This window comes from Alnus glutinosa, chromosome 6, assembly GCF_958979055.1.
Source record: "Alnus glutinosa chromosome 6, dhAlnGlut1.1, whole genome shotgun sequence".
Lineage (NCBI taxonomy): Eukaryota > Viridiplantae > Streptophyta > Magnoliopsida > Fagales > Betulaceae > Alnus > Alnus glutinosa.
Genome location: NC_084891.1, coordinates 741,927 through 858,527, shown reverse-complemented (window position 1 = coordinate 858,527; position 116,601 = coordinate 741,927). Strand labels below are relative to the sequence as shown.

Sequence of the window (116,601 nt, the reverse complement as noted above, 5' to 3'; positions counted from 1 at the left end):
ACGTATCACAATTTTAGGTCAACTCTAAGTTAAAGCTCGGCTTATATATATATATATGATTAATGCTCTTATTGACTTAATAATTTTACAAGGACAACAATTAGCTAGCTATAAACTGGTTTGTAGTCAATTTATACAAATTAATCTAAAGTGACATGCGTCACATAACATATAAGAAACACATGTTTTTCTAATAATATGCACTTCAATTTCTTTTCACTTGCTTTAAGAATACATATCACTTTATTATACTAATTTGTAAGCATTGACTATGAATCGGTTATTAGTTAATTTCTATCTATTTTACAATAAAAAGAGTTCATAGAACATGGTACGATAGATATAAAAAATGATTTGATTTGATTACAATAAATCAAATTCCGTAGTACTTTGTTCGTTGAGAACTTCCACGTACACGAGGAAAGAATTGTTCGCTATTGAAAAGAATTGGACAATGGACACGACAAAATCTGTCAGAAACATTCAACGACATATTTATCTTTAAAATGTTACAAACACAAAGAACAGCTCATAATGTCAATTTGCCAAAAGTAAATCTTACTTACCAAAGAAATACTATTCAACTGGTGGGGTCTTAAGACTAAATGGTCAATGGTTGATCCTTCGGTTTATTTTCTCTTAAAGGTTTGATTTTATATGTTTTTTTTTTTTTTTTTATTCGAATTATTGTTGATATAGAAGAAAAGAAAAGCAAAAGAAAGGAGGCAAATAAAAAAAAAAGGTCAAGATGTCCACATTTAGGCTTTTTGTTGGCTTAATTGTTTGATCTTGTTGGTTCAATTGTTGACCGAAACCCATTTTTTGACCTTTGTGATATTGTTCAAACTCAGGTTTATTTTAATCCACAGTTGTTGATCTTATTTTGGCTCATAGTTGACTTATTCTTTTTTGGCATTTGTTGTATTGTTTATAACTCATGCTCATTTTAGCCCCATATTTGGCTCTAATTTTGGCCCATAGTTGACTTATTGAAATTTAAGGCGCATCTCCAACCACCGCCCCCGACTTCCTCCGGTCATTGGCGCCAAGGGTCGTCGATCATTATAATATCCAGCAAAAGAAGAAGAAGAAGAAGAAAAAAGAGAAGAACTAATTACAAATTCAAGCTTTCAAATTGTTCTACCTTAGGTTTGAAAGAAGATGTTGGAGTATATTTGGGATTTGATTTCATAGATTTATTGTAATTATTGTTATCTCCTATAAATCAAATTTGATGGTAATCAAATTAGATTGTAATCAGATTTGATGATAATCAAATCATATATTGATTTGATTACCATACTTATCTATCCAAATTCTCTTACAAATAGAAGTCAAACTTATTTTGAAAATATCAAGAGAAATAAGAGTATAATGTATCCATTTGAACTTTATCTTATAGACGTAAGTCATAGAGCAAACTACATAAAATTTATTGTCTTTATTTTATTATTCCCCTTTCATTTTCTTTATTTTATCTTTTCATCTTCTCTTTTCTTTCACTATCTGGATAGTTGGCCGCCCATTGAATGTTTTATAAATGCTTTTATTTTATTTTATTTTTGTTTTAATTTAGGTTTCCAGATAAAAGAACAAAAGTATTTGATGAGGTTTTTGAAAAACTCGATCCATTTTTTATCAAGGAATATATATATTATTTTAAAAAATAAGTATTCCTCTTCGACTCTTTCTTCGTAGGGGAACAACTGTTCTTAAGAATAGTATGCAATTAAATAAAATAATAATAATTATTCCTACCATTCTATTTTAAATAATTATTTTGCTTATCCAACTCGCCCTATCTATCGTTTGAGTTGGCTAGTTTCTATCCTTGACCATCAGTATAAAATTCTAAATTCTGGTTATTTCAATCCATTAATTTTGCATAAAAGTAGACAAAACATTCGTGTCCACATATGAATTATCAAAGTTAAATTAAATTTAATGAAATCTCGCTATCATTACTGACACAGGTGTTAACTAAGGCAATTTGAAAGAAAACATAAAAGCTATGAAAATCAAAGGAAAAATAACGGAATAATAAAATAGAGACAAAAATTTTACATGGTTTAATTTATAATTTTATCTTCGGTAATGCTCTTATTGACTTGATAATTTTACAAGGACAAAAATTAGATAACTACAAACTGGTTTATAGATAAATTTTACAAATCAATTTAAAGTGACATGTATCACATAATATATGAAAAATACATATTTTTTTAATAACATGCACTTCGATTTCTTGTCACTTATTTTTTTAATAATATTAGAGGATAGTTGGAATAGGGTGGTTCAGTCACCTATCATGCACGAAGATGGACGAAGTGGAATAAGAGTTTGGTAATGGTTGTAGTGGAGGAGCAGAGGGAGAAGCGGCGGAAGGGAAGAACGCGGTGAAGCAATCCATGAAAATAAGATGAAATTCTTTTTAGATGAGATGATGGCTTTTTATTCGTTCAATTTAAATGAATACCCAAATCAAAACTATTGCTTATGTACAATATCCTAACCTAAACTCACAGCCGTGACAATTTTTTACTACATGGCTAGCAGCCTAGCACAATGTGAATGTTCAAAGATGTGTTAATGACATCCACCAACTCCAAGCCTCCAGCTCAAAGATTTCATTAGTGACGTGTTTTTTTTTTTTTTTTTTTTTTTGTTATTTTTAGTCTTTTCCTCTGATATATATATGGACTAGATCAGCCCAGGTTCATTTGTCAATTACGTTGTTCAAACACGTACAAAGCCAAAAAAACAAAACCAGAGAAGCCAAAATAAAAGATGGCAGACACAATCGTCCTATTCCCGGCTCCAGGCATGGGCCACATCATCTCCATGGTTGAGCTTGGCAAGCTCATCCTACACCACTACGCTCACAAATTCTCCATCTCCGTCGTCATCACCACCGGCTCCGATTGGGACACCCCAAGCATCACCTCCTACATCCACAATGTCTCCCAATCCAATTCCTCCATCTCCTTCCACAGCCTACCATCTGTCTCCGTTGACACCACCCAAACTCGCAGCTCCGCCGCCATAGCATTCGAGTTTATCCGCCTCAGCTTAGCCCATGCCCCCCATGTACTCCAACAAATCTCAAAATCATCTACTATTCGTGCCCTTATCATCGACGTTTTGTGCACCTCGGTTCTTCCCATAGCCAAAGATCTCAACCTTCCTGTTTATTATTTCGTCACTTCTGGTGCTTATGCTCTTGCTGCCTTCTTATACCTCCCCAAGATCCACGAGCAAACCACCAAGAGCTTCAAGGACCTCACCACAACTGAGCTTCACTTCCCAGGAATGTCGTCACCGTTGAAAGCAACACATATGATTGAACCGACACTCGACCGTGACGACCCTGCTTATTGGGACATGCTCTACTTCTGTTCACATCTTCCAAAATCGAATGGGATTATAGCTAACACGTTTGAGGACCTGGAGCCAAAAGCCTTAAAGATCATTGCTGATGGTGTGTGCGTTCCTGATACGCCAACTCCACCGGTTTACTCAATAGGTCCTCTGATTGCTCACTCAGAAGAGCCAGCAGGTGAAGATGGAAATAAAGGTGATAGAGCGCCTGAGGATGAATGTTTGTCGTGGCTTGACAGCCAACCGAGTAGAAGTGTTGTGTTCTTGTGCTTTGGCAGCCAAGGATCGTTCTCGGTGGCGCAAGTGAAAGAGATAGCCCATGGGTTGGAAAGGAGTGGGCAGAGATTCTTGTGGGTGGTGAAAAAGCCACCACGCGATGAGAAAAGCAAGCGGGCTGAGAATTTTGTTGCAGAGTTCGATTTGGAGGGTGTGTTGCCAGAAGGATTTCTGGAGAGAACCAAAGATAAGGGGATGGTGGTGAAGAAGTGGGCACCCCAAGGGGGTGTGCTGAGAAAAGAATCAGTTGGGGGGTTCGTGACTCACTGTGGGTGGAACTCGGTGTTGGAGGCGGTGGTTGCAGGAGTGCCGATGCTGGCTTGGCCGCTCTACGCCGAGCAGCACCTGAACAAGAACGTTTTGGTGAATGATATGAAGATGGCTATTGATTTGGAGCAGAGGGAGGATGATGGGTTTGTGAGTGGTGATGAGTTGGAGAGAAGGGTTAGGGAGTTGATGGAGTCCGAACAGGGGAGAGAGCTCAGAGAAAAAAGTTGGAAGATGAGAGAAATGGCTTTGGCTGCTTTGGGATCAGCATCTGGTTCGTCTTCAAGAGCCCTGGCCAAGTTGGTTGAGGCACTTGGATAGCGTTTGGAAGTAATTGTAAACTGTGATGGAAAGGAAAATGATTTCCTGCATACGTCTGTTTGAGAAAAATAATGGAATTTTTCTCTTGTAAGGCAATATAATTGAGCAGGATTCGAATAAAATGTTTAGATGTTCAATTCTTATCAGAAAGTAAGTGATTTATATGTTCTTATAAAATTTCTATGTACAGTTTGAGTTTGCAGCAAACAAACACCGCAGATATGTTAAAGTTTCTTCAAAAGCAGATTCAGATACTCTTCCCTGCATTGGACTACCTTGAAGTCTTATGAGTTTCTAAGAAGATAACGAAATTATGAAATTGGACAATAACCATTTTATCTGACATAATTTGCAAATCGAAATATTCTTTTGCTGTTTCCCCTCTTCTAGGCAAATGACTAGATTGTAAGAGGTATGAGATTGAAAAGGATAAATGTGAAATACAATTGGACTGGGCATGATGTTTAAGTGAAGTGAAAATCAAACGGAAAGGCATATTTTTTGTTAAACTATGTAATGCAGCAGCCACACCAACACCAACACATATTGCTGAGGTAGCAGCCACGACAGCACCCCTTGAAGAGGACCAGCTCACATGGAACCACGATTCTGAAGATACTGTAGCAGTAAATGAGTCTGCAGCCACCAAAGGAAAATATCACAAGACTTGGGGAAAGGATCAGCCAGCTTCAACATTACCTAATCAACATACAGCCGCATATCTTGTTGTGATGAATGCTATCAAAGAAAACCAAGATCAGCAATATGGAAATCAGCAGACCAACTCACTGTCAAGGCAATCAACGCTTTATGGAAAGCAGCACACACCCGCAAATCATGGACTGTCGTGCTCATCAAGGCTAATACAAGCAGAATGGGGACACCACAGAAGGAAAGACTTGGAGGAGACCGTTGGAGCATTATTATGATTTCAATCAATTAGAATTGTATTCTGTTTTGCATCATAAGTGTATTTTATTTTCCTTTTCTGAATCTATGTAAAAACAGTATATAAGTTGTATTAGTTTACTGAATGAATTAAGCAAAAGTTTCAACCTTTCTTATTTTCTTTTATTTTTCACATCTTGAACATCCCCAAAATGGCAGGAACTCTCAGAGCATCAATGGAAATGCAAATGCATAGTCAAAGATTAAGCAGAAGAAGGATGTTTAGCTAGTTATCTGATTTTTGAGGTCTCAGCCATTCATCTTGGTAATTTTGCCATTAATATCCTCTGTTCTCGCAACTATTCACTGTTGAAGAAGCAGAGCATTTCATGTGGCAGAAGAGTGCTAAGTGCCTTGTTCCACCTGAAAGACGAACTAGTTTACTAACTAGTTACCTTTCTATCTCTCTTTCACTCTTTCTTACTTTTATTACTAAAAATATATGACTTGGAGAAGAGTAGAGAAAATAAAGAAGAGTTGAGGAAATATTCTTCACTTTTTCTTCTTTTAAAAACATCTTACAAAACCCATATATATAGGCATACAAAAACAAACGATCAAAGCCATCTTCGATTCTTCCTCTTTATTACAATACATTAATAACAATAACTCTTCTAAATTAAGGCTTTGGTTTAAGAAAAACTTAAGACATCAATTTTAATAAACCAAATGCCATTATTCATTAAATGCTCTTAACTTCTTTATTAAATAATTCTCTTACGTTTTTTTGATTTGTTGAACTTCCAACACGCCCCCTCAAATCAAAATTGTTCTCATGCCAAGCGCATCTCTTAGCCTTATGAAACTTGCACCTGCTAATGGCTTTGTAAACATATCTGCTACTTGTTTAGTGGTGTGGCAATATTGGAGCTCTATTGTCTTCCGCTTCACATGGTCTCTAAGAAAGTGGTACCTAGTGTCAATGTGTTTGCTCCTCCCATGTTGTACTGGATTCTTCGCTAGCTTTATTGCCGATTGGTTATCCACATAAATCACAGTTGGTTCTTCTTGTGGATGTTCTAGTTCCTTCAAGAGATTCCTTAGCCATATAGCTTCACAAACAGTAGATGAAGCCGCCACATAATCTGCCTCACAGGTAGACAAGGCTACAATTGCTTGTTTCTTGGATGTCCAAGAAAATGCTGTAGAACTAAAATAGAACACATATCCAGTAGTACTTTTCCTCTCATCTTGGTCACATCCCCAATCACTGTCTGAGTAACCAACTAATTTTGCTTCATCACCATATGCATAAAATAAACCAAGATTCATAGTACCTTTGATGTACCTTAGAATCCTTTTTGCAGCTAACCAATGAGTCTGCATTGGTTTCTCCATGTATTGACTCACAAGTCCAACTCTATAGACAATATCTGGTCTTGTGATCGTCAAGTATCTCAAACTTCCAACCAAACTCTTGTAAAGAGTTGGTTCAATAACTCGATCGTCTCCTTCTTTTGACAACTTTATGCTTGTTTTAACTGGAGTACTCACAGAGTTGCAGCTTTCCATCTTGAATTTTTCTAATATCTCCTTATGTGAATTTTAATTGTACTCGCAAGTGCACGAATCGTTTGCAATAAAAGGTTTTGCAAGTGCGAGGTCGATCCCACAGGGAATTGTGTTTTTGAAGAACAATTTTGTTTCTAAACTAATTGAATCTTAACCTAGTTCCAAAAAAAGTTTGATTTTAATAAATAAAAGAAAGAAAAAACATAAATAAAATAAAACAAAACAAAAGATACAAAGGTTTTGGAATCCACACCCACAAAATCATAGCAACATATTCTCATCTTTATCAATACACATCCGAAGTTCTCACCATACAAATCTTATGTATGTTCTACTATGCTTCAAAAAATCATTAAATCATTCAATGAATCCGTTCTTTGCACAAATCACAAAAGATATCCGGTTTTAACCAAATCATCAAATGTATCCGTAGAACGAAACACAATGAATATCCAACGTTTTGATAAATAAAAACCCAAGCAATCAATTATGTGAAATTATCTCAAATCATCAAATGTATCCTTGAATCACAAAAGATATCCAAGAATCAATCCACACATTGAAAAGAAGTAAAACATAGGAAAAATTAAACCAAATAAAATCGGATAGTATAAACTTACATGAAAATATTGTTGCTCTTCAATAGTGAGGCTTCATCCTCAACCTTAGTTGAAAAACTAGCTACACATGACTATTGAAAATAAAACCTAAACTAAAGAAAAGCTAAACTAAAAAGAAAAGAATATTTTGGTCTCTAGCTTCTCTATTTTTCTGGAGCCTTAGAGGTCTATTTATAGGGAGAAAACAAATCTTAGAAGCTCTAGAATTCCTAGAAAAATCAGAGGTTAATCTCCTAGTTTGAGTAGGAGACTCAAAACACAATCCAAGAAGGAAAAGGACTCCAAATCCGTCCAAATTTGCGGTATTTTATTACGAGGCACTTTTGGCATAGCAAACGTCCGAATTAAGAAAATCATATTTCATAAGGATTTGTAGAAAATTGAGTTAGCTTTCCAACGCCACTTGATTCATCTTAATCGGATACTTGTATAACCTGTGCAGAATCTGAATTCTAATCCGATTTTGACTCCAATTAGAAAAATTCCGATTTAGTCCTCTCCTTGATTTGGTTGAACATAACCACATTATCTAGGTCTTCTCAAAGTGTGCTTTCTTTCACCTTAAAGCTATTGTTTTCTCTCAATGACCTGCAAAATACTAAAATACCAAAACTAACCAAAAACATTAGAAAATAACAAAACTAAAGGTTTAGTAAATGCAAATTAAGGGGTCCACATATGCAATATTTGGCACTCATCATCTCCTTCATGTACTTCTTTTGAGATATGAAAATTCCATCATGTTGTTGCTTCACTTCAATGCCAAGGAAGTAGGACATCAACCCGTTGTCTGTCATCTCAAACTCCCTAAACATTGATTGCTTGAATTCCTTGAACATTTCACTACTATTTCCTGTGTATAACAGATCGTCAACATATATGCAAATAATTAGAAATTCACCTCGATAATTTTTCTTCATATAAACAGCATGCTCATATGGACATTTGGTGAAACCATTCTGATGAAGGTAACCATCGATGCGTGCATTCCAAGCTCTTGGTGCTTGCTTTAAGCCATATAACGCCTTTTTAAGGCGATACACCTTGCTTTCTTCTCCTTCCATTATAAAGCCTTCCGGTTGTTGTACATATACTTCTTCTTCAAGGATGCCATTGAGAAAAGCTGACTTGACATCAAGTTGGTATATCTTCCAATTATGATGAGCGGCAAGTGCGATCAACAGTCTTACTGTGTCAAGTCTCGCAACTGGTGAAAAGACCTCTTCATAGTCGATGCCGTACTTTTGTTTGTAGCCTTTAGCTACTAGTCTTGCCTTGTATCGAGAAACTTCACCTTCTGCAGTGCGTTTGATCTTGTACACCCACTTGACACCAATAGCCTTTTGGTTTGATGGGAGTGTTGTCAACTCCCAAGTGTCATTCTTTTGAATAGCATGTATCTCCTCCTCCATTGTGGATCTCCAACAATCTTCTTCAACGGCTTCTTGAAAGGTAAGAGGCTCATGATCAGCATATAGGCAGAAAAGATTAGTCTCTCCTTCTTCAGTTTGCTCATAGATTTCCCTAAGACTTCTCATCTTACTTTGATTTGTGGAGGATCTGCTGCTGCTACCTCCCATAGAAGGTGTAGAGTCTCTATGTGCTATGGACGATGTGGTAGGTTGAGAAGATGGTGGGGTACTTGGTGGAGCTTCTGTTGAGAGCTCTTCAGGCTCCTCCAACACTTGTTGTTCTTTGGCCTTGTCTTCATCTCTCCAGCTCCACACACTTTCTTCATCAAAGATAACGTCTCTACTAACCACTAATTTTTTTGTTAATGGGTTGTAGAGCTTGTACGCCTTCAACTCTTCGCTATATCCAAGGAAGATACATTTTTCACCACGATCATCAAGCTTTTTCCTCTTGGATTCGGGAACTTGAGAATATGCAAGACATCCAAAGATTCTAAGGTGTGTAACACTTGGCTTGTAACCGCTCCACGCCTCTTGAGGTGTCATATTCTTGACACTTTTGGTAGGACATCGATTGAGTAGATAAGTTGAGCATGCCACAGCTTCTGCCCAGAATTGTTTTGGCAGTCCTTTCTCCTTAAGCATGGTTCTGGTCATATTGAGAATGGTACAATTCTTCGTTTCTGCAATTCCGTTTTGCTGTGGTGTGTAAACAGCAGTAAACTGATGCTTTATTCCTTGTTCCCTGCAATACTTGTCAAATTCTTTTGAGGTGTATTCACCACCTCGATCTGAACGGAGAGTTATGAGCTTGTGACCACTTTGATTTTCAACAAGAGCTTTAAAGTTCTTGAATATATTAAAGGCAGCTGACTTTTCTTTAAGAAAATAAACCCAAAGTTTTCTGCTAAAGTCATCAATAAAGGTAATAAAGTATCTATTACCTCCTAATGACATGGGTTCTATTGGTCCACATATGTCAGTATGAACCAGCTGCAATGGTGACGATGCTCTCCAAGATTTGCCGTTGGGAAAAGGAAGTCGTGCCTGCTTGCCAAGTATGCATTCTTCACAAACATTGCTCGGTGGCTTGATCACTGGTAACCCATGCACCATGCCAGATGATGATAGTAGCTTTAGGCCACTAAAATGTAAATGACCAAACCGAAGATGCCACTTCCATGACTCACTTTCCTTGAGTCCATAGAAGCACTTCTCGGGTTTTATGTTAAGATGTAACGGGAACATGCGGTTATTGGCCATTGGAACATGAGCCACAATACCTCCACGTGTATCTCTCAAAATGAGAGAGTAATTCTCCATATGTATGGTGTACCCCTTCTCGAGCAGCTGCCCAATGCTAAGAATATTGCTTTTCATATTAGGCACATAATAAACATCAGAAATGTACCCTTTCTTACCATCATTTTGACAAATTTTTATCTTCCCTTTGCCTTCAACTGATAGTTTGGAGGAGTCCCCCAAGTTTACATTTCCGTGAACTCCTTCTGTGAGTTCTATGAACAGATCTTTCTTCCCACACATGTGATTACTTGCGCCAGAATCGAGGTACCAAACCTCATCTATTGAATTTGAATCATCATGAGCGAGAAGTAAAATAGAATCACTACGAACCTCATTTATTGCTTCTGCAACATTGGCTTGTTCATCATCTTTGTGCCAACAATCTGAGGCATAGTGTCCAAACTTCTTGCAGTTGTAGCATTGGATATTCTTGGAGTTTCCACGTCCATATGTGGATATTCCTCTTCCTCGGTAGCCTCCTCGTCCCCGACCTCTAAAGCTTTGAGTCTCCTGCTGACTTTGACGTGGTTGTTGAGAAATACCACGCCCCCGGCCTCTACCACGACCACGATTGGAGCTGGATTTGCCTTGATCATTTAGAGTCAGTTTTGACTCTAGTGCTTGTTCTAATACAACAGAATTAGCATTTTTCTGCATCCTTTGCTCATGTACTTGTAATGAACCCAACAACTCCTCAATTGTAAGATTCTCCAAGTCCTTAGACTCTTCGATAGCTACAACTACATGCTCAAATTTAGAGGAAATGGATCGAAGTATTTTTTCGACGACTCGGATGTCATCAACCTTCTCATTGTTTCTTTTCAAACCATTCACGATTACCAACAATCGTGAAAAATAATCGGACACCGATTCTCCATCCTTCATGTGAAGAGCCTCGAACTCGCCTCGTAATGTTTGGAGACGGACCCGTCTCACCCGTTCATCTCCTTTGAAGATGGAAGCTAGAATCTCCCATACTTGTTTACTTGTCGTTGCTTCAGCAACTTTCTCGAAGGTAGGCTCGTCCAACCCTTGATAGAGTAAAAACAAGGCATTTTTATCCTTCTTCCTCTGCTCCTTAAGAGCCTTCTTCTCATCAGCTGTGTATTTAGCTTCTTCCTCCTTGGTGGGTTCCGTAAATCCGTCAGTTATGACTTCGCACAGATCTTGAAACCCAAACAAGGCTTTCATTTGGATAGACCACGACCCATAGTTATCTTTTGATAATCTAGGGATTTGTTGCTGGACCACGTTGGAACCCATTTCTAGAATGGACGAAAAATGGGAATTGGCAAAACGTACAGGGCTCTGATACCAATATGAAAGATGAACTAGTTTACTAACTAATTACCTTTCTATCTCTCTTTCACTCTTTCTTACTTTTATTACTAAAAATATATGACTCGGAGAAGAGTAGAGGAAATATTCTTCACTTTTTCTTCTTTTAAAAACATCTTACAAAACCCATATATATAGGCATACAAAAACAAACGACCAAAGCCATCTTCGATTCTTCCTCTTTATTACAATACATTAATAACAATAACTCTTCTAAATTAAGGCTTCGGTTTAAGAAAAACTTAAGACATCAATTTTAATAAACCAAATGCCATTATTCATTAAATGCTCTTAACTTCTTTATTAAACAATTCTCTTACGTTTTTTTGATTTGTTGAACTTTCAACACCACCCTCCCATTCAGCCATAGAGGATTTGTTTTGTCTGGTCATTATGGCCTGGTAAAGTGCAAAAATATTAAGCTGTATATCTTTCTTTGACAATTATCAAATTTTCTGTAACCATTTTCTTGTATTTTCATTTCTGCTTGGCAGTTTTGGATGCTTAGGAAGGATCATTATATATAAAGCAGATTGCAGAATGCTAAATCCTTCAAGTCTTATTTTTGTTGCCTCTTTAAACGTTTATCATTGAATGTTAAGTATATGAGAATAGTGGGTGTTCAATTGGTATATGAATCTCTTATATCTGTTGACTATGTATCAACAGAAAACAACAACAACCCAGTCTACGAATCAATGTCTTCTGATCTGGAAATGCAAAAGTGATTGAATTTCCTTAGGAAAAGTTAGAATTTGGCAAGAAGCGCAGGTTGTGAGTCGTCTGGAGAAACCCAAGAACGTGTCTGGTCACTGGACATATAATTTCTATATTAAGTTACCTATACTTGTAAAGACAATTGTTATCACGTGACATTGATCAAGGTGAATGCATAACATATGCACAAGTTGGATCTAGATCTCTAATAATTTTGCTATCCGGATTGGGGGCTTACCTGCTCGAGCAAGTCTCGGATAGCTCGTCCACTTGTTGGAACAAGTTAGTCCATAGAGACTCTTTCACATTTGCAATTTGAAATGCAAATTTTTGGGGATCCAAACTTCTAAAGAGGCCCAACCTGCAACTGGAGGGTTAGGTTGAGTGGCTTTTTTTGTTTTGGAAAGGAGAAGTACCACACTAACACTTTGTTAGGTAAGAGAAATGATTGTTGTAGAACTCCAACAATTTTTATTTTTTTTTCAAACTAATCATTGGATCTGTTTTCCTATATGTAAGTCTTATGTATGGTGGCGGAGCCAGAAATCTATCTTAGGAGGGGCGAAATTAAAATAATAAAATATAATAATAAATAATTTTTTTTTGTTCTTTTTATATACTATATTTTTATTATAATACAGAAAAATATGGTAATTACAATTCAAAATATATATTATAACATAATATATGTATCACAAAAAATGTAGCTATAAAACTTCATAAATATATGCCAAATTGATATATCAGTTAAATTGATATAACGTACCTGAGAGTGGCAAAAATTCTACTGAAACTTGTCACTTCGCCAGTTGGCCCAATCTCAAAGTATAAAGAAAACTTTATAAAAAAAAAAATTGACAATGTTGTTCTTATCAGAATAATAAATAAAAAAACCATAATAAAAAATAAGAGTCAATAAAATTATTTATATTCACATTGATGTCAAAAGAATAAATAAATAAATTGAATTCAAGAATGGAAGTTTGAACAAAAATAAAAGTTACAATTTATTAAGTAATAAAGATGAAAGTTCTTTTTTTCTTTTTTTTTTTGGATGAATTAATTCTCTATAAACTACCAAAACAAATTTAGAGAATTAATAAACTGATAAGTCTACAAAACAGAAAGGAAAAAATAAAATTATGAAAAGTCAGATAACTCAAAAAAAAAAAAAAAAGCTTCTGATGATTGGTTTTTCTATGCAAGAGTTCTAAAGTTTTTCCAAAATAGAGAGATAAGTGTATTTTTTTTCTTTTTCTTTTTTCACAAAATTGTTTCGTTTGACCTTTCCTCTTCCTAAGCAAGTGAGCATTTAATGATTGTTATTGGTTTTTTTTTTTTTTTTTTGATAGAATTTTCTTTGACAGTTGGTTTTTCCACGTAATTGTAATTTTTTTTTTCTTCTATTATCAGCAGGGGGCAGGCATATCATCAACATTTTTTTCTTCTTCTTTTTAATGTAATTTTTTTTTGGGATAATTATACTTTATCCTCCTGTTTTATCCACAAGGTGACGATTTAGCCTCCAATGTACCAAAATTGTTAAATGACCCTCCCAAACTTGCCAACGTGCAGCAAAATTTACTTTCCGTCCACTCGCCAGTCCGTTTGGATAGAAAGTCGGTCACGTGAGTTGCAGGTGACCATTTAATGCATTTTTCCTTCCAAAAATACCTTTGTCACCAACAGCTTTCATTCCAGCACATGCATTAAAAAATAAATAAATAAATAAATAAAAAACCATTCAACCCGTTCCGATCTCTACTGTCCAGTTGCTCTGACACACTTTAAAACATAGAGAAGACACGCTTTAAAACTACAAATGATAGAGAGAACAAAAAAAGGTAATAGCATCAGTGGCAAACCTTATTCATGGCTTGTGCATCTTGCTACCTTAGTAGCTTATTCAGGCTTTTGACATGTGATAATGGCAAACTTAATCAGGTCATTCTTAAATCCTTTAATCATCAATGGCATTGCCAAAGCACCTTTTATGGTTTTTAGTCCTCATACACTCGTTAGTTAGATGTAGGACATGATTGGACGTCGGAGCAAGGTCGTTTTGATTCAAGCTCGTAGGTCTCGACAGTGGCATTGCCAGAAGGTACGCTATAGGTAGGTTTGGAAGCTCCAAGTATGGCCCCTTCGCTCTCCTCTCCGACGGTTTTTTCTGGGTTGGCTCTAGGAGGGTGTCTTTAGCCGGAGGCTTCGTCGGGGGCTATGGTTGAAGGGCTTCGGATTAGAACAGAGCAAACATTTCTCTAATATTTCATTTTTGGATTCTCAACTCTATATTGACTTCTATGAAGCCACCAGAACATGTGAGCCTCTACACGGCTCAGACATTTTTATGGAAAGGTTAACAACAAAGATGTGACAAAGGAAGTAAAAAGGAGGTGGCTAGAAGATTAATAAAGAGTTATTTACTGGGTTGAACTTCAACATATCCCCATTGCTCGGACCCATCAACGGTTCCTGCAGCATAGGTAGATCGAGTATCCATGCAGCAAGGAGAAACCAAGCAAGAGAGAAAGATAGAGAAAGAAGTAGGGCTTTTCCATGGCAATTAACAAACTCTTTGGTGATCATATGAAATGGTCTACATGAGAATATATATATATACATATATATATATATATATATATATATATATATATATATATATATATATATATATATATATATATATATATATATATATATATATATATATATATATATATATATATGTAGAGAGAGAGAGAGAGAGAGAGAGAGATATATATATATATATATATATATATATGTAGAGAGAGAGAGAGAGAGAGAGAGAGAGAGAGAGAGATTGAGAGAGATCAGACGTATTGCATAAGAAGCATCGCCTATCTGTCTTTGACTGAGAAGAGGCATACAGACAAATGGGAATTAATGTGATAAATCCAACGAATCAGGCTGTGTACGAAACATGCAGACAAATTCAACAGGCAACATACGTAAACTTGTTGGTTTCATAGCTTTGACATTAATCGGTAGAGAAATAGAGAAGTGGGCAAGACTTTGTTGTTACATATTGAGAAACATGAACCAAGCAACGGCTACTAGCCGTTGACGAGAAACCAAGAACTATCGAGCAACGACTACTAGCAGTTGAAGAGAAAATTTGCTGGTGTACTATTACCGTTGGTTGAGCTGTCATGCGATGATGTAGGCGCCTTTCCGATCTCTTGAACTTTTTGAACTTCTGGAGTAGTTCATACTCTCCACGACTTGCTTCACGTTTCCGCCGCATCGCCGACGTGGCCCAAATGCATGCAAATCGCCCGGGCGGTCCTGTTTCTTCACATTTATGCACCGTGCCTTGGAGGGCCGCCGCACTGAACAGGGAAATTCACGTTATTGAGGTAGCAAAAGTCATCTCCTGTGAAGTTATGACACAAAACTTGGATCCATGAAAGCTTAAAACCATAGACCACTTGATCGTAAACGTCTGTACACATACTTGGGTAATATACTGTCGGAAACATTGTACCTTGATAGTTACAGATTGGTGGATCACCTTTCAACCGAAACGGATAGCTTATGTTGTCGATATTGCCGCAGGAAGAAGGAGGACAGTGGCGATCATGACTATCGTTGGCACGGGAAGCTTCGTGGACTAGGATAAGAACAACAATTATGACCAGGAGTCCAACAGTAAGGAGCATTCCTCTTGCTATGGATGGAGAGAAAGAGGGTATAGCTTCCACAATCCACCGCATGCGATCTTAGTTCTGATGTGAAATGGCGACTGGGAGATGCCAGTATTTATAAGAGAGTGAGGGAGTGGGTGAGGGACACGTATGAGATAGTGCGTAAGGAATATTTTGCCATTCTTCACTTTGCATGGCTTCCCAACCCCAACTTCTTACACGTACCTCATGATGCTTCTTAAGGCGCGCAGATGGCTCTCTTCTTCATGAATATTCAGAGAAAGTTGAGAAACAAATAAACACCCATGAACTGCATGTTACCACGAACAAAACTTTTATATATTTGATTCTTTTTCGTGATTTTTAGGTCTATCATCTCACATCTGCTACAAACTGATCTCAATGATCCACATCTCCTCCCATTGATCGAGTGGTTTCAATTGCCTCTATTCCTCTCTTCTCCAACGACAATCACACGAGACCTGTAGAAGAAGAAGCAGAAGCTACTTGGCTTAGCAATCACCCGCAATGGTTGCAATCTTAGCTCGAAAATCTCTTCAGGCTCTTCGCACTCACCAGCTCGTAAGAACTCTCATGCCTGGCCATTTCGTGTTGTTAGCCACGTTGCCCATCCAGTCTGCTTCAGGTCAACTAGTGGTTCTGCGGCTGTCCAGCTGCTCTCCATCTTGTCGGTTACAATTTCGGCCATTCTGGAATCTAGGTCGCTACTAGCTAGCCGAAGAGAGAGAGTGAGAGAGACAAAGAGAGAGTTTGCCAAAGCTTTCATGCAGACATGTATGGGTATAAGAGCTGATGGGGTTGGAGGTATTTTTGGAAGGGAAAATGCATTAAATGGTCACATGCAATGCACGCGACCGACTTTCCGTCCAAACGGACGGGCGAGTGGACGGAAGGTAAATTTTGCCACACGTTGGCAAGTTTGGGAGGGTCATTTAACAATTTTGGTACATTGGGGGCTAAATCGCCATCCCGTGGATAAAATAGGGGGAAAAAGTGTAATTATCCCATTTTTTTTTAAATCTATAAAAAAAAAATTCTCAGACATTTAGAGGGGCCTGCCCGCCCCCCTTTGTCTCCACGACTGCCTACATATCTAATATCCACTAATTGATTTTTTATTTTATTTTTTATTTTTTTTAAAAAATGTTAAAGTTATACAATAGTTGTATAAAATTTGTAAACGTATCATATCTCGTTAGGTTATGTGTAGATATTCCTTTTACATTGTTGTGCAATTTGGCCATAACTTGTCTTGTCATTTTGGTTTGTGTCCATTTTTTTACCTTTCGAAAGGGTTGCTGATGCAACATGACGTAGTGGGATCACAAAAACAACCAATACAAGATTCACAACTATTTCCAAAACCAAGAATTCAGCCAAGGAATTGAGGTAATTAAATAGAAGAAAACTCAACATACGAGTAATGCTTATCAGAAAACTTATAAAATATTCCAAAGTTCTATTCTTAGGTTACCCATGTTGTATTTATAGTAAACAAACTTCTAAACTTAGTAGAATTTGAAATAAGTCCGTTAATAAAAATTATCACAACCAGTTCGAACTGGTAAAAATTTCAGCTCGTTCCAAATTTAGCTAAGCAATGCTACATACATTTATACTTCTTTACACGCATTTTCATACTCCCTTAGGTAGCTTTTAAAACCATCATTGGATTAAAATCCAATTAAGTTTCATTTCAAATTCAATGGTGATTTTAAAAGTCAACTAAGGAGTATAAAAATGGATATGGAGAAGTAGGAGTGTGTAACATTTTATTAGTCTGATTATGTCCTCTCACCATTACAAAAAAGATAGATTTATTCTAAGTTTTGACATTATTATTTTAGAAATATATGGAAAGATACTTCAACATTTTTTGGCTTAATTATTTTGGTAGGAAGAGTTGGTCTAGGAAGGAATAACTATTTTATGGTTTGGTTTATTTATTATTCTTGAAAATAACCATTCCATTAATTTAAATGACTATATCTCGGTTTAAGGAATGATCATTCATTTCAAAAATGAAATGAATAGCTATTCCTCCAAGAATAGAATAGCCCTTAATTTTTTATTTTTATTTTTCCCCCAAAAAACTAGTGCAATTTCCTTTCTTTTTTTTCTTTTTTTTTTTTTTGAAAAAAAATTAATCATACATTAATGGGTGGGTGACCACCCCAACACCGCCCCTTGTGCAATCAAGGGTAGCCATGCCCCTAAGCTTCGATGTAGTTTCGCTCCTGGTTGAGAGTTTTAAAAATGTTATAATTCACATCGTTGAAACATTTGTTAAATTGAACATTTCATCCATTTTTAACTAAAAAATTATTAAAATATCGATTAATATTTCATCCCATTAAAATTTAGTTGGGGTGACCGAATCAATCCGTTTAGCCACTAAGAATTGTTTGGCCACCCTACACAATATGGGACGACAATGGGAGAGCCAAAATTGGAGTTTGGCGGTGGCGGAAAAGCTTAGAGAAAAGCGACGGTGAATAGAAAGGTGAAGCAACCTGTAAAAACAAGATGCAAAATTTTTAGATAACATGACAATTTTTAATCCGTTAACTTTAAATAAACACCCAAATTAAAACTAATGCAACCTGTACAATATCCACTATTCATTTACAATATCTACCCTAAACTCAGATTTTGCATCCTAAAATTACATCTTCGCGCGTGTGTGTATATATATATATATATATATATATTCATGAACATTTGAAAGTTTGGTATATATAATGAACATTTGAAAGTTTGGTACGCACGTCAGCCAACTCCAACCACCATTCGGACAATTTTTTAATTTTTTTTTTTCCTCCGATATATATTATATATATACGATCACTTCCTATGTACGTACGTTGGTCAAACAGGAAGCAAAAAAAATAGGTCCGGTGAAGACGTGGGCACCCCAAGTGGGTGTGCTGAGAAAAGAATCAGTTGGGGGGTTCGTGACTCACTGTGGGTGGAATTCGGTGTTGGAGGCAGTGGTTGCTGGAGTGCCGATGGTGGCTTGGCCGCTCTACGCCGAGCAGCACCTGAACAGGAATGTTTTGGTGAACGATATGAAGATGGCTATTGACTTGGAGCAGAGGGAGGATGATGGATTTGTGAGTGGGGATGAGTTGGAGAGAAGGGTTAGGGAGTTGATGGAGTCGGAACAAGGGAGGGAGCTCAGGGGAAAAAGTTGGAAGATGAGGGAAATGGCTTTGGCTGCTTTGGGAACAGCATCTGGTTCGTCTACCAGAGCCCTTGCCAAGTTGGTTGACTCACTTGGATAGTGTTTGGAAGTAATTGTAAACTGTGATAGAAAGGAAAATGATTTTCTGCATACATCTGTTTGAGAAGAATCATGGAATTTTGCTCATGAATGGCAATGTAATTGAGCGGGATCCGGATAAAATGTTTAGGTGTTCAATTCTTATCAGAAAGTAAGCGGTTTAGACGTTAGTATCAGGTTTTTAAGTACAGTTTGAGTTTCGTTTAATTTGCATACATGTTTGTCTATTTATAGCAATCCAATCCCTCTAAAATCGAACAAGTCCCACTATTCTCATGTACTTTGCATTCAATGATAAATGTTTAAAAAGGCAACAAAAATAAGACTTGAAGCATTTGGCATTCTGCAATCTGCTTTATATTTAAAGATCATTCCTATGTATTCAATGAGTAAGCATCCAAAACTGCCAAGCAGAAACGAAATACAAGAAAATTCTTAAAGGAAATTTGATAATTGTCAAAGAAAGATATATAGCTTAATCTTTTTGCGCTGTACCAGGCCATAAATGAGCTGACGAAACTTTTAACATTCACTCTACGCGGAGAATTAAAACAAATGCTCTATAGCTGAATGGGAGGGTGGAACAAGGCACTAAGCACTCTTCTGCTGTATATTTCCTATCTTTGTATCATTGTATGGAATTTAGCTGAGCTGGACGCAGGAAATGCTCTGCTTCTTCAACAGCAATGTTTACTAAAATAAACATTCAATTTTTTTTTACTATTCTCATTAACAAGTAGATAACATCTGATAATATACTTAATTATAGGTTTCCCGTTTCCTCTTTCAATAATGTGGTCTTCCATGTTATAGAGGAAACTTCTCTTAATAGTTCAGGATGAAGGGCATTCCCAACGCCATTTTCCACTTGAAAGGCACAAGTACCATTTCAGGAGGCTCCATCCGGACATTTTCTGAGATATTACAACCATGCTAAGGAGAGTTCAACAAGCACGTTATGAGAAGATGAAGCTGAGATAGTCTTGACCATGAACATAACTATAGAACCTGTAATCTACGTATGGAAAAGGAGTACTAGATCTTGTAATTACAAGGTGACTAGTTGAGAGAACAGAGGATATTAATGGCAAAATTACCATGGTGAATGGCTGAGACCTCAAATATCAGATAACTAGCTACACATCCTTCTTCTGCTTAATCTTTGGCTATGCATTTGCATTTCCATTGATGCTCTGAGAGTTCCTGCCATATTGGGGATGTTCAAGATGTGAAAAATATGCCTTTCATACTTCTGCATGAAATGGTGATAGGGGATGAAGATTTGGCTATCTGGAATTCCAAAAAAGGGCTGTATTCTTGTGCTGAAACCTGGGATTGTCTAAGGGAGAAAGCTGATGTTAGTTGGTGGAAAGCCGTTTGGTTTTCTGGTGCTATTACCCAACATGCTTTCATACTTTGGATGGTCTTCAAGGATGCTTTGAATACTAAAGAGAGGATGTGTAAATGGGGTTTCAATGGGTGATTGTCTTTACCCTTTCTGCTGGAGTAAAATTGAGAGTAGGGATCATTTTTTTTTGGCTGCAGCTTCAGTTGTAGAATTTGGAGGTCCTTGTTGGCGGATTGTTTGGTGAGTAAACCGCTGGTGGATTGGGATGATGTAGTTCAGTGGTGTGCGTTTCAGTTGAGAGGAGATTCATTGGAAACTAGGCTCTGCAAATTGAGCCTTGGAGCTGTAATTTACCACATCTGGATGACCAGGAATCATTTGATACATGGAAGCACTCCTAGTACAGAGGAGAGCCTTATTTCCAAGATTAGATGTGAAGTGAGATCAAGGATTATGGCTAAGGGAGGCTATACCAGCCCTGCAGAGAATCTTAAGCTTTTGAAGATATGGAATTTGCAGAACATAGTCTGATGTATACTGTGTTGTGTTTAGAACCGTTTTGTTCGGGTTTGCTTTGTTTCTGCAGTAGAGGGACTGCAGTTTGAAAAGGGCTATGTTGGGTTTTTATTTTCTTTGGAAATTTTGTTCTGATGTAGCCCTTGAGGGTAGATTGTTCCAGGCTTTCCTGGTGTGTATTGTTGCTGTGTTTGGTCTATAATAGTTTTCTTCCATAAAAAAATAAAAAAAAAATAAATAAATAAAAAAGCCTTTCTGTTTAATTTTCACTTCACTTAAACATCATGTCCAGTCCAATTGTATTTCACATTTATTCTTTTCCATCTCATACCTCTTACCATCTAGTCATTTGCCTAGAAGATGGGAAACAGCAAAAGAATATTTGGATTTGCAAAATTATGTCAGATAAATTGGTTATTGTCCAATTTCATAATTTCGTTATCTTCTTCCAAACTCATAAAACTTCAAAAGGTAGTTCAATGCAGGGAGGGGTACCTGAAAATGCTTTTGAAGAAGCTTAAAATATCTGCGGTGTTTGTTTGCTGCAAGTGACAACATGGATGCAAATTAAACAAAACTCAAATTGTACTTAAAATTCCATGATTTTTTCTCAAACGGATGTATGCGGAAAATCATTTTCCTTTCCATCACAGTTTACAATTACTTCCAAACGCTATCCAAGTGCCTCAACCAACTTGGCCAGGGCTCTTGAAGACGAACCAGATGCTAATCCCAAAGCAGCCAAAGCAATTTCTCTCATCTTCCAACTTTTTTCCCTAAGCTCTCTTCCCTGTTCCGACTCCATCAACTCCCTAACCCTTCTCTCCAACTCATCACCACTCACAAACCCATCATCCTCCCTCTGCTCCAAGTCAATAGCCATTTTCATGTCATTCACCAAAACGTTCCTGTTCAGGTGCTGCTCCGCATAGAGCGGCCAAGCCACCATCGGCACTCCTGCAACCACCGCCTCCAACACCGAGTTCCACCCACAGTGAGTCACGAAACCCCCAATGGATTCTTTTCTCAGCACACCCACTTGGGGCGCCCACGTCTTCACCACCATACCCCTATCTTTGGTTCTCTCCAGGAACCCTTCTGGCAGCACACCCTCCAAATCGAAATCCGCAGTATAATTCTGAGTCTGCTTGGCTTTCTCATCGCGTAGTGGCTTTTTCAACACCCACAAGAATCTCTGCCCACTCCTTTCCAACCCATGGGCTATCTCTTTCACTTGCGCCACCGAGAACGTTCCTCGGCTGCCAAAGCACAAGAACACAACACTTCTACTCGGTTGGCTGTCAAGCCACGACAAACATTCATCCTCAGGCGCTCTATCACCTTTATTTCTATCATCAGCTGCTGGCTCTTCCGAGTGAGCAATCAGAGGGCCTATTGAATAAACCGGCGGAGTTGGCGAATCAGGAACGCACGCACCATCAGTAATGGCCTTTAAGGCTTTTGGCTCTAGGTCCTCAAACGTGTTAGCTATAATCCCATTTGATTTTGGAAGATGTGAACAGAAGTAGAGCATGTCCCAATAAGCAGGGTCGTCACGGTCGAGTGTCGGTTCAGGCATGTGTGTTGCTTTCAACGGGGATGACATTCCTGGGAAGTGAAATTCAGTTGTGGTGAGGTCCTTGAAGCTCTTGATTGTTTGCTCATGGATCTTGGGGAGGTATAAGAAGGCAGCAAGAGCGTAAGCACCAGAAGTGAAGAAATAATAAACAGGAAGGTTGAGATCTTTGGCTATGGGAAGAGCCGAGCTGCAGAAAAGATCGATGATAAGGGCACGAATGGTGAATGATTTTGAGATTTGTTGGAGTGCATGGGGGGTATTGGCTAAGCTGAGGCGGATAAACTCGAAAGCTACGGCGGCGCGGCTGCGAGTTGGGGCGGTGTCAACGGAAACAGAGGGTAAGCTTTGGAAGGAGATGGAGGGGTTGGATTGAGAGACACGTTGGATGTAGGAGGTGACGCCTGGGCTGTCCCCAACGGAGCCGGTGGCGATGAGGATGGTGATGGAGAATTTGTTAGCGTAGCGGTGGAGTATGAGCTTGCCAAGCTCAACCATGGAGATCATGTGGCCCATGCCTGGAGCTGGAAGCAAGACTATTGTATCTTGCATCTTGTCTATATTTTGGCTACTCAATGAGATCTGGGTTTGTTTTTGGATTTGTCTTTGAACAACGTAGTGAGTGGAAAATTGTCCCGGGTCTTCAGTTTGGAAGAGTTGAGACGGAGAGGAGGGTTTAGATTTGACTTTACTTCATTTTAACGGTCTACATTGTGACACGTACATAATTTAAATATGTTCGTAGAATATTTGTTTGTTTGTTACGTTGCATTATGGCGAGGTTCCGGACGGACAACGAAGCGGTAACCTCTATAGAAACATGTTGCTCAAAGGAGCAAAACCCACAAAGCCCGACTTTGTCTTCCCCACCATTAGATTTCCTTGGCACAGACAACCCATTGGCAAACCCACTACAACATTCTCAGCCATGTCGTATGCAAAACTTTTCTTTAGACTCTGTGACCTATACGAAAAACTGGTCCAGTTATCTGTCAAATCTGGGTCTATTATCTATGGCAAGCTTGCTCGTGTCCACATGATCGAAAGTGCTTTTAAACCATGTCTGTTTTTTCTGAATAATCTTCTTCGTATGTATTGTAAAAGTGGTGATATAAACACAGCTCGTCAGCTGTTCGATAAAATGCCAAAACGCAATGTTATTTCATATAATTCTCTGATTTCTGCTAATGGGAGTATTTAATGAAGCAAGGGTTGCTGGTTTGATACTTGATAAGTTCACCTTTGCAGGTGCTATAAATGTGTGTGGTCAAACTGGGGATCTTGAGTTTGGTAAGCTGATTAATGGGTTAGTTATCGTGGGTGGATTTCGGGCTAAAGTTTTTGTAACCAATTCCCTCATTCATATGTACTCAAAATGTGGTGAGGTTAATAGGGCGAGGCTTTTGTTTGAGAGTTCTGATGACTTGGATGAAGTTTCTTGGAATTCAACGATTGCTGGTTTTGTTAGAATTAGTGCCAATGAGGAAATGTTGAAACTTCTAGGAAAAATGCACCGACTGAAGTTTAATACTTATACACTGGGAAGTGTCCTAAAGGGTTGTTGCACAAATTTTATGGATTCAAAACATCATGGAAAAGCGCTTCATGCCTGCTCAGTCAAACTTGGGCTGGATTCGAATGATGTTGTTGTGACTGCATTACTTGTTATTTATGCAAAGAGTGGTGATTTGGTTGATGCAATCCAAATTTTCAAACTGATGCCCAATCAAAGTGTCGTCATCTATAATGCTATGATCGCTGGATTCCTCCAAGATGATACCATTTATGATGAATATGCAAATGAAACTTTCAATCTTTTCTCTGAGATGCAAAGACAAGGAATGAAGCCTTCAAAGTTTACATTCTCAAGCATGCTCAAAGCTTGTAATGGTGTTGAAGCTTTTGAGTATGGAAAGCAAATTGATGCTCAAATTTGAAAGGGGAACCTTCAGTCAGATGAGTTCATTGGAAGTGCTCTTATTGATTTGTACTTTTTTTTTGGATTCAGTTGAGGATGGAGTCAAATGTCTTATGGACATCCATGATCGCAGGTTATATTCAAAAAGGACATTTTGGAAGTGCATTGACTTTGTTCTGTAAATTGCTCTCTTCTGGAAGGAAACCAGATGAGTTCATAATATCAAGTGTATTGGGCGCTTGTGCTAATTTGGCCACACCGAGATCTGGACAGCAGATTCAGGGATATGCAATAAAAACAGGTATTGGGAATTTTACTGTTACTCAATTCACAAATTTGCACGTATGCAAAGTCTGGAGATATTGATTCTGCTAATCTGACCCTTGAAGAGATGGAGAATCCGGATGTGGTATCCTGGTCCGTGATGATCAGTAGCAATGCGCAACATGTATGTGCAAGAATAGCTTTTAGGCTTTTTGAGTTGATGAAGGATCGTGGAATTGAACCGAACCATATTACATTCCTTGGAGTTCTAACCGCTTGTAGCCATGGGCGGCTTGTTGAAGAAGGATTACGGTAGGTTTATAAAGCCTTTTCACCATTATTAAATATGTAATTTGTTTCCTTTGGTTGGATAGTCATCATGCATCGGAAAAAATTGTTTTCCACGAGTAATTTTTCTGAAACTAGGAGTTGATTGGAAAAGTAATTTTAATAAGATGTGAATTGAATTTAAGTGGTGCATAAGGCTATGTTATATTCAAGAAAGAAGGAAAAAAAAAACTTATGTACTCTTTTTTGTTTAGTAATTATCCAAAGTTGATTTATACTTTAGATAGAATATGGAGTTTATCCTTGAAACTGTGAATTATTTGCTTGTTTTCTATTTTTCTTTTCAAACTACCTAGCTAGGTTTTACAACCTAAAGCAGTATGAAGTTATGAAATTCAAAGATGCTTTTGCACACACTTAGTTGTTGTGGTTTCACTATCTTTGTTCATTGCAGATACTTTGAGAGCATGAAGAAAGATTACGGCATGACAGCTAATGTAAAGCACTGTGCCTGCGTTGTTGATCTCCTGGGTTGTGCTGGGAAGTTAGCTGATGCAGAAAGTTTCATTCTGAACTCTGGTTTTGAGGAAGATCCAGTGATGCGGCAAGCCTTGTTGGGTGCTTGCAGGGTTTACACAGACAGTGTCACAGGCAAATGTGTTGCAGAGAGAGTAATTGAGGATGAACCTCAGGCGTCTGCATCTTATGTGCTTCTTTACAGAATCTACAATGATGCAGGGTTAGAGCTACATGCTACAAAAATTAGGGAATGGATGAAAGTTCGAGGAGTTAAGAAGGAACCTGGTCTAAGTTGGATTGAGGTAGGGAACAAAGTTCAATCTTTTTTGGCAGGTGATCGATCTCACTCAATGAGTCAAGTGATATATGCAAAATTAGAGGAAATGTTGTGTAGGTTAGAGAAAATACATTGTATAGAAGAGAAGCCTATTTCTAGTATCTCTGAACCCAAACTCAAAGTTAGCACAGTGGTGAACTACCACAGTGAAAAGTTAGCTGTGACTTTTGGTATTATCAATCTGCCAGCATCAGCTCCATTGAGGGTGATGAAGAACTTGAGAGTCTGCCGAGATTGCCATACAATGATGAAGCTGTTCTCGAAGCTGGAAAAGAGAAATAATTCTTAGAGATCCAATTCGCTTCCATCGTTTTAGAGAAGGTTCTTGCTCTTGTGGGGATTACTGGTAGTTTCAATTAGAGTAAATTACTTGGGTTAGTGATCCTTGGTTTGATCTGTTCCAGCCACAAATTTAGGGAGGCAGAAGAATCCCTGTGCTACAGATTTGGCTTTGATGAGGTAGACATCTAATTGTGAAGCAGTAAAGGGGTAAGACTTGGGAAATGGAAGCTAAAAAGGACAGCCGAACTCCTAATAATCAACTATTTCAAGAGTCAAACTGATCATAAAGAGTCAGGTATCTACCAAAACCTTAATGATATTGTTCGTTGTCTTGTTAATTAGTATTTTCTCGTTGGTTAATGGGAATTTGAAAAACGACATTTGTTTCAGGAAGAAAGTTTCCAGTTACAGAGGACGGTGCAATGCCTACTATCAGAACATTGATAGTAAAATGAAGAGTCTAAATTCATACTTTCGCAAGAAGTGAACGAATTTGTGGATATCTTTTCTGCAATCTACAAGAATCAGCAAAACGTTGGTCAACTTTTATTTTGGTTTATGGTATTACGTCCATTGATTGACCACTTTCCTTCTGTAATGAGGAATTCTAGTTGGTGAAGCAGTTTATCTTGAAACCATCTTATTTTATGTCAGGTAATATTTAGTTGGTTTTTCTTTTTCTCTTTTTTTTTTTTGTTCAACGAGAAATATTAGAAGGTTATTCATATCTTTGTTGGCCAGGAACTTTCTGCCAGTTCCTTTTTTTTCTTTATTAGTAAGTTACGCATGCACCCAACAGGTCTTGAACTTTCCACTCGTTTTTAGTTTATTCATTTTTTTTCTTGCCTGCAGCTTTTAGTCATCAAGAAATCAGAGTTTTAAGAAACTTATTCCTATCCCCATTTTATGTTGCACAGTGAGCATCTAAAGCCAAATTGTCTCATTCTAGTACCAATCAGAACAAAAAAACAACTGTTCCATTCTAGTGACTTTATGACTAGAAGATTGTCAAAGCCAACCGATGTTGATGCAACACCAAATGGAAGCACTGGGCCAAGCCAAGCGGAATCATTAATCAGTTGGACAGATGAGTTAACTATGAAAGAATTGAAAACACTCTATAGAAGAATTGGAGAATACTCTGCTTGGTTGAAATCCAAGTGCAGAGATTGTGTTTCTATTTATACAGTACAAGTTACACGTTGAGCTCCTTGAGCTAAGAATAAAACAAACTTATGAAACTTAGTGCAAATAATAAACAAACAATTAACTAGATCCTATGCTGATTACATTGGATTAAGTTAGAGAGATGCAGAAAACATGGGGCCTGGAATCCTGGACTGCAGGCTGCAATTGTAGACCGATTAGTAGGCTGCCGTCTTCCAAAGGTGATTTCTGTATATGGCATGCTGTGAGTAGGGTTGCTAGGAGAGTCTACTAGCAACTGAGCTAGGTCCGGATTACACTCCTCTGCATGATGCTCTGCATGGTCCTGATTTTGAAGCTGATTCTGAGGTGGTGATTTTATCTTCTAACAAACTAACCTTATGGAGCTCTTGTAAGTTTTTTCTCCTTTCCTCCATATTTGTTACGTATTCAAGATCAAACTGAAAAACATGTGCTCCTTACGATTGCAAAGTACATACCAATTTAAATTACTCTTTGAAGTAGTTTTAAAGCCAATATCTGGTTTAGCTATGCATGGTCGTAAACATTCGATCGGTTATTCAAAGAGTGAAATATGAAGTAAACCTTTACCATGGTGAAACTCCCCACCACCTCCCAAGACACACCCCAAAATCAGGTAGAAACTTAAAAACATCTTGTATGACGATACAGGATTGTTAGGATACCTTAGCAGTAATTTTTGTTGAATAATCAAAGTGTTGATGTTGGGACAATGGTTTAGGAAGTAAACTATTCTATTTCTGTTGTTTTGATTGCTAAGATACCCTAGCAATTATTTTGAATAATTGAAGTGGTGGATGTTACATATATACATGCTCCATTGCAGAGCAATTAAAAACTCAGTTAATGCAATTAAGGCTGATGTGGGACAACTAAAAATTGAGAAGAAAAGTTGAAGAAAGAGAGAAGAAGCAGATAAGAGAACTAAGATGAAAAAATATTACTCAACAAAAGGAAAAAAGATAAAAGACAAAATATAAAATATGTTCAATATAATGATGAAAGAGCATGAGGCGCATCCATGTTTTGACACTATTTTGTGGGGAGGACTCCCCAACCCAGTGACCACCTCCGCTGGGTGGGGGTGGGTTGCCGGAGAACCCTACCACCACCCGCAGAGGGGATTTTTTCCCCCACCACCACCACCCCTTCTTTCTTTCTTCTTCTTCTTTTTGTTTGTTTGTTTTAGATGACATATTGATGTGGCAAAGATGTATACGTGGCGATCTGATAGGAGGGCAAAGAATTATCCCTGTGGTTTCCACTTCGTCTGTTAAAATAAGGTACCTTTTTTATGGTTGGAGACCGAATCTTTTCATTAAAAATACAATTCATATTGGCCAAGTAAAAGGGAACAGGCTAGGTTTTACATATTAAATGTTGATTATATTGTTATCCATGAAAATGCTGCAATTAACCACAGTATCATATATGCTGGTTTACCCTTCCAATGGGCTGTCTACATACCACTATATATATCTCTAGCTAGGTTACTTTCCAGAAGCGTACCCTAATATACCTTCTTTGTGTTCTTGACCATGGGTAGAAAGAAGGTTAAGCATGATCAAATGATTTCTAATGAATATCTCAGGAGAACCACCTTCAGAAAAAGGTAGGCCGGTCTATTGAAGAAGCTGAGTGAGCTTACAACTTTATGTGGCATTATTTGCATGTGCTATTATATATTTACAGTAGTTGTGATCCTCAGCCGTATGTTTGGCCTTCTCCACAAGAAGCATTTTGAGCACTTGAAATGTTCAATAATTTGCCTAGAAAGAACCGAGGACAAGGTAAATATATGATGGATCAAAAAGTATTTCTTGAAAAAAGTATATCAAAGTTAAATGGGAGATTAGAGACAGAAAAGAAGAGGAACCGAGGGCTAGAGATGGAACTACTTTTGATTGGGTTCTTGGCAGGTAAAAAATCAAGTTGTTCAGAAGATTTAACGGAAATACGTCACATGCATATGGTGGATGAAAAGATTAACTTTATCACCAATAGGATTGAATTCATAAAGGGTATTAAGCCCACCCAACTTATGGCTGACGATGATAATAACAAAAGGAGCATCTAGTGATCATAGAAGATTATTGTATGTATGTGTTGAAAAAGAAATAGATGGTGCAATGTGGGTGATGCGGGTGTGCTGTTTTTGCTGTTTTATTCCAAATGTACGTACGTATTACCTTTCTCCCCTTAGCCAAATAAATGAATTTCGTTTATAATACTCTTAGCAAAGGTGCATATATATGCTTCTGACAAATTGCTGGTTTCAATTTCTCTTCCCCAATTATTGACATGGTAATTTGTAGGGTTGAAAATACAGATGGATATATAATAACCACCCATATCCGCTGTCCACGTAACTTAGCTGTCAACAACAGGTAAACACTAAAAACAATCTGGAGTAGTACATATATGCAATTGCATGGCCTTTTTCTTGTCACGTTAATTGCTGGCCATGTGGATTTTTCCTTACAAAATTTCATTCTTTATTGTAACATTAACACAGAAAATGCAAGAAGGTTTCTCTACTAAAGCTTGCGTTTTACAAAACCAATTAAGAGCACAACTTTACAAGCATCATATATTTAATTATATATACACACACAGCAGCAACATATCATTATCATATACATATACAAGAATATTATAGAAAACAGGCAGCGCGCTCCATTCATTAGCAGGTGATCAAGTGAAGAAGGTGGGCGAGGTAAACAAGATGCCAATTGAGAGCCATCAGGGTCAGTATATTGAGGAAAGAAGAGTAGGAGTTCAGCTTCTTTAGCCTGTCACTCAGTCTACCCATCCGAGACCTGACCACTTCCTGCTCTGCTCGCGCTGCAGGAGCCGTGCTTGTTGTAGTTGAAGCTGTAGCATCAGCAACTGGCGGCTGCGCCTGATCAGAGACCCGGCTGGGCTCATCAGCAGTTAATTCCTCTCTTCCTCTCCCCTCTTCCTTCTCCATCTTCATCCTCTCAAACATCACCTGGAATGTCCAACGAAAAGAAATTGATTTAATCATGGTATATATCACCTACCTAACTAAGTGTGGTGGCGTTTGTCGGATTCGAGTAGGTCAAACTTAACTCGTTTAATTAGTCAGACTTTCAACCATAAACCACTGATACCTATTGGATCCTATGGCTCGATCCAATTTAATTGAATTTCCTAACCAGTGGGTTTCTAGGAAGTGAAAATAGTGAAAGGTAATGTATATTACAATCTTACATCAAACTTTTGCTAACGGGTAAAGTCATCAACAAAAGTTGTAGTCGAGGGGATCAAATGAAAGCTTGGGAATTTGTGGAACATTAGGTCTATTAGGGGCCACCATTTCTGATAGGACCCACGAATTTGACACTGAATTCGTTTAATTAAATAGGTTATATTAATATTGATCTATATAATTTTATAAATATGTGTCGAATTCGAATTGTCACTCGGTAAGTAAAATGAGGGATTCTTGAAGAGTTCATTATTAATTGATCCCTAAAAGTCCAGTGATATAAGAGTGTTATAATAGGACATGTACAGCCAAGCAAGAGAACCATTTGAGCATAAAGCTAAAGTACCTTGGTGGCCCGTGGCTCCAAGTAAAGCGCATTGAGGAAAACCATCAAAAGCGATGCCAAAAGATTACAGCCCTGCAACATTGCAACCGTGCTTGAGAACATCCTTCTCCCATTGCCCAACACCAGCCCCAACAAAGCCATCGCAATGCTACAAGCCATGGCCCTGAAATACACCGGATATATCTTGCTCTGAACAATCCCGAACTGCTGCCGCGGCATCACCGCGGCCAACACATAGCTCGAAATAAACGTAACCCACATGCACATCCCATAAGCCGTGGCGAACCCCAGCAAGTTCACCACACCCATCGCCTCCGCTGATGTCACGTACTTCACAGCATCATGCCCGACCTGTCTCCCGTGCCCAAGTATTCCCCTCTTGACTTTGTCCGAAGCTTCTTTGGCTTTCTTCACCGCCTCCTCTTTAGCCTTCTCCGCTTTATCAGATACATTCATCGCTATAATGTCCTTTTCCTCCTTCACCTTACCCATGGCAGCTTCTACAGACTCTTTAGCGCGTTCTTCAACCTCGTGAGCTTTCTGGGACACCGTTTCTTTGGCTTTACCTAATGCATGGCCTGCAGCCTCTCCCACCTCGTGTGTCCTCTCCTTTGTCTCGCCTATTGTCTCGTGAGCTTTCTGAGACACCGTTTCTTTGGCTTTACCTAATGCATGGCTTGCAGCCTCTCCCACCTCGTGTGCCATCTCCTCCTTCTTCTCGATCGCCTCGTGTGCCGCCTCGGATACCCTCTCCTTAGCCTTACCCATTGCACTTGCTACCCTGTGCTTGCATTTACCAAAGGCATCGCATATGAGCTCCTTAGGAAAAACATGGCTCTCTCTCCCACCGTTTACAGAGGAGGCTTCTTCGATCTTCTTCTCCTTAGCCATGTTGTTGGCATGTTGTTGCTCTTCTGGCGAGATAGAGACTTTGGTAATGGGCTGACCATCTTCATCATACTCAATGACAATCGTTCTATGGACTTCTTTCACTATCACGTCCACTCCATGCTTCTGCTTCTCTGGACTGGGAGACCACACTCCTGCTGCTGCCAGTGAAGTCACAACGAGAGACAAGGCCAAGAGGTTCATCATCTTAATTGTTTCTTTTAATTATTTGGCTTAATTTCTGGGTCATCAATGGAAGGTTTGATATACTTCAGTTGCGACATTCTGGGGTAAGTCTTTAGAGGTTGAGGTTTTCGTGGGGCGGTGTGTAGAATGTAGATATAGATAGGGCAGAGACTGAAGCACACGTAGCAACGTTGCGGTTGAGTGGACTGACAGGTGTGAGTGCATGCACACGTACTATTCTGCGTGGCGAACTTTTAGGGGCCTTGTTATAAAAGTTGTTGGTGCCAGAACCCAGAAGGGCCTCGAATGTTTTAAAACTTGGTTGATGAGTTCATTATTTATTTATTTATTTATTTATTTTTAAAATATAATAGAAAATAAACTACATATAAAAGCATTTCTAGTAGTCTCATCAAATTTTAGTCACCAAAATAACTAAAAATTATTTTTTTTCTATTCTGGTGAGCCACTTTATTAAAATTTCTCCAGCAGCCTCACCATTTTAACTAGTCAATATTCACTATTCCATTTAAATAATAATTTTTTCATATTTATTTATTTTTTCTCTATATAATCTTTTTACAAAAAATCATTTATATCCATGAAATAAGGACATTATCGTGTGAGAGATGAGAAATGGGAGAAGAAAATGAGAGAAAAAATGAAAAAAGTGTGCTAATCATGTGAGAGAGAAAGGTGAAACAAAATTTGGTGAGTAGGTTGTTTAGTGAAAATGCCTCATCTAATTTGGTTAGTAATTTCAGTCATCAAATTTTTTTGGTAAAAATGGTGAGGCTGCTAGGAGTGGTTTTTCAAGATTTTCATCAAATTGGCTCACCAAAATAGCTAAACTCACACAGAAATCCAATCTAGATTGACGTTTAGCACTCACTGCTTGAAAGAGAAGGTCGAGCAGGAATGTTGTAGCGAGGCTGATGGCAGCCTTTGACCGCCAGGAGTACTCTAACAAGATAATTCCATAAAATTTAGTTCCCGACTAGTTTTCGAGAAAATTAGAGAAGCTAAGAGGTATATATATACATAATAGTTAAGGTGGTGAGTCTAACGCCCAACTAGATCAAAAATTGTTAAGAGTTTAAATTTGAATCTGAAAAATTTTGGGCACTAATTAAAAAGGCTAGTTAGAAAAGAGTCGTTGGATTTGCTTGGAAAGATCCATATATTGTGGAGGTCGCGCATGTAACCCATGCACTTCAAAGAGGTGTGTGTGATCCACCCACAAGGACTAGAGCCATAGGGAGGAAGAGGGTAGGCTGGTGAAGGTGAAGAGGTGTGTAAAGAGGTGTGTACGTGGATGACCGAGCAACATGTGGCATTTATGATTGATAATTTTTTATACGATTTACGAACCTGACATAAAATTAATAGATTAAAATTAAAAAGATCTAGCCCATTTAATTAATTAGGTCTCGTTATGGTTGATTTATATAGTTATAAACGTATGCCTCAATAGAAACCAAACTCGACAACATGAAGATAAATTGTTACCCCTAAGAAATAACATGGCAAGGCCTTGGGCAAAAGTAAAAATGAATAATAACTTCCCATTTTCTCAATTTCTTTTTGTTTTCATTCTTATGTTTAACTCATTATTTTTTATTGATTTGGTTAATATTAATTAATCTGCATCAGTTCTTGACAAACGTAACAGCTTTTAGCAAAACTTATTAAATTGGTTCATAGGATTTGACCTTGTAATAATTAAATTTATAGGCTCTTAAAATATCAAACAAACCCACGTACTATATCCTTGCCAGTATCTAAATAAAGAACACCAATAGTTTTTGGGGTGCTTAAAGAGGGTGGCCGAACCACTTTCATGAGAATGGATTAGCCACCCTAGAGTCCCGAAGGTCATTGAACCACCTTAAAGTTTTATGAGAATAGGCGATTACCTTCAAAACCCACTTCTAGGGTGGTCAAACCACCCCCCCAAAATATCTCTTAAAATGGTTCGGTCCCCTAGAACTAGCTTCCTTAGACTCAAGACTCTTAATTAAAGGTTGTCAACCACTCTCAAAACTAGACAGAGGGAGTGCCCGACTACTTCCAAGTGCCTATGAGTTCCGGTGGTTTGTCAACCCTTGATCCAAGGTGTTTAATATTTTTTTTATATATAATTTTTAATTTGAAGATAAAATTATAGTTTTATAAGGACTTTGTCAAGAATTCATGTATAACAAATAATCCATATGATTTGGTTGAAATATAGTCGACCTGGCCTATTCAGACTTCTTACTTCTATATATATATATATATTCTTATTTTTCTAAACTTGTAATATATTATATTCTTGCTGCCCATTATATATAGTATATACAAGCTAACTAATGGGTACTTATCTTTTGGCCGGCCTGTACATACGACTCTATACAACATATAAAAGCTGCATGTTGAACACACACAGATATATATATATATCAGAACATAGAAAAAGAACATATTGGTACATATTGTGCTGATTATGGTATCTTATATGATCGATTGACTATTGCTCCTCTCTTTTCATCTTTTTTTTTTTTAAAATATATATATAAAAAATAAAAAAATAAGATATACCCTAATTAACTGCCCAACCTTACTCCTCCCTTTTAGTCACCTGAATAAGATGGAGAGTATTTATAATGATTAAATCCTATTAAAAGATGATGCCAAAAGGCACAAGACTGTTTCATGACCTAAAATCCACTCCAAGTGTGTGATGCAAGGGTTGATTTTACACTTTTACTAACGTCAATGGTCCATCTGGTCTTATTTTATTTTACTTTCGTTTTCTAAGAAATAAATGTCACAAAATAAACAAACTTATTGGAAGAGAATATTAAAGAAGTTCTCGACCATTGATAGTTTAACTTTATTCTAAGAGAATATTAAACATCGGATGGAATCAAGAAAAGAAAGAGATTGATTATAGTCATGATCGAGATCATGACTATTATTAAAAAAAAAAAAAAAAAAAAAAATTATATGGTAAACATATAAAAAATAAAAAATCATTTTTGATCGATATGGTAACACATTCTCCTAGTATTTTATGTTTGATGTGTAACTTTCTTCTTTTATTACTTTCATATCCATAACTTTCCAAATGTGTTTTTAATTCCAAGTAATGCTAGCCATACGGGGGTTGTACTTATGGCTAGCTTAATTACGCATTGACATGGGAATACCCAAAAATACGATTTAGCCTCTTTCACCTTAATTGAATTTTTGGAGTGGTTGTACTGAGTAATGTTTTTTGCACGATAATGGTACATACTTTGTACAACAAGCTGATGTATAAATGATTTCACTTTTTTTTACATGAAAGTGAAAAAAAAAAAGTGTGTACAATTATTTTGAATATCATTTTCCACATTTCAATTTGGTGGGGCTAAAAAAATTACAAATTGTTAAAATGTTCTTTTTTAACAAATTTAAAAGCTTAAAAAAATTGCATTGTAGACATTTTTTTTTTTTTGGCTAGAGGGGGCATGGCCCCACTAGCGCCCTCTAATTCAGTCAATGATTACGACCATTAGATCCGGCGCTAAGTTCCACCCTAGGTGGTGGTTAAAGGTGACCCCAAACAAGAGAGGGTGTATAATTGTTTTTAACTGACATGACAAAACACACTTGTCGCTAAAATTACTCTTTATGTTAAGTTCGTAGTTGTTTAACAACAATGCAATATAAAATTATTAAATAATGTTATTTTTAATATTCATTTTACACATGTTGATGTAACATGTTTTAAGTTATTTTTTAAAATAATTAATATAAAAAATCACTTAAAATATATTAAGTCAATCGATATAAAATGAGGGCTCAAACAGCACTGCTCAAACTTGTTACTTGAAAAGCATCATCATTCATCGTACCCAAATATCCCTTTCTTTCCATTATTAGGGGTTTTTTATTTTTTTTCTTTCCATTATTGGGTTGGTACTGCCTAAAGTCCTAAATATCGCCAAAGCATCTCCATCTGCACCCAGGCCCAACTGGGTTCGACTGGCGGACAAACGAGCAGGATTGGGCTGGGGCCACTCCATGAGTACCCACGCGCCCTCTAGGGGCGTGGGAGGGAGAGGGAAAGGATGGCATTTTCTGACTCTTGGATTTATTGGGTTACATCTATCAGACTGAAATCCATCGAATTTAATTCATGTAGGCGTACGGATAGGGTGGGGGCCACCAGGAAGCTCTGTAACTCCCCCGAAAAGCTGTACATATAATAATTTTTGGTGATTCCCACGAACGTGTCCTGAGGGGCCTACCTTGTTTCTTTTGAAGAGAGTTGGTGGGGGCCAGAAGTCACTGTCGGTCCCACGCCCCTTCTGTCTCCCACTCGCACTCATCAGTTGTTCTCTTTCTTAGTCTCTGTCGCCGTCTCTCTCTTCCTAGAATTGGTGGTTTTGTTTTTGTCCTATTGATAATTTGATATTTCTCCAGTCCAATTGAATTGTATTTTAGCAAAAAGAAAACAGTGTTTTTACTGCTGCCGATGTAAGGGTAATTGTGTCGTCGTCACCGTGGCTTTGTGAGTGGATACCTGGAGAGAGAGAGAGAAAAGTGGGGGATCGGTTTGGTTGGTTGGACTTTTTGAGGGGTTTTTGAGTGACACAAAGAACCTCTTTTTAAAGGGAGACTGAGAAGGAGAGAAAGACTTCAGCTTTGAATCCCCCATCTCTCTCTGTGTGACTGCGCCACCACCAGGTCAATTTCTTTTGTAATCCTGATTTTTCTTCTTGGGCTGGTGTTGTTTGCGTTCTTGTGTGTTGTTTGGTTTGTGGGTATTTCTTCTTTTTGGGGTTTAGATGAGATATTTTGCATGTGAAAATTTGGAAGGCACGGTCTTTGCAAAGGTACCCATTTGGGGTTTCTTGTAGAGTTTCTATGTTCGGGCTGCCATGGTGAGCTTACCGTTTGGTTGATGGGGAAATTGAGGGAAAAGTGAACCAAATGAGATATTGGGTCTGATTGTTTCTTTTCTTGGTTTGTTAAAAAGAATAGAGAAAAACAAAAACAAAAAAACAAAAGCATGAATCACTCGCTGAAACTGGTTTTGGTTGGTTTCTTTACTTGGGTGTCGAAAAATGGGGGAAGTCATATAACAGACTCTGGATCTCTATTCAGTTCTGCATTTTCTCAGAACCCCTAGGGGCCTCATTTAGGGTATATTGAATTTTGGGAGTTTTCCTCTGTTAAATTGTTTTATGAGTAGAGTCTCTCATTCTGTGCTTTTGAATTGGGATTTGGATCTTTTCTTGTTTTGAGGTTTTTCGTTTATTTTATTTTACTGCTTTGGAATTGCACACGGTTACACTGAATATCAATTTTAAAGATTTATTTTACTCTAATTTTATGTAATGTTTGCTTACGGTTTTGTCGGTTGTAGTTAGACTATGTTCGTGGTTGATAATTCAATGCTTCATGTGATAGCAAATACGGTGGGGAAAAAAAGTGAAATATCTTAGGTCTCTTTGTTTTGGATTCTGGATTCTAACATATGCAAATTTCATCTCAGCTGAGCATGATAGTTTTTAATATAATTCTATGATTGTTGCAGAAAAAATATTTAGAATCACTGTCTGGATTAAAGATCTAATAATTTTAATGCCAAGATTCTTGTTTGTGTATTAATGAGTTGGACTCTTTGTAACAACAACGATATGCTTGTTGCTTTGTTTGTTCGTGTTTTTTAATATATCGAACAGTGGAAATGCTTCTAATTGCCCTGCATCTTACAAAGTCTTCATTTGTTTCCCTTCATGAACTAGGTTCTATGTCCTTCAGAGTGCTTCCTACCCTTAATGCTGTTCTATTGTGTTAGTTGTGCTTTAAGGGCAATATGAGACTTTAATTATAGTCTAATGCCTCTAGCATTCCTCTAGGATTTTATAGTATCTTGTCGACTTTTGGAAATAATTGAATGTGGAAGACAGGTGGCAAAGATGTGGTAATTACTTGGGTTGTCATGTTCATTAGGTCATTACCATATATATGGAATTTGGTTAGCATAGTGTAAGCATGTGCTTGTGATTGTTATCATAAATAGGGCAAATAGATATTGGTGCAATGGTGAAAACATACCATATTAAGTTGTAAAGGTCTTTCACCCGTTCCCTTAGGGTTTATGGTTCCTGGGTGTGTCTTGTTGAGCTGGTGCCTTAGTGGAAAGCTTAGGTAGGCTTCTATAACATCAAACCGAACTTTAAAACTAGAACCAAACTTCTTGACTTATACTGCTGCTCCTTGAACTTTGTTTCCTTTTTTTTTCTATAATTTTTAAAGATTGTGTGGTTGCTTGGTCTTTCTTTTAATCATTTCTTGATGGTAGCTATCATGAAAATGAAGGTCCAAAAATTATAGGAGTGCAAACAACCATTGCTTTTTCCAGATAATAGTATAAGTAGTATGTACGAGCTGTTGTTTTAATCATTTGTGGTTACTATGGAACAATGTGAACAAGGAACAATTATTATTTATAGTATATTGGCTCTACAAAGTTCTTACGCTGTTAGGTTTGAAACACTATTTTTATTTGTGTGTTTGTCGTTTTCTTTTCAATTTTTTGAAGAGAGTATTAAAGTCTGTTATTGATACCAGCATGTTGTTGAATTTTTTTTGCATAATGACATTAAAGGAAACTGCTTTAATTAAAACCTATAGTGTTATTATCATAATTAAGTTAGGACCTAATGAGGAAATTAAGTTGTTAAGCATTTACAATCATTGAATAGGGCAGTCCATCTGATTTTAGGCTAACACAGCAACTGTACAGCATTTTGTTGATATTGCATGGTCCTTTTTGTATCGTTCCTGAACTGGGAGAACCATTTCTTTTGTTCTTTTAGTTTTTGCACTTCAATCTTTTTTGAAATTGCAGAAGTTAGCAAATCAAGGGGTCCACTGTCGCGTGTCGAGTTCGGGTTGTGTCGAGATATGAGTATAAGATTATATAGGTTAATCTTAACCCGACCCATTTAAATTAACGGGTTAGACTCGTCAATCCTAAGTCGGTCGTGTTGGGTTTGTGTCAGGTTAGTGTGTTACTTCAATATTTTTTTGAAATTGCAGAAGTTAGCAAATCAAGGGTTCCACTATCGCATATCGGGTTCAGGTCGTGTTGAGGTATGAGTAAAAGATTATATAGGTTAACCTTAACCCGACCCATATAAATTAACTGGTCATACTCCTCAATTCTAACTCGCTAATTTCATGTCGGGTTAGTAGGTTGTGTCAAAAATTGATAGCCGTACGTGTTAAGTTCAGGTCGTGTCGAAGCATGTGTATAAGACTATATAGATCAACTCGAACCCGACTTATTTAGTTAAACGGGTCATACCCTTAACCATGACACCACCCATTTAAATAAGCAGGTGACATACCCTACCCACATAACCCATTTAATAAATAGAATGTGTTGGGTTGACCTGACCAAATGATCCACCAAGCCCGTTTAGCTAACAAAATTCTCAATTATTGAGCATGAAAATTCCATTTTATAAAAAAATATTGGCACAATAATTCCCAATTACTGAATATAAAAATGAATTACATTACCGAAGTTATATCTTTATAATTAGGGATGAGATTGAGGGTATTTTTTGTCTTAGACTTTGCGGTTTAATTTTTATCCAAAAAAAAAAAAATTGTAAAAAAAATGTTTTAATTTATACAGGTCATGTGGGTTGACCCAATTATGTAGCTTGTCTAATCGGGTCAAACCCGGTTTGGCCTGGCCCGAATTATATTTTACTAAACCCTAACCTGCTAATTTTGTGTTAGGTTCAAATCAAGTTCGTGGGTCATGTAAAAAATTGCCAGCCATAGGTTCCTATATATTGATATGAAAGTAGAGCTTGATTTTACAATCCAAAATTTAAAAGATAAATATTCAACTTGGAGGGCTCGATAGATTGAAGTTCTAGATAGATTAAGACGAGACCTATGCATAGGACGACACTAACATTTTTGAAAATTTCATGAATTATACTTTATCCTAACCTTGTTTCAATGAAATCTAATTGGATCATGACTAGTGATACTGTAATTTACCAAATACCATAGTTCCATAAGTTCACTCCTAATAATTTTGTAAAACAAGATCTACTTTAACATTCTATTTAATTGATCGGTTGACAACCATGTCAATTTGTCACAAAATCATATGTATTATCTTTTGCTGCATAAATCTTTAATAAATGAACCACAAGTTCAGTGATTGACTCCATTTGGTGATGGTCTTGCTCTATTGCTTTCCTAACATTAAACAATTTAACAGGGTACATAAAAAACTCTAGATCATGTACTATGTAAATTTGATGCTTATATTTGTTGATAATAACTTTTGTTAATGAAGGCTAGGAAAATTACCAGAGCTTGGAATGTTTATATATCTTAGTCTGAAGTTAGTATGTTGTAAGCTAAATTACATGGACTGTATTCATGTGTGCGCATCCGCATGTTGAATTGTCTTTACCTATACATTACACTGATGAATTGTAAAATAGTCCTTTTCCTTTTTGGGATAAGATGAATTATTAATGTTCTGAATGTTCAGTGTGGATATATCACTCTCTTGAAGTTTGCATGGCTTGTATGACCTAATCATGGAAGTTTCTAAGAAATGTATTATAGATGTGCATGTCTTTCTCAACATACCTATTGAGTTTATATTTATTAAGAAATGTTTTCACCTTGTTTTCTGTTCCTATACTCACATTTGTCATCATAAACATGAATATGCACTTGATATCAATGTTCTGTACTCTTACAAAAGGACCTAAATTTATTCTTGGCTTATTGGGCCTGTTGGGGCATGTGTAAATTGCTAACAGATTTAATAAGAAAATCAGCTTTCTAGCATTTCAGATCCCAGAATGGTTGGCTTTTGCCTTTCAGACTTCTTGATTAGGATTTTTGTCAAATCAGACATCCAATATTTAATTTGTGGGTCAGTAGGCTCTGATAATAGCAACAGGAAAGGAAAAGTTGTGGATGTTATGCTGGTTAAGATGAGTGTGGAAATTAGAATTTCTTATGTTGAGACTTATAGGTAAATACAACTCAAGCACCACCTCCATGAGATTTGATCCCTTGATATCGCCCTTCACCCTTGTTTGTGGGAGGAGGAGATGCTATTTGGTGCAGAGGCTGTTGTTAAAAGTGAAACAAAGGCCACATATATATAGTATTTTTTCACCTTTTTTTTCTCAGCTGAATATTGAGCATCATTGTATGAAGATTGGTTCCTGGAGTTAGTATTTTCTTTCTGATTAATGAAGAATTTGGTCAAAATGGTCTAGCAAGAAAGTATGACGTGTTTTGGCCCAAAACTTTCTTTACAACTTCAGTTCATTACATTAACCTCATTCCAGTCATCAATCAACACATTATTTGCAAACAGCTTATATGGCATTTATTAAGGATGAAATGAAGGTCTTTTGTGTAAAGGAGTGATCTTTTCTCTTACCATACCTATTGAAATGAAGTCTTTTGGCATGGTTAGTGCTGCTAAGCAGGAAATCTTGGTTTCGTTGTTGCTTAGATACTGAGCTAAAAGTGCTCTGTGGACCATAATATCCAACTAGCCTCTTGCCTTAAAGTCTTAGTATCTATATTCTTTTGTATCTCTGACATTAGTTCCATAAAGTTTTAAGATAACTTACCTATAATAAACGTTCTTGCAGGAAATAGAATTGTCCATAGCTGGCTTCGTATTTGATTTACTAAATTTGAAAACATCATGCTGTGGTGTTACAGTGTTCAATCTCCCATCTTTAATGACTGATGGACTTGCTGATCTCTCTAGGATGCAAAGACGGTCCATGATGCTGCAGAATCATGTCCTTGTTAATAATTAGTAAAGCAGTTCGCCACTTGTCATTCTTCATGGTACATCTGTAACTTTGTTGCTGAAAGAATTCGGTGGCTTTTGGTGGGTTGAACCTACTGTACAGGTTATTCCAATGAGCTGATAATAGCGTATCATTACTTCTTTGAAGTTGAGGATCTCAAAATACTGTTTTCAAGGCCCATATCAAAGTATCTATGGACCAGCATGATCTAAAAGCAAGTGGAATGGCGAATGATGTGCAGCAACTTTGTTCTCTCAGAGAGCACAGTCATTTAGGGGAGGCAAATAGCTTATCTGATTGTTTTGGAACATGTACTGATGGAAATGCTGGACTGCAAAAACAGGATCATGAATCTGACCATGAAACAAGTGGTCGCAGAGCTGATAAACTGCCAGAAATGGAGAGGAATTATCTAATTTCTTCCACTGATTGTGCCGTAGAAAATATGGATGTTTTGAGACAACCGTCTCCTGTTATTTCCACTATGAAAGAGTCAATACTCGGAAAAGAACATTGTGCTGAAGGCACTTCTGCAGTAATATCCTGTTGTAATGGACTTGAAGGCCAGGTGAAATCGAAGCAGGGTGAAGTATCTGCACTTTCCCTGGAAGGGAATACTTCTACAAAGAACATCTCCATGAAGAGTGATATTAGCTCAGACAGTGGACAGCGTCTTGACAAAGAAAATAATGAGTTAGTAGATGGGAGAATAACTGGGTATTGGTCAAATGCTGGTGAAAGTGGATTGAAGTCTGTGATGCAAACATCTTTCCATGATAAACTGTACAAAACTGAGTCTTCATCTTCAAACTCAACACATATAACTCTTCCAGCTTCTTCAAATGACAGCTGTCAGGTAACATCAATGGATGTTAAAGCATGTACGAATAGCAAAACTAGTGCCATGGACACTTCCACTTGTACTGACTTCAAGAGTAATCTCAAAGAGCCTGCAGTCCGAATTTTAGCGGTGGGTATGGCGTCACAAGCTTCCAAAGATGTGCTAGATTCTACCATCTTTCATCCTGGAAAACAACAAAATGCCACTAAGGTTTCAGAAATTGTTAATGTCAGATCAAAGGATAGCTATAGGGTGCTGGGAATGATTTCAGACCATAACTCTCTTACTGTGGAAGATATTGATCTTCAAAATCCAAACCTGTTTAAGAAGAAAGTCACAGAAGATTCTAATCATGATAAAGTGCAGCCCTGTTATGTGCTGGATGATGCCCTGGAGGTGGCTCGGAGAGTTGCAAGAGAAGTGGAGAGAGAAGTTGGTACATTTAGGGAGGTTTCAGGAAGCTCCTCTTCTGTACATGAGAAAAGTGGTGAGGCAGTTCATATGAGCTCTGTTGATTCTGCAGATTCAAATAAACGAGACTGCTTAACAGAGACTGGAAGCGAAATCCAGTTTTGCTGTGAACAAGATAACTCTGATAGTTTTTGCTCTATCAAAGAGGTGGTGGATCTAGAAACATCAGCAAGAAATGAAGGGTCGTACTTGGAAGTCAAAGAGCCATCACATGGCACGGATCCTAGGATGATGAATGTATCCAATGACTGTCTTCATCGTCAAGAATCATCTTTTGTAACTACAAAACCAGAGGATGGAGCTGCCAGTGACCAGACTAATGTATTTAGATTTGATCTTAATGAAAATATCTTGGCCAACGAAGACGAATACCCCGGACATTCAGTCAATGGAACTATATCTTGTCATGCAAAAACTGTGATAAAGCCGGTACCTGTTCTGGCTAAATCTGGAATTCCTTTTTCCTTACCTTTGCTCCAATCAAAGTGTGAAGAGGAACTAGGTGGCTGGAGGAGATCTGCTGCTAGTGCTTTCAGAAAAATTTCTCTTTCCAAGAGTTACAATAGGAATAAGTCATCATCCCCCAATGATAACAATGACTGCTCAAAACAATCACAGGTTAAAGGCATTGACCTCAATGTTGCTGCTGCAGGAGTTGATTTTGACATGGAATTGCTTCCCGACAAATGTGTCCAGGAACAGTCAAGTTTAGCTTCTGAAGAGTCTTCTATGGAAGTCAGTTCTAAACGAGCAAAGAGGTTCCATTTTGATCTCAATTTTGTGAGTGAAAATGATGACAGCCATCGTCAATTGTCTCCACCGGCTTCATTATCAGGATACTCTGTTAGGGATTTTGATTTAAATGACAATCCAACATCTGTGGATGCAAGCATTGATACTTACCAGCCAGGCCAAGGTACACAAGCATTACGAAATGGTGCGTTAGATGATGATCCTGCAGTTTCATTTCTGGGCATTGCAAAGCAACCAGACTCTAGAAGTGTTGGCACTGGGTATTTGGCAGGTGTTAGTTCTTTGCATGGCTTTACCCATGGTCATTCCAAATCCCTTCAGGAAGCTGCATCCAACGTGCTTCCCTCAAATGAACAAATGCAGATTGTCCATCCACTGCATCACAAGTTGACTTATACAGCACCACCCCAAGCACCACCTCATGCTTTCCTCTATAACAATGGATTCTGCATTGACCCCAACAGCCTAGCCTCAACTGTATACCCTCCTAGTTTCCTCCCCTACATAACGGATCCGCGTGGAACCACTGTCATCCCTCAAGTTTTAGGATCAGGTGCTCCGCATATCATGAGTGTTCCTGGTGGAATGGGTGCTCTTTCTGCCTTCTCGGGTGCTCGACATATGATGAGTTTTCCTGGTGGATCAGGCCCTAGTGACATTGCATTCATAAGGCCCAGTTTTGACCTAAATGGCATAGCAGCTGCTACTTCAGAGAATGGAAGCAGAGTAGACAACGCCAGACAACTGTTTATTCCTGTAAGCAATTCAACCCTTGAAGATCCAGTCAAGTCTTTTCAACAAGTTGCTTTCCCTGCCCCACCCATGAAAAGGAGGGAGCCAGATGGGGGATGGGATTCTCATCAGCTTAGCTATAGACAGGTGACTTCTTGGCAGTAGGTTTTGGCAGGCTTCCATCATATCACCTGATGCTTCGTAGTGCGCTCTTAAGCTGAAGAATACTTATTATTTGCTGCTACTGTAGTTCAATTGTTTAACCTGACTACGGTAGTTACATGGAGTCAGACAGGCTTCCACAAATATGATTTGAGAATATAAGTTTTTGCCTATTATTCTTTGCCCTTTCTAATTTGATTGTCATTTTATCTATTGCAATTTCGATTGTACAAAGGGCTTCTGTACATATCAACTATTTATTTAGCAAATAAGGAAATCAGTGTTATCATCTAGTTACTAGACATCACAATTACTAAATACGTGAGTGTTTTGCATGCACCTAGTTAACACACTTTTGTGTTTAAATTAGTTTATTTTTTTTCTCAATATTTTTGCAGTCATGTAATTGAACCACTGTCTATAGCAGAAGATAACAAGCTGTTGGCTAGTGTTTACCTCAACATCTCTAAAATATGAGGAACTCAACCTCCAAGAATATGTTAGCTCGAGTATTACTTACTCTCATTAAAAGGAAATCGATATAGTGGGATTTATGGAACTCTTGAAGTATGAAAACAAAAATATCCTTAACCTAAGAGGGGCTATATTTCATTATCAGATAGTTTTGCATAGAGTAGGTTGTGATTTTGGAAGGTCGAAGGGAATGTCTTTAGCCTGTTTTTATATGCAGAAAATCATTTAGACAATGCATCTTGAGACACAGTTGCTTGTTTTAGGGTTTGATGGTTTATACTTTGAGGAGAGGGTATGTTTATAACTTAGAAGGTTCTATGGAATGCCCCCCTCTTTCCCCCTTCTCCCGTATGTAAATACGTCTTATTCTGCAAATACCAACCTTTTGTGCCAATGATTGGGAAAGTTAAACGTCAATCAGGGAAGCCATGATAATGAAGTCCTGTGATCTAGCCTATAAGAAAATGTTTAAACAGTAAAGAAAAGATGCCATTACGAGGAAATATTGATGAATTTGGCTTATGGAGCCCCATAGCATCACACTTATAGTTTTAGAGAAGGACAGTTTCTGTATGCATGCGGAAAGATTCTTATTGATCCTGCTTAGTTGTGCTTTTGTATGCATCTGAAAAACAGTTGGTTGTAGTTTGTTTTCATGAGCATTTTGAGTGCAGCTACTGGTTTATAGTGTTTGACCCTTAATTAGACAGCTGTAAGCATTTTTCTATAGGTAAATAGAATTCATTCGCCACTTAGTCCCTTAGTTTTGTCGATTTTTCCTTGTTCGTTTCTCTCTTCCTAATTAGGTGTTTTATTTTGTATACTTCCAGTATACTTAGGAATGCCTTACGCTTTCAATAAGACTAAATTTACTTAAAAAAGAAAAAAGAAAAAAAGAACAGAAAAAAGCAATAAGAAAATAGAAAACAAGGTTCTCACTAGACTGGACACAAACCAAGATATAACTTTGAATTGAAATGGCTTAAAATCTGATATGTCACAGACAAAGGGAAGATTGTGGACTGGCAGAAAAATATATGTAGACAATGCCTAATGGGCTTGGACAAGTAGATGATCATGCTAAGGATATTTACTTTACACAAAAAAAGTGAGTAATTATACATGTGTGAGTTCCATTTAGAAAGATGTCACGAGCGTGAGTGATTACTATAACATAGTTGGGGTGCTTAAACCTATAGGCTTAAGCTTTTTGGGTTGAGTAGTGTCCTACAATGCTATATAAATTATGGTTTTATTGAAAGACTCCCTAAGATGTAATCTTCAAAATAAGCCATGCATATCAGAGCCGATAGCCAATAGTGGTGTGCGGTATTGGTAAAGTGAAACAAGCACAAACAAGGGTTTTTGGAGTAAGGACAAATGTGCAAGGTGCATATAGACATGGTCCCTGAAGTAAAAGGCAAAGGTTCATGATTTTCTTATGCAGGGGACCGTATGACAGCTTATCTGTTAGTTCTTTTGGACAAATATTCTCTGTTATATACAATATATTAATATTTGTTGAATGTCTGAACAAATTTTCATTGTTATAAATAACTGTTGCATGTCACTTCTTTAATGATTTCATGCTCAATAGCTGTAATTTTCTTGCTAGCTAATACATACTTTTGATGACTCTTGGTGGTGTCAAAAGACAAAAGGACATTCATGCATTTGATCTATGTATGCACATCAGAAGTGCTTCATGCTTCTTCATATGCACTTACATGCACATGCATACTTGTCTACCATAGGAGAGTACTACTGATGCAGCTTTTGAATGAATGTTTAAGCTGATTTCTGATCACCTCTGTCACTTGCAAATCTCCCCCCATTAATAGATTTTTCAAGCAAACAAAATATATGAACCGTTTTGCTGCAGGAAGCTATTTCAACAATTCCAGAAAAACCTTCAATCCCCAAAGCTGAAATTTGGGAATTGCATAGATATGAGTATTATCCTCGTTAAAATATTAATTAAATAATTAAACTTATAATTTTTTATCTGTTTTAACACTATAATAACAGAAGTCCACAATTGGACCCTACTCCAAAGTATCCTCGTGAAAAGGTTGGTAGTCAGTCCACTGGAGGGCTGTTTGGCAAGCCTAAAGATCCGGCCGGTCAGAACTACTAAGTTTGAACAGGAGAAAGAAGTAGTTGGAAAGGCTATGAGAGAGATACCTACCTACCTTCGCTAGTCAGTAGTCATGGACCATTGGCCATTGCTAACTAATTTAAGGTCCTTAAATTATTTGAACTCACGTGATTCGTATCTCTTATCCATTTATTGGTGAAGAGTTTTATACAAAACCACCTACATTAATTAATAACCTATTTATGTTGAACTTTATTTTTTTATTTTTCCCTTTTCCATATAAAAAAATAAAAAATAAAAAAGAAGGAAAGAAACAAATTACAATGGGTATTTTCCACTCTTAATCTTAAGAGTAAAGAAAACGGAAGCTTTTAAGAATGCTTTCAAAAAATTTGTGAAAAACGGCCTATTTAGCAACTGAGTGTGCCTGATAAAGCTGTCCAAAGCTCGGAACGAAGAAGCTGATCTTGTATGTCTGCTACCAACCCTGCCATCATAGGGGCACAAGCCAATTAGATAATTAGTAGCCTTTATTGAGGGCTAAAATTGTTAGTTGAGAGTCACTTTCAAAAAGAAGGTAGGAGCGTATCAAACTCTCTCTTCTCCGGTGCCCTAACTTTGTAGAGTAATATCATACATCACTTCATTATCCTCTTATCACCTCAAAGCTCATGCGACATAATCTTATAACAAAAAAAAATTGCACGCTTTGCAATATGAACGGCTCAAATTCTACCCTATCATTAAAATTTAGAACTTTCTCCCTTTTTAATTACCACCGACCGTAGCTTCACTGCCACCACCGTCGGCGCCACCGTCAGGGTCACACCGGACTATATGTATGGAAATAGCATTAATTGCTTCTTGAGCAAGGTTCAGGCTCTTTTGCATAAATAATAATATACAATATTTGAATAGAAAAGCTTATTGATGATGTGTAAGTGTCAGTGTCAGTGTCCGTGGACCGTATTGTTTGGTGAGCTGTACTGTACGGTTCGACACAGGGACCTCCTCTCTACTTGACTCATTGGTGCTGAATGTTACTTTGCTCATTTTAATAATCTCATCCCATCTCAATCCACACATGTTATATTAATTATTTACTCTTTCTTTAAAATAATTTGATTTTTTTTTTTTTTCACTTTTTCGTCCGGAGTCAAGAAACGAGTGTTTGCCACCACCACCCGGACCGCTAAAAACCCAAGCTTATCGTTCTCTCATCATACTCTCTACCACTTCTTGGTCTTTCTCGATCTAGCCCGGACCGCTGTCCTTTTTCTTTTCTTCAGATTCTCTACATCTTGCCGTTCGTTTAAAGCTCACCTTTAAGGCCCATTCATCCTCAACATTCATTCCATGGCTCACTAGTGAAGCTCGTCACCATCACCATCCCGGCATTGCCCCACTCACTTATAGCCTAGACAATGGCATGAAGTCAATAAAATTGCATTTTTAATTAATCGCTGCCGCTAGACCTAATCATTGTGCTCATGTTGTAGAGGAGGGAGAGAGTCGTTTCGATTTTAGCATAAGAATAGATAATCGGAGTAGGTATAGTTTTGGAGGGTATTAACTAAATCTTAGATGGGAAGGAAAGATGCAATAGCAAATAATTAAGAATCCTCAAACACAAGTCTCAAAAGGTAGATTCTGTTCCTTTAAAGAAAGAGATAGTAAAGTTCTTGGGTTTTTTTTTTTTTTTTTTAGGGGGGGGGGGTGTTGGTGTGGGGTTGGGGAAGATATCAGATATCTTTCCAGCAATATCAAGAACAGTAACACATGCACATTATCAATAAATGATTTAGAGATGGATAGAATGATTACACCATAATCTTACAGCCAACCCTCACCAATATCAAAGAAGGACATTTAGGTGCAATATGATGCTCCATCCACAATGTTGTATAAAATTCAATACATGAAAACATATATATAATGTAGAGGCTAAATCTTAATTTCTTCCTTTAGTATATTCCTTTGGTAAAGTCACCATCTTTTAGAAAAAGGATAAACACAGAAGCCAAAAGCTGCCATGTTCTCTTGCATGTGGCCATGGTGCTACAAACAAAATACTAATTATGGAGATCGATCGAAGCAAAACCCTTTTCTGGATTAATTCTATTTCATACTCCTCCATTTTTCTTTTCGTTTATTTATTATTATTATTATTATTATTATTATTATTATTATGTCGTTGATAGGGCACCTCAAATGTCATGTTGGACTCACTAATTCCATCCACTTAATCAGTCTTTAAAATTATTATATTATTATTCTAATTGAACACCCACCTCAATCATTTGGTTCAATGAAAAATTGAAGAGGGACTTATATATAAAGATTTTTTTTTGTGAGTACATTGTACGGAAAGAAAAAAAAAATCTAACTTATAGAACAAAGAAGGTGGTAGGGGTATCTTTTCCAAAACATGGACGAAAAGATGAGGATAATGGGGAAACGATGTGAATGCAGCCAGAATAAATTCTAGTTGCGGCCCAATTTACCACATGGTGGGCACAGAAGTTTGCACTTCGGTTAACATGACTAGCTTACCAGCTAGCAGTTGGAGGGAGGATAGAGAGAATGTTGGAGATGATAGAAACAATTCGCCAATCTGTAGTAGATGCTGGATGCTGAAGCGCCAAAGTGACATTGAGAATTTGGAACCTATGAGTCTCTGCTGGAGGAACGCTAAACATACGATGTGGATAGAGAATAACAAGGAGCCAATCTGTCATGTTAGTAACATTTAATGCAATAGTATCCGAATGCCAAAAAGATTGGCCCCAAACTATATATAAAGATTAGTTCAATCTATTCATAGCCGACAGAATGAATATCTTTATATGGATCAAGCTCCACCTTGTATGGTATTCACAATAGTTTTTTTTTTTTTTTTTTTTTTTTTTTTTTTAGAGTTATTCGAATTACGTGCCATTTGGACAATTTAATTATAAGAAATTTTGATCCTTGAATGGCTAACATAATATAATTAATATTATTGAGCTATATTTTTTATTAATATTTTTTCAAATCCAGTCTAGAAACCTCTTAAAATATCTGATAACTACAAGACATTGAACAAAGAAGTAGTTGACGTAACATTCATGAGTTGAAGCTTCTTGTTGCAAGATGTGAAGACTTTCCAACGTACGCACGCATGATATATATTAAATGCAAATTAAAGCTAAATCTTATGAAAGCTACAAAGCTTATTGGTGCCCATAATCAATTCAAGGGTGTCTTCATCACTCCCCCAACCCATAAATAATGTGAAAAAAAAAAAAAGATTTACTTATCTAATTAAACAGGTCTCGGACAGCTCACCTACCTGTTTACGCAAGTGGGTCTCGTATGAACTCTCTCGTATTTGCTGTCGAATTCTCAAATTTGTTGGAGATAGAAGTCTAAGAATTATATGTATTTTAAACACGTATTAATTTAATAGATTAAATTAAAAGAATTTTCTGAACAACTTTTATCCTTAAACTAATATAAATTTAGAGTGTGAAAAGGAGAAAAAGGTGACAAAAATCCAAAAATATATCATCCAATACTCCAAAAAAGGTTGAAACCCCAATCACAAAAACCATTGAAAACAACCCTTTCCACTTTCCAGTCTCCACTCAATACCCTGCTGACCCACCGCATATTCGCCAAAATACTTTTGGACCATGCAATCAAAATTACTAAAATATCTTCTGCCCTACCACTGGATCCCCTCCTTCAAAAGATCTTTTTTCTTTTTCTTTTTCTTTTTTCTTTTTTACCAAAAGAAAAAGATCATTAAATTCTACGTTTCATATTCAATAAGGTTGTTGCATAAAGCTTATCACAAAGTTTGTCCACAGGATTTATATTTATTATTGTGTGCCTCTCAAGTATTATGATTCTAAATGATATAATTATTTACAAAAAGTGAAAGCCATTTAGAAGAAATATTATTTATTTTTAATTGATGTGAAAATTATAATGAAATTGTAATAAGATATCATTATATATATATATATATATATATATATATATATATATATATATATATATATATATATATTATTTTAATTGGAAGTTTGGGTCATCCACATCCATTGATCCTATTGACCAGAAGACAGACATGATTGACAGCAAGAAAGTAAGAAACAAATTAAACAATGGATGGCGACCATTGGACTGCTGTCAACCTGTGGTTTTATTATAGTTTTTTTATTTTTTTTTTATTTTTATTTTTTTAAGTACATCATAAACTATTACAATAAAAATTTAAATAAACAAAAACAGGAGTGTTTGAGCAATCTAAATTTAAAACTAAGAACGAAAGTACGCGGGAACAATGCTTTCGAAGATGTAGACCCTTTGGCTCGAGGCACTGATGCCACAAAGCCGGAATCACCAATAAAAGTGATATCACAAGTGATATAACTACAATTAGCCCAAGATAATTGAGATTAGAAAAATGATTAGTGTTCTACAATTTTCTTATAAACTCACTTGATAATTCACATTTTACGGGCAATCAGTGTTATGGAAACTGCTATATGATAATTCATATTTTAGTAAGTTGTTACGCCGTTTTATAACAAATTTAAAATAATATTATTTTTTACACTCATTTATTATATCGTTTGACGTGACTTAAAACATATCACGTCGACGGACGGGTATGAGGTAGGTGGTGCATTTGTTGAGCCAATTAGGAAGCAACAACATAGGTTTCCGATTAACTCTATGGAAAGATGGTTCCAGAGCGGCAGAGCCACATGGGGCAGCTTTGAAAAAGTCAGGGGAGCTTTGGACGTATCTTCAAAAGGTGTCTTAAAAAATAATGCAAACAAACAAACAGACAAATAAAAGGAAACAAATTAAAGCACAAAAAAAAGGTAGAGAGAGACAAAGAGGTTTCCTCCGAGTTAAGGAGCTGATCTCATCCGGCATGCTTCCCTTTTGGGCTGACCCACAAAAAACTTAGCTATGAAGATATCTTCCATTTTTCAAAGAGTAATATTATACATATCATACTTTTATTTTATTTTGTTAATCTCTTTTATTTATTTTTATTTAAAACTAATATTGAATATTTAAGTGTGATTTTTCTCAAACAAGCTAAAAAATGCACCTCTGAACTATGATCAATTTCTATTGGCATTTCAAAGTAAAAAAGTTGTATACGAAACTTTGAGAAAATCAAGCAAATCTAGTTTACTTTTGTCATGATGGTGTAAACTAAACACCCATGGTTCAAACATTTGGGCTGGTTGAGACCAACTTTGAAAAGCAAACTCACAAATTTGATCCCTGCGATAAGCAAAGAATAATCTTTAGGATTAAATACGTTTTTACCCCGTGTAATTTAAAGACTTTATTTTTTTACTTCTTGTAGTTCATCTTATATTGTAGATGGTACTTCGTTCATGGCTAAACACAGAGATAATACTGTTGTCTAACTTCTCGTAAAAAAAATTAACTGAAGCCCACGTTAACACCTCTAAAAGTTGACATGTGTCATATACTTAATTAAAAAAATAAAAAAAATTGAAAATAATAAAAACTTCAATTAAAATAAAAAGTTTTAAAAAATTGAAGAAAAAAAAAATGAAGGTGGCCGAAACAACCCCCAATAGCCTTGGCCACCCCCACAAGGCTATAAAAGAAGGAAAAAAAAAAAAAAGGTTTAAAATTTGGCCCTTGGAGGTGGTTTGACCACCCCGAGCCGGCTGATCTAGGGTGGCCGAATCCACCCCCAAGCCAAACGGGAGTGGTCAAGCCACCCCCAAGGCTCTTGGGGGTGGTTTCGGCTACCTCCATTTTGCTCTTTTGGGGTAATCGAACCACCCCCAAGGACTATGAACCTCCCCCAGACTGGCCTTTTGGCTCTTTTTTTTTTTAAAAAAAAAAAAATAAATTTGTTTTTAAATTTTTTAAAGCTTTTATTTCTTTTTAAGTTTTTATTATTTATTTTTAATTAGGCATAGGACATGTGTCAGCTTCTTAGAGGTGTTAACATAAATTTCCATCAATTTTTTTACAGAAATTGAATGAAGGTACCATCTTCATCTTTAGCTATAAACGAAGTACCATCTATGATACGAAATAAATTACAAGAAACAAAAAATAAAGTCTTGAAACCACAATAGGGTCAAACAAATTTAACCTTAATCTTAAAAGTAATGCTACAAATATGACTCTTTTACAACTTGTTTACTTATGTCAGCATGTAATTGGAGCAAAACCAGCTACTAAAAAAATAAATAAATTTAACACCCTCCAATCATACTGACACATGTCTACAAATTTTGAAAGAATTGTAAACCTATCGTTTTTCTTATCTTAAAAAAAAAAAAAAAAAAAACGAAGATTATCTCATGAGGCTTTTAAAGTGCACATATGCTATTAAAAAACCAGCGCATAACACATGGCAATTTTTTAAGGAAAAAAAATAAAATAAAATTAGTCCATGTAATTTTTTTGAATTGTAATTAACTCTATATGATATCAAAATAAATTTAGAAGTCCTTGAGGTGTGCTCAAAATTTTTTATACTCCCTACAATCAAATTACATCCACCGACACAACAAATTTTGTTAGTGTGACATGGCACTGACATGTGTCATATTTAAATCAGTGTCACACTAATAGAATCTGTTAAGTCAATAGACAAAATTTGACTGTATGAAATAATTTTTTTTTTTTTTTTTTTTTACATACCTTAAGAATTTTTTAGTTTATTTTGATATCATAGAAAGTTAATTATGAATCAAGTAAACATCAAAGACTAATTTTACATTTTTTTCTCTTTCTATAAACCGGATTGAATGAAATTTCTTTAACCTAGATAGGAAGGAAGTGGAAGTTCCTGGATCAACCTAGATTGTAAGAAAACCCTGTCCAAGCTTAAACAATGATTTCCTAGTTAAGATTCTTCTTTTTCTCTGGTTTGGCAAAAGGGGTATTATCAATTTATCACATTGCTGACCTTTTAGACCAAAGAATAGACAACATTCACTGCAGTATTATTAATGAATCTGCCCACTTCTTGAAAGGGATAGATCCTCCTAAAAGTAGAGATTGCTTTTGAAAAAAATAAAATAAATAAAAAAACTGTAATACTTTTTCATGAATGAAGACTGAAGTGATCCTTTTAACCCCTCCGGGATTAATACTTTTGGATACAATTGAATTCTCCCCCTACCTAAGCTTTATCATCACTATCAACCCCACATCATAATTTCAAAGAAAATCACAACCTCTCTCTCTCTCTGAAATAAGCACAGCACAGATGTACTCTGCAGAATCTCTCCCTATCAGAGAGCCATATGACTAGTTGGGCCACCTCACACTACACCACACTACCAAACAACACATGTTTCTGTCTTCATACTCCAACTCCACCATTTCTGTCTTCTTCTTCTTCTTCTTCTTCTTCTTCACTCCTACTCTTTCAGACACCCACCTTTCTTTTCACCCTCCTCTTTAGCTCAAAATACAGTACTCCACTGTGAAGCAAGCTCCAAAGGAGATAGAGAGGCGCCTCCGACACCACCAACATGTCAAAACTGGTGGTAGAGGTTCACGATGCAAGTGACCTGATGCCTAAAGACGGCCAAGGCTCGGCCAGCCCCTACGTGGAAGTATATTTGGATGAGCAGAAACAACGCACTCAAACCAAGCAGAAAGATCTCAACCCTAACTGGAACGAGAAGCTGGTCTTCAACGTCAACGACCAAAGGGAGCTCTTCCACAAGACCGTCGATGTGGTGGTATACAACGACCGGAAAGGCGGGGGCCACCACAAGAACTTCCTCGGCCGTGTCAGAATCTCCGGTAACTCCGTGCCTTTGTCCGAGTCTCAAGCCACCATCCAGCGCTACCCGCTTGACAAACGTGGCCTCTTTTCGCATATCAAAGGCGATATTGCGCTCAGAATTTATTTTATCAACGTCGACCCTTCTTCTGCTTCTGCTGCTGCTGCTGCTTTTACTCCTCCACCTCAAGCTAGTGGGGTTGAAGAGATATTGGACAACACACCCTTGCAAGAGATTAACGCTAACAATCTCCAAGAACAAATGGAAGAAATTAGCAGGGTTGAGGAGAAGAATTCCAAGAAGAAGAAAAAGGAAAAAGATCAAGTCAGAACCTTTCACTCTGTAGGAACCGCTCCTCCTCGTCCTCCTCCTCCACAAGCTTCAATGCCCTCTGGGTTCGGATTTGAGAAGGAAAAGCCGGCCATGGAAACCAGGACCGATTTTGCACGAGCTCAAGCCGGCCCGGCCGCGAGTGTCATGAAAATGCAGGCCTTCCCAACTAGGCAGAACCCGGAATACGAGTTGGTGGAGACCAGTCCTCCGCTGGCAGCACGGCAGAGGTACTGTAACCGCTTATCTCAGCAGCTTAACATATATATATATAAAAAAAAAAAAAAAAAAATGGTGAATTTGATGATTTAATTTATATTCTAATAACAGGTACAGAGGACTTGGGAATTACAAGACATCCAGTACATATGATCTTGTGGAGCAGATGCACTTCTTGTATGTAAATGTGGTGAGGGCCAGAGATCTTCCTGTCATGGACGTCACCGGAAGCCTTGATCCATTCGTGGAAGTGAAGCTTGGGAACTACAAAGGCATTACGAAACACTTAGAGAAGAACCAACACCCAGAGTGGAAGCAAGTTTTTGCGTTTTCTAGAGAGAGGATTCAATCGAATTTACTGGAAGTGACTGTGATGGATAAGGATACATTTACAAAAGATGATTTTGTTGGGAGGGTTTTTTTCGATCTCACGGAAGTTCCTGTCCGGGTGCCGCCGGATAGTCCTCTGGCTCCTCAGTGGTACAAATTGGTGGACAAGAAGGGAGACAAGACCCATGGGGAGGTGATGCTTGCGGTTTGGATGGGAACACAGGCTGATGAGTCCTTTCCAGAGGCATGGCATTCGGATGCTCACAACGTTAGTCATGCAAACCTCTCCAATACTCGTTCACAGGTTTACTTTTCCCCCAGGCTATACTACCTTAGAGTTGGAGTCATTGAAGCTCAGGATCTTCTTCCCTCCGACAAAGGCCGAGCTGCAGAAACATTTGTCAAGGTCCAGCTTCTGAGGCAGCTGAAATTTACAAAGACTTCCCGAATGCGGGTTAACCCGGTTTGGGAGGAGGAGTTGATGTTTGTAGCATCGGAGCCTTTCGAAGATTTAGTAATCGTAACGGTTGAGGACAGAATAGCACCTGGCAAGGAAGAGAACTTGGGTGTGGTATATATCCCGCTTAGAGAAATCCCACAAAGACTTCAAGAGTCCACCAAGCCCCCAGATGCCCGCTGGTATAATCTCCATAAGGCTTCTGTGGGAGCTGTAGAGGAGAAGGAGAAAAATAGGGAGAAGTTCACAAGCAAAATCCACCTTCGCCTCTGCGTGGAAGGGGGTTACCATGTTCTTGACGAGTCGACGCATTTCAGCAGCGATCTGCAGCCGTCGGGGAAACACCTCAGAAGACCAAAGATTGGGATTCTTGAACTTGGGATTCTGAGTGCCCAGAATTTGCGTCCGATGAAGGAAAAGGACGGCAGGACTGGGACTGATGCATACTGTGTGGCCAAGTATGGGAGCAAGTGGATTCGAACCAGAACTCTTCTCAGCACGCTGGCTCCTCGCTGGAACGAGCAGTATACTTGGGATGTTTATGACCCATGTACTGTAATCACCGTTGGGGTCTTCGACAATCACCACGTTAATGGAAAAGATGATAATGCAAAAGATCAAAGGATTGGGAAGGTGAGAATTCGACTGTCGACTTTAGAAACTGAAAAAGTTTATACCCACTACTACCCATTGTTGGTTCTCACATCATCTGGTTTGAAGAAACATGGGGAGCTTCATCTGGCGTTGAGGTTCAGTTGTACAGCTTGGATTAACATGGTGGTTCAATATGGAAACCCCCTGCTTCCAAAAATGCATTATGTTCATCCCATACCTGTCATGCACATGGACAGGCTCCGCAACATGGCAATACAGATTGTGGGGGAAAGGCTAGGCCGAGCGGAGCCGCCGCTCAGGCGTGAAGCTGTGGAGTACATGCTTGATGTGGATTACCATATGTGGAGTCTCAGGAAAAGCAAGGCCAATTTTTTGCGCATAATGACGCTTCTTTCTGGGTTTTCAACTGTTTGTAAATGGCTCAACGACATATGTTACTGGAGAAACCCGATCACGACGTGTCTCGTGCATGTCCTGTTCTTGATATTGGTTTGCTACCCGGAACTGATCTTGCCCACCATTTTCCTCTACCTGTTTGTGATCGGGGTATGGAACTACCGATTCCGGCCGAGGAAACCGCCTCACATGGATGCACGAATTTCACAAGCGGAATTTGCAAACCCAGATGAGCTGGATGAGGAGTTTGACACATTCCCATCTTCTAAACCTCCAGAGCTTGTGAGGATGAGGTATGACAGGTTACGTAGTGTTGCAGGGAAGGTGCAGACAGTGATTGGAGATTTGGCAACACATGGGGAAAGGGCTCAAGCGTTACTAAACTGGAGAGATCCAAGAGCTACGGCAATCATCATCATCTTCTCGTTGATCTGGGCCATGTTCATATACATTACTCCATTCCAAGTAATTGCAGTGCTGGTTGGGCTCTTCTTGCTTCGGCATCCCCGGTTCAGAAGCAGGACGCCTTCTGCACCTGTCAATTTCTTCAAGAGATTGCCAAGCAAATCAGATATGCTACTCTGAGATGGATGTTATTATCAGTTTATCATTCATTTACTTATTTCTTTTTGAGGAAAAAAAAAACGGTTCAGTAAATAAACCCACCAAGTTCATAGCAGCATAAGACAGGATAGGAAAAGCAACAATGTTGCTCTTTTCCCTGCTACCCCCACCAACAAAAGAATTCCACTTTTTCCTGGATATGTAACATTCTAGCATTCATCGATGTAATCTATGGAACCAATCATTCTTTTTGGCTCTAATTCCAATTTCTGTTGAGTGAATGAGTAATCGATTGGTGTACTTACCCTGTCTCAAGCAGCTTTTACAGCCAACCAAATATCAACTAAGAGATTTCAAGTGAAAAAAGAAGAATAATTTCATGGTCTAAATTACATTTCTGTTTCAATTAATCCAGGAGCCACCAGCTGCACACCACCAGCTGCACTTACATATCTAATGGTGTGTTACAACATGGTGAATATATTGCCCATCATTTACACCATTAAATGTAACGAAACAAAATCTGAACTGTTTCCAAGGAGACGATATGGTACGACAACTTACATGCATCTGAGCTATCCATGGTAAAAATAATAGAACAAAATTGACTTCCAAAGAAATTATTGAAAGAAAAGATCAACTTTTTGGCAACCTTTCTCTGATGCTCCCAAAGAAAGGGACAAATACAATCCACATTCTTTAGTTGGATGACAGAGTCCTGACTCCAAGATGAATCAGTAAAGCCATGATTGTCAAGAAACTCACAAGCATTCCACCCAGAAGAGCCTTATCGACAGCACCCCACTCACCCATGCTTCCTCGGGCCCATTCTTGCTTTTTCTTGGATCCTGACGCAATTTCACCCCCAACTCTTTTGTCCACATGATTCTTCCGCTTCCTTAGTAACCATCCGATCAGATTTCTGCTATTTGGATCTTCCAGAAACGTGGGATTCCTTGAAGCAGCACTTTCCTCTAAGGTAGTCTGTCCTCCACAGCTTTCTGGTCCACAAGAAGCACAAGTTTCTGGCTCTCTTGTACACGCACATTCATTAGGATCAGAGCAAGGAGAACATTTATCCTGATTCGACATATCCTTTCTTGAAGCTGATTTAACATTCATGGGGTTGATGGTCTCGATCACTTCCCCAAAAACTGACCACCTTCCCACAGATGTTATCTTCACAATAGCTGAACTTCCCAGCATACTCTCTGGAGCAACCACTAGCACCTGCACGTACCCCTTGGTATGCCCAACCTTGGCAATGAAGGAAAATCCAGTTAGAAAAAGAAATATCAGACACAACACCGACACATGATAATGGACGTGTAGAAAATGCACTCCTGGTCAAAAGCATATAGCGCAGCTTCAAAGGGCCTTTGTGTTTTCATCAAAGTAAATTGCAAGAGAATCATGACTGCAATGCATTTTTTTTCCACAAATCTATTTTAATTGAATCAGTTAAAGTGATCAATAGAAGGCAACATATCAATCACCCATGTGGTTTACTGTTCTTGGGAGAGGCCCGGGAAGGGGAGATTGCCGAAAATAATGTTTTTCAAGCTAAACTTAAATTGATATAACATTTACCCAATGGATAACACCCCGCCCCTCTCTCTCTCTCTCTCTCTCTAACAAATGAATCATCACCTTTTTTAGACACAGCTTGCTTCCATTTTTTTTTTATTAAAAAACAAAAAAGTTGCAATGGGGCTGCGCAAACCACTGATTTTCTAACCGCCGACTCATGAGGGTCAGCTTCTGATGGTAGGCAAAGACGACATCGGATTTGGTTTTAGATTTCTAACAAAAGTCGACATCGGCATCGGAAACCCTTTTAGATTTTCTGACTTTTTTCCGACCCGACCATTTAAAAAAAATATATATATATATATATATATTTATAAAATGGCAATGTTTTGATTAAATTCCAAAACAGAGTCATTTTGAAGAAGTTATATATTCGTTCGATACCCTACTTGGCTGCGCTTGAACCGTTTTGAGTCTTGTTCTCTTTCCCTTTCTAAGTTCTCTCGAATCTACCTAAGTAGCGAGCTCTCTAGAAGCTTCCTCTTTAACGAAGACAAAGAGACGAGCTCTTCGTCTTTGACAGACGAAGACGGCACTGGCGAAAAACAAAGAGATCATGGTCATCTTCGTCTTCAACCCCAACCAACTCTGACTTTTCGGAGGCGGCCCAGAAATTACCTTAGTCGAAGGTGATGTCAAAGGTATTCCGACTCCGGCAGAGGCGAAAGCCAGAAGGGGCATTTCCAACTCCGTCGGAGTTGGTGCCCACCCTTAGTTGCAAGGTTTGTTTTATTCTTCATGCAAATTGAGTTCAAGACAAAATTGCGTTTTTAACAAAACCCTAGCGAAAACAAAGATTAGCATGCCCTCCACGCAAAACCTATCATCAAATTTTATGCCAAAAAAAAAAGTAAGCTGAAACCAGTCCTTAACCTCCACAGCAGTACCAAAGGCATATATGGAATCCAAAAGCATCAAAAATTTAAACACTTGCCCACAATCTTACCAAGTGAATTCCATCGGTTGCAATTTCAGTTATCCAAATTCTTTCTAGTCTGCCCTCCATTCCATCATATGGCACGAAAGCTTCAAAAACAGAGGTCAACTCACGGCTTCGTTTCTTCACAAAAGTACTTGGGACTTTTTTCATCCTTGCAGCAGGTGTCCCTAAATTTAGAATGAAGATAAAATACAGAAAATGGTTACAAAATATCTCTAAATTGCTAACTACTTTAGGAATCAGAGTTCCAAATTCTTCACATTCAAAAAAGCTGTTAATTATATAATAACAATAATTATAGTAATAAAAAAGCTGTAAAATGCCTATGACATCAGGCTGTCAAGCAACGCATCGCCTCACTCCCATATGAACAAAGTTAGTGCATATTATCTATAAGTTTTGTCATCATGAAAGTCTTAGGTACAAATACAATACCAGATTTAGGGAGTGGGGTTCAATGTGATCCAGCTGCCCTTTGAATTTTTTTTCCTTTTTGTGTTTTTTTCCTATTCTGTAAGGCCAGTACCCATTGAATCTGGCTGCAGTCATGCTAGATTGCCAGGATTGGTACTAACACTGATTTGTATTTGCACCAATCCCAGTCCCTACTTTTATGATCAGACATGATGAATAAGGATTCCAAACAGCAGGAGTAAGATAATAAACTCCATTAAGACGTGTAGAGGCAAGTCATGAACCTTAAAAAGTATAAATCAACATGTTTTTTGTGCTGCCTTAACATATCTTTTGCAATCAAGAGAAATATGGAGCTATTCCTCAAAATAACCATGCTATATTAGAAAAAAGTCGGGAAATCACAATGCAATATGTTAGAATATTAATTAAATAATTAAATTCACAATTTCTTATTAGCTAAAGTTTTTGGAATTACCGGTAATTTAATATGATATTATAGCAGAGGTTTTAAGTTCGAAATCTGTCTCTGTAATTCATCTCTTATTTCAATTAAATATTTCACGTGTTGGACCTCACTAATTGAAGAAAAGTTTGAGCCCACTCTTGAAAATGTGTGTTAGAATATTAATTAAATGATTAAATTTATCATTTGTATTAGCTTAAGCTTTTAGAACAACTGATGCTTTAACACAATAATCACGACTACATAGAATGATAAGTGGAATAATAAAATCTAACAGTTCTGTACAATGTCATGGACAAGCATACCTGGTCGAGGATAAAATTGAGATATATGAACTTGAGGAAACTTGTACTCCTTAATAAGGCTGACTGTTTGAGCAAAATCCTCATCTGTTTCACCTGAAAGAAGCCCAACAAATGAGTACTAGTTCCTCAAGTACAATCTAAGTAAACCCTACAATGTTCATTGATGAGTAAACCATCATTAAATCCCTGAAAATTTTTCCCAAAATCCATATTCTGGATAATATCATGTATAATCATTATAAAGAATTCCCACAATGACAACACTCTTTCATATTTCTCCAACAAGCACGGATATCCCATTATATCAATTGTTGTCATTCAAGGATTTCCAACTTAATCAATAAATTGGCTAGTTGCTTCCTCAATGGTATATAATTTCATCATTATCTGCATGTTCTCACATTAAGGTTGTGTTCTTTTGGCATAAAACATTTTCTGGATAACATTTTCTAATGTTTGGTGGGGGAGGAAAATACTTGTTAACAAAGAATTATTTCCTGATCAACAACAAATTTGCCACTATAAGAGAAAAAATGGCCTACACCTCTCAAGAGAACCATTTTCCGGAACTTGTCTTCCCCTCTCCCCTACACCACCTCTCCCCAAACAACAATATCACCTCCCCCCTGCGACCCCCATAGAGGAACCTATCAACCCGTCCCCATGGCATCACCCTCCACCAATTGCCTACCATCCCCTTGCCCTATTGTAAACACCGCACACCCCCCGGCGGCAGCAAAAAATAAAAGAAAAGAAAAAAATATTGCCTCCTTCCTGCTGCATTGCAACCCCCAACAACTCCTCCCCCATTCCCCCACAAGAAGGGGGAAAAAAAAATCCCCCTTTGTTTATGGGTTTTTGTGGGGTGCTTTTATTTTTTATTTTTTGAATTGCTAGTGGTGACATTTGGCATTATCCAACATTTTTGAGTGGTTTCTAGATGTAATGGGAAATATCTTTCATACCAATCAAACGATGAAAAGCATTTTTGATATTATTTTCAAGACAACAACAAACAATAGAAAATTAGTGGTTTCCAAAAATATTTTCGACCAAAACATTTTCCTTTCGAACTCATTTTACGCCGAAACAAACATAGCCTAAATGCACAAGCAAATTATGATTTGAAGTACACAAACAACCTTTGCCTCTTTCTACTTCAGCAGTGCCATGTAAGTTAGAAACATTTTTTTTTAAAAAAAAAAAAAAGAAAATCAACATGCAAATGTAAATAAAAGAACCATGACATGGCAACCATGGTACATACTAACCAGGAAACAAACATAGCCTAAATGCACAAGCAAATTATGATTTGGAGTACACAATCAACCTTCGACTCCTTCTACTTCAGCAGTGCCATGTAAGTTAGAAACATTTTTTAAAAAAAAAAAAAAATCAACATGCAAATGTAAATAAAAGGACAATGACATGGCAACCATGGTCACATACTAACCAGGAAATCCACATATGATATCAGTTGCTATCTGCATCCCAGGCACAAGCTCAGCCAAGGTATCGACCACAGTCCTAAACTCACTCACAGTATACTCACGATTCATTGCCTGAGAAATAAGAGTGGTGAGTAATCATTTGGATGAAAAAGCAACATGTACTGGAAATCTAGGCATCAATAGTAGATGAACCTCACATTTATAACATCAATTTTTTGAAGGAAAGAAAATGAAAAGAAAAAAAAAGGAAAACATAATCAGCAATAAGAAATGGTGCCAATTTTCTTGAAGAAAGATACTTGTGTTAGAACTTACACTCAAAACAGCATCACTCCCAGATTGAACTGGTACATGTAGAAACGAGTACACACATGGATGACACAAAACCTCTGCTATATCTTTCAAGTGCTCAAGAATAAAAGGAGGGTTTGTCATCCCAATCCGAAGCATTGTGCTTGCATCAGGAGGAAGCTCAGAAACAATAGCATTTAACAAAGTTGGAAGATTGACCCCAATGTCACGACCTAGAAAATTTCAGGGGACCACTGTTATTCAACAACACAATATAAAGTGATGTCTTAATTTTTCTTTTAATTTGGTAGTCATTTGTCTGCCTCAGACCTAATAAATTCTCTTCTGCAGCCCTGGAGCACTACAACTCAAGCTAGGTAACATTTGTCCACTTAAACGGGTAGGATTGGGTAACATAAAACTACTTTTTCAACTTTATCTAAGATAATAAAAAGGTACTTCTAATAACTTCAATATTATCTTCATGAAAAGAACCTGCAGAAACAGAACTTCACATCGGCAATTACTTTAACCCAGTAACACACATAATGATGGAAAGATCACAATTATTTACCATAAGCTCCAGTATCTTCACTGCTCAACCATATCTCCTTAACTCCATCAGCTATTACAGATTTTACACGCCCGACCTGCAGTGTTAAAATTCTGATAAAATAACCACCTAATTCAAGTAAATGATAAATACCTATGTCATGATACTTACGAGGCTATCAGTCGTGTAGCTACCTAAATGACCACGAGCGTGCTTTGTCTTGCAATAAGTGCAAGCACCTAAACAACCAACATTAATTGGAAGAATCTCAACAAATTTGTTCTTTCTCACCTGTTTTGAAAATTAAGTTAAATACTCCATCCCTCTAAGCCAAATCATGGTAATTGTGGAAACAGATCCAAGGTCTATGATTTGCACCTTTGGAAGGTCAAGTGCTGGCAATGTCTTGCGGTTCAAAAGCCGCACCTCATGACCTTTAAGGGTCTCTTCCACAACTTCAACCACACGGTCAATTTGCTGAACTCCAACTATACTGACCCCTTCTAACTCTTTCAAGTCTCGACTTCCTTGAGGCACACACCCAGCCACCACTAGGGGCTTTTTTGCACTTTTGCATTTCGCTATTAGAGTGTCCATGGCAGACTGACTTGGGGATTTAACCGTGCATCTGCATCAGTTAGTACATATCAATATTTTTGTAGTTCCAAGTAAAGTTGATGATTAATGCTAGAATCTCATAAAACAATCAATTCATACAAATATTCCTACTTTAGTTGAAACCGTTTATCCATTTTCTCTCGAATAATACCATTAATTAACATTTGCTTCATATTTTTTTTGATAGGTACATTTGCTTCATATTTTTTGATAAGTAACATTTGCTTCATATAGTATTTGATTGGCATTCAAGTGCAAAACAGGAATACTTATACATGTGTGTATATATGCTGCATGCCTGCATGTATGAGGGGGAAGAAAAAGATGCTCACGTATTTATCAGCCACAGGTCTGCTTGTTCAGGATTATCACTTAGTGAATAACCAAATGCTGAAAGCTGACCAGCCATGTATTCACTATCACTCTGAAACAATGCAAAAAAGGGAGGAAATCAATTAATAAAGAATGAAAAAAGAAGTCCATGCCAAGAACCAGTAATGAATGAAATAAATGTAGGTGATACCAGCTTTGATCTTATTAGATATCATTACTCTTGGTGCACGTGTATTTTTACACTAAGATATCTTAATATATATATATATATATATAACCAATTTTTTTTTTAAAGAAAAAAAGAGAAAAATGATTAAAAAAAGAAGAAGACGAAGAAGAAAAATCCCTGTTTATAAGAATTTTTTGCATCATAACCATCAAATCTATACTTGATTTTGCTTTATTTTCAATATCAAGTTAAATTAGCATAATCGGAAATGATAGAAAACAAACCCACACAAAGAGAAGAGAAAAAAAATAAATTAATAAAAACTGTATGTATGTGCTATGTATACTGTGCATATAAGCAAAACGCACAACAGTTAAAAATATATAGCGGGGCCGGGGGGTAATTTGCCCACTTGCCTCCGCTATGTGTGTGTGTGTGTGTATATATGTACATATATTATTAATCTGCTAGGTAAAAAAGGAGATCAATTAACTACTGGATATCAATTATATATAAAGTTTAAATAGCAAACATGTTCAACAAAATCCGGAAAAACGCAGCAAACTGGAGCCAAAGATAGCAAGGTTCTTCTTAAGTCCACACCTGTTTGAAGTTGCCTCGGGCTTAAAGGTTAATTTGGCCAAGTCATAATTAATTCCTGTGGGCGATGTAGATCAAGTGGAAAGCTTAGCCAATATCTTAGGGTGTAGGGTTGCCACTTTGCCAATGAAGTATCTAGGTCTTCTATTGGGGGCTTCCTATAAATCTATTCATATTTGGGACGGTGTTATCGAAAAGATTGAACGTTGGTTGGCCAGCTGGAAAAAGGTTACACATTTCCAAGGGAGGTAGAGTCACTCTTATCAAAAGTACCCTTGCCAACCTACCCACATATTTTTTGTCTCTTTTTCCTCTCCCGACAAGTGTAGGTGCTCGCATTGAGAAGCTACAACGAGACTTTTTATGGGGAGGGATTGGAGATGAGTTCAAATATCACTTGGTAAGTTGGTTTAAAGTTTGTAATCCGATTTGAAAGGCGGGCTGGGTATCAGAAATTTGGTGAAGTTCAACCGGGCTTTGTTAGGCAAATGGTTGTAGCGTTATGGGATTGAGAGGAAAGCTTGGTGGAGAATTGTGGTGGACTCTAAGTTTGGCAGTTTATGGGAAGGTTAGTGCTCTTTAGAGCCTGCAAGAGCCTTTGGGGTGGGGTTGTGGAAGAATATCAGGAAATGGTGGGAGAAATTCTTAGGCCTTTCTAGGTTTGAGGTGGGGGATGGGGCTATGACCAAATTTTGGCATGATTTGTGGTGTGGAGATATAATTCTCAAGGAAGCTTTTCCTATTTTATTTGGGATTGATCGTGCGAAAGATGCTTCTGTTGTGGATTATTTGGAACTCTTGGGTGATTCTAATCAGTGGAGCGTGAGCTTTTCTAGAAAAGCGCATGACTAGGAAGTGTATGTTTTTGCTTCTTTTTTCCAGGTATTGCACTCAGTCATTGTCAGAAGAGGTAGTGAAAATAGGCTGTGGTTGGTCTCCTCTAAGAAAGGCTTGTTCACCGTCGGGTCTTTCTTTAGCTTTTTGGATTGCTCTGTGGGGAATCTCTTTCCTTGGAAGAGTGTGTGGCGGACGCAAGCTCCTTCGCGGGCGGCTTTTTTTGCGTGGTCGGCGGCTCTTGATAAGATCCTTACTATGGATAACCTCAGGAAAAACCATGTTATTTTGGTAGATAGGTGTTGCATGTGCAAGCGGAACAGGGAATCGGTGGATCATCTTCTTCTTCACTACGATGTGGCTTACACTCTGTGGAGTGCTATCTTTACTTATTTTGGTTTGTCTTGGGTCATTTCCAGGAAAGTCCTTGACTTGTTTGCCTGTTGGTTGACGTCTGGAAGACCGAGGAGTGCCGCGATTTGGAAGATGGTGCCGACATGCATTCTTTGGTGTGTTTGGAAGGAAAGAAATAATAGGCGTTTCGAGGATTTGGAACGGTCCTTGGAGGATATTTTAGCTTCTTTTTTTCAAACTTTGTATATTTGGACAGTGGCTTTTGTGTCCCCTTTGCCGCTTAGTTTTGACGATTTTCTTGTTCGTTTTTCGATTTCTAGTTAGGTGCTTTCTCTTATATACTTCTGGTGTACTTGGGGTGCCTTACCCTTTTAATAAGACCAGTTTATTACTTATATAAAAAAAAATAAAAAAGTTCACACCTGTCACTAGAGTTTTAGGCTTGGACCACCTCGGTAATATTACTAGACATAAACCATGAATCGTAAATCTAATTGATGGAAACTCACAATGAAAAAAAAAAAAAAAAAACTGGTTGAAAATAAAAAAAATAGGGGAAACTTCACTTAACCCCATGAACTTCTATAACTTTTGCACTCTCCCCCACCTCCCCCCTCAAAAGTTAAAAAGATTCTTAATTTTGTGTATCGAACTTTCAATTTTTTCTAATGTCACCCCTCCTGTTAGGGTTTGAGGTTAAATTAGATAGTCAACGGGTAAAATGACCATTATACCCCTATGAACTTTATAAAATTCCAAAATTATCCTAAAAATGGTATTTTGGAAATTTCTCACCCCCTCCGTTAGGATTTTCTGAGGGATGAGATTGCAAATTTTTTAAAGTTCGATACACTAAATTAAGAGTTTCTAAACTTTGGAGAGGATATTGTAAAAGTGATGAAAGTTTAGGGGATTAAGTGAACTTTTCTCTAAAAAATAAAATAATTCACACACTAAAACATCCAATCTGCAAGAAATAACATGGGATATCAATGGCATTATGGCACCTTGATGCAAACCCCAAACTACTTTCCCAAATGAATTTGTAAACTTTAAGAATGAGAGTATAAAAAGCTTGACCAACAACCATGGTGAAGAGCAAAGACGAGAAACCCCTCAATACACTGCTAAAAAACCAAATGAGATATTTTGATAACACGCTACTTGAGATACCAAAAAAATATCAAGAAAATGCTATGATGATTAGCAATCGATGCAACCCCATCAAGAAAAATATAGAAGCCTAAAACTTACTACCAAATACCTTCACCAAACCTATCCTACATATAACTACAAGAACCATAATTTTGAGTTTAACATAAATGCATTCATTTGCAAAATACTATAGTTTGATTGGAGACAAAATAGATTTTGAACCGCTAACTGGAGACAATAGTATTTGTGTACTATAGTTTGATTGGAGACAAAAGCCATCAGATTCCTTTAACTTCTTTAGAGTTAAAATAACCCATTTCTCATATCATGCTCTGTTTTTCATTTTCCAACTAATAAGAAAGCCAAAATTTTCCTTAGTAATTAGCATCGAGGTCCTTTCTAAGTGAATTAAAATCTTTTTCCTTATTCTCAACCACCAGAACAATTCCCTCCCAACCTCTCAAATTCAAAACTTGTGCACACATAATTATCTGAAACAGCAATATCTCCAACATGAAGGTCCTAGCTAAAATATGCACTGTAAGACGTTGAAAGCATCTAATAAAGTAAACCACCATCTTCATTTAGATACAAACCAAAGCAAAAAAAAAAAAAAAAAAAAAAAACTTGCCTGGTTGTGTGAGCACCCAAATGTCTTAATATATATCGTCTGCAAAAGTACATTAAGAAAACAATAAAATATAGAAAGAAATTTACAGGAAAACAGACCACAAAGAGAAGGGAAGAGAGAGAGAGAGACCTGAGTGCCAGGGATTTTTGGAGAGGGAAGGGTTTGAGAGAGCTTATTGCTCTTCTTCTTTTTGAGACTTACTCCAACAGCATTTAATGGCAATCGAAACCCAGGAGGAGCACCAGCTCCAACTACTAAATCCTCTATGTCTTCCATGGGAGGGAGAGAGCGAGCGAGAGACAGAGAAACGCAGAAGCCTATGCTTATTGTTAATTGTTTAGGCTTTATATGCATTCATATAGACTTGGGCTTCGTTGGCCCGGACCTCAATCAGGCCTGTCAGAGTTCGAATATCCAAACCCGATTGGGTCAAATCAAATTTGAAACCATCTAATCAATCCATTTAAAAAAAGAAAAAAAGAAAAAAAAATGATGGACACATCAATATTGTTATACAATTATTATGTAAGACAGTAAGAGTAGTACAAATAACATATTTCATTCAAAATATATATACAAACTAGAATCGTAATTTTCAAAACTCTAACATAACTACATAAGAATTGCAGCTTTTATGTCAAAGTTCTATCTCTAGACAATATGGATCTCACAACCTTATCAACCAACCGGAAGAGTGAGCTCGGTCATGTGAGAAGTTTAGTGAACTACTCTGTAAAAAAACAAAGAATCTGCTAGTTAAAAACAATAAAATATTCAAAAATAAAGTAGGCAGAAGCAACTGCAACAATTAAAGAACTTTACTTTAGTAAAAAATAAAATAACGTTCTTCAAAGATCTCATCGTGTCCAAGAAATTATCTTTACAAAAGTAAAAATTTCCTTTATTTATATATATATATTGATTTTATATCTTTTATTCCTCTGTAAAAAGAGCAACCAACTCATTTGTACGAACCATGAAACCTAAAAAGTAGGTTTTTATTTAAAGTAGTAATATGTTTTTTAAATAAGTTTAGACTTTCGGGAAATATACCTCTCCTTATTAGTATTAATATTTTTCTTTTTCTGTTTTCCTGTTCAGTTCAGGGGAAAATCAGGGCGTGCCACATCACTTTCTTTTTTCTTTTTTCTTTTTTCAAACGAAGATTAACCTATTAATTAAAAGCTTAATAAAATATATAACTTGTTATCGTTAATGTGTGTAGAGGATTTTTCATTTCATCCTCAAAGTGATGCCAATTAGACAATTAAGGAAAATATGCCAAGATCTCGACTTTTAAACTCTAGTTTCCAATAATAATTTAACACCTGAGTTTACGAAGATTTAAATATAAGACCTCCATCTATTTTTCTCTCAAATAACTAACAAAAATAAGATGAAAATACAATTATATTCTTTCTACTAACAATTAAAAATAACACGAAAATACAATTACACAATAAAAAGAAATTATATTTTCTCATCTCACATGAATAAGAAAACATCAACATGTTTCCTTCCAGTCATATAATCAAATACAAGTATCATTTTCTTACAACTGACAAACACAGTTTCACTAATTCAATAAAATTGAATTAAGAACGTGAATAAACATATATGTACATAATAATAATTGGTGTCAAGAAATATGTGCAAGAGTGATGGTTCTTTTCAGATTCTCTGCACCTTCTCTTCCCCAATTATCCATCTTGTCAACCAGCTCGGATCTTGGGTAAAGGATTTACATGAGGAAGGGATGATTCCAAGATCAGCACCAATTTGATCGTACTCCTTGAGAGCTGCTCTCATCTCTGCTTCAACAGCACCATCTACAATATCAACCGTGCCCATGCATAGAGCATCAGCATAGTGCTTCTCCCTCTCAGTATCATTTTCAAAAGGTTCCATCGCAGGGCCCTGCAGGTTTAAAAAAGTATTAAGAAAATTATGCCAATCAGATGAAATATACTCACAACACGGACAGATATGAGATTTTGAGTCCCCAGATACCCTTCCGGCATACCAGATTTAAACCAGTGGACACTCATCGATTCTATTAGCCTTTCCATAAGAGGATTACTCATACACATCACCTGCACTTACCTGTTTGATTCTACATAGGTTTATTAGGCAAGTAATACTAATCTTCGCACTCATTTCACACCGGCTACATGATGTGTTTTAATTAACTTTCCTTTTATTTTTTTTAAGTGGCCGGCATGGGGAGCCATTTAAAACACGTCATGTTAGCCGGTGTGAAATAGGTGTAAAGAGTAGCATATTACTCTTATTAGGCATCTCAAATTTGACATTTGGGTGCCAAACAGACCTCCGGTAACTGGCACAAGCATCTTGTTTACCCGTAGAAGCAAGAGGAAGATATCAACTTAATTAATATAATAAACACATCAATCCCGACTCAACCCACTTGACCCATGGATGACTCGTTTGACACGTATAATTATAAAATCATATATTTTTTTCTTTCTAAAAAAAAACAAAAACAAAACAAAACTCTTAAACAGTTTGGTGGGTCAAATGGGTTTTTTATTTATTTGATTTAGTTTCAAAATAACGGGTCAAACATGCCAAATGGGTAGTGTTTAGGTCAACCCAATACGACCTGTTTATTAAATAAGTTATATAGGTCCGGTCAAGTCAACCCAAAACAACATGTTTATCAAACGGGTTGTATCGTGTCACCCGCTTATTTAAATGGGTCATGTCAATTGTCAAAATTGAAGGATCTAGCTCATTTAACTAAACAAGTCGAGTCAGGATTGACTCTTAACGGGTTGACATGTCAAACGGGTCAACATGAACTTGACATGCCAACCCGGATTGCCAACCCTCAGTAAAGTTAACACTAGTAAAAATCGAAATTTGAAGAAAATACCAGCCAACCATCTATAAAGCCCTGTAGAACTCCTAGAAGGATCAGGAAGCAGTGACATGACTTAACTTGTGCTTAAAACTGTCTAAAATTACATCTTGGAAAACACTCCCCAAGATTTGCAAACTACAGGTGCCATCTTGTCAACATTTTGGAAAAAAGTCAAATTGCTTGCGTTTTATTCTTCCAACAGTAATTTAAAAAAGAAATGACCAATACAAAATTGAGGGCTTGACATGAAAAATGTTTGAAATTCTGTTTCTCTGTTATACAGTAGAAGATTAAATAAATTCATATCATCACTTTTTGTAGAATGAATTAGAGCACCTCCTTTTTGTTAAAAGTCATTGGCTTGACTATTTTTTTTTTTGATAAGTAATAATCTGACTTTATTAAAAGCGTCAGGCGCCCCTTAGTACACCGGCAGTATACAAGACAACGCAATGCTTGAAAATAAAAAAACAGCCCTAAAAAAGAGAGAAGGAAACCCACCGAAACCAACCCACACAATCCCATTCATACAAGGAAGATAAAACACCCCAACCCCATCCAAACCCTCAGAACCCAACACCCAATAACCCCAACCCCGACCCTCAACCTACCGAACCTGAGCCTTTCCTCTCCTACTCCAAGGACGCACACTCACACCGTCGTAGTTGATGGAGCTCTTCAAATTCTGCAGTTCCCTCCTTCCTTTGTTCTTCTGCCGCTTCCCCATAGTATCCCGATGAAAATCCTCCTCAATGTCATCCAACATAGCCAGGGCTGCATCTTCATACACCGCACCATCGGACTCCCACTCCAATAGCAGATCAGGAGGAATAAACCCCAGGGGGTGGGGAGAGTCACCTATTTCTCCCTGATCCCACACAACAATCTCCCCAGAATTACTAAACCCTACCGGCCACTTCTGAGATTGGATACAACCATTCGGAGTGGGATTCTCACCCTTGACATCTGATTTCGCTGTATCAACGTTCAAGGGGGGAGGATCTTTCGGGAGAAGGAACCCGCGCCGAAGACCCACACCCCCAATCGACTTCGGCAGAATCTGCTCCACAGCCCCGTCCAAAACCTGGGATGTACCCGAACACTGCGACTTCGGCGAGCCCAAGGCAATCACAGCCTCATCAATCAGAGATTTATCCATCTTACTCGTTTTAGCCTTCGATTTCCGCTGATACCTCATGATCGATTTTGTTTCGGACGGGTAAATGAGAGACCCACTGTCCGTCATCACAGGAAGAGACAATCGAATCCTCTCACCCAGAGCAACCGCACCCGAAGATGGGAATTCAAAACCTTTAGTACCCGCCTCCAGACCCCCAAGTGCATCCGGAGTTTCCCCCGTGGTATCACCCTCCCTCAAAGACGCGCCTACCTTGGACCCCCCACCGGTAGCCGAAGAGCCCAACCTCCTACCCAAGGCAGAAACATCCGCAAGCTTCCCTACCTGCCGACGGAGAGACGAAGTTTCTGGCGCACTAAGAGCAACGCCTACGTGGTCACGCCCAGCACCGACAGACGAATCACCAATCTCCCCAAGCTGAAGAACCTCTACGTCCGACCTCACCCCAGCTGACAAAAGCCTCTCAACGGAACTAGCCTCCGACTTCGACGCCTCCGGTGGGGAGGAAAGCAGAGCCAGATCTCGACGACCCGGATTCGCAGCCCTCACAACTGGCTTAGGCACCTTAGCCCCAGCCCGACTCCTGTACCCTATGAAAGCAGACCATCTCTTAAGCTTCCGGCCCGCAGCAAAACCCAACCTACTTTTGGGCCGAACTGAGGATATCAAGCCCAATCTATGAGAAGACCCACCAGCCCACCGCAAAACCTTGGACAGGCGCCCAAGGACCTTCACCATCTGCCTTAACACTCCAGACACGCACGCCGAACAGCAACTGAGACGCTCAACAGCATGGCGGTCCTTACCCGTGGGTTCAGTCGCTACCTTCTCCATGGCGTTGCAACCCACTTGAAGCGGCTTCTTCTCCAAATCGCACCAGCCCGACTTCCACACCTGAGATCTGCAACCCTCGACAGAGGCGGTATCTCCCGAGCGCACCACCTCCGCAAACGATGAAGATCCCACAACCTTTCCAACCCATCCCCCCACCTCCTTCCCCCTTGACTTCTCTTCCGGCGGGGAACCACCGAGCCCGCACCCTACCGCAATACCCACCACTTCTAACACCTTGCGCAGCTCAGCGATGAACTTGAGCCAACCCCATCCACCTCGCCCCTCAGGAATGCGAAGGAACCCTCTCTGAACGTCCACCCCATAGACCGCTACCTCCATAAACCTTCCATTAATGTTACCTCCAGTACGGACTATCGTCACCTTCTCCCCCTCCCGAAACGATTTCACAGAATCAGTCTTACCAATTTCCCCCCTCAGCGCCTCCATAGTCGAACCCAGCCATTCGATACACTGGTAGTTCAGAAGTACCGCACCGGAATAAAATTTCCGCTTCTCCTCCACCCTTAGAACTGACTCCCCTTCAATAACCGAGAAGACAAACGCTTTTGCCTCCACCAGAAATCGTCTTTCCATCCCTCACAACCCTAAAGCGACGCGCCTCAGATCCCTATAAGAGATCGAAAATCCATTATATCTGAGAGCCACCTCCAGTGAGGCGATACGAACCCTTCTGTCGCAGCCAACGAACAGCAAGAGCTAGCGTGACGCGCCTGCACGCGCCGCCACTAGCACGGCAGAATAAATGAGCGGGATGGCAGTAGGAGAGAGAACGGAGAGAATTTCAAAATAAAGTAACCAAAAGCATGTATAAGAGACGTATGACCAAAAGATAAAATTACCTGAAAGGCCTAAATATTATTACCTGACATAATGCGGCATAATGCTTATATATCTCACTGTTTTCATCTTGATCACCAAGCAGTGTACCACCATACCAACCGTTTGCTTCATCAACTGATGTCATTGCAAGGTACCTTGAAATCAAGAACACAAACAAATGCATTAACCATGAACTTGACAAAATGCAGATGAATAACAACTCCTTTTTAACAGACTGATACAAAAAGACTGGCAAAGAAAAAATAATAAATCAATTTTGTGATAAATTTTGTCATTTTAAAATGCATCTGCTATTTCAAAATTATATAACAGCTAAATTTACTGAAAAGCTTAACCAAATCAAACTATATCCAGTTCTGCCCTAGTCTCAACATGCTTAACCCCTGTTTGGGTTGAGTTCGGTCAAGTTGGTCAGATTTCTAAATAATAAAATCATTTTAGTATTGTCCTTACAAAAATAGCATAGCATGGCAATGACCCTTGGTGCATCTCCTCCCCACATAAATACCGAATGGAGGGTGATATCATAGGTTCAATCCCACGCAGGTTCCTGAGTTGTATTTACCTATAAAAAATGGGCATATCATGCACACTCTTCTTAATTTCCTTTAACACAAGTGTGCAAATTGAACCTGCTTCTGGCTGTGTCTTACAAAATCAGAAATCAAAGTGAGCTTAAAAGTACTAGGAATGTTTTAAGGGACTTCTTGTTTTAAGGAACTTCTCAAATAATTATTACATATCAGGATTATCAAACATTGACACCAAAATAAATAAATGAATGAATACACAGTCTTTTAATGATATGAATGCAAAGAATGTTATAGAATATGAGATATAATTTCCCTAATTTTGTAGCCTCTTTTGTTAGGACAATTGGTGATTTAACATGGAATTAGAGTATAAGCCTTGAGTTTGAACCTTTACTCCATAATTTACCCTCCATTTCAGTGAAATATTTCACGTATTGACCATTACTTGTTGAAAACGAAGTTTGAGTCCACATATATAGGGAGTGTTAGAATATTAATTAAATTGTTCAATTTACCCTTTCCTAAGCTTTTGGGACAATTCGTGATTTAACATTATTAGCGCATAACAGTAAATCATTCACTATATTTTGTGAAGTAAGACTGAACTTAGACAATTCTAAACACAGATAAAAGAAGAAACTGAATTACGATGTGTTCATTTGTTCAACAGGTCCAAGTGAAGCCTGCCATGCTATCCCATTAATTTTAGGGATTTGCAGGAAAACAAGGTTTCCGATGTAGCAACCAAAAGTTGCAGACTTCTAAAACAATTGGGGAAAATTAAATTCTTCAAAAAAAAAAAAAATAGTTTGCACTCATAGAACAAAAAAAAAATGCATTTTTTTATGAAAAAAGAGAAAATGCATTTTCTAGAGATATACCTCTGGAAGATATCCTTTTCATTCATATCGCTAGTAGAAGAAAGCCAATTTAGGTCACAAAAACTATCAACTCTTCTGTCATCCTGAGATCCTCCATTTGCAATTTCCTGTGAAGTAACTTTGGGAGCAGAGCCATTTTCTTCATACTTCCTCTGGCCAAAAAGCCAATTTGGGCTTTTGAGCTGTATTTCACTGGACAAAATTTTCTAAGATTCAGTGAATACAGCTAGGTTACCGAGGATATAGACCATCTCTTAGCACCATTAACACAGCACAACCCATTGTGATGTGAAAACATTTAGAGGGGGTGAAAAAAAAACACCAACTATTTCATCTTTTCCAAACTCAGAGAGCGAGGTAGAGAGGGAGTGAGAACTGAGGACATACATCAATACTGGCACAATCCTGTGTAATTAAATGATCTAACTGTGATAAAATGAAACAGTAATTGTGTGCAATGAACTTCAATTAGTTTAAACAAAAATTGGAAGCTGGAAGTTATAAAGAAAAGGAAGATCTTTCCACTTGTCCTCGTAACATTAAATCAATCAAAGGATAAATATATTTTAGCCTCCCAAACTACCACCATTTCTCTGGATGGCCGCCCAAACTACCACTTTCTGATTTTTTGGCCTTATCCGTCTATTTATGCCGTCAATTCTAACAGAAATTGACCAAAATCCCGAAAATACCCCTCCCTTAACCGTGGGAATTTCAAAGTGTATGAGAGGTATTTTCGGATTTCTGTTTAAAATTAACGGCATAAATGAACGGAAGGGGCCAAAAAATCAGAAAGTGGTAATTTGAGGGGCCAGAATCTAAGCATTGGTAGTTTGGGGGGCCATCCGGAGAAAGGGTGGTAGTTTGGAGGGCTAAAATATATTTATCCCATCAATCAAGCATTTCAAAAAAAAATGTAACATAGTCAAAATAATATTGAGGAAAAAAAAATTAACCAAGGAAACATGAAAGGGACAAGTGCACGACCTTTCTTGGGTAAAACAAACCGGTCAATGACATGAAGCAGCACAAATTGCATACAAACAATGGACTTGGAAAAATAATAGACTGCATGATAACCAAGAAATTTGATTTGACTAATGATGAATAACCAAAGCTCAATCAAGAACTATGATACTCAGACAAACTAAAAATAATTCTAATATAACAAAAAACAAGGAAACAGTTGCAAGTATTTGAGTATTGTAGATCTATGGCAGCAGAAGTACAGAACTGACATGTCAGCAGCAAATGAGAAGCATAAGAGAGAGAGATGCATGTGCAAGTACTTGGCGTGCAAGCAAACAATTATAGAGTTGAAGGTGAATAATCATACAAGGTAAAAAATAGGATATAAATCATCAAAAGAGATGTGCTAAAGCCAAGGAAATAATTACGCTGCATCAGGTGCCACACTGGAATTTCCTATACCAGCACCTTGTCTTTGATCCGGTTCACTACAGAGTCTTACATCCCTTATTATACTACATGTTCTCTCTATCAATTTATCAAATGCTGTCAACTTCATCCTTGAGAAGTCTTCCCTGCAAGCTGGAATAGGGGCAAGAGTAACTCCAAGTCCCCCAACAGGCTTGGCATCAGATTGTGAACTGCAAAATCAAAAAATATACATTAAAGAAAAAGTAAAAGAAGAAGAAGAAGATCAGAGGAACACATAAATAAGAACCCTAACATCTATGGAGAATGCACCCAACACAAAAAAAAAGGACAAGAAGAATAAGAAAAAAAAATGGATGTACGATGTTTGAATGTGCACGGGCATGCAAGTGTACACGTGGGTGTAAATGCGTGTATGCAGTAGCTTGTAGAGGGAGAACATAGAGATTTACCACTTAAATGGGAAAAAGTCATCTCCAATCCCAGATACATGGAGATAGTAATCCGAATCTAGCTCCCAAATAGCAGGTTTCCCTTCTCTTGGTTGGAAGTAACCCAAAAATCTGGCAAGCACACCAAAAGATGATAGTTTGAGAAGATGTTAAAGAAAAAAAAAAAAAAAAACAAAATATGAAACAAAACAATGTTAGATAAACTAGGAATTTAAAAATGCCAGTGTCAGCAAAACTAAAGCAACCCAGCCTTCCAAAGATACTGGGTTATTATAACCAAAGCTAGCAGCTACAGAATGACAATTCAAAACTTCAGAAATCTCATTAGCTGGAAAAAAGGGGAAAAATAGTATTCCAAAAAAATGAGAAAGAAAGTATAACAGGGAGAATTAAGTACAAATTTATAGCATCCTGCTTTTCACCATCAGTGTAAGTATTGCTGTAGTAGCGCTTGATAGACTTCAAAAACTCTCTAGATTGGGTGGTAGCTTTCCACTTTCCTTGCCTCTCTATAAACACCTGATGCTCATAATAAAGCAGCGATTCACAAAGTAAAAATCAAAGCAGATGAAGTAATATCTAGTTAGTTAACAAAAAAGGCACAAACAGATGCACTAATTAATGGTCTATAGTGATAGACAAAAATCATACAAACTATGATAATGTAGGATATAACTTACCATGTTGTGAGCTTCAGACCCACCATACTGCTGGGCAAGAGCATCCCCCATGCTCTGATACATATCCATTAGAGATGCAGCCATGCTACTATCAGGGTCCACTTTAGGCACATCCGTTAAACCCATTGCATGGAGCTGGCGGCCCAAAGCTGCAAGGCCATAAGCATACTGGGCAACATTTGTGCGATCCAAGCAGTCAATGCAGTTAGTGCGCAGAACTCCACTTTGAAATCGTGGCCCTTCGCCACCAGAATTATCTTTTCCATTTTGTTGACTAAAATCAGTCTCTCTGTCACGATTAACTAAAGAATTTAGATTTTCATTACTGCTTCCAATCCTAGCAAGATCCCCTGAACTAGCAGCTTTCAGATCTCTAAGTGAAGTATCCCTGTAAGAAATGAAAATGAGCTATATAGAGAACAACACCTGAAGCCTAAAACAAAATAATTTAACAATAGATCATCATCAAATTAATGATTTCAAAAGAAATCTTCAACGTTAAGCCCCAATGTTGAAAAAGCACTAGTAGGTGCCATGAATGCAAGATTTCACCAGGCTATATATTTAGTATGATGGAAATACCAAAATACCCTTGTATTAAGGAAAGGCTCTCATGTAGTAGGGTTTTGTGCCCTTGTGGGTTTAGAGGTTTTCGGGTTTTAGGGCTTTCCTCCTTGTTGGTTTTGTTAGGTTCTTTTTGTGGGCTGTTCTTGGGTGATCCTTTTGCGCTTTAGGGTTTTGTTGGATGCTTTTGGTGGGTTGGCTTTGGTTGTTCCTATGTATACTCCCCGTGTACTTAGGGGCGCCTTACGCTTTTTCTAATAAAACTTTTCTTACTTATCAAAAAAAAAAAAAAAAGATGCGCCACTCAACTAAAACTACATTACCATATTCATGAATTTATAAATAGTCAATAAATTGCTGTTACAGAACTTGTTACAAAGAAGAAAGAAACATCATATGATCTATAACACTCACAAATTCAACAGTAGTTAAGTCTATCATTTCTGTTGTGCAATTATCATTCAGTCATTTTTCATTGTCAGTAATAATGCATTCAATCTACAGGAATTTCTTGGAATGCCTCAACATTATTAATTGAGATACTCTAACACCTGATACCACCATTATCATCGTTTTCAAAGTTCTCAGTAATTTGTGTGGGCACATAACGTAATAGATTTCATTATAGATAACGTTGGGAGTTTATTATAGAACTTAATGTCAATCTTAATATAAGAATTTGGGGAAAATATACTTGACCCTCCCAAAGTATGACCACTTTTGCATTTTGACCTCAAATGTTTAAAAAGTAACATTCGACCCCCCACAAACTACCAAACTGTCACAAGTTAGCCCATCTGTTAACTTTTTTCGTCTCTTTGGACGGAATGGAAGTCACATGCGTCGCACGTGGCTTTTTAGCACCTATACTCCCAAATATGCCCCGGGGGTTAAAGTGTTAAACATAATAATAATAATTGGGGGTGGTTCGGCCACTCCCAGGTGTATTTTCCCCTAAGAATTTTAGGCACTTTGTGAAAGTGCATGATAATAAAGTGTGACTGAACTTGACTGTTTTACTTTTTCTTTTTCCGGTAGAGCAGAAAAAACCCATTATTCTATTACTACAATAGAAAAATATACCATAGAAATAGAGCACATCAAGATTTAAATAGACAGCACGTAAAAACTACAAAGAAAAAATTCACACAATAAAAACTAGGCTTTATTCCAAAGGAAAATAATAAAAATCTGGGTTAAATACACTTAAGCTCTCTGAACTACCAACCATTTAAAAAAAAAGCCTCACATACTTACAGGTGTGACACTTGGATGCATCAAGCTACCATTTTGTTGCAATTAAGCCACTTCTCTATCATTCTTTCAAAAATACTCCTATTTTCTTAAAAAAAAAAAAAATCAAAATTTCATGCAAATTCTTTTTTATAATAATCAAACCTTAATCTATGTATTTTAGTATTTAATCAAAAATTAATTAATTTTTTATTTATTTATAAATTCAATTATTATTATTTTAAAAAAAGAAAATAGGGTTTTTTTTGAAGAATGACAAAAAAGTGGCTTAATTGCAACAAAATTGTGGTTTGATATATCTAAGTGTCACATATGTCAATTTGTGAGGCTTTTTTGAAAATGGTTGTTAGTTCATGGGGTTCCTTTGGCTTCCAAACAGGAACCCTAAGATTAGAAAAGTTGCACTCACTTCACTCCTCGAGAACATCAGTCATCCACAAAACACGTAGCTCACCAAACTGACAATACATAGAGATGCACAATTGTACCACCAAACTCCGAGTAAAACTTTGACCAAAATCAAGAAATGGGGACCACAACTAGGCCAAAGGACAATGTATAAGGAGCTGACAGACTAATTCAGCATCTTTGACTTTTTTTTGGACTGAATCAAGTATCACTTAGCATCTTCATGAACATTTAATAAATTACGCAACCCACTTCATGCTTAAAAGAACCAGATGCACACTCATATGCAAGAAACAATAACATTTCATAAAAATATACACTAATCAATATGATGGTATAAATAAGGAAGACTAGGTTATCAAATACCAATATTAAAGAAAATAATTGCAAAACCCCCCTTTCTACTTGGGTTGTGCCCTCTTTGGTGCTTTTTTAACAAATTTAGTCTTATTATAAATAATATTCAGGGAAATTTAATTGTCAAAGAAGTGGTGCTATTTGGAATGCTATTATTCTTGAAGTTATTGATTGGATGCCTGCAGTAGGCAAGTCCCTTTCAGTTCTCCCACATCTTTTCTGATTTCTCTTGATCATATGAACTTTTTTACATTGCAATACTTTTAGGGAGAATTTGGTACACATCATGTGTACTTACCTGTCCCTTTTATTTTAAAAGATCACTTCTCAGAGCATCATAAAATATTTAGGGTTTAAACTTTATGTTCAGTGCAACAAATACGGAATCATATGGAAAACTTAGGAAAAAATGCAAAATAGTCTTTGTGATTACACCGATTTGCAATAAGCTCCATGTGGTATAAAAATATTCTGAGAGTTCCATGTGGTATGCAAAAATAACAAATAGCCGCCTAACTTCCGTCTACTGTTTTGACAGAAACCATTAAATGCCACAACACCAATTAGATTGTGACGTGTCACCCATAATAATAAAAAAAAATTATAAATGTATAAAATATTAAAAAAAAAATTGAACAAGGCTGGTTTCAGCCACCCCATGGCCATTTGGGGGGTGGCCGGGCTACGCTAGTGCAAGAGCAAGCATGCCAAGCAAAGGTTGAAGTACCTCATTTAGCCATTTGCTTTTGCATGAAGTCCCTCACGTCTAAAAACAAACAATATTTGAGTCTCATGGCCATGCTCCAGAACCCGTGGACCGCATTTGGATATTCCATTATCATTTATGTAAATATGTGTTTATTTTCTTAAATCGTTTTAAGAGTATATGAGATTACGCAAGTTTAGTAAGAAAAGCATACCTTCCCGTGCTTGTCCGACTAATTTTGTTGCCCCTCCTCTTAGCAATGGTAGGTTTACCACTGTAGTAAAAACCAGTCAAATCAAGTGCCTCGCTTGCCACGGCACCTAAAACTGCCAAAACATTGGCAGACTTGCTTTGGAAACAGCAGAATAACAGAATGATTAGCTCAACATAAAATATCATACAAAAATAAAAATAAAAGAAAACAGAGGGAGCAAGACAGAGAGGGAAGAAAAGAAGAAGAAGAAGAAGCAATCTACATACCTCTTTGCAAACTTGTGAAAGTCCCAGTGAATAAATTTAAGATGGTTTTCTTCTGAAAGTATCTGGTTGAGATACCCAACCGCATTTGCAAACTCACGCCTAAGCATCATTTCTCTTGGCCTTTTTTCAACTGTCTGCACTTTAACATTTAAGTTAATTCCAGGAATATTAGAAGTGAAACTCAAACTAAATAGTGAGTAATTTAAAAAATAAAATGCTGAAAGCATATGTATCCATGTTTGTATATATGGGCACTAAAAAGCCGAAGAAAATTCATAAATTTGTTATAGATATTACAATTATGTCTGGAAAAAGTTTCCATTATTCCTAGATATTGGTGATAGCCACTTCCCACAGAGAGAGATACACACCCACACAGATTATCAAAAACATACGAATAACGATCCTTGAGCATTATAACAGATGGATGTTCTACGTATTACTTGCCAAAAACGTCATCTTAATTATACATCAAGTCGACATCAACAAATGTCATTTCAATCCATCAACCAAAGTCATTGTAATTGTACATTAACTCTACATTGATGCAAACATGCAACCAGTGTGTTGGAAAGAAAGTGATAATGAGTGTGCCAATTCTTGAAGTTTCTATAAACAAAGTGATACAAGAAACTTTACAGGGAGAAAAAGATGTAGCAGATTGCACTAGACATTAAATCTAACATCAGATAAGTGGAAGCAAGATCCCAATTTAAATTCTTTTTTTTTTATCCCTCTTTCTTCTTGGCCAATGTGAAAACAATTCAATACTACTAACAAAGCCCTGCACACATGAAGAATCCAATATCACATAATAGGAAACTATACTTTTTCAAATGGCAGCCATAAAAATGAATTTGAAGATGACCTTAATTAAATTAAGCACTATAATTGGATTGCCATATCTCCTTGCCAGGTCTTCAAAATGTAATCCTGTTGACTCATATGTGGGGTCATATCTCTGTACTGAAGTCAAAAAGAAAACATTCACTCTATGTACATGAAGCTAAAAGTATAACACCCATAACACTCAACAAAAGCTCAGCAACAAAGCAAATTAAATTTGTAAAATAGATATTCTTACATATTATATCAGGTTTAGGACTAAATCTTGAAGCTTCTTGCGACCAGAAAAGAGGAATTGAACCACGCATCTGCACAACAGAACTCATCCTTCCCTTGCACGACCCAGCTTCCTCATCAATGACAATCTGCTCCGTTTCAACATCATTTGCAACCCTTCCGCGATCATTAACTCCCCTTTTCAAGTAACTGCAATTTATGAAAACCACTAAAATAATAGAACCAATGGCACGTAATGATTATAACATTTCCTATATACACAGGGACAAAAAAGTTCTTTGTATTATGAAACTGAACAGATATTTCCTAAAATTGAAATTAGTACTCTATACAAGGAAACTCAATAGAAAAGAAAACTATTATTTTTCTCATCAGCTGAAATCAACCAAAACTAAAGGTAGTATGCGTGAAGAGTTTTTGTTTCTAGATCCTTCTCTGGTTCAGGACCACTCTATCTTATCTGTGCTTTTCAGTTGTATAAAAATTAACGAAAAGGCGAATGCTTGTTCTATAACTCACTCCAATTTGTAATTTGATATCTTAAAAAATCCAAAAAAGAAAAAAAGAAATTAGTCGACAAACTAATTGATGCAGTCATTGAAGATTGCTTTGTTGCTGTTTCATGTGCTACTTTCCAATTTACACAAACTTGAGTTTAGCGGACCCACATGCAACATCAAATTAAGATAATAAAATAGTTTTAGAAGTCTAATCATAAGTAGTCAACAGTTGAAATAGTTATTAATTTGGCTCAATGGTTTAGTAGTCATAAGTAGCTCTTTTTTGGTGATTTTTTAGCGTGGCAGAACCATAAATTCCCACAATTCTTGTGCCAGTACTTTAAGGGTATTTTCTGGATTATGCTTATCCTAGAATTTTCTAGTGATATTAGGATTGTTTTGATTGAATGTTAAGTAGTTATGTGTTTATTAAGTATTTTCAGTATTGAGGAGTCCTAGTCCTAGTAAGATAAATAAAAGTAAAGAGTCTTTATAAATATGCTTCATATGCTTCAATGTACTCAAAGAAATCAGAGTTTCAGTGTTAAGGCAAGATTGTCAAGCATGTTCTCCCTCCTTTTTCTGAATTATCCCTATTCATGGGATACTGTTACACAGCCACAGAACAGCCTTTAAACCTCTCTTTCCTTCCATCTTTACAACCCGAAACCATATTTCTCCGATATCCTTTAAGACCCTAAAAAACTGAAGCTTTCCCTATCCTTTAGTCACTAGATAAGCACCCTACCTTAGAGCGCTGTGATTCCCCATAAATTATCATTTGTCTAAAAACTTAAACTAACAGAAATGATGAATTTAATCATTTATACATCATTCTAGCTTTACCATTCACGTATAGACCCAAACTCCAACTCAATGAGTGAGGTCTAACATGTGAGGAATGTTCAAATCCAATCTTACCTAGCTAGAGTAGAAACAAGGTTCGAACTCATAATAACTTGTTCCTGTACTATGATAAATACCACTTCTGCAAAGCTTAAGCAATAGGAAATAATGAATTTAATCATTTAACTATTATTCTAATAATCCCTATATTGTTGCTACCAGAATTTTCTAACAACCAGTTCTCTTCTTCAACAGATAGCCCCTCAATTTTTCTAAATTAAAAAAACAGCTGCTCTCATTTTAGTCGATTGTGAGCAAGGTTCCAAATCGGTTCTACATCACTTAATCACAACTTTTAATGATTAAGGATAAGTTATCCTTGCAGCATGTCCATTAAAAATAAAAAATAAATAAAAACTCTCATGAAAACGAAAAATAACAGTCCCGTCAAATAAGCAAAAACACAACAATGAGGGCAATAAGAACAATTGCCTTAGAAGTCCCAGACCAAACTATAGAGAAAAATTCATACAAAAGGAAAGGTTGCCACTGAACAGAAGAGTTGAGAAACCAACTGTTTTTAAATTAATTATTCTACACCTAAAGAAAGTTATATTGGTATACATGGGGAGAAAAAGAGAGAGGAGGCATGATTTGATTTTGCTCTTTGATGAAAAAATCAAGATTAGAAACATTAACTTTGTTAAATCAAAATAGAAGCTGCAAAAACCACAATCCATGAAAAGGGAAGGAAAGAGCATACAGGGATCAATTAGAGAGAGAGAGAAAGAGAGAAGTAAAAAAAAAAAAAAAAAAAAGAAAGAAGAACAAAAATTAAATTCCTTTTGGAAAAACTGAAGAAACAACACATCCTCTAAAAAAAACCTTTGAAATTCTTATTGAAAAGGGGGTAGAGTGGTGGTAGAGTGGTGTTGTATGTGTAAGAAGAATGGGGAATCCATTGATCACCTCCTACTTCATTGTGACGTGGCACGGGTTGTTTGGAGCTCTTTCTATAGTTTGTTCGGGGTGGAGTGGGTCATGCCAAGAAGCGTGCTGAATTTGTTGAGTGGTTGGGGCACCTTGCTGGTTCGTAGTCATGTTACGCATCTTTGGAAGCAGGTTCCCTTGTGTGTTATGTGGGGTTCCCTTGTGAATTATGTGGGGTCTTTGGCGTGAGAGGAATGCAAGGCTATTTGAAGATGTGGAATTACCGATTGCGGACTTGTGTCAAAATGTGCTTAATATGTTATATGTTTGGGTCTAGGCGCATAGCCCGAGTCGTATTATGTTCGCTGAGTTTTTATATTCATGTTCTTTTGTTTCCTCTGATTAGGGGCACTTTTGTATACTTCATGTGTACTAGGGTTGCGCCCCTCTGCGCTTTTTATTGAATTTATTACTTATCAAAAAAAAAAAAAATCTGCCACAAAGGGTTATTGGAAGAAATGAATCCAATGTGCAGAGAGAGAAAGTCTAACCTGGTTTGTTGCTCCTCCTCCTTCAGTCCTTCCCTGAACAAACCACAAGAGATAAACGCCTATGGGGGTAAAACTTCATATAAACTATTTACGGGATCCAATAATTTGTGGATCACACACGCACACCCACCCATATACTTGTATTGTATATATCTACATACATAGCCAAACACCCAATATCCAATTGCGACCTATAGAAGTAAGTAGGTGCCCCAACATCCAGTAAATCACCTGCATCTTAGTTTTGGCAGTTCATTGCCTCAACTTTCTATTGGGTAAGTTGGCTAAGCCATTGGTATTGAACAGAGTTATAAATTTCAAAAACACCAATAAAGAGCTGATTTGAACCTCCAGTGTCCACCCTAGCTCATATAAAATTAAAATATAGAAGAGCAGAACACCAATGGAGACTGACCTCACAAACAACCATAACATTGGAGGAGCAACTTTTAAGAGGGGGAATTTCGTTTCTTAGGCTTAACTACTTTTGGTCCTTGAAGTAATACAACAATCATAATTGGGTCCTCAAAGTTTCAATATGTGCAATTAGATGCTTCCAATTTTTGAAAGCATGTCAATGTCATCTTGTCGTTAATAGGCGTCACTGTCATGGTAGAGTTTGATAATGTTGCATGATTTCTGTCAACTTGACCAATAAATAGATGGCATGGCATGCACAAGAATGTGTGAGCCACATCAGCCACTTTACAATTATTTACTAATTAATCATTTGAATCGGAAGGCTTAGATCATTATACAATTAAATTATCATCTTTCTGCCTAACGTAAAATAATAAAACCAGAGTTTGATAGTTGGAATACTCAACAGGTACATAGCTTATCCTTGGCATCATAGGGAAAACCATCTTTCCTATCAATGCAAATACAATTGAAGCCTTCTCACATTTAGGAGTTCTGTACGTACTAAAGATTTCCTAAGCTTCAAATGCATATGTTACATGAGCGTCCTTCAAACACACAAATGCATACATCAAAATCTACCAAGCAAAAAATTATACTAATAACTAAGAATAAGTGACCGCACAAACTCTCCCGGTATGTGCCATGAATGTTAAGCACAACCAAAAAACATAAAACATAAATACTTTATAATGATTATTTGCATGGGATCTATACCATCATTTATCATCTATAAATATTCGTGTGTTCTGGTTAAGATTTATACCATCAAATATTTGTGCTCTTCTACTTCTCCCTAACTGGGGAACTCTCTTGTATACTTCCAGTGTACTTGAGTTGTGTCCCTTACGCTTTTTAATAAGATTGATTTACTTATTAAAAAAAGTAAAAACCCCGATGAATAGTACCATATTACTACATTGTCTTTATGATGCGACTTGTCAAACACAACAGCACAACAAGGTTATTTCATAGGTGTCCAAGCACATATGACGCAATTTGAGAATCTTAAGTTGCTTCTAATGTATTTCCAGAGATGATCCAGGCTTTAACTGAACCAGAGCAACAATTTTTTTATTATTATTATTTTGGTGATGTCTAAACTAATTACAGGCCGAAAGTGGAGTTTGAACCAAGTACAGAAGAAATTAAAGGGTAATATGTATGTAATCATTTTTCCGTCAGATCTAATGTTTTGGATACAATTTCAGTCAACTTGTTAAATAAAAGCTATTTTGTATAAGAACTTGTTAAATAAAAGCTATAATATGAACCGGATTTAATTTCAAATATCCAGTCTAAAACATACCGTGTCCCTGCAAAATGCCGAGAGCGTCTTGAAACCAGAGAAACACCAAAGTCCCTCCCAAAAATTGATAGCCTCATCTGCCACCATCAAGTTCAATAGAATTGAGGGAAGTACTAAATACATGTTATGCTCAATTAAATTGAATCACAGAACAATAGTATGAAGCAAATCATGTACTATGATTGAATTCTAGAAGGGGGTGAAATATTGTGGAAAAGGGCAGAATCAACTTTAAAAGATAAGTTTTGCTTCCATAAAATAATATTTCAGAAGGTATTTACAGCTGAAGGATATAGCACACCTAGTCACTCATAATCACTAAAAACAAAAACCAGTGGTAACAGTAAAAAAAATGATATTACATAAAAATGAAACTATGTTGCATACCATATGCCATGTACAAGATTGTACACATTGAATCACACACCAAGATGCTACATTTCTATCTAATGTTACTATCTGCACATCACTTTTGACATCACTAAACTAATTGCACCATTAATCCCTCAATTGATCTCGGTTACAAAACTTTGCAATTTGTAAACCAGCAGTAGATGCAAGCAGCCGCAGGAGCATGATTTTAAGTTTTAGGGGTCAAACGGAATTTTTGTAATTCTGAAAACTGCTGAACAGGGACTCTTGTTATGGTCCATGGGACTTATATTGAGTATGTTGTTGATGAAGGAGCATCTAAGCCCAAAGCACAAAAGGCCCCCAAGTCTATTTTATCAAGTCCATTAGCTATCTCAAAACCAGTCTTTTATTAATATGTTATGCTTTATATTATCATGTTTTTAGTATTTTTAAAAGGTCATGTGACTAGCATGTGACTTTTAATGAAGTTAGACGGTTAAGATTTATTTGTTCTATGAAAGATGAAGGGTAGGATTCTAGGGTTACTAGACACTAATACAAATAGTCTCTTTTAAGTCCTTTTTTTTTATCTTTTTTTTTTTTTTTTTAATATATATATAAGTAAACGAAATATCATTAAAGGCACAAAGGCACAACTCAAATACACAGGAGAAACACATAGTTAAAAAGAGAAAACAAGTCAATAAAATCATAAAAACTAAGCATACTAAAAAATCTAGAGCACTTGTCCAATGATAAAGAGTTGACTTAAGTTTCGCCACCATCCTTATGTCCTCTCACTTTCTTCAAAACTTCGATTATTTTTTTCCCTTCAAAGACACCACAAAAGGCTGGATGATACCATCTTCTACACAGCTACGCTTTGAGGACCGACTCCCAATCCTCTCCAGCATGTGAAAAGGTATACTCCTCTCTTAGGCATTAACCCATACTAACCCAATCCGGCTAAAAATGGCACTCCACAAGGCAATGGCGATTTAACGATGGAGAAGGAGATGATAAACAGACTCCCCACTCCTCTTACACACAAAACACCAATCAACCATAATAACATGCCGTTTCCTAAGGTTATCCATGATAAGGATCTTCCCTAGGGTGACTGTCCAAGCAAAAAATGATGCTCTCAAGGGGCTCTTATTTGGCCAAATACCCTTCCAAGGGAAGACGGTGCTATCATGAGGTACAAGGACGTTATAAAACGATCCAACATCAAACTTTCCCCTCTTGGAGGTAACCCAATGGAGCTTGTCCTCATCTCCCTGTCTCCATATGAAAGAGTGCAACAAATTAAAAATGAAGCAAAGACATCAACCTCTCAATCATGGGCATCTCTGATAAAACTTAAATTCCATTAATGAGAATCATTGGATAGCTCCAAATAATTTGTGCCGCAGAAGCATCCTTCACACAAACAATACTATAGAAATCCAGGAAAATATCCTTATGGACATGATTCTCATACCACTTGTCAGACGAGAATCTAATTTTGGAGCCATCTCCCAACTCAAATATGGTACGACTAAAAAACCCCCTCCAACCCCTCCTGATACATTTCCACAAACTCACCCCATACGACCCATGAACCTCATTGAAACACCACCTACCCCACAAGTTGCCATAGCATCCACTACAACTCTCCACAAGGCCTCTCTCCCATGCACATAGTGCCAAAGCCATTTTCCCAAAAGAGCACGATTAAAAATACTCCCCTAACCCTCCCTCACATATTAGAGAAAAAGGTTAAACCAGCTTACCAGGTGAAATTTGAACTCATCACCCATCCCACCCCATAAGAAATCCCATTGAAGCTTTTCTATGTGATTGGAAACACCAACAGGAACAGGGAAAAAATACAAGAAATACATGGCCAAATTGAACAATATGCTCTATATTAAGGTAATCCTCCCACCCTTAGACAAGTACATTCTCTTCTACCCGACTACACGGCGCTCAACCTTTTCAATAACACCATCCCAAATAGCTTTGGCCTTAAAAGGAGCTCCCAAAGAAAGGCCAAGACACTTGTAGGCAGCCTTTTATTTTCTATTATATGAAATCTCATATATGAGTTCTTGGACTCTTTGGAGCCTAGAAATTGAAATTTTATTATTCCCACTTCAATCTCATCTTCTTCACTTTGCTATAGTCTTGATTATTGCTGGAATTTCTTCTCAAACTCTTTGTAAGCGTCAATTTGCTTGAAAGGTGGCATCTTTGGCTAGTTCATTTCAGATCCACTTTATATCTAAGTTCTCTTTGCTGCATCAGTTATCTAACTGTGTCACTAACTGTGGTTGTCCAGGCATTAAGGCTTAGTTTATTAGTATAATTTCTATATACTTCTAGTTTCTGAATTGGAATATTCCTGGCATTGACAGAACAAGGAGTGCCAAAAAACTATATAACTCAATGGAAATAAGCCAATTTTTTAAACTTGAATTACGAGAATTTCAAGCAGCTTTGAAGCTCCTTGTAGGTTTTATTGCATTAAATTCTACTTGATTGCTTTCAAAAACAAGGTGTGTGATTCTAAGACTTAGGAAATCTACACATGCCATTAATTGTAAAAGGATAAAAATTTACAATGATGATTCCATTATTGCAAAAGATACAAGTGTAGTTTAATGCATGTACGGATTCTAAAACACAATTGAGATTGTACAGAACACTGTAAAATATAATATTTAGGTGTAAAGGAAAGCTATAATTTTTCAAGACGAATTTGAGGATGCTAGTCAGTTGCACTTATAAAAAAAAAAAAAAAAAGGATGCTAGTCAGTTGCTGGATAAAGTCCTTTTGGCTTCTTTCTATGTTTAGGTGACCAGAGATCTTCAAGGATTGACTTTAATACTTCCGAGCATTGCGTGCAGCATGTGACAGTTCAGAAGTCACCTCAAGGAGTTGTCAAATTTACTTTCAATAAATGTCATCCTGCCAATCCAGGTTGGATAGAACTAGGTCATATTTTTAGAGGCATGAATAGAAGGTTGCATTTTTTTTATCCAAAGCCACATGAGAGGGAGATGCTTTTCCTTTTTGTTTTTTTCTTTTTTTGGTTGATTGGTAAATTACAAGAGCACTCAATGAGTCTTGAACCAATGACCAACCCTCCATTTTGATCTGTTTTTTTTTTCTTATAAGTGACCCTCAATTTTGATCTTATGAGACGACAAGGTGCCTTTCTTAGTTTGTGTTAGAAATACCAATGGAAGCTTCTTTCTTTTAGCTGATATATGTTACAGTAGTGAAAGATTTGGCAATTATTGCTGGTAGGATCAAAAAGTAAAGCAGCTTCTGGATGTAAAATATCATTAGAACAAATTACTAATAACTGTGAAGTACTTGAATGTGGATTTGGATTGGAATTTCATATTTTTGCATAAACAGCAGAGATGGTGGGAGAACATCTAGCTGAAAAGAAGCAAATGTTTAACATATATCCAGACATCCAAATGGACGACAGCATCTTATGTGTAAACTGCAAGTATGGCATATAAATTTCAAATTTACATGTGATGAGGTGTAAACCATTAAAATACAAAGAGATAATAAAAAGAAAGTCTCTCATACCTGTTTAAAATGCCCATGAACTAATGCTATAGTCCAGATAGTGTTATTGCATCTTGATCTAATTGCTTGTGTCAGATAAGCATTCCACACAAATATATTGTCATATGGCATCCCTTCATCACCCATTGAAAGCACATTTTTTTGCAAACTTTGCATTATAGGATACGTATAGCTATAGAAAAAATCTTTGGTCAGATCAACACTCGACAAAAGCTTCTTGTACCTGTATTAGAGGAAACATTACGAAATAAGTACAACTACAATGTGCTTTTACAAAACCATTAGCTGGTGGGCACAAGGGATTTAGTTTAGACTATCAAAAAAAGAAAGATTTTTTCAATCATATACAATACATCAAAAGAGTTTCTAAAAATGATTGGATACTTTTTTGAAGTCCATCAAGTCCCAACATAGGTAGAGTCAACTCAGTAGTTTGTATGATCCAAATGGTTTATAATATATAAACACATAGCTTCACACATATTTAGAATACCCAGCCACAACATTCAACTCAGTGGTTTTTATGGTTTCTACACCTAGTCACATATTAATTCAAATAAATTCCTCCAAGTAATATATTAAAACACTAGACAGCTGTTGATTCCTGATACTACCTAAAGGTTATCCTGAATAGAAACAGGCTCGCCAAAAATTTAGTAAGTAACTCAATGTATTTATTGTGGAAAATTTGACCCAATCAGTTGTGAGGTCATTTGCAAAGACTATGTCTTTGCTCTGTCTATTCAACAGGTAAATCTCCCAAAGAAATAAATGAACTAGCTATAGTATTGGATGGGACTTTGGGGGCATCATCCTGTTAAATCCCTAAGTTTTTTTTTTTTTTTTTTGTGGACGAGGCAGGTTAAGCTTTGTTTTTTTTTTGGGGGGGGGGGGGGGGGGGGGGGGTAAGTTCCCTAAGCTAAAGATGGTTGTCATTCATTAACCAAAAAGAAGTGCCACAGATCCAAGTGTGCAGTCTGAGAAAACCAAAAAAAAAAAAAAACCTGTTGCAGTGGCAGATATCTCCTATTTTGCCCCTAACTAAGAGAACCTTCACTAATATGGTGGCCATAGAATTAATGTCACCACAAACATTATGCCCTATGACAATCTACAAAGTCTCTGCATAATAATATATTTGACAAGAATTACACTAGGGCTATATCTATTATCTACAATTTATGGAACCACTTCGTCTAGATACACAGATAACAAAAGTTTGATGAAAAAATTGTACAAGGAAAAAACAATTACCTTAGCTCTGTTTTAGAGTGTGCTACATCAGTTTGAACTGAGACATGAGGGATCGTAATTAATTGGCTCTCGTCTATACTGTAAATTGCGTGACCACATATACATCCAATTTGCCGACGCTTAGTGACCAGAATCAAATAATACGACTCCAGAAACTTAATGCAACCTAAAACCACCAGAGCATATATATTACTATTTTGGTACAACCCCCAAGTGTTGGGACACCCATATGAACCTAAAATTGTAATACTCTTGACACTTACCTGCAATTCCAAAAACTTTTGCCACAGGGGTTAGCCCCCCGGTGGCACGATTGCCTTCATCAATGCGCTGAAGCAAGTTCTTGATTTCCTTCGGAGAATACACCACTGGATCTTCGCTGATATTGAGCTCAGATGGCTCACTACGATCAATCTTCAACACCCGGAAGAGCTTCTTATTCCGATCACTACCGATAAGATAAAATCTCTGCTTATAGAACCCAATGCCCAATTGTCAAAAAAATAAAAGAACAATATAATAATACAGAAAGAAAGATGATCCAGACATGTAATTTCATATTCCCATATCCCAAACAGTCAAAAACTAATAAATTCAAGATTCTCTGTTCCTTTTTCTTTCCTTTCCCGATATTCTGTAGGCAACCAAACAGAGCTCAAGTTGAAGAACGGAATTTCCGTGGCTCAGGTTTTAAAAATTCTGAATTAGAACCTCTATTAGACGCAACTAATTTCTTTTCCTAGGCTTCTATCAACGTATAAATCTCCAAAACCTCACTTAATCTTATCCTGCGAAAAAAAAACTAGGAAAAAAAACTAAATTCTCATTTATGTAGGTTTAAGAAAGAAACGAAACTCTCATACAACATATTACTTTGTCCGGTCCCAGACATTCAATAGAAACAGAAAAGAAGTAAAAAAAAAATTCAGCTCTTTCCTTAGATATCTACTATTTTCTCTCATTTCCCCAGCAACCAAACAGGAATTAGCGTTACCTGTCTGGTTTCGTAGAGTCTGAACTTCTCGACAGAGTAGGAGCTGGGATCGACTTCGGGGTCGTTGGAAGGGTGCACTTTAGCGGAGGACGGAACGTAGGGCGGGATGTTGGAGTTGGGCTTCGAATTCTCGGATTTCGCCATTGGAATTGGAATTATGAATACTCTATACAAACATAATAAGCTTCTGGAGGGTTTGGCCTAGGCTTCCGATTTGGTTTGGGGTTTGAATTTCTGGTGGAAGAAAGGGGCTGTTTGGGTAATTATGGCGGTTTTATATATATATATATTCTCACGCAATAGTGAGTAATGCAATGTAAGGCAATTTGGTAAATGGTTGCTAATAGAATTTTTGTTTGAATAGTAGTAATAAGTGATTGATATGATATAAAATATAAAAAAAATTTAAAATTATTTTATAGAAAAATTAAAAATTTTGTTTTGAGTAAGTTTTTTTATTTGAATAGTAATAAAACAAATTATTTGTGTGATATAAAAAGTGGGAAAAAAAAAAAAAAAAAAAAAAAAGGTCAGAATGTTTTGGATTTGACCTTTTTAGGGGAAGTGAAAAAAAAAATAGAGAGAGAGAGATGAGAGTGTTGCCAATAAATTGTCCGCCCCGACCGGTAAGTTCCTCCTACACAATAAATCTTAATTCCATATATATATATATATATCACAACTATATTATAATGTTAATGAAACAGTTTCAACCAATTCTTTATTTATTTAACAATAATCGATCCAATGATAGATTATAATTGACACGTTAGAATTGTAAGATAATTATAGGATAAAAATACAATTTATAACATTGCTCATATATATATATATATATATATATATATATATATATATATATATATATATATATCATTAATACTTTAACAATCATATGTCAAATTCTCCCTCTTGAAATATTTCCTTATGATGCCATTCTAAATTACCAATCCCATCATTTTAAACTGATAATAAATATTGAGTTCATTTATGGTGTGTTTGGGATTGCGATTTCATAGACAAAAAGTATAATTTTAAACTAAATCGTTGAAACTGAATCGTGTGGAAATTGTGTTTTTAAAAAATTGCAATTTGAAAACGCAGAAAACTGCTTTTTCAAATCACAGATAAGGGGGTGCTTTTTTGAAAACGTAAAATTTTAAAGGCTAACCCATGATTTTAAATGTCAAACTGTAATTTTACCAGACGCTTAACTACGTTTTTAAAAATTACTTTTTCAAATCGTGCATTTTTAAATTGTTATTTTTAAATCGTACTTTTTAAAATCGTAAACCCAAACGGACCCTTATTCAATTAATACTTTAAAATCTATACTTTAATATATAAGGATATGACAATGCTAGTGTTGAAGGATTTTTAGTACGATTAGACTGAATAATAGGGCTCTCGCAAACACAAGAAGAAAGTCATCGAAAAATTGTCATATTTAAGTTAGTAAAGTTGTATGAGATCAAATGGAATTAATTTCTTTTTTTTTACAAAATAGAGCCATACCTAATTTTGGGGATATGTGATGCTTTTAATTTGAGGCTATCTGGAGGTGGTCCTTAGTGGAGTGCCTGATTATATGTGTAGCAAGCTTGTAGCTGCCTGATTATTCTCCAAGTAGTGGGTTGCTTGAGTGGGGCCCATGGTGATTTATACCTACACCAATTGGGGAGTGATTGTTGTACACCAAGTGTACAACAATCATACAACACCCCTTCACAAGGGGTGGGTCCCATAGTGTGTGGGACCCACCCCTTGTGAAGGGGTGTTGTATGATTGTTGTACACTTGGTGTACAACAATCATTATTCACACCAATTACTCCTCATTCTCATGTCTAAAAGCATCATCAGACGTGCTAAACCCTTCAAAATAGTTAAATTTAACTCTTATTATCATTTTTTTCTTTTCCAGCAAAATAGCCAATTTAGCCATTTTTCTTAACACATGAACAGTAAATAGGCAACGTTGTCTATTCACAATTCATCCGTTACTGAATAAAATAATTAAACAAATAATTTCTCTCCCTCTCCCTCTCTATCACTCTAGCACGCCGCCCCTCCGCCCCCGACCAAGCGCCACACCAAGATCTCCGTCATTGGGGCTGGCAACGTCATCGATCTCACCTAAGACCTCGCTGAAGAGCTCATCCTTGTCAACGCCAAGCCTGACAAGCTTCGCAGTGAGATGCTCGACCTCCAGTACGCTGCTGCCTTCCTCTCCCGTACCAACATCCACACCTTTGTCGACTACGCCGTCACCATCGAGGCCTACCAGATCCTCTACTCATCCAAGTTTCGGTTCCTCATCGCAAATCGTCTCAACTCAAATGCTCAAGACGATTCCCAGTAATCGCTCAGCTTTGGCTCTGTTGGGATTCCCTTCCATTTTGCTAGGTCCGAATACTCAAAGAAATGAGACGGGTTGGGGTTGGGGAGACGGGTTGGGGTTGGGGGTCGGGGGAGACCGGAGAGTGAGAGAGAAATGAAAAAAAAAAAAATGAATAAAAATAATATTTTTTAAAAAAAAAGTAGAGAGTGAACTGCTGGAACTTTTAGTGAAAAGTTAGTAGCTAAAATATAAAAAGTTGTATTTTGAATAGCTAAAATAAAAATAATTGTTAGAAATGCTCTAACTTGTCTAGTAGGTTAGGCGTTGGAAATCATGTCTTTACTCTCAATCAAGGTTGCCTCTAGCCTTCAATATTGAGGGCGAAGTTTCAATTGTTAGATGCTTAGTCGAGATTGAGGGTTTTAGGGTGCCCAACGTATTGCATATGTCTTAACCTCTCGAGTCATTTATTGTCGAATCATTTATCCTTGTTTACATTTTACATCTTCCTCTTGTCAACTTATGGGTTTGGATCGTCCGATTGCCAAACGACCACTTGAAATCATTTCAATAGCATTTTTTCCCCCGCCTTGGCGTTCATTTAAAATAAATAATAATGAAGGTCCCAAGAGCTTCTAGAGAGAGAGAGAGAGCCTAAGATTTGGTGTGCTCCGGGGGGGAGGTTCTTCGCCTCCCTCCCCCGGTGGTGATGTCCTCCTTACCCTTCTAAGGGGAGGTTTTTTGTTCCTCCTTGGTTAGATCTAGTGGAGTTTATGATTCTTCCAGCCATTAGGACTGTGGACTTTTGTTCTCCGGGTTAGATCCGATGGTGGTTGTTATTCCTTGATCGAAGACTTCAAGATTTGGGGTTGGGGAGTGTCTTTTCTGGTGCCTCTAGCGGAGATTTTTTTTTTTTTTTTTTCTTCTTACCTGGTTTTATTTGTTATGGTTTATTTCTTTTGAGTCAAATCTGCTCTCTCCGTCGGGTTTTCTCAAGGCACGCGCCTCTCCATAGGGATCACTGGCTTCTTTCGGTGGATTTCTGCTGCAGGGGAGGTCCCCGGCTACGGCACGTGGCCTACACGAGTCACCAACGGTACGGTGGTGGCGCTTCCCGGCTCCGATTCCGTTTTGGTTTTCTGTTTAGGATGTTTTGTTTTTTTTCCTGTTCTTTACACAGTCAACCTGTGTGATGCTTAAATGTTTTTGAACTATTTGTTGGCTTAGGTGCTAGATCTACCATCTATTATTTGTTGTCTATGTTGAAATGTGAAGAGTGGCAAATTGTTGTCATTGTAATGTTTAGGTTGCTGTTCAAGTTAGATTTTCTGGCTTAGGGTGTAGGAGTTTTGTACCTCGTTTGTTTGTATTGGTCCTTGCCCTGGAGCTTTTTTCAGAAATATATAATAACACATGTTATTTATTAAAAAAAATAAAATAATAAATAATAATAAAAAAGCCCATACAATTTGGTTGGGTTATTTATTAGAGCAACTCAGCAAGAATTGCTATTTTAGCTACTCAAAATATATGTTTTTCTATTTTAGCTATTAACTTTTCAATGCTAACAATTATCTATTCCAATATCTAATCTAGTTAAATATTATTATTATTATTATTTTCTTTCGAGATGCACTTCACTTCACACACCCCTCATTCTCTTCCCCCATTTTCTTGTTTATTTCATGAGAAATTATTTAGCCCCTTAAACTAACAATCATTTTTTTATAAAGCATCACAAATTGACAAGTATTATGATTTGGCCATTCAAACTCTTAATCTGTTATTATTTAGCCCCATCTATCAGTCTTGACCGTTATGTTGGATGAAAAATCAATTTTTTGACCAAAATATTCTGAAAATATCCTTATTTTGACCATTGAAAAACCAAAATTACTTTTTTTTTTTTTTAATTTTTTTTTATTTATTAGTAAGTAGAAAAAGACAAATGGTAATTTTGATTTTTCAATGGTCAAAATAAGGGTATTTTCGAAACATTTTGATCAAATTTGATTTTCCATCAAACATAACGGTCAAAACTGACGATAAGGCTAAATTGCAATAAATTAGCAGTTTAAAGAGCCAAAACATGACACTTGTTAGTTCATAATGCTTTATAAAAATGGTTGTTAGTTGATGGGACTAAATTATATTTAACCTTATATAAATACATCTCCTACCTATCTCATTTTCAAATTCACCAATAGATTTATAGGATCACAAATTCAATGATGAATTTGAAACTTAGTTATATGGAAATGTGTAAAAAATATGTGTATCATTTCTCTTCTTCCACACCCCTCCCCCTCCTTTTAGCACATCAATGAGAGAGAAAACAAAGAGAGAGGATTGAGAGAGAATGAGTGAGTCTAAGAGAAAAAAAAATAGTTCGAGATCGAGAGAGAGATATGCATAAATACAGTTCCCCCTCTCCTGTATCATGCGAGAAACCCATCCTTTTCCCTGAGTTCTTCAACTAATTAATCGGGAGATAGGAGAGAGTGAAACCATAAGAGAGAGAGAGAGAGAGAGAGAGAGAGAGAGAGAGAGAGAGAGAGAGAGAGAGAGAGAGAGAGAGAGAGAGAGAGAGAGAGGGGCAGTTTGTGACCATCATCGGCGTTTGGTGGGCTAGGTGACCTGTGGGTGCAGGGCTAGAACCACCTTGCCTTGGGGGATCACAGGCCGGCCCATAAAATTTTAGAAATGTCACAAAAAAAATTGAAAGTTTATTCTAAATTTTATGTATTTTTATGAAATGGACTCTACAAAATTATTTTTTACTTCCATAGTTTTGTCCCCCTTTCCTAATATTCTAGTTTCGCCCCTGCGTGGGTGACCGTGAAACACCAGCATCGGCGACTTCCAAGCTCAAGTGGGGATACTGGTTGAGTATTTCTTGAGATTTTGGTTTTGATTGGTGCTGTTGGTACTTATTGATACTGATTGGTGTTGATTTTTTTTTGATGGATATGGTAGCCGAATCGAGATGGTTGTTTGGCCGAGTGGGGAGTTTACGCTCTTGTCTCCTCCACATACTGCTAGCGAGGAAGGCGGATCTGGGACGTAGGTGGCGGCAGAGCAATTGGTCATTTCCTATATCAAATGTAACCTAAATATTGCTTGTGATCTCAATCCAGTGCTATAACCAAACTTATGCTTCGTTTGTTTCGACGTAAAATGGTTTCTGTCGTAAAATGGTTTCAGGGAAGTCGTTTTTCTGGAAAATATTTTTCGTCGAAAACATTTTTCGGTGTTTGGCGCGTACAGAAAATCACAAATATTTTTCATATTTTCATTCAATCATATTAACCTATAAAAATTAATTTTTATTCAAAACATATAAATATTAATATAAAATAATATAAAAATCATTGATAACGAGATTCGGTACTGACCGACAAGATTCTGACCATTTTTACCTGATTCCGGCTAATATAGCCAGAATTCGAGATAAAGGCCGGAATCCGGACAGTTTCGTCGGAATCTAGGATATCAGGATTCCGGCGAAAACGGCCGGGATCCGGCCTCTTTGGCCAAGGCCTGCCGGGATCCGGCTTCTCTGGCCAGATCCGGCCAGCCAGCCAGAATCCGGCTCTCTGGCCAGATCCGGCCAGATGGCCGGAATCCGGCCTTTCTGGCCAGATCCGATCAGATGGCCGGAATCCGCCCGGTTTGGCCAGATTCCGGCCAGATTGGTCGCCGGAATCTAGGCTGACCGGATTCCGGCGAAGGTGGCCGGATTCCGTCGCCAGATTTCGGCAACATTACTCGGATGTTGTCGGATTCCGATACCGGCAATATTTCGATGGTGGTCGGCTGCTTGAACGTGAAGGTCGATTGTGTCGTTTAAAATAAATTGATCGCGTCTGGCGTCTTCGAAAAACGATTTACGCTTGTAAATCATTTTTCGAAATTTACTAAGCATTTTTGGTCAAACAGAAATCATTTCCAGGTTGACTATTATTTTCGCCCCTACCAAACACCGGAAAATGCCGAAATCATTTTCCAGAGATCATTTTACGCCGAAACAAATTGAGCATTATAAATAGTCATAATTATTCCATTTCATTAATTTTTTTTTGGGTGTTAACTATTAATTTTCCATTTAAGAGATTAATTGTCATTTCTTATATCAAACCTACCCTAAATATTGCATGTGATCTCAATCACGTACTCAGGCTGAAATCCATTCAATTTTTCCAGGCTAACCAGAATTGTGTCCCTATCCACTTGGGTACGTACACGTGTTAATCAGTGAAAGAGAGAGTACTAGTGGCTCCGCTTGGAGCATTTGTGGATGTCACGAGCTTACCGTTATCCACTCATGCCAACTTCTAACTTCTAACTTCTCATTCATCCAAACAAAAAAAAAAACCTTCAAACTTCTAAGGAAAAGATCGAACCCACTCACCATAATAATTGTTCAAGCTAATTAAGTGAAAAGATTACCATAAATTGTGTTTTAATCAGGACAAATGGCTGAGCTCTCTTTGTTGTGCAATAACTTGACTCCTCCAGCACTGCCACCACCACTTCTGCATCCTCAGTTCAGTCCAAGAATACCGATAGGTGGCATGGAGCAAACACGGAGAACAACAACAGCTTGTGCTGCAAAATCTGGAGGATTTTCGCTTGGTTCGGTAATATCTTTCTATATAATTGGTGAATTATGTACTGTAATAATAGCTTCACTCTTATTTACTGTCATAATCTCTGAATTACGTAGTTTTAATTAATGATGACCCAACTGTATATATATGATCAGCAAAAGTATGCATGTTCTGACAGATTTTGACACCTCTCGCAAATTCGATATGAACTCAATACAAAATTGACAGTTTAAGATATATAATTAGTGATTTAACAATTAAGATGCGTAATTTTTTTTCTTTTTTAAGGCTTAGTTGTATCCTAGCTTGCTCTAATTCTCAGCATGGTTAATGGAATGTGTTGACTGGTATATATGTGGTAGTGTCAATATTAATTGCTTGTGTAAGTTGTGTGTCAGTGTGTGTGAAGAGAGGGCAATATCATTTGTTTGCAGATGAGAGGGAGAGGGAGAGCAGAACATCGAAGATCATATTATATATTCATGTTGTTGAATATACATGTGTACGTGAATGTAGAAAAGTTTGAATCTTATATTAGAAAAATATTATCAGTGTGAGTGATTAATATAGTATGGCTGAGCTCAAACCCATAGGCTAAAGCTTTTAAATTAATTGGTGTCTTAATAAATTATATATGTGCTCATTAAAAGAGTACTCTCTAATGTATCAATCTTCCTAACAAGTTGTATCAGAGCCGATAATTCTGTGCAATAGTGGAGTCGCACAGGCACAAACAAGGATCCTTGGAATAGGGACAAAGGTGAGTGGTACAGGCAAACTCATATAGTCCACAAGTGATTATGAAGATATAAGAACACAAAGTTCTCGTACCATGTAAGAACACATAATAATTTAAAGAGAAATAAATGAATGAGAGGAAACATAGATTTTAAGTGGTTCGGCCTATGACCTACATCTACACGTTAGACTTTTTTATTTTTTATTTTTTTATTTGACATGGTATCAGAGCAGAGTAGATGTTCTAAGTTCGAATCCTGTCTCTGCTATTCACCTCTCATTTCAATTAAAATATCTCATGTGTTTGGCCTCACCTATTAAGGGAGAGTTTGAGTCAACATATGAGGGGGACTTAGAATATAAATGATTAAATTCATCTTTTTCTATTAGCTTAACATTTTGGGACAAATGGTGATTTACAGAAGAAGAGCTTATAAGATTGATAAAAAGCTTATATTTGAAGTGCAGTGTAGCAATGTAGTGATGAACTCACTCATGAGTGCTGGCTAAGGGACGGTTTAAGAATTTGTCCAAAGACTTAAGTCTTGTGTATAGATGAAATTTGCATCCCTAGTTGTAATTTCTGCTTGTTGCAGTTGTTGTAGTGTTTGTTGTGTTTGGTGGATGGGGGTTCTTTTGTAGCTTCGTTGTCGCAGTTGCTGAGTAGCAGCTACTTCTTTGTTTGCTGCAGTTTTTAGTTTGTGTTTATAGCTGAGAGTTGCTACTCTGTTTGGTGTTTGTTATGCTTAGTTGTTGCAGAAACGGTGTCCCTGTTTCTTGGACTAGTTCCAGTTTTTACTAGAGGGTTGTTATGTTGTGTTCTTGCTTTTAATGGATTTGATTCATAAAAAAAAAAAAAAAAAAAAAAAAAAAAAAAGAAAAAAAAAAGAAAAAAAGAAAAAAAAGAAAAGAACATAGAAAAAAATGAGTTCTACATTGAAAATATCTCACAAGCGTGAGTTGATTAATATACCTTAGTTAGGCTCCTCAATGTATCAATCTCTCTAACAACTCTTTAATGAGAAAGATTAATTTAAAACAACGCGCGTTAGGAAGCTTGATTGACTGGAGTATAAAATTTGTGTGAACAAAAAGGAGTAGGACCCGCTAAGCAACAGAATCTTCAAGCCTTTCTCAATTGCTAGTTCTTTATATATATATAGATATATATAATGCATATTTATTTGAACTTAGATGCTGTATATATATTTACATTCATTTGTTTTTCGAACGGTATATATGCAGATTTTGGAAAGTTGTCAAAAATGTAGAGGAAAAGGTGCTATAGAATGTCCAGGATGCAAGGTATATAATTCATTTATAAAGCAATTTATACTCTATATATAATTATTTCTAAAAGAATAAATAAAGTATTTTAATCATTTAATTTCTCATGATATATATATATATATATATATATATATATAGGGCACAGGAAGAAATAAAAAGAATGGAAATATTTTTGAGCGGTGGAAGTAAGTTCATTTATATTTTTGAAGAAATTCCTTGGTTTATATATATCTATGAATTTGAAGAATATGCATGTCATCTGTAAATTTTAATGGTCTTTGCTTTTAGATGTTTTGATTGCCAAGGATTTGGGCTAAAGAGTTGCCCCAGCTGTGGGAAGGGTGGGCTGACACCAGAGCAAAGAGGAGAGAGATAATAGTGCTCAAAGTCATAAACTTTGTAATTATATATTTTAAATGATGAACAGAGTCTCAGACTTCTTGTATACTGGAATTTTTTAGCACATTGTAATTTTATATTCTACTTAATAATTAAAACTCGATCTGTTTATGTTTGATGAGACTAGCTCGGGGATTATATAGGTGTTAAAATATTAATTAAATGATTAAATTTATTATTTTTTATAAAGATAAACTTTGTGAATAAATTATAATTTATCACAATACGTATTACAATATAGATTCTGAATTTACAGTTTAGTTTCTATTTTAGGTTGAATATTTCACGTATTGGATCTCATTTGTTGAGGTAGAGTTTGAATCAACATTCGAGGGGAGTGTTAAAATATTGAATAATTCTTTAGTAAACTCTTATACAACTATCATATAACTGGATGACGTACGTAGTAGTAAAAATTGACTTTTGATTTTGGACCAACACATTTTTTTGTTTACAAGTGTTGATCCAATGATTGATTTTTACTACCATATGTCATCCAATTGCATAGTAGTTATAATATATAAGAATCTACAAAATAGCATTACTCTAAAGTATTAATTAAGAGTACTTTTGCCAAAATAAAAAAGAAATACAGTGATTTATCTCCCTTTTTGATATACTATAGAATTCTCATTTAGAAAAACCAACCATCACTTGCTTTGGAACACAATAATTTTGTCTAAAAAAATGAAATTACATTATCTCACTTTGGAGACTGTATAACTCCCATCATATCTATGTATATATAACAAATATCAACCGTCCAAAAGCAAATAACACAAATATTTTTTTTTTTTTTAAAAAGCCACAAATTTTTTTTTTTTTTTTTAAATAATTCGATTCTCTCCAACAAATTACCAAAATCATTCTCTAAAATGCTGTGCAATTTTCAGCCTGAAAGTAAGGGGTAGTGATTAGGGGGAGGCACTTGACCGGCTTTCTCCCCCCACTTTTAAATAAACAAACCCACTTTATTGAAAAAAAAAAAAACATTAAAAAAAAAATTGGAATAAAATAGATTTATTTATTCAAAAGTGGAGGGAGAAAGCCGGTCAAGTGCTTCCCCATCACTACCCGAAAGTAAGAGGTGCAAGATTACTATCAGAAGCCCACCCGCTTGACCACCGGCCAACTCTAGCCTCTTGCCTCTCTCCTCTCCTTTGGACAATCTCTGACATTCATTGACCCAAGTTAAATAAATACACAACACACTGGTATTGAACACATTAATGGAGTGTGATAGACTGCTATGTTCTCTAGATCTATGGTGAGACGCTGGCTGTGGAAAGATGAAAAAGGCAAAGTCACCCCCATTTCTTATTCTTTTGCATCCATTTCAAAGTGTCAGAGATCAAAGATGAGAAAAAAAAAAAAAAAGATGTGGTGTGGCTGACACCTTTTCTTTGTTTAATTTGTGCTTCGGTCAATGTGATTTCACTCTTCTTCTTCTTTTTTTTTTTTTTTTTTTTTTTTTTTTTTTTTAATTTTTAATTTTTTTTTTTTAAAAAAAATAGTAAGCAATAGGGGTTGAGCTCACTGTTTTGGAATAGCCACAATTTATGTTTTTTTATAAAATAGTGTATATATATATATAATTTTTTTTTTCCAACAAAAACTTAAATTCATAAATTAATATTATGCATATGATACTATGAAAGGTGCTAGTCTGTTATCATATTGTATATATAATTAGCTATTGATTACTAAATTTTCTTTATTTATGCAGGTTAAGAGTGTTAAAATGATCATCTTATTATAAAGGAAAACGCCTTTGATAAACCAGGTTGAATTCTTTTTTTGTGTACTTTTTTTATTTATAAATATTTAATAGAATTTTGGATTGGATATGAAAAACTTTAAAAAATAAAATAATAAAATTTTTAATTCAATCTAAAAAAGTCAGCAGACAAATTTATTACCAGCAATATTATTACTGCTAAATCTTAAAAAAAAAAAAAAAAACCATTTTAAAATAAGAAAAAATATATATAAGAAAGGCATTCTCTAAAATTTTTGCCTTAGGCCTCACAATATATGAAGCCGGCCTTGCCTTCGATCAATCCTAGTTTTTTTTTTAAAAAAAAAATTAAAAGATAAAAAATTCAGAGTTGATTGGAATTAATGTCACTTTAGCATTGGTTTTTAACATTACTCTTAAGAGATACGATCCATACACTTATTTTTCACAATAGTCCCACAATAAGCTGACATGGCTGATAATATTTTATTATGTTTTTTGTTTTGTTTTCTTTTCTTTTTGTAAAAAAATAATAAAATATTACCAGCCACGTCAGCTTGTTGTGGGGCTGTTGTAAGAAATGAGTATAGGGATCATTTCTCTACTCTTAATTAATTAAATGATGGACATAAATTTCCTATAAATCAATTTGTAGAAAATTTTATACAACTCACATATAAGATTGACATGTATCTCTTGATATATGAGAAATACACGTTATTTTAATAGCATGCACTTCTCACATGCATTTTTAATAACATTAATAAAAAAACATGTGCTTCTCACATGTTTAAAGAATACATGTCACTTTTATAGGTGGGTTGTATAAAATTTTCTACAAACCAATTTATAGGAAATTTCTGTCTTTAAATAATTAAGAGCATGTTTGGATTATTTTTTAAAGCCAAAAGAGCTTTTTAGAAAAATTAAAGCTTCATTTTAATATTTTCCTAATTAATGGTGTGGTTTAAATATATATGTTTTTTAGAATAAAAAAGTGGAAGAAGTTTTTTTGAAGTTTTTTTTCCAAACATACCAGCTTTTGGTTTGATAGAACTTTTTAAATACGAAAAATACTTTTTAAACTGTAAAAAACAATCCAAAACATGCTCTAATTTACTATTTCCTGCCATGCCACCTTCTCAAAAATCAATCCAGTATGCAAGAGATAAGTTTGTGTACATAACATTATCCAATCATTAAAAAGAACAAAAAAAAAAAAAAAAAATTCAAGATAGTGGATGATCAGTTAGCTAGCTTCAGAGCTTGAATTAAGAATTTTATAGCTTTGGTATTTTCTTCACAAGCCCTTGAACTCTCTTCAAGAGATGTTCTATTGCTGACTAGTTTCTAGCTGGTCAACGTCATGAATTGGCTCAAGCCTCAATTCTGGAGTAGTTTCCGTGGAAGCAAGAAGGGAAAGGCGGCAGAGTGGGCAGGTGGTGTGGCTGGTGAGCCAGCGACCAATGCAGTCGACGTGAAAGATATGACCACATTCAGGTATTTCTTGAACCCTATCATCTGCTTGGTAGTTCCCAAGGCATACTGAGCATCTGCAACATAGAGAGGGTTCCAAAATAGATGGGAGGGGAAGTTAAATGTAGGGCGCGCACTAGTATTTCTCTCATTTCAATGATATTTAGACATGTCCTACTTCAGACAAAACTTATCAACAGAGACAACCTATAGAACTAGCTACCAGATAAAGATGAACATTCTGAAGAACTATATATCAGATGGAGATAATGATGTATATACAAACCACCAGATAAGGATGAACGTGATAAGCATGAGAAATGGAAGTTATAGAAGATAGTGTTTGATACTGATAAACCTTGTGGGTCGGCCTGGTTACCAACGGGTCTCCGGCTATCACCCATTGAAGGGCCCAGAAGGTCCGACGGCCTACATCTGAAGGACTAGAAGGCCCGACAATGTGCAACCAAGAGGCTTGCGGCCCAAACAGCCGGGAAGGATCCGGACACACTCTTGCCAGGATTTAATGCCCAACAATTGATTCCCTACTCCGCAACTCAGATAACCGCTTGCTCACGCCTTGCGTCCCCGGCCTCCTAATAGACTTAAGGAGGGAATCTCCGTATCAATAACAAATTATTAGCAAGAATCCCTAAAACCATAAAGAAGGACGAAGGATGACGGCCTATATATAGAAAGAGAGGACAGTCACTCATGCATATATGCCTTATTTACTCTACTAGGACTATGTTAAAATTTCCTCTCACTCTCACTAGCTGATTTGAGCGTTGAAGCGGTCTCGCCGGATCCAGCCATGACGAATTCCTCTAATCTCATTTCTCTCTTGCAAATCCTTTCCCTGATGAACGGCGTGCGGTTACTGTACTAACACTGTTTGCCATTCGGTGCTTGATAAAGTGATAAAGCTGTATATACAAACCTGAGTGATGTACGTGCACTTCATAAAGTTTAATTATAAATACAAACAGAGGCTCACCATTAACGTGTTACGTGTGGAAGCCTAAACATTGTTTCCAAACTTTTCTATGTTTGTTCAAATGAGAGACATAAGTGGCAACAGCTCCGATGAGACATAAGGAAAACTAACAGTGTAAGTGTACTCACTGTGGATCTATTGAAGAGAAGCTCTCCTTGCATGCGACAGCGGGAAGCATTTCTGTCATATCTTTCCTCAACCCCAATTCAAGCTGCTTAACCACAAACAGAAAAGAATATGTAAAGAAAGGCACACAAAATGGAGAGACAAACATGATAATTAATCCTACCTTTGATGTGTCATTATTGTTCTCTAGAGATGCTCTCCTTGCCGGAAGGCCTCTTCCACGCCGAAGATAGAAAAAGTAGAACAAGAGGAGAATGATAGAAGCGATGGAAACAGGTATGAGGACAATAAAAGCTTGGTATTGCTTCTGTATAGTTGCAGATCTTGAAGTTGAAGATGGGTCTGAATCAATCTGAGGCATCTCCAATAGTGCTCCGAAGACAGCAAAATTTTATAGACAAGCTTTTAGAGAAACAAAGAAACACAGAGATGAGCTAGAATTATTCAACTTCGGAGAGTGATTTGGTAGGAGACACATAGAGAGAGGGGCACAAACAGTACATTAATCACTCTACTATATATATAAAGAAAGAAAACATAAAAATTTAGCATAAACTACATTTTTATACTACAATTATCTTATAATATTAATGTGATAGTTTTAATCTTGTTTTATTTTATTTTATTTTTTTAACTAAGATGGATCTAAGAGTATCAATCTTTAGCAGAATAGGTAAATGACTTATAATAGCCAAATTTAACTATTATAAACTATTTTTTTGTGTCCAACATAATAGCTACTTCAACATTTTTCTTATAGTGTAAACAGTAAATAGTCTTGTACCTATTCACACTACAAAAAATTTTTAATTATTTTTCTTCCGCCTTTCTTTTTTTCACTCTATCTCTCACTCTTTCTTTCACATTCTTTCTTACACAAAATAATATTTAAAGAAAATAAAAAATAGAATAGAGAATTTGTTGGAGTGTGTATAGAACAATAAATAATTAAAGTAGAAATTTATACTTTTTTAGTAGCTATTAATTTGGACTATTCTTGCTGGAGATGCTCTAAAGATTAGTTGAAATTGCCACGTTAACATTAATTTTGAGATAAAAATATGGTATATAGTATGCATTACTCTTTTTAGAAACTATGTAGGTTAATACAATGAATTAATGGGCTCGTAATGTTACTCCATATTTGTTTGTGTTTTTGTTTTGATAAATATAAATACATTAACAAACAATTAAAAAAAAAAAAAAACTCCTAAAAACATAAACAAGTATTACATTTATGTTCACCAAAACACGTTTCAAACTAAAAATAAAAAACACCAATCAAAACACATTAACACATCCCCTTCTCACCCTGTAATTATGTATATATATATTTGGGTATTTAATTGCTATACGACCGTACGTCAATATTTAAAGTTTGTAAGAACCACTTGCTTAAAGTTACTGCATCTTGTCAACATCATGATCTTCGTTAAGATATGTTGATGATTAATAATAATTAGGAGCCTAATCTTGATGGCTTTTTGGTACAATGAAACGAGTGTTAACCAAAGATCGAGCACATCTCCAATCTCCATCCAATAAATGATCAAATTAGTGTTTACATATGAAAATGAGGTTACAAAAGCAAATTAAAGCGTACGTCTTCTGGTGTTTGGAGAGATCGAATATTGTAGTCCTTTTCTCTTAACTTTTGGTTAACCAAAAGTTAACCAAAGAGCTCTCTCTTTCTCAATTTATTTTGGTCTTAGTTGATTAGTAATCACATTAACGAAGGGGTCCCAAACTCCTCGAGTGGCAGAAAAAACATAGGGAGAAATTATATATGAGTAAACGCTAAATAGCCACTCTCAAAAGACTGATTTTCAAATTCAATGAATAATTTTCACTGTTACATCATTAAGTTATATGACAGTCGTATAACAGTATACTAAATAGCATCACTCAAAATATAAACAGTAACAAATAATCCAAAACACAAAACTCTTTTTTCCACATTATTATTATTAATTTTTTTTATGAATTAAAACCTTCATTTATCAAACAGTACTGCATACAACATCTCTCTCCAGCAAAACATTGGATGCAAAGTCCATAAAAGGAACAAAACACTCCCTATCTAATAGAACAGAGAATATACCATTACAACAAACACAGACACAAAGTTACGAGTTCCACAAATGAACAAGTTGAGCATTGATGCCTGTCTTCTTGAAATTCCCTTTAGCCATGATTCTGGATCTAACTTCCCACTTAATTTGTTTCATCAATACGTCTTCTGTTTTGGGAAGATTGCCATGACACAAGTCATTTCTTAACTTTCACAGATGATAAACCGAGGCACCCAAACAGAGTCTGCATAAATTCACCCACAAGCTCCTAGTAGTGAGCTTTGCTACACTCCAACTCTCCACTTCTTCCCATTCAACAGCAGGATTAATCACTTAGCTTGCAGTCTGCCAAAACAGCCCTCCAAACACGCCTGCTAAAGCTGCAGTGGAAAAATAAATGTCCACACTCTCTTGTTCTGTATAACAGAACCTGCAAAGAATGTCTCTGCCATAGCCCCAACTATAAAGCTTAACCTTCGTGACAAGGGCCCCTCTAAATACTAACCAAGCACCAAACAACCGTAAACCAAGAAACAACTGGTTTTTTACCCCTTTGACGACTATCCCAAGTTTCGGTACACTAAATTAATTAATTAATTTTTTTTTTTTTTTAAAAAAAAAATCCAGAAATAAAAGGCACTCTCCAAAACATATTAACAAACACACCCTTGTATTTAAGTAGCGCAAGGTTTATGTTGTAGGTAAGGATTAGCCCATAAAAGAAGCCTCAATCAAAGACAAGCCCATAAAGATGGCGCAATCAAATCTCGGAGAATATACTATAAAGCACCCAGACATCCCCAAATGCAAAACCAAATCATCCATGACTAATTTATTTATTTATAATTATATTAATTTTAATATTTAATATTAATTGATTTTTTTTTTAAAAAAAAAATTGAAAACCAACGAAGTTCCATTGAAACCCACATGAGGTTAAGACTCTTTTTTATAATAGTCTAATTACTCAATTTATTCTATTTAAGTTGGAATTATTAGAGACATACTACTAGACCCAACAAAATTGACCTTTCAGCAATTTCTTACCATTATAGTACATTTAGTATGCAAAATATTCCAAACTGAGTTAGTCTAGTCTTTACTAAGGGTGTAGCGGTTACTAATTATTAATAGTTGCCCGCAACTGTATAATCATTTAAGACAATTGTAATTAGTGGTTTTAAAGGTATGCAGAAGCGGTTAAAAACCGCTTACCCTTATACAAATAGCCTAAACTAAGGGCATGTTACACTTTCCTTCTATCAATCAAGAAGTTTCATTGCATTTTCATGCTGCTATCGAGACATGTTGAACTTTCATTGGGACTGCGATGCGACACCCTTGATGAACAATTGGAGTTTACCACACAAAAGGCCATATAAAAGCCCACCTTTTTGCCAGTCTTGTTTTCACTACCACTTATGTTATGAGAGTTTTGTAGGAAATTACATATGTGTCCCTTAGACACATTTAATTCATTGTAACGGTTGGAATTTAAATAATTATCATAATGGTAATTATTTAATATAAGGATTGAATATGATTTATTTCACATTAAGTTATATGAAATTAAAACGGTTTAAAAGGGTTTTTATATTAAATTTTCTGATTTATTCTCCTTGATGGGAGGAGAATAATCAGCTATCTAATTGATGACGAGGGTCCTTAGCCTACCTATATAAAGAGCCCTGTGTATCCATCTATAGACACACTCATAGGCATAGGCCAGAAGAACTCTCTGAATTTTGTTTTTTTTTTTTTGTTTTTTTGTTTTTTTTGTTTTTTTTTTTCTTCAGATTTTGGTGTTGCAGAAAATTTTTTCGTTCTTCGTTCTTTGTTCTTCATCAAGCTTGAACAAAATATGGCTGGAGGTATTTATAATTCCGCTGCTTATTATTTTATAGCATTTTATTTATAGATTATGCTTACATGTGGTATCAGAGCCAGCCTCTATGCCAATTTGTTCAGCTTTTAGTTTTGGTAATTCTTTATTAGTTGAATTGTGCAAATTTCCGTGTATCTGTTTATTGATAATTTCACGTATTGTTTTTGAAGTTTTACATATGTGTGAAAATCTCTTAATAATTGCACATCGTAAAACATGAACACCGTAAAGCATGAAAGTATAGATATGGATATTTTTATTTACAGTTTTGCCATTGAGAAACTTGCTACACTAACATGTGGGTATTTGGGTAGGGTTTAAAACTCATGCAGTTTTTGGGTTATAAAGTGGGCCAACCCGAATGGGTCAGCCCAATGAGGTTATCTGACCCAGCCCTAAAAGCCCAAACCATTTATAGTAGCCCATCAAGAATTAAAAAAAAAAAAAAAAAATTGGGTTATTGTGAGGTTTAGAACTTGGGTTTCCAAGTGTAAAGGGCTTAAGACCACTTACTAAACCATTAGGCCATGATATTTATTATGCTATCATATCATAAATTTATTTTTGTTATGTTTTATATGTTCAATATTAAAATTATTGTTTCTTTAATACTTGAACTTAGGAATATAATTAATTTTAATTATATTGTTTAAATATAATTTGTTTGATGCCTAGACCTAAGAATAATTAACAATATCATACATGCTGGCGTGTTTACAGTAATATCCGAGAATGCAATGTCTAGAAAAGTTCTGGCTAAGGAAAGTCTTGGGATTTAAGTGTGTCTGTTGTGATCCCCCTCACTTTCCTGGGAACTCACCTGGTTGGGAGGGCCACAGCATCCCAATTTTAGAATAATAATTACATCAAGGTTATACACATGAACTTCATATAAAAAATTAACATCGATTATGTAATTAATTCATAAATTTAATTGCTAATCCCCACATGAAAGTTTTTATTTTTATGACTTAATTAGAATAAGATAATAAATTTAATGTTAAAAATAAAATTTCTCTTAGGCTCACAGGTACAAATAATTTTATTTATTAATATTTAAATTTATTAGTCTTATTAATAAATGGTAAATTTCATGCGTGATGCAACCTTTGCCCACAGGTAGGTTGAAATTTACTATTTACTATTAAATTAGCATTGGTTAATTTAAAATAAAGTTTCATAACATTAAAATTTTTCCTTGATTATTGCAGCTATTTCTACTACTGCTGTTGTAGAAAGTACTGTTCCAATGCTTAATGGGAACAATTTTTCTGAGTGGAAAGAAAATTTACTTTTCTATTTGGGGTGCTTAGAACTTGATTTGGCGCTCCGTGAGGATGAACCACCTGCCCTCACGGATACTAGTACGCCACTAGAAATTACGAAACATGAGAGGTGGAAGCGATCTAATCACCTAAGTCTCATGTTTATGAAGTCTCACGTAACTAAGGGCATTAGGGGTTCTATCCCTGAATGCAAAAATGCAACAGAGTTCATGAAGGCCATTGAGGAACAATTTGTAAGTTCCGATAAGGCATTGGCAAACACCCTAATGAAGAAACTCTCAAGTAAAATCTTTGACAGATCCAGAAGTGTGCGAGAGCACATTATGGAAATGAGGGACATGGCAGCTCAACTGAAGTCCCTAGAGGTTGATATTTCTAATTCCTTCTTAGTTCATTTCATCTTGAACTCACTCCCGATTGAGTACTCTCCTTTTAAGATATCCTATATCACACATAAGGATAAATGGTCAGTGAATGAACTTCTGACCATGTGTGTTCAAGAGGAGGAAAGGCTAAAGCATGAGAAACCACAAAGTGTTCACTTTGTGGCTACTCATGATAAGGGGAAGCATAAAAGAGGCAAAGGTGCCCCGCATTTCAAGAAAGATAACAAGTTGTCAATCAAGAAAAATGACAATAAGGATACTTGTTTCTTCTGCAAGAAAGGGGGGCATATGAAGAAGGATTGCCAAAAGTACAAAAGATGGCTTGAAAAGAAAGGTAATATCATATCTCTAGTATGTCATGAATTTTTTTTTTTTTTTGTTGAGGCTCCTTGTAATACATGGTGGATTGATTCTGGTTCTACAATCCATATTGTTAATACAATGCATGGTTTTCTCAACACAAGGAAACCGGCAAGCAATGAGCAACGGGTTTATTCCGGAAATAAATTGTTTTCTCATGTGGAAGCTGTTGGGACCTTTAGATTGATTTTGAAAACTGGTTATGTTTTAGATTTGGAAAATGTATTTTTTATTCCATGCTTCTCTAGAAACTTAATTTCGGTTTCTAAACTGGATGTTATTGGTTTTAGTTTTTGGTTTATAAACTCTACCTTTAGTATTTTTAAAGGTGAAAATTTTATTGGTGGTAGAACCAAAATTAATGGTTTATTCAAAATTGATCTAGATCCCGACTTTGAAAACAATCATTTATCATTGCATTCTAGTGTTGGCATAAAGAGGAGCCTTGTGAATGAAAACTCCGCTTTGTTATGGCACAGGAGATTGGGACATATCTCCATAGAGAGAATCAAAATATTAGTAAATGATGGATTCTTAAAAACTCTTGATTTTACTGATTTTGGTACTTGTGTGGATTGCATAAAGGGAAAGCAAACCAACAAGACCACTAAAGGTGCCAGAAGGAGTTCTGAGATTCTTGAAATCATACATACAGATATCTGTGGACCTTTTCCTACTCCATGCCTAAATGGTTAAAGATATTTTATATCTTTTATTGATGACCATACACGGTATATGTATCTCTACTTTCTAAATGATAAGGCTAAAGCACTCAATGCTTTCAAGACCTATAAGGTAGAAGTAGAGAAACAAAAGGAAAAGAAAATCAAGATCGTAAGATCTGATAGAGGCGGAGAGTACTATGGAAGGTACACAGAAAAGGGACAAATGATAGGTCCATTTGTGCAATTTCTTGAAGAAGAAGGCATTGTTACTCAATACACAATGCCTGGCACACCACAACAAAATGGTGTTGCAGAAAGGAGAAATCGCACACTTATGGACATGGTAAGGAGCATGCTCAGTAATTCTGAGTTACCTTTATTTATATGGAGTGAAGCCTTAAAAACTGCTGTGTATGTATTAAACCGGGTACCATCCAAGGCTGTCCCTAAGACACCTTTTGAATTATGGAATGGATGAAAACCAAGTTTAAATCACTTACACATATGGGGTTGTCCTGGTGAAGTGAGGATTTACAATTCAAATATAAAGAAATTAGACCTAAGGACAACCAGCGGTCATTTTATCGGCTATGCAGTCAACTTCAAAGGATTTAGGTTTTATTGTCCTTCTAATAATACTAGAATTATTGAATCTATGAATGCAAAATTCTTAGAAGATCTTGAACATAGTGGGAGTGCTTATCCTCAAAGGATTGAATTAGAGGAAGCACAAGAGTTGACTGATTGCCTTGAACCACAATCAATTTCAGAACAGTCAACTCATGAGGAACAAGTTCATATTGAACCTACTCAACCCCCTCCAAATGAGGAGGAAGCAGAATTAAGAAGATCTTCTAGAATAATTAGACCAGCAATCTCTAGTGATTATATTGTATACCTCCAAGAGTCCGATTTTGATGTTGGGCCTAAGGATGATCCAAATTCATTTTCACAAGCCATGAGTGGGGAACACTCCACATTATGGTTAAATGCCATGAAGGAAGAAATGGAATCCATGACTAAAAATCAAGTCTGGGATTTTGTTGACTTACCAGAGAAGGCTGTAGCCATAGGCTGCAAATAGGTTTACAAAACCAAAAGGGATGCTTCTGGTAATGTTGAACGATATAAAGCTAAACTTGTGGCCAAGGGTTTCACACAAAAGGAAGATATTGATTATCATGAAACCTTCCCTCCAGTATCCAAGAAGGATTCATTTAGGATAATCATGGCATTAGTAGCTCATTTTGATCTAGAGCTACATCAAATGGATGTGAAAACAGCTTTTCTGAATGGGGATTTTGAAGAAGAGGTTTACATGAAACAACCTGAAGGTTTTGTTGATAACACTCAGAAAGCTTGCAAAATAAATAAATCTATTTTGGGTTTATATAGATCTCCTGTCGGTAGTATAATTTTTGCAAGGTTATTGGTTCATTGATTATTGAAAATCTTGTTAATTAGTATATATACCTTAAGGTCAGTGGGAGTAAAGTAATCATTCTAGTCCCATATATAGATATTATTTTGTAAGTAGTGGTTTAAGTTTCGCTATATAAAATTCATCTCACAAAACTTTGAAATAAAGGATTTGAGTGAAACCTCTTATGTCTTTGACATAGAGATTCACAAGAGACATAAAGCACATTGACAGTCTCGGAATGCCTACATTGAATAAGTTTTGAAAAGATTTAGAATAAAGGATTTTGCACATTCAGTAGCAACTAAAGAGGGATAATTTTAATACATATTAAATGTCCCAAAAATGTATTAAAAAAAAGGGCAGATGAAATGGCTTTTGTAAACATCTGCATTATGCAAGCATAGACTTACACTAGACTTAACCATTGGACTGACAGTAAGATAACTGGGTCAATAAAGTGCTGCAAATAAAGTCTTGCGGTATACGCAAGAAACCAAGAAAAACAATTTAACCTAAAGATACACTACCATTTGGTGGTAGTTGGTTATTCAAATTTTGAATTTTTGCTGATTGTGTAGAAAGTAGAAAGTCTACTTTATAGTATATATTTTCTTATTGAGGGATATAATATAGAGATGCAGAAAGCATACTATAATTGCTACGTCTACCAAGAAAGTTAAAATTCTTGCATGCTATGAATTTCACTACACAGGCATGATGGATGAGATATTTTATTAAAAGTCTCAAGATTGTCGATTTTACAGTTATACCATAAAGATATTTTGC

At 36.7% G+C, this 116,601-nt stretch overlaps 11 protein-coding genes across 16 annotated transcripts; 6 read left to right on the top strand and 5 right to left on the bottom strand.

Annotated features, from left to right (window-relative positions):
- Positions 1–2,766: 2,766 nt before the first annotated feature.
- On the top strand, positions 2,767–4,392 carry LOC133871374 (UDP-glycosyltransferase 88F5-like). Its single transcript, XM_062308817.1, has one exon. The coding sequence runs from the start codon at positions 2,788–2,790 to the stop codon at positions 4,240–4,242; it is 1,455 nt and encodes a 484-aa protein (XP_062164801.1). The 5' UTR covers positions 2,767–2,787; the 3' UTR covers positions 4,243–4,392.
- Positions 4,393–18,791: 14,399 nt separating this feature from the next.
- On the top strand, positions 18,792–20,945 carry LOC133870539 (uncharacterized). The gene is made up of 3 exons (XM_062307704.1): positions 18,792–19,020; positions 20,338–20,545; positions 20,612–20,945. The coding sequence occupies exons 1-3, from the start codon at positions 18,792–18,794 to the stop codon at positions 20,943–20,945; spliced, it is 771 nt and encodes a 256-aa protein (XP_062163688.1).
- Positions 20,946–21,491: 546 nt separating this feature from the next.
- On the bottom strand, positions 21,492–23,058 carry LOC133870853 (UDP-glycosyltransferase 88F4-like). Its single transcript, XM_062308096.1, has one exon. The coding sequence runs from the start codon at positions 23,056–23,058 to the stop codon at positions 21,604–21,606; it is 1,455 nt and encodes a 484-aa protein (XP_062164080.1). The 3' UTR covers positions 21,492–21,603.
- A 145-nt stretch (positions 23,059–23,203) lies between these two features.
- Positions 23,204–27,747, top strand: LOC133870852 (pentatricopeptide repeat-containing protein At3g13880-like). The gene is given in 8 exon segments (XM_062308095.1): positions 23,204–23,691; positions 23,693–24,509; positions 24,511–24,536; positions 24,538–24,741; positions 24,743–25,000; positions 25,431–26,409; positions 26,505–26,768; positions 27,032–27,747. Coding segments are annotated over 6 exon segments (2,361 nt in total). The 5' UTR covers positions 23,204–23,326; the 3' UTR covers positions 26,122–26,409; positions 26,505–26,768; positions 27,032–27,747.
- Positions 27,748–29,787: 2,040 nt separating this feature from the next.
- LOC133871764 (uncharacterized) lies at positions 29,788–32,077 on the bottom strand. The gene is made up of 2 exons (XM_062309181.1): positions 30,881–32,077; positions 29,788–30,294 (listed from the first exon to the last, which is right to left on the bottom strand). The coding sequence occupies exons 1-2, from the start codon at positions 31,973–31,975 to the stop codon at positions 29,986–29,988; spliced, it is 1,404 nt and encodes a 467-aa protein (XP_062165165.1). The 5' UTR covers positions 31,976–32,077; the 3' UTR covers positions 29,788–29,985.
- Positions 32,078–36,412: 4,335 nt separating this feature from the next.
- On the top strand, positions 36,413–45,069 carry LOC133870495 (uncharacterized). Of its 3 annotated transcripts, none has more exons than XM_062307645.1 (2): positions 36,413–36,670; positions 41,772–45,069. In XM_062307645.1, exon 2 carries the CDS (start codon positions 42,011–42,013, stop codon positions 44,777–44,779), a length of 2,769 nt encoding a protein of 922 aa, XP_062163629.1. In that variant the 5' UTR covers positions 36,413–36,670; positions 41,772–42,010; the 3' UTR covers positions 44,780–45,069. The 3 variants fall into 3 exon arrangements, with proteins under 3 accessions (XP_062163629.1, XP_062163630.1, XP_062163628.1); XM_062307646.1 differs by having other exon boundaries at positions 41,723–45,069; XM_062307644.1 differs by having other exon boundaries at positions 41,650–45,069.
- Positions 45,070–54,524: 9,455 nt separating this feature from the next.
- Positions 54,525–58,339, top strand: LOC133871086 (multiple C2 domain and transmembrane region protein 6). Its single transcript, XM_062308446.1, has 2 exons — positions 54,525–55,707; positions 55,808–58,339. The coding sequence occupies exons 1-2, from the start codon at positions 54,890–54,892 to the stop codon at positions 58,077–58,079; spliced, it is 3,090 nt and encodes a 1,029-aa protein (XP_062164430.1). The 5' UTR covers positions 54,525–54,889; the 3' UTR covers positions 58,080–58,339.
- A 70-nt stretch (positions 58,340–58,409) lies between these two features.
- Positions 58,410–69,073, bottom strand: LOC133871087 (uncharacterized). 2 transcript variants are annotated; one of them, XM_062308447.1, is made up of 11 exons: positions 68,892–69,073; positions 68,763–68,801; positions 65,019–65,110; positions 64,447–64,696; positions 64,240–64,359; positions 64,090–64,165; positions 63,540–63,748; positions 63,227–63,335; positions 61,774–61,866; positions 60,595–60,755; positions 58,410–59,315 (listed from the first exon to the last, which is right to left on the bottom strand). In XM_062308447.1, the coding sequence occupies exons 1-11, from the start codon at positions 69,036–69,038 to the stop codon at positions 58,758–58,760; spliced, it is 1,854 nt and encodes a 617-aa protein (XP_062164431.1). In that variant the 5' UTR covers positions 69,039–69,073; the 3' UTR covers positions 58,410–58,757. The 2 variants fall into 2 exon arrangements, with proteins under 2 accessions (XP_062164431.1, XP_062164432.1); XM_062308448.1 differs by having other exon boundaries at positions 61,774–61,857.
- Positions 69,074–70,222: 1,149 nt separating this feature from the next.
- LOC133870415 (phosphatidylinositol-3-phosphatase SAC1) lies at positions 70,223–94,288 on the bottom strand. Of its 2 annotated transcripts, XM_062307537.1 has the most exons (17): positions 94,026–94,288; positions 93,295–93,499; positions 93,032–93,197; positions 91,778–92,000; positions 87,832–87,908; positions 86,103–86,135; positions 83,277–83,464; positions 83,061–83,158; positions 82,193–82,326; positions 81,927–82,061; positions 78,424–78,811; positions 78,141–78,262; positions 77,744–77,854; positions 77,291–77,503; positions 75,894–76,085; positions 74,502–74,613; positions 70,223–70,679 (listed from the first exon to the last, which is right to left on the bottom strand). In XM_062307537.1, the coding sequence occupies exons 1-17, from the start codon at positions 94,167–94,169 to the stop codon at positions 70,434–70,436; spliced, it is 2,787 nt and encodes a 928-aa protein (XP_062163521.1). In that variant the 5' UTR covers positions 94,170–94,288; the 3' UTR covers positions 70,223–70,433. The 2 variants fall into 2 exon arrangements, with proteins under 2 accessions (XP_062163521.1, XP_062163522.1); XM_062307538.1 differs by lacking the exon at positions 86,103–86,135.
- Positions 94,289–100,690: 6,402 nt separating this feature from the next.
- Positions 100,691–103,517, top strand: LOC133871747 (uncharacterized). Of its 2 annotated transcripts, XM_062309160.1 has the most exons (4): positions 100,696–101,004; positions 102,958–103,017; positions 103,141–103,187; positions 103,291–103,517. In XM_062309160.1, exons 1-4 carry the CDS (start codon positions 100,840–100,842, stop codon positions 103,376–103,378), a joined length of 360 nt encoding a protein of 119 aa, XP_062165144.1. In that variant the 5' UTR covers positions 100,696–100,839; the 3' UTR covers positions 103,379–103,517. The 2 variants fall into 2 exon arrangements, with proteins under 2 accessions (XP_062165145.1, XP_062165144.1); XM_062309161.1 differs by lacking the exon at positions 103,141–103,187 and having other exon boundaries at positions 100,691–101,004.
- A 2,761-nt stretch (positions 103,518–106,278) lies between these two features.
- Positions 106,279–108,297, bottom strand: LOC133871287 (RING-H2 finger protein ATL58-like). The gene is made up of 3 exons (XM_062308699.1): positions 107,902–108,297; positions 107,741–107,823; positions 106,279–106,692 (listed from the first exon to the last, which is right to left on the bottom strand). The coding sequence occupies exons 1-3, from the start codon at positions 108,097–108,099 to the stop codon at positions 106,473–106,475; spliced, it is 501 nt and encodes a 166-aa protein (XP_062164683.1). The 5' UTR covers positions 108,100–108,297; the 3' UTR covers positions 106,279–106,472.
- Between the last annotated feature and the right edge of the window lie 8,304 nt (positions 108,298–116,601).

Bases quoted from the DNA above. Each gene is read 5' to 3' on its own strand.
- LOC133871374 (XM_062308817.1), top strand. From the start codon at position 2,788: ATGGCAGACACAATCGTCCTATTCCCGGCTCCAGGCATGGGCCACATC.
- LOC133870539 (XM_062307704.1), top strand. From the start codon at position 18,792: ATGGTGGCTTGGCCGCTCTACGCCGAGCAGCACCTGAACAGGAATGTT. The intron at 19,021-20,337 runs GTTCGTCTACCA...AAATGGTGATAG, and splicing joins TGCTTTGGGAACAGCATCTG to GGGATGAAGATTTGGCTATC. The intron at 20,546-20,611 runs GTGATTGTCTTT...TTTTGGCTGCAG, and splicing joins TGTAAATGGGGTTTCAATGG to CTTCAGTTGTAGAATTTGGA.
- LOC133870853 (XM_062308096.1), bottom strand. From the start codon at position 23,058: ATGCAAGATACAATAGTCTTGCTTCCAGCTCCAGGCATGGGCCACATG.
- LOC133871764 (XM_062309181.1), bottom strand. From the start codon at position 31,975: ATGATGAACCTCTTGGCCTTGTCTCTCGTTGTGACTTCACTGGCAGCA. The intron at 30,295-30,880 runs GTACTTTAGCTT...TGGACATTCCAG, and splicing joins TGGAGCCACGGGCCACCAAG to GTGATGTTTGAGAGGATGAA.
- LOC133870495 (XM_062307645.1), top strand. From the start codon at position 42,011: ATGGACCAGCATGATCTAAAAGCAAGTGGAATGGCGAATGATGTGCAG.
- LOC133871086 (XM_062308446.1), top strand. From the start codon at position 54,890: ATGTCAAAACTGGTGGTAGAGGTTCACGATGCAAGTGACCTGATGCCT. The intron at 55,708-55,807 runs GTACTGTAACCG...TTCTAATAACAG, and splicing joins CCGCTGGCAGCACGGCAGAG to GTACAGAGGACTTGGGAATT.
- LOC133871087 (XM_062308447.1), bottom strand. From the start codon at position 69,038: ATGGAAGACATAGAGGATTTAGTAGTTGGAGCTGGTGCTCCTCCTGGG. The intron at 68,802-68,891 runs GTCTCTCTCTCT...GTACTTTTGCAG, and splicing joins CAAAAATCCCTGGCACTCAG to ACGATATATATTAAGACATT. The intron at 64,360-64,446 runs GTGCAAATCATA...TTTTCAAAACAG, and splicing joins CAGCACTTGACCTTCCAAAG to GTGAGAAAGAACAAATTTGT.
- LOC133870415 (XM_062307537.1), bottom strand. From the start codon at position 94,169: ATGGCGAAATCCGAGAATTCGAAGCCCAACTCCAACATCCCGCCCTAC. The intron at 83,465-86,102 runs GTTAGACTTTCT...CATAAATTGCAG, and splicing joins GAGGAGGAGCAACAAACCAG to TTACTTGAAAAGGGGAGTTA. The intron at 78,812-81,926 runs GTATGCTTTTCT...CATTTCTTACAG, and splicing joins AGTCGGACAAGCACGGGAAG to GGATACTTCACTTAGAGATC.
- LOC133871747 (XM_062309160.1), top strand. From the start codon at position 100,840: ATGGCTGAGCTCTCTTTGTTGTGCAATAACTTGACTCCTCCAGCACTG. The intron at 103,018-103,140 runs GTATATAATTCA...ATATATATATAG, and splicing joins TAGAATGTCCAGGATGCAAG to GGCACAGGAAGAAATAAAAA. The intron at 103,188-103,290 runs GTAAGTTCATTT...CTTTGCTTTTAG, and splicing joins AATATTTTTGAGCGGTGGAA to ATGTTTTGATTGCCAAGGAT.
- LOC133871287 (XM_062308699.1), bottom strand. From the start codon at position 108,099: ATGCCTCAGATTGATTCAGACCCATCTTCAACTTCAAGATCTGCAACT. The intron at 107,824-107,901 runs GTAGGATTAATT...GTGGTTAAGCAG, and splicing joins ACAATAATGACACATCAAAG to CTTGAATTGGGGTTGAGGAA. The intron at 106,693-107,740 runs GTGAGTACACTT...TCTATGTTGCAG, and splicing joins TTCTCTTCAATAGATCCACA to ATGCTCAGTATGCCTTGGGA.